The 144,179-nt window shown below is 40.8% G+C and overlaps 1 protein-coding gene across 1 annotated transcript; it reads left to right on the top strand.

Annotated features, from left to right (window-relative positions):
- The first annotated feature begins 27,046 nt into the window (after nt 1-27,046).
- RXFP2 (relaxin family peptide receptor 2) lies at nt 27,047-124,182 on the top strand. The gene is made up of 18 exons (XM_052650368.1): nt 27,047-27,197; nt 80,365-80,535; nt 83,010-83,087; nt 86,147-86,252; nt 87,063-87,134; nt 96,953-97,024; nt 97,856-97,927; nt 99,945-100,016; nt 101,101-101,172; nt 102,916-102,987; nt 104,515-104,586; nt 110,644-110,715; nt 110,826-110,897; nt 113,363-113,434; nt 115,815-116,044; nt 116,806-117,216; nt 120,250-120,468; nt 123,923-124,182. The coding sequence occupies exons 1-18, from the start codon at nt 27,047-27,049 to the stop codon at nt 124,180-124,182; spliced, it is 2,346 nt and encodes a 781-aa protein (XP_052506328.1).
- The last annotated feature ends 19,997 nt before the right edge of the window (nt 124,183-144,179 follow it).

The raw sequence follows: 144,179 nt of genomic DNA, 5'->3' as shown, positions 1-144,179 counted from the left end.
TTGATGCTTTTGAACTGTGGTGTTGGAGAAGACTCTTGAGAGTCCCTTGGACTGCAAGGAGATCCAACCAGTCCATTCTGAAGGAGATCAACTCTGGGATTTCTTTGGAAGGAATGATGCTAAAGCTGAAACTCCAATACTTTGGCCACCTCATGCGAAGGGTTGACTCATTGCAAAAGACTCTGATGCTGGGAGGGATTGGGGGCAGGAGGAGAAAGGGATGACAGAGGATGAGATGGCTGGATGGCATCACTGACTTGATGGACGTGAGTCTGAGTGAATTCCGCAAGTTGGTGATGGACAGGGAGGCCTGGCGTGCTGCGACTCATGGGGTCGCAAAGAGTCAGACACAACTGAGCGACTGAACTGAACTGAACTGAACTGATGGGATTGGATGCCATGATCTTAGTTTTCTGAATGGTCAGCTTTAAGCCAAATTTTTCGCTCTCCTCTTTCACTTTCATCAAGAAGCTTTTTAGTTTCTCTTCACTTTCTGCCATAAGGGTGGTGTCATCTGCGTATCTGAGGTGATTGATATTTCTCCTGGCAATCTTGATTCCAGCTTGTGCTTCTTCTAGTCCAGTGTTTCTCATGATGTACCACTCTGCATGTAAGTTAAATAAGCAGGGTGACAATATACAGCCTTGACATACTCCTTTTCCTATTTGGAACCAGCCTGTTGTTCCATGTCCAGTTCTAACTGCTGCTTCCTGACCTGCATATAGGTTTCTCAAAGGCAGATCAGGTGGTCTGGTATCCCCATCTCTTTCAGAATTTTCCACAGTTTATTGTGATCCACACAGTCAAAGGCTTTGGCATAGTCAATAAAGCAGAAATAGATGTTTTTCTGGAACTCTCTTGCTTTTTCCATGATCCAGCGGATGTTGGCAATTCGATCTCTGGTTTCTCTGCCTCTTCTAAATTCAGCTTGAACATCAGAAAGTTCATGGTTCACATATTGCTGAATCTGGCTTGGAGAATTTTGAGCATTATTTACTAGCGTGTGAGATGAGTGCAATTGTGTGGTAGTCTGAGCATTCTTTGGCATTGCCTTTCTTTGGGATTGGAATGAAATCTGACCTTTTCCAGTCCTGTGGCCACTGCTGAGTTTTCCAAATTTGCTGACATATTGAGAGCAGAACTTTCACAGCATCATCTTTCAGGATTTGAAACAGCTCCACTGGAATTCCATCACCTCCACTAGCTTTGTTCGTAGTGATGCTTTCTAAGGCCCACTTGACTTCACATTCCAGGATGTCTGGCACTAGGTGAGTGATTATACCATCGTGATTATCTGGGTCATGAAGATCTTTTTTGTATAGTTCTTCTGTGTATTCTTGCCACCTCTTCTTAGTATTTTCTGCTTCTATTAGGTCCATACCATTTCTGTCCTTTATCGAGCCCATCTTTGCATGAAATGTTCCCTTGATATCTCTCATTTTCTTGAAGAGATCTCTAGTCTTTCCCATTCTGTTCTCTTTCTCTATTTCTTTGCATTGATCACTGAGGAAGGCTTTCTTATCTCTCCTTGCTATTCTTTGAAACTCTGCATTCAGATGCTTATATATTTCCTTTTCTCCTTTGCTTTTCGCTTCTCTTCTTTTCACAGCTATTTGTAAGGCCTCCCCAGACAGCCATTTTGCTTTTTTGCATTTCTTTTCCATGGGGATGGTCTTGATCCCTGTCTCCTATACAATGTCATGAACCTCCATCCATAGTTCATCAGGCACTCTATCAGATCTAGTCCCTTAAATCTATTTCTCACTTCCACTGGATAATCATAAGGGATTTGATTTAGGTCATACCTGAATGGCCTAGTAGTTTTCCCCACTTTGTTCAATTTAAGTCTGAATTTGGCAATTAGGAGTTCATGATCTGAGCCACAGTCAGCTCCAGGTCTTGTTTTTGCTGACTGAATAGAGCTTCTCCATCTTTGGCTGCAAAGAATATAATTAATCTGATTTCAGTGTTGACCATCTGGTGATGTCCATGTGTAGAGTCTTCTCTTGTGTTGCTGGAAGAGGGTGTTTGCTATATCCAGTGTGTTCTGTTGGCTAAACTCTATTAGCCTTTGCCCTGCTTCATTCCATACACCAAGGCCAAATTTGCCTGTTACTCCAGGTGTTTCTTGACTTCCCACTTTTGCATTCCTGTCCCCTATAATGAAAAGGACATCTTTTTTTGGGTGTTAGTCCTAAAAGGTCTTGTAGGTCTTCATAGAACTGTTCAACTTCAGCTTCTTCAGCGTTACTGGTTGGGGCATAGGGTTGGATTACTGTGATATTGAATGGTTTGCCTTGGAGACGAACAGAGATCATTCTGTCATTTTTGAGATTGCATCCAAGTACTGCATTTCAGACTCTTTTGTTGACCATGATGGCTACTCCATTTCTTCTGAGGGATTCCTGCCCACAGTAGTAGATATAATGGTCATCTGAGTTAAATTCACCCTTTCCAGTCCATTTTAGTTTACTGATTCCTAGAATGTCGATGTTCACTCTTGCCATGTCCTGTTTGACCACTTCCAATTTGCCTTGATTCATGGACCTGACATTCCCGGTTCCTATGCAATATTGCTCTTCATAGTATCAGACCTTGCTTCTATCACCAGTCGCATCCACAGCTGGGCATTGGTTTTGCTTTGGCTCCATCCCTTCATTCTTTCTGGAGTTATTTCTCCACTGATCTCCAGTAGCATATTGGGCACCTACCAACTCTGGGAATTCCCCTTTCAGTATCTTGTCATCTTGCCTTTTCAAGCTGTTCATGGGGTTCTCAAGGTGAGAATACTGAAGTGGTTTGCCATTCCCTTCTCCAGTGGACCACATTTTGTCAGACCTCTCCACCATGACCTGTCCGTCTTGGGTGGCCCCACCCAACATGGCTTAGTTTCATTAAGTTAGACAAGGATGTGATCCATTGATCAGATTGACTAGTTTTCTGTGATTATGGTTTCAGTGTGTCTGCCCTTTGATGACCTCTCACAACACCTACCATTTTACTTGGGTTTCTCTTATATTGGACGTGGGTAACATTTATATACATTTATATTATATATATTACATATATATTGTATCTAATATATGCATATATATTTATATATGTTACATTTAAAAAGTTAAACCACCCAATCTAAAAAAGCTACATAATGTATGATTCCAATTAGATGACACTGTGGAAAAGGTAAATCTATAGATGTGGTAATCAGGTCAATGGTTGCCAGGCACTGGAGAAGGGGTAGAAGGTTGACTAGGTAAAGCTTAGGAAATCTTGGGGTTGGGTGGTAGTGAAACTATCCTGTATGATACTTTAATGGTGAACATAAGACATTATGTTCGATAACCTCAGATATGCAGATCACACCACCCTTATGGCAGAAAGTGAAGAAGAACCAAAGAGCCTCTTGATGAAAGTGAAAGAGGAGAGTGAAAAAGTTGGCTTAAACTCAACATTCAGAAAACTAAGATCATAGCTTCCACTCCCATCACTTCATGGCAAATAGATGGGGAAATAGTGGAAACAGTGCTTGACTTTATTTTTCTGGGCTCCAAAATCACTGCAGATGGTGATTGCAGCCATGAAATTAAAAGTTGCTTACTTCTTGGAAGGAAAGTTATGACCAACCTAGATAGCACATTAAAAAGCAGAGACATTACTTTGCCAACAAATGTCCGTCTGGTCAAAGCTATGGTTTTTCCTGTAGTCATGTATGGATGTGAGAGTTGGACTACAAAGCTGAGTGCAGAAGAATTGATGTTTCTGAACTGTGGTTTTGGAGAAGACTCTTGAGAGTCCCTTGGACTGCAAGGAGATCCAACCAGTCCATCCTAAAGGAGATCAGTCCTGGGTGTTCATTGGAAGGACTGATGTTGAAGCTGAAACTCCCAATATTTTGGCCACGTGATTCGACGAGTTGACTCATTTGAAAAGACCCTGATGTTCGGAAAGATTGAAGGCAGGAGGAGAAGGGGTCGACAGAGGATGAGATGGGTTAGATGGCATCACCAACTCAATGGACATGAGTTTGGGTAAACTCCTGGAGTTGTTGATGGACCGGGAGGCCTGGCATGCTGCAGTTCATGGGGTCACAAAGAGTTGGACACAACTGATCAACTGAATTGAACTGATAAGACATTAAGCATTTGTTAAAACCCAGAGAACTTTAGAGACCAAAGAGAAAACCTTAATGTATGCATATTTTTAAAAAGTCATTTAGGAGATCTGGGATCCCTGGATGAAATGCAGAGTGTGACAGAAGAATCTAAATGCATTATGAATGTATGAAACAACTTCACTGAAGAAAGTGGAGGAATAAGATGCCAATTAAATAACTTTGGAAATGAATCATTGTTAAGACTCAAGGCAAAAGGAATTATACATAAGCACTGTACTCTAGCTGATACTGTCTTTCCCATGGGGTATGGGTTAGCAGTTCTAAAACCACCATACTGAAACAGAACAATTAAGTAAATGGATGCGAAACAGTGAGGGCCAGGATTCTCACTTGTGGAGTGGGAACTGACAGGTGAATAGGAGGACTGTAGGAGTGGACTAGAAATGGAGGTGCCAGTATGAATTCATGTGTAACTTATTACAGGTATAGCTGATTACATATAGATTAATAATAAACATGTGTGAATATACACAAGTTGGTATATACACATGTGTCTCCTTGCCCTGTCCGCTGAGAGGGCCCAGAAGTAATGGCAAATACTCCAGTGGCAACTAGCACACCTACCACCCTGATCTTGGTTTCTAATAAAATTATCCAATAAAAGAAACCAGAGCTCCTTGTAGATGTGATTGATTCTGGAACTGGGCCAGAAATTTGCTAGTTGAGCCTAGAGCATTTTGTAGTTAGTGCCAAAAATTAAGAAAGTTTCAAAATTTTTTAAAAATGCAATGATAGAAGTATATAAAAAGGACCTAGCAGCCAACTGAAAGAGTTTCCCAATAACTGAAAAGGGAACAATTGAGCAACAAAACAGATATTGTAGTGCAAAATAAATATACATGACTCCAGAATAATAAAACTGATTAAGTAAATGAGTAAGGAGGATAGACAAATCTCCTAAACAGAAAAATTCTAACTAATTTATGTGCACATTCTTACTTTCAAGGGAATCAAACATAACTCACTTCACACAGTGACTTTCTTCCAAAGAGTACAGTATGGAAGGGGAAAAATAATAATTAATTATGGTTAGTGGAGAATCCTGACAGACGCTATACTACCTCAATCCGGTGATCAAGGTCAACATCAAGAACAGGTTATGCAGATGGTATGTACCATGCACACGATGTGATGAGAATGGCACTTTACTTCTCTGGTTTTCCTCCCACAAACACATTTTTAGTCATGAGAAGACTATCAGAAAAATCCCAAAATATGTGGACAAAATATGAGATTGGTTAATTCTCAAAACTGTCAAGGTCAGCCTGAACAAGAAGGTATGAGAAAATGTCATAAGCATAATCTCATGAAAGGGACTTCCCTGGCAGTCCAGTGGTTAAGACTCCAAGTCTCCAAAGCAGAGGGTGTGGGTTCGATCCCTGGTCAGGGAACTAGGATCCCACGTGCCAAGTGGTGCAGCCAAAAAGAAACTTTTTTATAAAAATAAAAGAAAAAAAAAATCACATGATAAATGTAGCATGAAATCATGGATAGGATCCTACAACAGAAAACAACATTAGGGAGAAATGGAGTAAATTTTAATAAACTATGGGCTTTAGTTAATAATAGTGTTTTAATATTGGTTCATTAGTTGTAACAAATGTAGCACACTAACATAAGATGTTAATAACAAGGGAAACTGGGTGTTATATATATGGAAACTCTCTGTATTATATTTGCAGTCATTCTGAAAATCTAAAGCTGTTCTAAAATAAAAGTTTCGTTTTTAAAAAATTTCTTCCTGATATCTGAATGTAAGTTGCAAAGTAACAGGTAACCAAAGATCCCTTCAGTAATAAATGTTATTTATATACATATCACACACATTAAGCTTTTTTTTAATGACTGACTTTTAGGATGAGTTTCACATGTGTTTTAATAACATTTTATTTCATTTCTTTAAAGAAAAGACTTAATTTAAGTAACATTTAATTTTACATTCATTGAATCACATTGAGGAAAATAATTATATGAAACCAGAACGGTTCAAGAAAATTCAGAGCGACATAGAGATGACCACAAAGTCAGCAGCTGCTCACGCCCATCAGGAATGCCAGGAAACAGCCTGCCTGGTCCTCCAAAGACGTGGTTCCTCAGGGCTGTGCCATTCAGTAGCCATGCCCCGTGTGTCCTGACAGGAAATTCCTCCATAGGGACCCGCATGAGAATCTCCCGTAGCATGTCTGTTCTCCCCTCACAATGTTTCTTCTTCTTCTTTTTTTGTCTTAAGGTTGTGTCTAAGAGAGACTGGTTTATTTATAAGGATGCAAATTTTAAAAGCCTTCTGGAATTTGGAAAAGGCTTGTCATTTAAAATCCCTATAAATTAGATATGTTCCATTCTATGCAAAAAAAAAACAAACTTCTACATGTTCTTTCTCACAAGATATGCAGCATCAACAATTTGTTAAATGTGATTCTTTCAGGGAAACTTTTGAATTTAGCCTCTAGGTTCCAGAAAATTAATACCTTACGCAAATGTATAAAAATTCCTTTTTTTTTTTTGGAAACATATTCTTGCTTAAAATTTCCTGTAGTATTTTTTTGTTTGTTTCATTGGAAATTATTTGTATTGTAATTTTATCAACTGAAGTTTTCATATGATTTTAATTCACATAAAATTAGGTGAATTCACATAAAATTAATCTTTTTAGAATGATTAACTGAGTGGCATCTAGAAAATTCATAATGTTGTACACCACCTTTATCTAGTTCTAAAACTTTTCTACCATTCAATGTAGAACTCTGTACCCATTAAGCAATTTTTTTCCCATTTCCTAATCTTCCTGCCCCCAGTAACCTCCAAGTATCTTCTGTTTCTATGGATTTATCTCTTCTAAATATTACATATACATGGAATCATACCATATGCCTCACAGTGTTTCTGGAGGCTTGAATATTGACTGGATTTTACTTTGTGATTCTTTAACTCAACTCCTTAAGAAACTTTTAGATTCTCTTATTAAATGATAAACAGCTTGGGTGTTTTGTCTTTTTTTAGTTTATCAATAAACAACTTTGTTCTCTGACTTTCCAATAGCAAAATTACAATTCAATTACAATTATAAACCAGATTTCACATACAAGGTACTGCTTTATATTTCTGCATTTTCCCCCTCTGCCTCCCATTTTCATATATTTGATGCTCATTTAGAGAATGACAATAGATTGGAGTCACATGAAAAGCACACGTTAGTGATATACAAATTTGCCATTCCAAATCTTCCTGATAAAAATAAAAATATTTGAACAACCTTTAAAACATCCAATTTAAACAAATTTAGGAATCGAAGTATTGGGGGCATACATCACCTATAGCTCTATCTATACAGCACCAAGCAATATGGACTTTCGGATTATGTAAGTGACTCAGAGGTAATAGTCACTAATTCCCAACATAGAGATGACCACAAACATAGTTCCATGTCATGGCTGCCTCTTCTTCTAAAATGACACCAACAAGTGGTCTATTTTGTTTATTATATTATTGAAATTTTCCAGGTATCTGTTTTATATTCCCTGGCAGTGCCTGAGGCTACAATATTTTCATTTCTTCCCAGATCAAGCCATACACCTAAAAGCCCTTTTGGAGGTAATTTAACAAACATATCTATGCTCTTTGGCCATAATGACATTTTCATGACAGCTCTTGGAAATTTTATTCCAGAGGAATGAGGCTAATGATAGGAAATCCATGAAGATTGTCTGGGGAGATGTTTTGGAGTAGGCTGACCTTTTAAAACCTTTCAAATCTTCCATCCTGTCCTGTTTAGATTTAGGCTTGACTAATTTGAGATATATATAAATCTTATTATGGAGACTTTGTTGCCTTTAACCAAAGAAAGATGAAAATATGAATTCTTGTGATTACAGAACCAGGGACCAATGACCTTCTTGATCAGCACTATCAAATCTAAGTAATATAAACTATGTTTATATTGAAACATAGTTTAAAAATTTCTAGAGGTCACATTAAAAAGAGGTAAAATTAATTTCAACAACATACTTTAACTCAATATCTCTATATTATCATTTTAATATATAATAAATACTTTAAAATTCTCATTAGGATATTTTAATTCTTTTTCATACTGTCTGAAATTTTGTGCATTTTATACTTACAGCACATCTTGATTTGGACTAACTACATTCCAAGAGCTCAATTACCACACATGTCTAGTGGCTACCATCTTGGATTGGGCACTTACAGATACAGTGGTGATTAAGAGGAGGGACCGGGGCTTGAATGGTTTAAGGGGTGGAGTGAACATGATACAGTGGGGAAAATGTGAGGGTTCAGTTACCAATATTCAAATTCCACCTTCCGCAATTAATTAATTATGAAGCTTTAGAAAATTTGCCTTGAATGTTTGCCAAATATTAATGTGGTGTAGATAAGGTTAAATGAGATAATGTGCATAAATCTTTGGCTACACTGCAGATATTCATTAAATCTTGACTCTTTCAGAGAGAATATATCCTATGAATTTACTAATTCTGCAGCATATCTCTATTACCATACTGCAGACTGTAGCCCACCAGGCTAATCTGTCCATGGGATTCTCCAGGAAAGAACACTGGAGTGGGCAGCCCTCTCTTCTTCAGGGGACCTTCCCAACCCAGGGATCAAATCCAGGTCTCCTGCATTGCAGGTGGATCTTTACCAACTGAGCAACCAGGGAAGCCCCATATCTCTGTTGACCAATTACTCAACTGTTATACATTAGTGAACAAAACAATTATACCTAGAAAGCAGAGGAAGACAGACAATAAAGACATAAAATATGTTGTAGTATTTTAGAAGGTGATACAGGAAAGGGAAAACGTGCTAACGGAAAAATAAAACAAAAGGAGTCAAGTATGAAGAGGACCTGACGTCATTTTAAATACAGTGGTCAGGCTAGCTGAGGGGGAGACATTTGGGCAAAGACAGAAAGGTGAAGGAGTTGATCATGTAGCTTTCTGAAGGAGCCTGCCAGGAGGGGTCGGTTGGAGAAAAGACCCTGAGGTGGGTTATTCCTGGAGTGTTTGAGGAACAATAGGGAGCGTGTATGGCTGGAAGGCAGGGAGCAAGGGGAAAGAGGTAAGAGATGAAGTCAGAAATGTTCTGATAGTGTGGAGCTTGTGAGCCACTGTAAGAATTCAGGTGTTCATTCCAAGTGAGATAGGAGCTACCGCAAGATTTTAAGTAGGGACCGACATACTCTGATTTCTAATTTTAAAGCATCACTCTGACAGCTGGGTTGAGAACAGGCTATGGGTGGTAGGGGTTGGGGACAAGGGCGCTAGTAGTAAGGGAAGAAGCATAGAGACCCGTGAGGAGCTACCGCAGTAACTGAGGAGAAATGATGGGTGGCTTAGACCACAATGGTAGTAGAGTGGTCATAGAAGGACTGAGAAGCAGTGAGTCTCTAAATCTATATTGAAGGTAGTACCAACAGTATCTCCTAATCATTTGGTTGTGGCGTGTGGGAGAGAGAAAAGCATCGAGAATGACACCAGCATTTTTAAATGATACAAGTGAACGTATTTACAAAACAGAAATAGATTCACAGACAGAGAACAAATTTATGGTTACCAAAGGGAAGGGGTGCGAGGGATAAATTAGGAGTTTGGGATTAGCAGATACATACTATATATATAATAGATAAACAACAAAGACTTCATATATAGCTCAGGGAACTATATTCAATGTCATGCAATAAACTATAATGGAAAAGAATATGAAAAAGAACACACTCACACACACACATATATATATATAATTGATGACTTTCTGTACGCCTGAAACATCATAAATCAACTATATTTCAATAAAATAAATCACTTTTTTAAAAAAGAATAAAGCAATAGAAGCTACTTTCATTACAAACCATGTGGAATCACATATCCTTGTGCAGCTTTGCTAAAAATAAAAAAAAATGATAAAAAATAGGAATGATATAATGAGGCAACACTTTTATGCTTTGAATCCTTTCAGAGCTTTCAGAGATCTGCTGTTCCAAAAGCCATCTTCCAAACCACTACTAGAAGAACTTTCTAAAACATGCTTACATTTTGACTATCTCCAGAGATCTGTTTTGAACATTTTGTCACGAAGTTTTCACATCTTTTAAGCAAAACAGAAAAGTCGGTGTTCAAAGCATGGAGCTGTCTTGGGGGCTAGAGCCCTGAGGGAAAAGAGAAATCCCAGAGAACTAATGGGAAGTGAACCAATCTTCCTATAGATTTCCTCGGTGGGGTGTCGGGGGTGAGGTCAGCTCAGACAGAGGCTGCTGTAATTGTTACTGACTTGAAGAAAGATACTCTGAGTCTGGCCACTGATGGTTCCTTGCCAACTCCATGGGCCACAGACAACTGCTGACAGACCCACATGTGGCCCATGTGACATCCTCTGCAGCCACTGGAGTCAGGCATCAATCTTCAAGTGACCAAAACAGTATTCATTCTTTACAGCTCAGCTGGAGCCGGATAGGGATTCACTTTTTCGTTGTTCTACTGATCTTTAAATCAGAAACTTACAATTGTTCAATTTGGCAAAGCAATGAATACAATCTTTTCTAAAGGAGAAACTGGAGGGGAAATAGCCTAGGAGTACCAAGCTGATTTGATGCTAAATCAAGGCAAGGATGTACATTTACAGTAAAAGTAAAATTTGAGCTTCAATGATGAGAAAAAGAAATTCAATCTGCTGAAGTCATTGAGGCAAACTAAAACAAATCAACAACAACAACAAAACACACACACCCAAGCAAAAACAACAACAGAAAAGAGAAGTGTATGGTTACTTCATCAAGTCCAGAAAGATGAGACAATTAGAAAAACTGTAAAAAGATGTAATCAGTTGTGTGTCCCTTAGGGGAGAAGGCACAGAAATGTCTGTTTCCAGCTACACAACGTCTTTTCCATGAGAACAACCATGCAACCACAAATCTTTAGAGTATGCATAAATGAATAGATAAAGAAGTAGGTAGATATACAGCTACTCAAGAGAGCAGGACAAGAAGTCGAAAAAATGACAAAGCGGGGAAGACTATTAAGTACACGGGGCACTGATACTGTGGTGGGAAAAAACAGCAATCCCTTGCTATCAGAAGGCTCGGGAAAACACAAACCCCAGGGCAGCAAATCCACCAGCAAAGCCAGGAGCCAGTGTAAACAGCAAAACAGTTCTTTTATTGGTGCCAGAGGGGGTGAAGATTACTACTGCAGGAATCACTCCAGTCGACGAAACTTCCTACACAAGCATCCATTTTTACCGAACCAGATAATTTGGAGATGGCTGCTGTATTCTAAGACACAGAAATTCATCTTTTACATAGCAAACATTTCTAATGACTTTTCTGTTTTTAAGCACAGCCGTCCTACCTAGCAGGAAATAACTGAATTGGGAGAATGGTTGACAAGCAAGTGGCTTTTCTAAAACTTTGGGGAAGGGGGTTGTTGCCAACTCTTTCCGACTCCATGGACTGCAGCCCACCAGGCTCCTCTGTCCTCCACTCTCTCCCGGAGTTTGTTCAAATTCATATCCATTGAGTGGGTGATGCTATCTAACCATCTTGTCCTCTGTCGCCCCTTTCTCCTCCTGCCCTCAATTTCCCCCAGCATCAGGATCTTTTCCAATGAGTCAGCTCTTCCCATCAGGTGACCACAGTATTGGAGCTTCAGCTTCAGCATTTGCATTCATTTTCCAGCCTGAGAAAACAGCAGAATGCAACGACTATATTCCACAGTGTCACCTAGTGGCCTTGAGGGACAGGATCCAGAACCCAGGCAAATTCCGGTAAATGTACATACAGCCGGCTTCAGAAGCCTATCATTTCAGAGAGCAGCCTTCTCCCTTGATTGGAGGACTGGGTGGAACAAGATTAATAGCTAATCTTGTGGCTCAGCAGCGAGGCTAAAACTCCCAAGCCTGACCTCCACTGTGTGTTCCACAGCACTGACCGTGGTTGCTTTTATAAACCTAAAATCACAGCTTTGAAATCACATTTCCATTTACCTGATATGAAACATCTCAGTCGGGTGTCTCTGAGATTTCTGAGAACCACCTAGAGAAAATACCAAATAAATAGATGTGTGAGTTTATGCAAGTGTCATTTCCAAGTTGTATGGATTCGTGATTTGTACACAAATAGCCCTTCCCAGGTGGCGCTAGTGGTAACGCACCCGCCCACCAATGCAGGAGATGCCAGAGATGTGGGTGCAACCCCTGGGTTGAGAAGACCTCCTGGAGGAGGAAATGGCAACCCACTCTAGTATTCTTGCCTAGAGAATTCCATTGACAGAAGAGCCGGGTGGGCTACAGTCCATGGCGTTGAAAAGAGTGGGACAAGACTGAGTGCACACACACAGCCACAGCTTCATTCTCAGGTTCCAGCCTGTCCCCAGACCAGTTTGTCACTTGATGAAGAGATCTCAGGCCTCACGGATGTGGAAATCTTTAGTTCAGGACAGTCTCCTTTGTTTTCAGAGTCACTGCAACTGACTTGCCTGCCAGTAGCCTGGACCCTGCAGAATTTATCACCCATAGCGCTGCTAGTCCACTTTCTAGAACACAAATGCAATTGTGCTATTCCTGGCCTCAAATTCTTTATGGCTTTCTTTTTGCCCTCCACAGGAAGTTCAGATTCTTTAAGAAACATTCAAGGCCCCAGGCTTCACCCCATTTACGTGACAGGTAGAACCAGCCACTGCTGTTCACACTCTGCACTGGGCCAGTCTGCACCCTATGGGACCTCTGGGTGCTGGCTCATGCGCTCGCTGCTGCAATACCTGTCCCCACTCCCCTTTACCTGGTATTCCTGCGCATCCCTTGACCCTCCCCAGCCTCTAGCCTGGGTTAGTGGCCTCTCCCAAACTCCCCGAGAGAATCCCACATGATCCATAATGTGACATAATATTCCATTTGGTAATTACTCTGCCATCTAACTACTAACTCCTGGAGGAGCTGACAAATCCATCTCTCTAGTGCCTGAAGAGTGCCAGGGACAATAGTTACTCTAGATAAATACTCAGATAAAAGAAGGCATGAATGATTAAATCAATGCCCTACTTCTCTGTGCCCTTAGTGCCAATCAACTTAGTTCCAAACGTAAATGTGACCTGATGCTTAGTGGGACATGCCTGTGACTATTAAACCAGAGCCATAGACAAAGAAGAAGACACATTCTAAAGAGAGCCCACAAGAAAAGCTAGACATCCATCTCTCATCCCAGACCCTATTGCAACTAACCACCATCTACTTTTGGCCCCCCTCCTCACCCTAGGCAGGTCTCCTCTAAGAGGTCCAAGGAGAGGCAGGAGAGTGGCCATCATCGGCCTTATGGGGGACTGTGGTGTCCCTGTGGGATTTATCCCACTGCCAAGCCCTGCCCGCCCCATACAGGTGTGAGGAGTGCCAGCAAGAAAGGAAGCCCGGCTCTTGCTCCCCAGCTGGGTGCTGGCTGAGTGTAGTGAGAAACTTCCTGGGAAAGTCTGGGGTGTCCTCGGGAACAGGGATGCAGAAATATGGAAACTGGGGTTTGTTTCTCAGCTGGTTACTCCCAAATGCAGGAGGCTTGATGGTGGTGGTGGCGGTGGCTTAGTCGCTGTGGCCAACTCTTTGTGACTGTAGTCCCAAGGACAGCAGCCCACCAGGCTCCTCTGTCCATGGGATTTTCCAGGCAAGAATTCTGGAGTGGGTTGCCATTTCCTTCTCCAGGGGATTTTCCCAACCCAGGGATCAAACCCATGTCTCCTGCATTAGCAGGCAAGTTCTTGACCACTGAGCCATGAGAGAAGCCCCTATGTTGAGATTACATCAAGTAAATTGTTTTGTAAGCAGAAAGGGGCTTTATTTTACTAGATTAGTGCCTGGGAAGAAAAGGACAGGAGGATACTGTCACTCTAATTCCTCAGGTTCTTTGGCACCACAAAGGAGCTTGGAGCAAAGGACCAGTCACATGGGAAAGGGGTCCTCAGGAACAGAAAGGGCCAGAGGGACACAACACCGTGTGTCCATCCATAGACACCACTGTATCAGCAAAGAAAGACTTGATCTCAGATCTGCTGAAGGGACATGAAGGGCCCTTCAAAGAGCATGGTTGGTGGTAATATTCAGAGAAGAGAAAACTGCTCATGTGCAGACTCAGTCTGCAGACCTTTCCCTCCTTTAATCACACCTGGAGTCCTGGCCTCTAGAGCTATTGGAACCAAACTCCAAGGAGGCACTGAATAAATGTTCCCTCCTCAGCACATCGTTCATCAGCCTCTTTCCTGTCTCCTCTTAACTCTGCTCATATCTAACCACGTTCATTTGAGTTAAGGCACATATGACTGTGTGTGAGAAGAGGACATTTAATTCTTAAATTTCTTGAGAAGAAAAGTACTTTTCAGTAAAAACGTTACATCAGCATGCAGAGCAATTACTTCCAAAGTAACCCTAACTTCGTGGATCTGTGATGAAAGTTCTTAAGTATCTATGGTAATTATTTCACCTTTGAAAATTTCTATTTGGAATCATTTTCACTCTCTCGTAAACACAAAATTCACTCTGATTCCTTTATGTATACCTAAGTTGAGGAGACCTCTATTTTGATCAATTGATTCAGATATGAACTCCTTCTATACCGCCTTTATGAACAGGTTGGTGGTTTAGATACTTCACTTTTCGTAGTGGAAAACACCACCAGATGCTTGGAAAGACTCCCAACAACTTGACAGATAGTGATGATTTCCATTTGTTGAAATTGGTTTCTCTTTATTTACTCCCTATCAAATAGCAGTATGAAAAGAATTTTTAGTGCCAATGATGATTCAAGGAAATAATAATTTAATATATTGGGCTGGCCAGAAAGTTCCACCCTCTGGAAAAGCCCAAAGGAACTTGTTGGCAAACCCAATATTTTGAATAAATAAGAGAAATTTTTATATTCTTTTTGCTTGTATCAAAGTAAAGTAGGAAAGTTGTGTAATAAAATGCTATGTAATAAAATGTGGTTCTTTGTGACGCTATGGACTGTAGCCCGCCAGACTCCTCTGTTCATGGAATTCTCCAGGCAAAAATACTGGAGTGGGTTGCCATTCCCTTCTCCAGGGGATCTTCTTGACCCAGAGATCAAACCTATGTCTACCTGCATTGCAGGCAGATTCTTTACCATCTGAGGCACCAGGGAAACCCAATAAGATGTGATACAAAGCTTTATTTCAGATCTTACAGAAAAATTTTACAGGCAATAAATTTTTACAGTATGTATCTAGTATTCTTGTTGAACTAGTAACAACTCTAGTAGCATATGGACATTTTCTTTCAATCTCCTCCCCTAAGAAATTTATATAGAGTCCTTTCTTTAATATTCATATGAAACAGAGACTTAGTGGGCTTTGTAAATCTTTTGAGTGGCCTCTATGAATACCTTCATAAAAGATAAACTCTGGTTCATATAAGAATGGTACTTTTGCCATTACTGTTGGAATCTCCTCGCTTGTGCTATTCTATAGCTACTTTGTGAAATCTGAAGAAGCGTCTCATATATTGTACAAGTCTCAAGATAACAACTTTGGAAAGATCCAGAGGGTAGAGTCAAAGTATTCTCCCCATTGTATCTGCTGAAATATTGAGCATTAATTGCTCACCTATATTTGACTAATAAAGTATATTCCTCATGCTCAGATTTTGGTTGGCACCAAATTGAGGTATGGAATTGGGTCTTGTATTCTTGATCTCTCTTGCTCATTAGCTGAATGATTATGAACTGAATCTCTTTTTCTGGGCCCCAGGTTTTGCAATTATGAAATAAGCTGAACTAGATGATTTCCAAGATCTCTCAATTTTCATAGATTCTGAAAGTGGTTAAATGTATTGTCATGTAAAAATTATACTTTACATCAACAGAATATTGTCTTTTCTTGAACCTCCAAATGATGTTACATTTCAGTGATTCAGAATTTGCATGGTGTGCTCTCTGCAATGTTTTTGACCCTGTGCAAACTAAAAAAAGAATACAATCATTGAATCTACTGGCAAGAAGTATTAATCATATTTTTCTTTGAGACGAGGACCTAAAGAAATGTCTGTGAGATTAGCACTTGATTATAATTTCAATTAAACATCCTCTGGCCAACATTTCCCAAAATGTATTTTCAAACTGCCTTTATGAAGAAGTTGGTTGCTTAGAAATTATTTCACTTTTTATAGTGAAAAATGCCATTTGATATCAGAAAGGCTTTAAATGCCAGTCCTGATGGACAGTGGTGATTTCCATTAGTTGGAATTGGTTTCTTTATTTTTAGCTCTACAGTGGGTTAACAGATATTTGCTTTTTAAAAAGAAACCACCACAATACTGTAAAGTAATGATCTTCCAATTAAAATAAATACATTAATTTAAAAAACAAAGAAACAAAAAAGGAGTCTTGGGACTTCGCTGGTGGTCTGGTGGTTAAGACTCTGAGCTTCCAATACAGGGGGCAGGGTTCAATCCCTGGTCAGAGAGGATGCATTGACCAGAAAACAAACAAACAAAAAACAAATGAAAAGGAATCTTGTTAGCAAATGATCTGGAGAGATGATGGATAGACAAAGTTAGATTCGGATGATTAAATTTTCTAACGTGACTTTCATTCTCCCATACAAGAGTGGTTGTCGCTGTTGTTTAGTCGCTAAGTCTATGCTGGACACTTCTGCAGCCCCACGGACTGTAGCCCGCCAGGCTCCTTCACCCATGGAATTTCCCAGGCAAGAATACTGGAGTGGGTTGCCATTTCCATCTACAGGGGATATTCCCAACCTAGGGATCGAACCCACGTCTCCTGCTTGGCAGGCAGATTCGCTACCACGGAGTCACTTGAAAACCCCATACAGAAGTAGAGTGTGCTGTAAAGGGAGGGGCCTGCTGCCATATCAGTAGGTAACTCCTGCCCACGCCACCTAAACCCCCAATCCCACTCTCACAGTGGGTAACAAGACGGTGAGAATTTTGGCCGGAGCAAGTCTTTCTGCACCAGGGATATAGACACTAAGTCAAAATTTGTTTTGAGAAGTAGGGCAGATCTTGAGCCAGTCCAAAAAATGTTCAATTCATAGTTCAGTTTAAGCCATTCCCAGTTCTATTTAAAGAAGGACTCTTTAAAAAGCAGAGCTAAGTAAAAGTGGAAAGACTTCTTTCTGGAGGCAGTGGGTTTTGGTCCTGGGAAATGTTCATACTGACGCAATCAGGAATTACAGGAACCAGGTACCCTGGGCATTTCCCCTGGGAAAAGTAGGATGTGAGTTTCATTTGGGATCTGAACATTGCGAAGAGCATGGTAGGCTTGGTGGCAGTGCTCTGCCATCCAGTCATTTTGCTGGGAGTATGGGTTGATACACACATGGTGGCGGGTTGGGGGGACAGAGCTTATTTGTATGGCCTCAGGCTCAGGCTGAATACAAGCCAGAGAAAGGAGTAGAATTCTCCCAGAGGTCTTGTCCTAATTCAGCAACTGCCCACCTCTACTGCCAAGGACACCTGGCCCAGCCCGGCTCCATGTACTGTTCACAGTATGAAGTTTAGCAATGAGGCAGCAGAATTTGGAGGTTAAGAGCATGGCCTTTGGAGCCAGACTCCCTGGGTTGGACTTCTGAACAGACAGGAACTTTCTATATCTTAGTTTCCCCATCATAAAAAGGATGTGATCTTAAAAGCTGCTCCGGAGTGTCGTTTTGAGAGATGAGTGGGTTAGTCATGTCAAACAATTCACAAATGTCATTATAATAAGTAATACTTAGCACTTCTACAGTAGATATAATTTTGGAAGTAGAATTTCCAAACCTATTACCTTACTTGACCTCACACAACAACTCGATAAAACAGGCAGGGCAAATGTAGAGTTATTATGCTTTTCTTCTTTCCCAATATAAGGATATTGAGGGATAAAGCAGTTGAGTGACTCAGGTAGTTAACAGCTTTAGACTCAGGGAGAACTCCTTCTGATTCTGAGTCTACCACCCACTAGCTCTGTGTCCTTTAGCAAGTAATGTAACCTGTGTGTACTTTATTAACTCATCTCTAAAATGGGAATAAAAATAGTTCAGTTCAGTTCAGTTCAGTAGCTCAGTCGTGTTTGACTCTTTGCAACCCCATGAACCGCAGCACACCAGGCCTCCCTGTCCATCACCATCTCCCGAAGTTCACTCAGACTCACGTCCATCGAGTCCATGATGCCATCCAGCCATCTCATCCTCAGCCATCCCCTTCTCCTCCTGCCCCCAATCCCTCCCAGCATCAGTCTTTTCCAATGAGTCAACTCTTCGCATGAGGTGGCCAAAGTACTGGAGCTTCAGCTTTAGCATCATTCCTTCCAAAGAAATCCCAGGGTTGATCTCCTTCAGAATGGACTGGTTGGATCTCCTTGCAGTCCAAGGGACTCTCAAGAGTCTTCTCCAACACCACAGTTCAAAAGCATCAATTCTTCGGCGCTCAGCCTTCTTCACAGTCCAACTCTCACATCCATACATGACCACTGGAAAAACCATAGCCTTGACTAGATAGACCTTAGTCGACAAAGTAATGTCTCTGCTTTTGAATACACTCTCTAGGTTGGTCATAACTTTTCTTCCGAGGAGTAAGCGTCTTTTAATTTCATGGCTGCAGTCACCATCTGCAGTCATTTTGGAGCCCAAAAAAATAAAGTCTGACACTGTTTCCACTGTTTCCCCATTTATTTGCCATGAAGTGATGGGACCGGATGCCATGATCTTCGTTTTCTTAATGTTGAGTTTTAAGCCAACTTTTTCACTCTCCTCTTTCACTTTCATCAAGAGGCTTTTTAGCTCCTCTTCACTTTCTGCCATAAAGGTGGTGTCATCTGCATATCTGAGGTGATTGATATTTCTCCCAGCAATCTTGATTCCAGCTTGTGCTTCTTCCAGCCCAGTGTTTCTCATGATGTACTCTGAATATAAGTTAAATAAGCAGGGTGACAATATACAGCCTTGACGTACTCCTTTTCCTATTTAGAACCAGTCTGTTGTTCCATGTCCAGTTCTAACTGTTGCTTCTTGACCTGCATACAGATTTCTCAATAGTAACTACCTCATAATGTTGTGGTGAGAAATCAAAGAGTCAGTACGTGTTAAGTATTTATAATAAAGCCTGACAAGTAAGAACTAGTCTTTTTTTTTTTTTTTTAATCTTTTGGCCACTCTGCACAGCATGTGGGATCTTAGTTTACCAATCAGGGATTGAACCCTTGCCCCTGCATTTGAAGCACAGAGTCTTAACCACTGAACCACCAGGGAAGTTCCAAGAACCAGTCATTTTAATTGCTGTTTTTTATTATTTCTCCCCTATAATTAGATATATTCTTTTCCTATTGCCCCAATTCTTGGTATAGTACTTGATACATAAATTATGATCAATCATACTTTGTTGAATGAAAATACTACAGGACTTCGGAAGAGGAGATCTTGCAACCTGGGGAAAGTCTGCTGCTGCTGCTTCTGCTGCTGCTAAGTCGCTTCAGTCGTGTCCAACTCTGTGCTACCCCATAGATGGCAGCCCACCAGGCTCCCCCGTCCCTGGGATTCTCCAGGCAAGAACACTGGAGTGGGTTGCCATTTCCTTCTCCAATGCATGAAAGTGAAAAGTAAAAGTGAAGTCGCTCAGTCGTCTCTGACTCTTAGTGACCCCATGGACTGCAGCCTACCAGGCTCCTCCGTCCATGGGATTTTCCAGGCAAGAGTACTGGAGTGGGGTGCCATTGCCTTCTCCGGGGAAAGTCTAGAAGGTTTTATGAAGGAGATGGGGTGGGTTGGTTTTGTAGATAGCTAGAACTTAAATATGTGATAAAAAAGAAAGTTTAGTATTTTTGTAGGTGACAGAAGAGATGAATATATGTGTACTCCTGGATTACATATTTCACCTTTTTCTTTGGGTTTAATGAATTCTACATTATATTATTTAATTTCTCCCATTTGTAGTTAATTGATGGCAAAACCTATTTAAACTGCACTATAAAATATAGCTTTATCTTACACATATCTTGTGTGCTTGCTGTAAATTCCAGGTAGCACACAATCAGAAATCAAACTGAATTTATCATCATTATAAGAAATGGAAAAAATCACACTAAAATGCTTTAGGGATATTGTTCAGCTGCATTATAAAAAATAAATCACAATAATTTCACAGAGAACTTTCATTTTATCTAAGTTTCATTTTTGCTAAATGAGTCCAATTACAGCTCTATTTCTCTTGGTAGCTTAGGATTTTTTTTTTTTTTTTGAATGGTCTCCAGGCAAAACCTCTATGTTTAACCTGCCTGGAGTGAAACTCCTTCTTCAAACATCAGAAACTGTTGAATTCACCATTTGCTACCAGCCCTAGAGCATCTTGTTTTCTTTGTTCAAATGTCTGCCATTGCCAGTCAGGGTGCATTACGCATATTGTAACGTAATTAACACTGAGGGTTTTTCAGAAAGTAAAAAGGGTTTCTTTTCCCTCTTTTTAACTCTATACTTGGAGCCCTTCCCACACTATGCCACAATAGCCAAACAGAAAAGGAAAAGCACAGGAAGCCAGCTGAACATTCGATCTCTCTGATGTTGGTGTCCGGATTGTGTGGTCGTTTCCAATGCTCCAGATGATTAACACCTTGTCATCTGACACCCACACCTTCAGACTTGACCTCTCCCAGCTCCTCTTTGTCGTCATCTCTGGACCCCCTTCCCATTCTTTCTCATCCTTTGATGGTTTTACCAACTGTGCTCCTTCTTGCTCCTATCATCATTCTTAACAACTTCAACTTCCACACAGACAACTGATTTCAACATTTTAGTCTCTCAAATCCTTGAGTTCTTTGCTTCCAATGATGTGTTTACTTCTTCCCATCTCAGCATCTCTTCTGGAGTCTTTAAAACGTTCTCCCCTTGACAATCACATCTTTTCCTTCCAGCTCTCCTACGCTGAGTATCCATTCCAGAAATTATCAGACCTACCCAAGCACCTACTTGACCTTTCTTTCTATCAGATTCCCCTTGGGTTTGTGCCCCTTCTTATTTAGCGTACATTCCATAGATCGTAATTAGAAACATAACCCCCTCACTCTTCTCTCCCTAACTTCACCAGCCTTGCAAAGCCAAAACCCTACTTAAGCCCCACTATGCATCTGCTTCCCCGTGCCCAAGCAGCTCAACAAATGCTCCATCAAATATACAGTCAAGCAGACTCATATCTCCTTAAGTTTATACTGACAACTTAAATGAATATATTTTCTACTATGTGTGCTTGCTCATTCTCCAAAAAAATAATTTCCTGTGTTCTCCTTTCTGTTCATTTCTACTCATTACACACACACACAACTCACACACACATAAAAAAAGCATTTTCTCCTTGCTGCAATCTTTGTAATTACCAGTGACTTGGCTTCACACCCTACTAGAAGAAATACACAACCAGTTAGGCACGGTACTGATTCACTTTACCTGGATGAACCTAGATTAAGAACTTTGTTCTTAGGTACAGTGATGGATCAAGATACAGAACATGTTTAATAAAAGCACAATTACATATTTTTGTTTACCTGAGGCTTGTGAATTGAGAACATTATATCTTCAGTAAAAACAGAATACTTGAGTATCTTTTAAATCTTCATTAAAATATACTTTTATTGCTACAAGAGAATATAAACACAAGAGAAGACTCTACACATGGACATCATCAGATGGTCAATATAATCAGATTGATTATATTCTTTGCAGCCAAAGATGGAGAAGTTCTCTACAGTTAGCAAAAATAAGACCGGGAGCTGACTATGGCACAGACCATGAACTCCTTATTGCCAAATTCAGACTTAAATTGAAGAAAGTAGGGAACCATGCAGGTATGACCTAAATCAAATCCCTTATAGTTATACAGTGGAAGTGACAAATAGATTCAAGGGATTAGATCTGATAGACAGAGTGCCTGAAGAACTATGGACTGAGGTTCCTGACACTGCACAGAAGGCAGGGATCAAGACTATCCCCAAGAAAAAGAAAAGCAAAAAGGCAAAATGGGTGTCTGAGGAGGGCTTACAAATAGCTGTGAATAAAAGAGAAGCGAAAGGCAAGGAGAAAAGGAAAGATACACCCATTTGAATACAGAGTTCCAAAGAATAGCAAGGAGAGATTAGAAAGCCTTCCTCAATGATCAATGCAAAGAAATAGAGGAAAACAATAGAATGGGAAAGACTAGAGATCTCTTCAAGAAAATAAGAGATACCAAGGGAACATTTCATGCAAAGATGGGCAAAGTAAAGGACAGAAATGGTATGGACCTAACAGAAGCAGAAGCTATTAAGAAGAGGTGGCAAGAATACACAGAACTATACAAAAAAGATCTTCATGACCAAGATAACAATGATGGTGTGATCACTCACCTAGAGCCAGACATCCTGGAATGTGAAGTCAAGTGGGCCTTAGGAAGCATCACTATGAACAAAGCTAGTGGAGGTGACGGCGTTCCTGTTGAGCTATTTCAAACCCTAAAAGATGATGCTGCGAAAGTGCTGCACTGAATATGCCAGCAAATTTGGAAAACTCAGCAGTGGCCACAGGACTGGAAAAGGTCAGTTTTCATTCCAATCCCAAAGAAAGGCAATGACAAAGAATGCTCAAACTACCACACAATTGCACCCATCTCACATGCTAGCAAAGTAATGCTGAAAATTCTCCAAGCTAGGCTTCAACAGTATGTGAACCATGAACTTCCACATGTTCAAACTAGTTTTAGAAAAGGAAGAGGAACCAGAGATCAAATTGCCAACATCCACTGGATTATTGAAAAAGCAAGAGAGTTCCAGGAAAACATCTACTTCTGCTTTATTGACTATGCCAAAGCCATTGCCTGTGTGGACCACAACAAACTGTGAAAAATTCTTCAAGAGATGGGACTATCAGACCTCCTGCCTGCCTCTTGAGAAATCTGTATGTAGGTCAGGAAGCAACAGTTACAACTGGACATGGAACAACAGACTGGTTCTAAATAGGAAAAGGAGTACATCAAGGCTGTATATTGTCACCCTGCTTATTTTACTTATATGCAAAGTACATCATGAGAAACGCTGGGCTGGAAGAAGCACAAGCTGGAAGCAAGATTGCCGGGAGAAATATCAATAACTTCAGATATGCAGATGACACCACCCTTATGGCAGAAAGGGAAGAGGAGCTAAAAAGCCTCTTGATGAAAGTGAAAGAGGAGAGTGAAAAAGTTGGCTTAAAACTCAACATTAAGAAAACGAAGATGATGGCATCTGATCCCATCACTTCATGGCAAATAGATGGGGAAACAATGGAAACAGTGACAGACTTTATTTTTGGGGGCTCCAAAATCACTGCAGATGGTGACTGCAGCCATGAAATTAAAAGACGCTTGCTCCTTGGAAGAAAAGTTATGACCAACTTGATGTAATGGGACGTCGCTCAGTCATATTCGACTCTTTGTGACCCCATGGACTGTAGCACACCAGGCTCCTCCATCCATAGGATGTTCCCAGCAAGAGTACTGGATTGAGTTGCCATTTCCTTCCCTAGGGGTCTTTCCAACCCAGGGATTGAACCCAGGTCTCCCACATTGCATGCAGACACTTTACTGTCTGAGCCACCAGGGATGCCCCCTAGACAGCATATTAAAAAGCAGAGACATTACTTTGCCAACAAAGGTCCATCTAGTCAAAGCTATGGTTTTTCCAGTGGTCATGTATGGATGTGAGAGTTGGACTATAAAGAAAGCTGAGAGCCAAAGAATTGATGCTTTGAACTGTGGTGTTGGGGAAGACTCTTGAGAGTCCCTTGGACAGCAAGGAGATCCAACCAGTCCATCCTAAAGGAAATCAGTCCTGAATGTTCATTGGAAGGACTGATGCTGAAGCTGAAACTCCAATACTTTGGCCACCTGATGCAAAGAACTGACTCATTTGAAAAGACCCTGATGCTGGGCAAGATTGAAGGCGGGAGGAGTAGGGGATGACTGAGGATGAGATGGTTGGATGGCGTCACTGACTCAATGGACATGAGTTTGAATAAAGTCCGGGAGTTGGCGATGAACAGGGAGGCCTAGTGTGCTGCAGTCCATGGGGTCACAAAGAGTCAGACATGACTGAACTGAACTGTGCTCCTATGTGGTTGAAGAAAAAGAAATCCAGCATTATCTGAAAGATCAGTGGCAACTGAGGAGGACCCTTAAGTCCTTTAAAGTTTGTTCTTGGATTGATCTCTTTGGTATTTTATGGATGAAGGTACATAGATGCTAAGAAGTTGGAGAATAAAACTAATATGCTGGATGAAAAAATGTTGAAAAGATTTAATTTGCCAAAACAATGGGCTCAGACAAATAAGATAAAATTTAATAAGGACAAATATAAAATCCTTAATTTACCTTTAAAAACAAATCTGTGATATAAAGCAGGATGGACAACACTGAATTAACAGAAATAAATCCACAGACTAGGGGATTCCCAGGTGGCTCAGCAGGGGACACAGGTTCAATTCCTGGGTTGGGGAGAGCCCCTGGAGGAGGAAATGGCAACCCATTCCAGTATTCTTGCCTGAAGAATCCCATGGACAGAGGAGCCTGGCAGGCTGCAGTCCATAGAGGCTGCAGGGTCAGACACATCTGAGCATGCACACACATGCACACATGCAACTGCACAGAGTAGTCTTTCATTAACAAAGGTATACATTAATCACACAAAAATTTATGTTCATCACAAAGAAAATAATAGACCAACTATCCTAGGCACAGACTAGACCTCAGCTGAAAAACTATGGGGACTTTATTTCAAGAGAGAGTTATATGTTAGTTGCTCAGTCGTGCCCAACTCTGTGAGCCCATGGAATGCAATCCACCAGGTTCCTCTGTCCATGAGATTTTCCAGGCAAGGATACTGGAGTGGGTTGCCATTTCCTTCTCCAGGGGATCTTCCCAACCCAGGGATTGAACCCGGGTCTCCTGCATTGCAGGCAAATTCTTTACCGACTGAGCTACAAGGGAAGCCCTATAATGTCTACAGTACACCAAATGAAGGGGAGATGGGGTAATGAAGAATGAAGAGAAGTGAAGTGAAAGTCGCTCAGTCAGACTATACAGTCCATGGGATTCTCTAGGCCAGAATATTGGAATGGGTAGCCTTTCCCTTCCCCAGGGGATCGCCCCAACCTAGGGATCAAACCCAGGTCTCCCACATTGCAGGCAGATTCTTCACCAGCTGAGCCACAAGGGAAGCCCAGGAGTACTGGAATGGGTAGCTATCCCTTCTCCAGCAGATCTTCCCGACCCAGGAATTGAACTGGGGTCTCCTGCATTGCAGGGAGATTCTTTACCAACTGAGCCATCAGGGAAGCCCATAGAGACCTTTATGAAACACCTCTCTGAGAGCTATATGGGTGGATCGTGCACTGACTGAAGGGCAAATCCAAGGCTGTCTGCCATAGTGGAGTCTGGAGTCCTTCATAAGCAAGGTCAAATTGCAGCTTCGTCAGTGATGCACCTTTTAAACTTTAGTAAGTTCCTCCCATCTCCAAGCCTCAGTAACTTCATTTACCAAAATAATAAAAATTATGAGATAATCTTATTAACAACTGCCTCACTAAAATGTATGAAAACCAAATGAGATAATCCATTTAAAGCAATTCACCCATTCCTGTGAGCATGCTGAGTTGCTTCAGTTGTGTCTGATTCTCAGCGACCCTATGGACCATAGCCCACCAGGCTCCTGTGTCCATGGAATTCTCCAGGTAAGAATACTGGAGTGGGTTTCCATGCCCTCCCTCAGAGAATCTGTCAAACCCAGGGGTGGAACCTGGATCTCTTTATGTCTCCTGCCCTGGCAGGCAGGTTCTTTACCACTAGCACCACCTGGGAAGCCCTTGCCTGTTTCTAGTAATAAATGTTAAATAAACATTTGTTCTTGGGCAAGAGAAGAGCTGGCAGAACTGGTAGGACAACAGAATTCAAAGTTGGTGCTTTCAAAGTTCAGTTACTTTTTATGTTCAGAAAATATTGTTCTATTTTATCAGTTAATTTGGGAGGGTTTTGTTGCTGTTGGTTTTGCTTTTGTATGTCTTTACTGAATTTGTTACAACATTGCTTCTGTTGTTTATGTTCTGATTTTTTGGCCACTACACAGGGGGGAATCTTAGTTCCCTGACCAGGGATTGAACCCCGGCATTGAAAGAAGCCTTAACCACAGGACTGCCACGGAAGGCCTTATTCTTTTTCTCTAATACAGATGGTCTGATCCTATTGAGGGGGAAAGTTGAAAAGAACAGTGTGTTGCTGAGCCAGAGAGCAGAGGGAGAGAAGAGTCTGAAAGCATCAGGAGTATGGTACCCAGAACCACGAAGTGGTGACAAACACGGTGGAGCGGGGGAGATTGGGGGGGGGGGGGGGGGTGCGGGGGTGGGGGCGGACATCGTCAGGCACTGCTTGGTTTCTGTCCCCCAGGGCCTCTTCTGGAAAGTTCTGCTTCCATCTGGAGGACATGGTTTTGTCTTTATGAGTGTGGGGTGTCTTTACCTGCCACACGACGGGGACTGCATCATGAGCTTGGGGACAGAAGGTGACTTCTGGGGGGGAAACTCAAAGTGGCCCTTTGACTTGAGCCCCGGCCGAGCCAAGAGCCTTTCCGTATGACCACTCCAGGATCACGCCTCAGTACCTTACGGGTGCAGCAAATACGGAGCTTCTGTCATCAACCCTCTGGAGCCGGGCCACAACCAGGGGCCTCCTGCCTTGTGCCTGCTCTCACCAATGGAACGAGACTGAGTTCGGTTCCAAAGGCAAGAAGACATTCTTCTCAGATCAAAGAGTGAAGACGCGCGAGCTTCCGCTGCAGAGCAGGTGTTCTCGCCGGCGCCACGGCCAGTTGCTTCGTTTATGGCGACCTCTACCGCCCGCAGGGGCGGGGTAGTTTTGCCGAGGCGCGCAGGCGCAGCTGTGCCGCTGAAGCTCCTGTCAGGAGGCGGCGCAGCCTCTCTGCACCCAGCCCGCCGCCGCCATCTTGGATGGAGTGCCGTGCGCAGTGTCGGTACAGGATCCCTAAGCTGAGGCCACCATGCAGTTGTTTGGCGCCAGGAACGAAGGTCAGAAGGGCTTAGGCGTGAAAGCTCTACTCGCGGCACCCTGTGAGGCAGTGAAACCAGGCTCAGCATAAAGGAAAAGGAAAAAATGATTAGACTTTATTTTGTTGTTGTTGTTGTTCAACCAGTAAATCGTGTCTGACTTTTTTGCGACCCCATGAACTCAAGGTTCCCAGGCTCCTTTCACTGCCTCCCAGAGTTTGCTCAAATTCATGTGCTGTCGGTGATGCCTCTAACCATCTCATCCTCAGCCGCCCCCTTCTCCTGCCCTCAGTCTTTCCCAGCATCAGGGTCTTTTCCAATGAGTCGGCTCTTTGCATCAGATGGCCAAAGTGTTGGACCTTCCACTTCAGCATCAGTCCTTCCAATGAATTTTCAGGTTGATTTCCTTTAGGATTGACTGGTTTGATCTCCTTGCAATCCAGAGAACTCTCAAGAGTATTTTCCAACACCACAGTTCAAAAGCATCAATTCTTCCCCACTCAGCCTTCTTTATAAACACTTTTCTTTTGTTAGCTAAATTCTATTTTTACTTCCTGGTAACTGTGAACGGGCTTTGCTGGTGTCATCCGAGCTACATCCCTCCTGCTGATGTTAATTATGTTCAGTCGCTCAGTCGTGTCCGACTTTGCAACCCCAGGAAACGCAACACGCCAGGCCTCCCTCTCCATCACCAACTCCTGGAGTCCACCCAAACCCATGTCCATTGAGTCGGTGATGCCATCCAACCATCTCATCTTCTGTCGTCCCCGTCTCCTCCTGCCCTTAATCGTTCCCAGCATTAGGGTCTTTTCAAATGAATCAGCTCTCCGACTTGCCCTGTGGGAGAAAGAGAAATGCTAGTCACCCCTTCAGGAAGAGCCCAGCCTGCAAAGCTAGCTGACACCTGTCTGTGGTCCCCCGGTCCTCCTCTGAAGGGCTGCTGGGCACGTTTCCACTCTCCCCTGTGTCTTTAGCCTCCCGCTGTCTGTTTCAAAAGTGCCTTTCCTGCCTTCTTCCGACTCTGGCCCACATCACTCACACCGTTCTGTCCTTCAGAGTCAAGCTTCTCCAGAGAGCGGTCCTCACAGTGCAGCAGATGCACTAGGGTGGACTGTGTGGTGTTTTTCAGGTGGGTGAAATGAAGTCGCTCAGTCGTGTCCGACTCTTTGCGACCCCATAGACTGCAGCCTGCTTGGCTCCTCCAACCATGGGGTTTTCCAGGCGAGAATACTGGATTGGGTTGCCATTTATTTATCACTGTGTTTCATGCCTGAAAAAGATGAATTGTGAAGTGGACTACTGGGTTCCTGAGTTACCTAAAGTGGTTTTTTTTTTTAAATATTTAAATATTTATTTATTTGGCTGTGCCTGGTCTTAGTTGCAGCAGGTGGGATTTTCTTTTTTTTTTAAGTTGTGCCATTTCTGCACATGGGATTTAGTTCCCCACTTGTTTCAAGCACATAGTCTTAGCCACTGGACCACCAGGGGAGTCCTCCTGATGTGCTTTTGAAAGTATCAAATAAGGCAAAAGAAACAAAGAGTGGTCCCATGAGTTGCTGTTGTTTTGTTGCCTGGTCCTTTCTGATCCCCTGCAATGTGGCCCCCTCCCCAGCACGCCACTGAAACTGCTCTGCCAATGTGACCAGTGCCCTTCGGTGTCTCTGCTTGCTTCGCTGGAATTCTCTGTGGTGTTTGATGGAATTAAGGCTCCAGGACTCTTGGCACCCTTTCTTATTTTCTGGACAAACTCTCTCCTTCCTAGTTGGCCTCTTCATCTTTTCCCGCAGAGTCTCTTTTTTCCTACTTAACCACCTGTCACCAACCTTATATGCAGCCACTGAAGAAGCTGATCTGCTTGCCTGTGAAGAGGTGCAATGGTGGGAAAGGGCGAGCAGCGGGGCTTGGAAAGGGGACTGGCTGGAGCGGGGCTGGAAATTCTCCTTCCGGAGGCTGCCGCTCCCTCTGTGAGGACAGGAAAGTGGAAGCAGTGAGTATAGCTGACCCACCTAACTCAGAGGTTACAGGCACCAACCCTCTGGTCAGTGGAACATTCAAGTGTAACTTTACAGTCAGCCCTCTATGTCCGTGGTTCTGCATCCATGGATTCCCCCAGCCCCTATCATGTAGTACTCTAGTATGTATTTATTGGGGGGAGGGGAAAGAGTGTACATATGGGCCCTTGCAGTTCATATCTAAGTTGTTCAAGGGTCAACTGTATATAAAATGTGTGGTATATGTTGCTTTTTGATAACTGGATAGAGTCTGAGAATTCCCAGATCTCAAAAGATGTAGTCAGGAAGGCATAGAAGGGGAAGAGACTTTACAAGTATAAACATGTGGACCTGGCTTGAGAGGAGGCCTCAGCCTCCCCAGGGGTCTTATCCCCAAAGCAGTCTGGAGTCAGCCTTTTCTGCACCGTGACAAAATGACCATGTCTTAGTTTATTAAAAAGTCAACTGAGTGCCTGCAAGGGGCACCCTGACTCTTCTCTCCAGATAAACGACCCAATGTAGAATGGAAGCAGGAGATTGTCTCTTCCTTTCCTCCTGCTCCTACCTTCAGCTCAGAACAAACAGTTTTCAATTTTTCTTTCCTGCCCAACCTCTCCAATCTCCAGATTGAAATCAGTGGGAGAAGGTGCATGCTCAGGTCATTTCACAGGGAGAGAAGCAGGCAGGAGAGAACACGGGGGGGAATGCTTCTTTTAACACAAAATGCTGATCTAGTCTCTAGCTTTCCTACCAGAAGCCTCTACTCCTGTCTTGTGAGGTCTGAGAAGGACTGAGGACTGAGAGGCAGGATAGGAGGATAAAGGAATCTATGTTTGCATGGTTCCAGAAGTCCATCCTGAGGGTCCACTCAATCAGTGGCCTGTCTCCTGCTCCTGTCCCTTCACCAGGTAATTCCCACCCTCTCCAGAGGCCACCGCAGGCTGTGCTGTGTTGCTCTGCCTGAGTGTGGACTTAAGCACACTTGAGGACTCAACTAATGCTTGATGGCAATTAATGGAAGACTTGCAAAAGAGCACAATTTGAAGTGGAAACAAGATAAACGTCTTGGCCCTTTTGGGCAGTTATAACAGAACACCACAAACTGAGTGACTTCGAATTTCTCACAGTTCTGAAGTCTGGGAATCCTAGATCACAGTATCTGGTTAGAGTCTACTGCCTGGTTTGCGGATGACTGTCAGGGACACACAAACATTCATTCTGTAGCTATGAGTCATTTTCTCAGCATCTGCATGTTCCAGACCCTCCAAATGGGTCCTTGTAGTTACATCTTTTCTCTGACCCTGGCATGATGCTAAATCTTGCCCCTTACATGGGCAGTGGGCATCTCCTTGACAAATGTCCCTCCTGCATAGTGTCTAGCTTCTGACATGCAGAAATGGACAAAGACTTCCTGATAGATATAAGAGTTGGATAAATGGAGAGATTTGCTGTGTTCTCAGGTGGGAATACTGAATCGTTTAAAGATAATGACCCTATTATTTTAAAGGGTTAACATAATTACAATTTTTAAATCCCAACAGATTTTTGGAACTTTACAAATTGATTTGATTGCAAATTATTGAAAAAATAGGCAAAATTTTCTTGAAAAAGATGAATTATGAAGTGAACTACTGAGTTTCAAAATCCCTTTTAGAGAAAGCTAATGATGATGAGGATGACAAACTATCATTTGTTGAGAGCTTGTGATGTGCTGGGCATTATGCTAACCACTTTGTGCACATAATTTTTTTTTCTGTTCTAACTGTAGTGCTGTGAAATAGGCACTGTTATTCCCCATATTTTACAGAAGAAGTGACAGAATTAAAGTGGTTGTTCAAGATCAATAACTTGTTCAAGATGAAACAGCTAATCTGGGTCTGCCTGATTCCTAGGCTTATCGCTTCACTCCTCTTCACCGACATGGAACCCACATGCTGCTGATTAAAGAGCAGGCAGATGGAGCAATAGAATAGAACAGAGTGCTCAGGGTAATTTTCTTAAAAATTATGAAGTTAAAAATTATGAAATAAGACACAAGGAAAACGTCTATGAAAGTAACCAGGCAAAAATTTAAGCCTATATTGTTACAAACACATACACACAGTATACATACAAGTGAAGGCTTAAAAAACCAAAATGGCAGCAGATATAACAAAGAGTTGGAAAGGGGTCAAAGTTAGAATTGCAGTCCACAGCTGGAAAAGAAAAGCAAGTGCAAGCAGAAGGGAGTCAAGGGTGAAAGAAAGTCCAGAAACACTTGGAATCAATTTTTAACTCAGTATCAGCTGCCCTTTTGACCTATGTGGCTGAGTGCATCAAAGATAAACCAGAGGATGTGTGAGAAGTCATTTTAAACAGTAGCCACTCATTTTTACCCCCTAAACTATCTCCCCTTCTAGGGTTCCACAGCCCCGACCCAGAACAGGGGAGCAACCCCCAAAGGATTGCCATCCTCATGTGTGAATGTGCTCAGTCCCTCAGTCATGTCCAACTCTTTGTGACCCTATGGATTATAGCTCACCACACTCTTCTTTCCATGGGATTTTCCAGGCAAAAATTCTGGAGTGGGTTGCCATTTCCTTCTCCAAGGGGTCTTCCCAACCCAGGGAGCGAACTGGTGTCCCCTGCATTTGGAAAAATTATCCTTTAACTTTGTCACATTATTATTATTATTATATATAATATATTTATATTATTATTATCACTTATCCTTTAATAAATTATTGTTATTCGTCCTTTGACAGACTATGGTATATTTATCCAGTGATTTTCCTTTGTTCAACTTATGGAGAAGTTGTGTGTTTGTTCAGTATCAGGATCTGAAGAGGGTTTTGTTTTGTTTTTGAGACTGAAGTGTTGTTCTACGTGGTGAGGCCTGAGCCCCGGCATGGCTTGGGGATGGAGCAGGCTCTTAGTCTGGTGTGCAGGCTCTTAGTCCAGGAGGACAGGTCTGACTTGACCCAGCCACCCTCTGGAGGTGTAATAACGTGGGCAGATAGGGAGGGGTGGGGAGCCATCCCTGCTGGGCTCCAGTGGTTGGCTTTTGCTGCTGTCCAGGGTGTGGCTAGGGCAGCCTGACCACTGTCAGAAACCCACTATCAGCACCTCTTAAGTGAGTATCACCTCTGCACCCCACAGGCTGATTGATGGCCGGCCTTCTCTCTTCTGGTATCTGAGATTTCCCAGGGCCCATTGGGTATCCTGTGCACCCATTTCCTGGATGAGGTCTCTGCACTGCTTGTGTTGAAATGGGGGCAGTTTGCTCGCATTACAGCTATACAGTCTAAAAACGACAAAGTATTTTCCACTTGTTCACAGTGACGTCCCTAATTTTTCAGGGCTGATAGAGGAGTTCCTCTTTAAAACATAATAATTCTTCGCCAGTTTCAGTGGGATTGGGGAAAAAACAAGGCAAATCAATGAAATCAAATAATTGTCAATCTCATTGTTTCTAAGGTTTAACTTGTGTAAATAGCAATGATATCACCTTCATATTTGTATGATTTTTTTTTGAGGGAGGGGGGTTGCTGCTGTTCCCTGTGGCTAATGCTGTGTGACCACTATCAGCAGGAACCTACTGCTGACCTATGTCAGTGAATATCGGGGTAAAATTGGAACAAAATCTCCCTAGTCCCATAGTGGAATTATTGGTCCATGTATATTATCATATTTATGTCTCTTAATATGTAACTGCTAAATTACTTTTTCTAAAAGGTCAGTTCCTTTTCTAGTGCCTTCAGTGACAGATGAAGATGTGAAATGTCAAGACTCTAGTTTATCATGAACATTTTTCCTCCCTAATTTGGTAACTAAAATAGTACCCACTGCTTATTTTAATTTGTCCTTCTTTTATTCTCTTGAGGAGAAGTCTGTTACCTTCACATTAGCTGCAAGGATGCTAGCAAGTTCCTGCTTGCTGGTTTCACCTGTTCCATTTTATTGAAATAGCTTAAGTTCTCTTGGGTGATGGAAACCTGGTATCCACTGTGGCAGATCTGAAGATCTGATATTTTTCATCCAGTCGATTCTTATTCATTTTTTTCAAACCAATGGAAGCCTCTGTTTCTCCCATTTCTTACCTCATGTGACTGCTGTCACTGTGTTTCCTTTTCTCCATTTCCCTAACGCACTCTTCATACCAGGGGCAGCGAAAGGAGAGGCGGACGTTTACAGGGAAACAAAACGTCTCAGCATGGCAAACAACCTAAAGATGAGATGCAGGCCATCTCCATCATGAAAGGGCACAGCCATTCCTCCTCCCGGGAACGCGTCTTTGGTCCCTTGCATTCTTGGATCCTGGCTTCCTTCATCTGGCTGGCCTGTCTCTTCCTGACCACACCTTGTCAACTTCCCCTTCTAGAGCCCTCAGTCTGGGCTGGGCTCCTTGCCTTGTCTTTCTCTGAGGCTTATAGTCCCCTTCTCACTTCCACTTGGCCATATAGATTATTATTATAATAAAATATTATTATATTTTAATAATCTAGAATGATCCATTTGGTGCTTACCTAAGCAAAATGCAATTTTCTCTCCCTAGTAACTATGCCAATCACTTTTAACCATTTTTTTTTTTCACCCTTTTCCTCCAGACATATTTCCTTTTGTCTGTTTTCTGGTCAGGTTCTTCACTTGTTTATCTACTGATGTCTTAATGTTTCTCTTATTGCTTAATACCCTTTTTTTGTTCACTTAAAGATTCCTGAATTAAGAAAAAAATCATAATTAACAGATGTTCTCTCCACAGTAAACAGAAGGTACTGTTTCTTAGTTTCCAAAGAAAATTACTTTTTCCTAGAATCAATAAATCTTTCAAAAGATTATTACATATATGGCTTCAAGCTACAAAACAGAAACTCAAATCTATATCAGAAGAAATTTTCCATAGGTGTGTTCATTTATCTCTGGCTGATCCTGGTAATCAATACCACATTGTTACCCATAAAAAATACAATAAATAGTCAACATCTGAACTTTAATAGGCAAAACAAACATCTTTGTTTTGATTATTAGACATGTTATTTTATTTTGAACCTTATTCTGAATAATTTGAAAATTATCTAATTTTAGAAACTTGTCTATAAAACTCAAATCTTTGGCTGTGTCTTTCTAGAAGTTACCTCATCTTGCTGTTTATTATAGCTCATATGAAAAGAGGTAGATTTTTAGAAAATGCAGTTCATTGTTATTGTTGTAGTTCATTTGTTAAGTCGTGTTCAGCTCTTTGCAACCCATGGACTACACACGCCAGGCTTCCCTGTCCTTCACTATCTCCTGGAGTTTGCTTAAATTCATGTCCATTGTGTCGAGGATGCCATCCAACCGTCTCATCCTCTGTCACCTCCTTCTCATCCTGTCCTCAATCTTTCCCAGCATTAGGTTCTTTACCAGTGAGTTAGCTCTTCACATCAGGTGGTCAAAGTATTGGAGCTTCAGCTTCAACATCAGTCCTTCTAATGAATATTTAGGACTGATTTCCTTTAGAATTGACTGGTTTGACCTCCTTGCTGTCCAAGGTACTCTCGAGAGTCTTCTCTAACACCATAGTTCGAAAGCATCAATTCTTCGGCCCTCAGCCTTTTTTATGGTTCAACTCTCACATCCATACTTGACTACTGGAAAAGCCATAGCTTTGACTTAGACAGACCTTTGTTGGCAAAGTGGTTTCTCTGCTTTTTACGCTGTCTAGGTTTGTCATAACTTTTCTTCCAAGGAGCAAACATTTTATAATTTCATGGCTGCAGTCATACTGTCCACAGTGATTTTGGAGCCCAAGAAAAGAAAATATGTTACTATTTCCACTTTTCATAGCCAGGGCAAATTAATAATAAATGCTCATACCCTTTGCCAGCATTTCTCAAATATACATACAGTGACTCTTTCAGGAAAGCAAAAAAATTTTAAGAAAAAAAAATTCAAGAATGATGCACAAAGGCAGACTATAAAGAATCAATGGGGAATCAAAATAAATAGTAGATAAGTGCCATAAATATAAATATTTAGATATATTTTACAAATAAAAAAATCAAATCAAAATAAAGGGGTTGTCATATCAAGAACTTGAAGGTGGAAGTAATTCTCTGCCACCAGATCTCTGTGACTAGCACTGCGCTTCGGTCAGAGGGTTAATGTGCATCTCCTGAGCAATTAGCAGGCTGCAGAAGAATAAGGAGGCTTCACATGCCATCTCCGAATGGGAGTTAATGAATTCCAGCCTTTTCTGGAGAGGTCCCTCCCACCATCCTAGGCGGAAGATTCACCAACTTGTTGTTCTTTATGTGACTCTATCCAGCAGACCGGAGAAGGCAATGGCACCCCACTCCAGTACTCTTGCCTGGAAAATCCCATGGACGGAGGAGCCTCGTAGGCTGCAGTCCATGGGGTCGCTAAGAGTCGGAGACGACTGAGCGACTTCACTTTTGCTTTTCACTTTCATGCATTGGAGAAGGAAATGGCAACCCACTCCAGTGTTCTTGCCTGGAGAATCACAGGGACAGAGGAGCCTGGTGGGCTTCCGTCTATGGGGTCACACAGAGTCGGACATGACTGACGTGACAGCAGCAGCAGCAGCAGCAGCATCCAGCAGACAGCTGGCCAAAATACAGCAAACCTCTTACCTGTCAAATCTTTCAGCTCCTTGCTTCTGCCCATATGTACAGGAGTAATTCATAGAAACTGAACAGAGGCCAAAGAGCCTCTTGATGAAAGTGAAAGAGGAGAGCGAAAAAGTTGGCTTAAAGCTCAACATTCAGAAAATGAAGATCATGGCATCCGGTCCCATCACTTCATGGCAAATAGATGGGGAAACAGTGGAAACAGTGTCAGACTTTATTTTTCTGGGCTCCAAAATCATTGCAGATGGTGACTGCAGCCATGAAATTAAAAGACGCTTACTCCTTGGAAGAAAAGTTATGACCAACCTAGATAGCATATTCAAAAGCAGAGACATTACTTTGCTGACTAAGGTCCGTCTAGTCGAGGCTATGGTTTTTCCAGTGGTCGTGTATGGATGTGAGAGTTGGACTGGGAAGAAGGCTGAGCGCCGAAGAATTGATGCTTTTGAACTGTGGTGTTGGAGAAGACTCTTAAGAGTCCCTTGGACTGCAAGGAGATCCAACCAGTCCATTCTGAAGGAGATCAACCCTGGGATTTCTTTGGAAGAAATGATGCTGAAGCTGAAACTCCAGTACTTTGGCCACCTCATGCAAAGAGTTGACTCATTGGAAAAGACTCTGATGCTGGGAGGGATTGGGGGCAGGAGGAGAAGGGGACGACCGAGGATGAGATGGCTGGATGGCATCACGGACTTGATGGATGTGAGTCTGTGTGAACTCCGGGAGATAGTGATGGACAGGGAGGCCTGGCGTGCTGTGATTCATGGGGTCGCAGAGAGTCGGACATGACTGAGTGACTGGACTGAACTGAACTGAACTGAACAGACCTGCTGAATATCTCCAGGAACTTTGAAGTGCTTGGAAGGAAACAATAGAGCTTAAACATATAGGTGGTATTTTCATGTTTTTTTTAACTTTCATTCAAAGTGAAGAGAAGAGCGATAAGATAGAAGTGAAAACTTTCTTTTATGGCTGCTGTCAGGGAAAGGGATTTGCTAAACATGCGCTCCACCACCACACACTATACTGAACTGTGTACGAGTTTGCTTTTCTAGATTACAGCTCAAATTTCCCAAACAATGGGTCTTAATAAAGGACAGAATGATTATCCCGAAGACCAGGCAAAAAAGCATTTCTCCCCGCTTTCATCCAAATATACAAAGGCTAATTATGTGGTTAGGAATGCTCATAAATCAATTTGGATAAATTATTTTTGTAACCTTTGGTATCTGGAGCCATACTAACGTGTGAGAAGATAAGTAGAAGTGTAATTAGTATTCTTATTGTTGATGAATATATTCTTTGTTTCTGAGTCTGCAGCAAAGGACGCTGAGATCCCAGCACCCACTGTATCATCTCCCACATCTTGGTCTTTGCCAGGCCGATGGGTGGCTTTTCCTCTCTTGCTGAGTATGTGATGTGGTTGGGGGGAAATATCAGGTGTGGGGTGCGAGGCACACAGAAGACAGAACAGGCTTGTCTCCTGCTGTCCTTAGCACCTAGTACAGCTCCAGGATCTACTTTCTGTGGATACGGTGAGGATGAGTGGAATAATGGGAAGAATTATATAACATTGTGGAAAACAAAAGCAAACCCTATTTCAGGGGTCAGATGAGATGGTTTCAAATTCCTTCACTTCCTAACATTACAACTTAACAACAATCGCTTAACCTCTCTGTACCTCCAGTTCTTCAGCTGCAAAATAAGAATGACCATAGTAGTCTCTTGTTTTGAAATGTTGCCTCCATACCAAAAAATAGGATAAGTCCAAATTCCTTATCAGTACGTATAAACTTCATATTTTGGCCTCAGACTAACCACTGCTGGCTCTTAAAACCTCCTAATGCACCTTCTTCTCCTAGCATATGACCTATTCCTGTAGGACCATAGGGTAGAGGAGGATCCCTTAATAACTTGTACCTGTTAGACAAGGTTGCGCTTTATCTTTCTGCGTTATAAACTCCTTCTCACTCTTACTATTGTTGTTCAGTTGCTAAGTCATGGCTGACTCTTTGCAACCCCTTCCCTCTTAAGTTTCTCTCAAAATCTCTTGCTATTTCTGATGTCTCTGCTTCATGGGAATGAGATGGATCCAGGCCTCTGAGTGCACAGTGAACTCTGAATTTCCTGCTCTCTACCACACTTCTGTTTTACACTCTTTTTGCTTTAACTTTTAAGCATCTTGAGAGCAAAATATGTTTAAGTTATCTTGTCTACCATCTCTGACACTGTAATGGTACATAATGGGCTATCATTTAGTATTGAGTGAAGTAAGTTCTTCCATATGTCTTTTTTAACATGTTTTCTTAAAAGTTAAACAATATGACAGATAGTCTTATGTAAGAGTTTATACAGTAACTCAATTTGATCAATGAGTGAAGTGAATGAATCTTCTTATTATTGAACATCTTCACTGATGTTCAGTTCCGTACCTTGAGGCAGGTTGATTCTAACTTAGCTCATAGAAGAAGAGACACAAATAGCCAGTAAACATATGAAGGAAAAGGTTCAACTGAACTAATAAAGAAGTTAAAGTATAACAACAAGCTACAAAAAGAAAACCCAATAGAATAAGTGAAAAAAAATTTTAAGATATGTAATTCTGGCTAAGGTGCTGTGAAGCAAACTCTAATATATTGCAGGTGGGAATAGTGGTCTAACATTTCTGTAAAGCAATCTGATAATATGTAGAGTCTTACAAATCTTATCTGTTCTGCATAAGCAACTTCTAAGAATCTCTCACAGGGAAATAAATAGAAGTCATGACAAAATACTGTGTCTGTAGGTACTCTGCATATAATAACAAAATTTGGACCAATCCAGCTGGGAAGAGTTAAGCAAGTTATAATATGTCCATGCAAGAAATGTTATGTAGCCACTGAAAATTATGACTCTCTAGAGTCAGTAATACTGTTGAGAAATGTTGAGGATTACTAGGGCATCATGAACTTTAGCACAAGGATGATGGTGCATAAGCAGTCCGTAATGGCAACAGCACTTCTGTTGGGTATCTTTTTTTTTTAATTCTGTACTACATTTTTCCTGTCTAGTTTCAGTTTTCTTTAATGAACAAATATTTTGTTTAAAAATTAAAGCATTAGTTTAAAATTTAAAACACACACACACACACACTGAGCTTATCAGAGAGCTGCAATCATGGCCTCAAGTCATTTCTTCCATAAATGGATCCTCTAGCCATCTTCCCTTTAAGAACGCCCCTCAGGGAAGGGCTCACTAATAATTAAGCTGAACTTTGAAGAATCAGAAGGAGTTTGTTAGGCAAGAAAGTAAAAAGGCATTCCAGGCAAGGGAATGAATGGCCTTGGCATAGGAGATGGGTTATCTTTTGAGATCAGTCTTTAGGTATTGCAGAGTGGGATACAAGAGATGGGTCTGGTATTGACAACAGGTTCATGGAATGTAGGGCACTGGGGTCTGTGCTATGGAGTTTGGACTTAAGCCTGCTGTTCAAGAAGAGCCTGTGGCTGAGGAGTTCTTCTCCTATGTATATACCCAACTAAGTTGTACACATCCGCTCACCAAAAGACACACTGTGGATGTTCATGGAGCCTCTGTTTGCAGTGGTCACAAACTGGAGCAGTCCAGCTGGTCATATGTGAGGGATGATGAATGAATCTTGCTGTAGTCTTCGGTGGTGAAAAACAGCGAGACTGGATGAGGTTTAGTTGCAAAATGTAGTTGAACTTTGCAGTTTTGGTGTTGAGTGAGGGAGGCTACTCACATAGGGAAATACGTGTGTGATTCCAATTATGTGGAGAAAAAGAACAGGTCAAAGACACGTATGCTCTTGGAAGTCATCATGGTGACTGCCCTTGTGTCAGGGAACAGTGATAGGAGGAAGACACTAAGAGGGGCTGTCTCTGGTGCAGTGCGCAGTTTCATAAGCCGTGTTTGCAGATCACAATGTGATTTGTGTTTGCATCCAATATGTGAAAATATATTCAGCCGTACAATTAAGATTTGCATGCTTTTCTGCATGTCACATTTCCACAGTATTTACAAAAATAAAACACGGTAAAATAAAACCAACTCTGGAATAACTGTCCTTTCCTGCTTCTCCACTGCAGCATATGTAGTTAGAAGCCCTTGCTTTCTGACTGTCAAGGTCTGGAGGAGTTGAACAGCTGTCTTCTGCCATCCTAGCTCCCTTTGTAGTCAGTCAAAGAGCCTCAACCACTCAGGGCTCCAAATGATTGCACTGGCATCTACTTAATCAATATATTAGCATGGGGAGAAAAGCGCTCAAGTTTACCTTAGACCTGAGATGATGACTGGTCTAATCCAGGAAAATCTACAGCTGCTTATCTGATCTTAGACTTCCTCGTTCATACAGATTTTGACTCTGTCCCTGAGGATTGATACTGTGACGAATCACACCCCTCACACAGTCCAAATTACAGAGCCTGGGGTTCATCATCAGGCCAGACTTCTATATATATTGCCAAGTAATCCAGATGTTTTTTTCCTATTTCGGTTTAAAAGTTGTAATGTTTTCTACATACATATTCATAATGGATTCCGTTTCAAGCAGAAATTATTGACCAGCCACTGCAAGGTGGTTGGAGAATATCTTACCCAGAAAGGAAATACATTAAGGTCATGAAAGCCCTTTGGAGCATCCAAGTCTTGGCTCCGTTTTTTGGACTTCCTTCCACTTTCCAGAATCCTTCCTTCAGATATTTTCTGTAGATAAGGTGGCCTGTGATAACCTCAGCACACCCTGATGGTTCCTCCAGATAATATGTCCTCAACACAGAGGAGCCATGTGGTTTATTGAGAGCACATGTTCCCCACTGTCATCACTCAAGCTGCTGGCTGCTCTGTGTGCCAAAGCCACAAGCAATGCCAGAGCTGTTGAGTCAGAGAAATTGCTCCCCAATATCGACATGCCAACTCTCCTCTCAATAATGTATGCTGCTAAGTCGCTTCAGTCGTGTCCGACTCTATGCGACCCCATAGACGGCAGCCCACCAGGCTCCCCCTTCCCTGGGATTCTCCAGGCAAGAACACTGGAGTGGGTTGCCATTTCCCTCTCCAAAGCATGAAAGTGAAAGTGAAGTCATGTCTGACTCTTAGTGACCCCATGGACTGCAGCCTATCAGGCTCCTCTGTCCATGGGATTTTCCAGGCAAGAGTACTGGAGTGGGGTGCCATTGCCTTCTCTGCTCAATAATATATAGAGGTCTTCATTTGCTCATGAATTCACTCACTCAGCCCCTCCAACATTTCTTGAACGTCTACTGTAGCCAAGCATGTAGTAGTAGGTACGGAGGATAGATGATGAAGAAAATGGTCACAAACTTTGACCTTGAGGAGCTTCCATTCTAAAGAGACAAGACTGGCAACAAAAGAGGTAGACATGTGAAAGGATTGTGGGTGGAGAGAGGGCTGGGAAAAGAGAAAGCAGAGAGAGGGGAGATGGCAGGTGGACCTGGATATTTTGGGTAACCCAGTCAGCAGGGCCTCTCTGGGCATAGACCTCAGTGAAGGGAGCTTTAACTCCACCAAGATCTGGGGAAAGGGCATTCTGTGAAGAGAAACAGCCACAGAGATGTGCCCCAAGAAAAAGAATCAGCTTTGCTCATTCACCATGGAGCCCAGATAACTGGCTTTAAATATCTGCCAAAGAAGAGTCAAAGCCTGGTTCAAGCAAGCAAGTCCTTAGGGACTTCCCAGGTGGCTCAGTGGTAAAGAACCCACCTGCCAGTGCAAGAGATGCAGATTTGATCCCTGGATCGGGTTTGATCCCCTTGAGAAGGAAATGGCAATCCACTGCAGTATTCTTGCCTGAGAAATCCCATGGACAGAGGAACCTGGTGGGCTGCATTTCATGGAGTACCATAAAGTCAGACAGGACTTAGTGACTAAACAAAAACGAGCAAGTCCTTTCCTGCTTCTCCTGTTTTTCTGTGGCTTCCACTTTTACCTTGGAGGGGTCAGAGGCCATACCAGGGACTAGGTATGTAGAGGTACAAGGAGAATATATCCTAGACAATGAAATAGAGAAGAGGTTGGTGGGTGATGTCCTACAAAGCATGACCTGGCAGTGTGTGCTTCCTCTCTTTGCTGCTCTTATGGGCTGAACTGTCTGCCCCACCCCACCCCCATTCATATGTTGAGGCTTTAACCCCCAGCCCCTCAGAATGTGACTATTTGGAGACAGGGCCTTTAAAGAGGCAATTAGGGTTAAATGAGGTCTTGAGGTGAGCCCTGATAGAATATAGCTGGTGTTCACATAAATAGAGGAGATTTGGTCATAGATATGTACAGAGAAGACCATATGAGCACAGAGGAAGACGGCCGTCTATAAGTCAAGGAAAGGAGGCTGAGAAGAAATCAACCCACCTTGATCTTGAATTTCTACCCTCCAGAATTGCAAGAAAATAAATTTCCATTTTTTAAACTGCCTGGTTGGAGGTGTTTTCCTAGGGCAGCCCTAGCAAAAATAATACAGTTGCCCATTATGGTTTAGACTTGGGAAATGACTTAAAACATTGAAGAACTACATTTGTAAATCAATCTTAGTATCCTACAATGTTCTGGAACTTTATTGGTAAATCAGTCCAATAAGTCTCAGCTGTACTTATTTTCCAAGATCAGTTGAAAAATCTTTAATCAGAGAGTAAAACAAATGGAGTGCCAAAGATGTCAACTTTTGAAGATTTTAGTGAATTGTATTTGTTGAAAACAACATATTTTCTGGCTTTTCCTCTATTAAAGCTGAGGAGGAATTGAACAGATTAAAATGAAATCCAGTTATGTCCTGGATTTAATTTTGAAAATTTATGAGTTTTGAAACATCTTGACTTGTAGGAAGAGCCTTTTGATGAAGCTCCTTTGTATTTAATTGGATACATTTATATGCTATCAGGAATAAATAGAATAGAGGAGGCCTGCAAATTTTTAGCCTCTAAATTTGGCAAAACAATAATAATTATAAAGGCAACTTATGTAATGAATTTTATTTTAAAAAATGTGATTTAAAACCATCAACAAAATGAAAATTTGGGGGAGTGGATGGGAAAATATTTACAAATCCTATATCTAATAAAGGGCTAATATCTTAAAGATATAATGAACTCTCACAACTCATTTTGAAAAAAGTTTAATTGAAAAATGGGCAGAAAATCTGAATAGACATTTGTTTTTAAAGAGGACACCCAAATGGCCAACATGTACATGAAAAGATGCTCAACATCACTAATCATCAAGGAAACGCAAATCAACAACCACGGTGAAATATCACCTCACACCTGTTAAAATGACTATCACAAAAAAAACCCAAAAAAACAAGAAATAGCAAATGCTAGCAGAATGTGATGAGAAAGGAACTCTCATACACTGTTGTAAATTGGTGCAACCATCAGGGAAAACAGCATGGAGTTTCCTCAAAAATTAAAAATAGAACTACCATATAAGCCAGCGATTCATATCTGGATATTTATTCAAAGAAAACAAAAACACTAATTCAAAAATATTTAGGTACCCCCACATTCATTGTAGTTTTACTTACAATAACCAAGACATGTAAAGACCTTATGTGACCACCTTTGGATGAATGAACACAGGAAATATGATACATATACACACACACAATGGAATATATTCAGCCATAAAAAAAGATTGAAATATTGCCATTATTTCACAACATGGATGGACTTTCACAGTATTACACTAAGTGAAATAAGTCAGATAGAGACAGACAAATACCATATAAGCTCACTCATATGTGAAATACAAAAACAAAGAAACTGAGCTCATGGATACAGAAAACAAATCGGTAGTTGCCAGAGGCAGGGAGGGAGGAAGGGCTGAAATGAGTAAAGATGTCAAAAGGTACAAATTTCTAGTTATAAAAAAATAAGTCATGGAGATGGACACCACATTGACTGTGGTTAATAGTTCTGTGTTGTGTATTTACAAGTTGCTGGGAGAATAAATCTTAAAAGTTTTTATCACAAGAAAAAAAAGTTCGTAACTGTGGATGGTGAAGTATAACTAGACTTAGTGTGGTGATAATTTCACAATATATACAAATATCAAATCATCATGTTGTACACCTGAAACTAATATGCTGTGCATCAATGATACCTTGATTTTAAAAATATATATGAAAAAGGAAGATACTCTTAATGGAGACCAATTACCTATGAGAATATTTGTCTAGGGATTGATCGAACCTGGTATCTTATGTCTCCTGCATTGGCAGGAAAGTTCTTTACCACTAGAACCACCTGGGAAGTTCTATAATATTTATACAGATCAATATTAAAAACAAACTAGGATCAAATATATCCTTCATTTAGCAAAATTTTCTCTGAGCTTGACACTTGGCATGTTTCCTGGGTCCTCACCTACCAATGGGCCTCCCTGATGGCTCAATAGTAAAGAATCCACCTGCAATGCAGGAGATACAGTTTCAAACCTTGGGTCAGGAAGATCCCCCAGGAGGAAATGGAAACTCGCTCCAATATTCTTGCCTGAAAAAACCCTATAGACCAAAGGAGCCTGGTGGGCTATATTCCAAAGGGTCAAAAAGAGTCAGACACAACTGAGCATGTATGCAGGCACCTACCCCACTCTTACCCCCAGGTGGTTTATAAAAGTTAGCCAATTTTAAAACCTGAAACCAAGTTTGGGATCTTGCTTCTAAATGAACTCTTTGATTTGTGAAAAAAGTGCACAAAGGTGTCTCTGAAAAACACACAGTTTTCCTGGATTCACACTCTTACAATATTCCTGATGCCAGATGAGTGGATTTGTTCCCACACCCACAATTCTCCCACACCAGCTGGATGGTTTATAATTCAATTCATTTCTGACACTAAACGGATTTATCACAGACCCCACCAGGTTGCCCCCTACTCCAGATCAGATGCTGGTCACAAGCAGCGAGTCCCCAGGTTGGTACCACTTATGTCCTTCTTGGTTAAAATTAGAGGTTCCCACCACCTTCTCCATGGGTTAAGTAATTTGCTAAAGCAGCTCATGGAACTCAGGAAAACAGTGGACTTACTATTGCTGATTTATTACAGAGGATATTTTAATGGATACAAATGAATAGGAGAGAAGAGACACAGAGGGTGGGATCTGGTAGAGTCCCAAGCAAAGGAGCTTCTGTCCTATAGAGCTGGAGAGCATCAACCTCCCAGCCTGTAGACCTGTTCATCAACCTGGAAATTTCTCTGAACCCTGCACTTTTAGGGATTTTTTTTTTAAATGAGGGTTTGATTATTTATTAACTCAATTGCCAGCCCCTCTCCCCAAAGTGGGAATTGAACCTGAAAGTCCCAAGTTTCTGATCATGGCTTGGTCTTTCTGGTAACCAGCCCCAATTCAGGAATCTATCCAAAGTCACCTCATTAGGACAAAAGGCACTCTTATCACAAGGAACTTACAAGCAATTTAGGAGCTCTGTGTCAGGAATTAGGAGCAGAAGCCAATGGATATTTATTTCCTATTATTTCGCAAAATGTTTGTCCTGCTGTCAATGTCAGCAGTGCCTGCCTTACCCATTCACTCTCTTTCCTTTTTGTTTCACAAATTATATTACAGCTCATCACAAGGGAAAGTGAAGACACTGGAGGAACAGCTATAATAAATTACAAGAAATTCCACAATACACTTAAGGTTCCCTGTCCTCGTGTGTCCCTCCCCCAGAGCACTACCAGTGGGTGGTCTTAAGGAAGATGTGCAGGACCACTCTCCTCAGGGAGCCTGCCAACAACCCCCTTTCCTGCTATGGAATGAGGAGGGGGATGGTCGTACTTGTTCTGTTGACACTGGTGGATCAGCTGAGAACAGGAATTTAAAAGTGGCTTGTTACCTCTAAAAACCTCTTTTGAGATGCGATGCAAGGAATGGGTATTTGGTTTCCAAAGCAGGTTTCACTAGTAGGAGGGAAAAATGTGTTGATATTTCCTGTCAACATGATCCTGGCAGTCGTCTTCCTCATTAAAAATGACTGAGTTGACTTTGACCTCTAACTTGAACTCCTGTGGGATTGGACAGCGTTGCTGTGTTTCCCAGTGTATTCCTGCTGGGAATACTCAGCAGGAGTTAACTCAGGTTAACTCAGCCACAAAAGAAACTTAAAAAAAAATTATTTATTTTTTAATTGAAGGATAATTGCTTTACAGAATTTTGTTGTTTTCTATCAAACCTCAACATGAATCAGCCATACATGTACATTTGTCCCCTCCGTCTTGAACCTCGCTCCCATCTCCCTCCCCACCCTAACTCTCTAGGTTGATACATAGCCCCTGTTTGAGTTCCCTGAAACATACAGCAAATTCCCATAACTAAAACATGGAAGCAACCTAGATGTCTATGGACAGATGAATGGATAAAGAAGTTATGGTACATATACACAAAAGAAACTTTCAAGGTTCACTTTTGCCAAGCTGGCAGACCAAATAGAAGTCATGCATCCTTTCCCACCACGTCGTCGTTGTGAAGTCGCTCAGTCGTGTCCGACTCTTTGAGACCCCGTGGACTGTAGCCTACCAGGCTCCTCTGTCCATGGGATTCTCCAGGCAATAGTACTGGAGTGGATTGCCATTCCCTTCTCCAGGGGATCTTCCCGACCCGGGGATCGAACCCAGGTCTCCCGCATTGTAGACAGACGCTTTACCGTCTGAGCCACCAGGGAAATAATCATAAACATGAATCTTTATAATGGGGCCAGTGCGTTAGAAAAGGAGCTGAGATGCTTGGGCAGTGCTGAAGTGACCTTGAGAAGGCCATCTGAACTCTGTCAGGCTGAATTTGTCACCTAATAAAAAAGTGGGGTGAATAATATTAGCCCTGCCTATTTCAGGGTTGTTGTGAAGATTAAACAAGGTCTGTAAAAACACTTGGCAAAGTATAAAGTGGATGATAGAAGTGAAATACTATAGGTTATTTATTATTATATAACTGAATTACTAATTAGAAAAGAAATTGAGTTGAAACTAAATCAAAAATGTGTTTCTCATATCATAAAAGACAATGTTTGGGGAGATCATAAAATAACAGTACTAATAAACCATGGTTTAAATGTATTATCTCATTTACTGCTTATAAAACAAAGCTCCCAAGATTAGGGAAAAAGCTCCCACTTCTATTCTTCAAATTTGAGATCAGAAATATCTTTAATATTACAATGAGCAAATAATTATGGAAAAATGACTATAGCTGGGTCACTTTAACCCATCTTGGACATCAAGGTGTCTGCCTTTGAACAGTTCAGAACTTAAATGAGGAATGAGAACATATACCCAAGAGAGCAATTAATGTATATGGTGGTGGTGGTGGTGGTGGTGGTTTAGTTGCTAAGTCATGACCCCATGTACTGTAACCTGCCAGGCTCCTCTGTCCATGAGATTTCCCAGGCAAGAATACTGGAGTGAGTTGCCGCTTCCTTCTCCAGGGAACGTTCCTGACCTAGGGGTTGAATCGGCATCTCGAACCCATGTCTCATGCATTGCAGGCAGATTCTTTACTGCTGTGCTCCCAGAGGACCCCAGTTAATGTATATAGGCAGCAATAAATTATATACTGTGAACAAAAATTACCTCAGAAATTGAGAGGGGGAAATCTCTGTGAGCTGGGAAATTTAGAGTTTTGATAAGCCAATGTGACTTTTATCAGATCTTGAAGCACACATCATACGCACTTGGACATACATAGACTCCTAGGCGACCACTGCCCACAAGGAGAACAGTATATGAGCAAAGGTAATGGGTGAAAAATCATGGGTGCATTTGAAAAATGCATCTGTGAATTTAGAGTGAGTGGCTGGAGTCAAGGAAGCATGAAGTGGCCAAAGGAAAACAGGGTTGGGTTACAGGTGTTCCCAGATGTGCTTTGTCTTCATCAGTAACTCCCTCTGGGGATCCTCCATTCCCAATTTCAGCTCCATCCCAGTCATCACTCCTGCCTCGTTTGCAATGACACCCAAGGGAGTCCCAGTTTGCACATATACCATCTCAAGTTAGGAAATGACCTCTAGGGAAGACATCTCAAAAGAGGAATATTCTAAGATAATACTTGTGTCAGAGACTTTTTCCAATCATAATTAAATATCTTTTGGTTTAGGACATGCCTGCTCTTGACTTAAATAACACTATTATGCTTAGAATCAGAATGCTATTTTCTTAGAGTGTCCCTCTCTCTTCAAAGGTTAAAAATAAAAATAATCACCCTTAGTATTTAAAATAAAACTTTTAGAGCCCAATAACATTGAGAAAAGAAGCAAAGCAAAAGTTTTGCTTACTTTAATGCTGCTATCTTAAAACCTGTGTTGGTACTTTTGTAATAATGATGTTTAGTTATTTCATCAAGCAGTTATGGGCAATACAATAATTCTTTTCTATGAAGAACTTATAATGTCAAAGGGAGAAATCAACCATGGTTTAAAAATAATCTTTTTTTGTTTTCTGAGAACTATAAAACCGTCAATTTACTCATGGATTTATCAGTTTACTCATGGATTACATAAATCTTAAGATTCTTTTTAGCCAATAAACTTAAATTCTTTTATGGAACTAAATTGGAGCTAAAACCGCTGCTGCTGCTGCTGCTGCTAAGTCGCTTCAATCGTGTCCGACTCTGTGCGACCCCAGAGATGGCAGCCTTCCAGGCTCCCCCGTCCCTGGGACTCTCCAGGCAAGAACACTGGAGTGGGCTGCCATTTCCTTCTCCAGTGCATGAGAGTGAAAGTGAAAGCGAAGTCACTCAGTCGTGTCCGACTATTCGAGACCCCATGGACTGCAGCCCACCAGGCTCCTCCGTCCATGGGATTTTCCAGGCAAGAGTACTGGAGTGGGGTGCCATTTCCTTCTCCAGGAACTAAAACTATTGGAATCTAAATGTATTTGCACTCCATGTTGTATTAATTTAAATGGGGGAAACGGTAAAAGAGAAAAGGAAAAAGGACAAGACAATGAGAGGTGAAGAGAAACACAGAGAGTAAAGAGAAAGATTGATGGAGGAAATATCCCCTCAATACATTTACACAATAAGTAAATGTTTTCGGAGAGTCTCTTCTGTGACTGGACCAATGCTAAAAAGGAAGAAGGAAAGAATAAAACAAAAAAAAAAATTTTTTTTAATTAAAAAAAAAGGAGAAGCCATGTGGTTTCTGGACCAGAGTGAGTCAGGGTGAAGTGCTGTTCTCTAAGGGTGTGCTGTCTGAGGTTCTTCTGTCCTTCAACATTTTGATGAGTTAAAACATGCGGTCCGTTGGTCTCCCAAAGAATTGTTAAACCTTCACCATCATTAAACCTTCACAAACTCCTCTCAAAATGGAATAATCCCAACAAATAAAAGTGCCCTAAAGGTTGTAGCAGCTCTTGTCAGGCCCACACTCACATGGGGGATATTTGCCAAGATTGAGATGAATGAGAGCTGGGGCCACATTTGGCCCATGGGCTGGAGACTTGCCAGATCCAAAGTAATCCAGTATGTTTCTCCAGCAAATATTATGCTGTATGTGATCGTGTCCTGAGTTCAGAGTTCCATGTAGTGAAAAATGATCATAACCAAAAGCTACATATTCATGGATGCCAACCTGTTTAGATTCCTAAAAGATACATTAAATGAAAAGTGTTCAATTATTCAATATAATTGGAATATATAATTATTCAAATACATAATTGGTGCCTGTTATAAAATCCAACAGACTCAGTCTACTAAAATTAGTACTTAAATGATTTTTAAACTACAGAACTAGTTCAACATATGCTAAGGACAGACTCTGAAGACTTATTGGATTTTCAGTGTTTCTTTCAGCTAAAGAGGTTTTCTGGTTTCTCCTATGAACAGACTTTCTGGATTGTTAACACTATTTTGCTCTTTCAGTTTCTTCAGACTCAGAGGACTTTTTCCCCTCTCTCCCTTCCCCCCCCCATCTTCTCCTTCTGTCTTGCACGCTCTCTCTCTCTGCTTTTCTCATACATGCACGCACATATTCTCTTCTCTTTCTGTAGTTTTCTGTTAGCAGTGGCTTCCGAAAGGTAAAGAAAACATGTCTGAGAATATAAACCAAAGAAAGAGGAAATATATTCTGCTTTGAAATATTGGAGAAAATTTTTACAAAGCTGAAACCTTCTGATTTAGCAAAAGTATAAATTTCACATCATTTATCATTTAGACCTCTAAGCTAAAATGAGAAAAACGATTGTGTAGATTTTAAGAATATATTTTCTTAGAGCTTATTTTATTTATTTATTTTACTGGAACTACAAAACCTTTCTTTATATAAATTATTTTCAATAATATGCTGTATCATGAAACATGGTTTTCCTGTTATTTTAGGATCAAATGTTTTCTAGAGAAAAGTATTTTTGGTTTCATACTGAAAATCAATCTCTTATTGACTCAATGGAAAGAAATGTATTCTACAGATACTATTGTTGGGACTGCAGCTATTTCACTTTTCTGTTATACATTAAGAATTTGAAGTTTTGGCAAGATTTTTTGACAAGACAAATTCCCACAGAAATTCTATAATGTGGGATCTCTATAAGAAAATAAAACTCAACTAGCGGCCCCTGGTTTGTCTCCTGCCAATCTGTCTTAAGGGCTTCTCTGACGGCTCAGCAGGTAAGGAATCTGCCTGCAATGCAGGAGACCACAGGAGACTCAGGTTTGATCCCTGGGTTGGGAAGATCCCCTGGAGGAGAAAATGGTAACCGACTCCAGTGTTCTGGCCTGAAAAATCCCATGGACAGAGGAGCCTGGTAGGCTGCAGTCCATGGGGTTGCAAAGGAGCCAGCCACTGCTGAGCGACTAAACACATAACACAACCTGTCTTTAAAATCGTCATGAAAACAAGAACAAGGTATAAAGTTCCTGCCCCATTAGAAGCTAGAAATGTGGATTAACATCTACGGGGAGAATTCACCTATTGAAACTGCAGATGGTAGAAGAGTGGGAGTGAGGGAAAACAATATGGCACCTCACATGTCTCTCTGTGAAGTCCCTACCTCACCATTATAGGGACTTTGCTGGGCCAGTGTGGACCATCAGTCTTCTCAAATCTCTTTGTTTAGGTAAATGAGCTCTTTAACAAACATAGTAAACCCTTCCCTTCTTAGAACAGCTCTTTCTGTTTAATGTAGGGACTGTAATTTCCAATGATACAATAGAGCCATGGATAGAAGTGCCAGGAGTTGTTCAATATAATTTATCATGCTGTATATATATACACACACCCCCACACGACAAGGACTGCGTTAAGAATTCAGGATAATAAGATGATGAAGTCATAGTCTTTGCTATTGAATATAGTGATTAAATGAACATATATAAATTACAATATAAAAAGCATCCTATAAGAGGCTCCCAAAGGCCTGCAAGCTAAGGAAGAGTCTTCAGATATTGCAAGTTGACCACTGCAACATCCCTTCTCTTTTTCCTTCTTACTAACTTTTTGTTGCTGTTTTTGAGTCACTAAGTCATGTCTGACTCTTTCCCACCCCATGAACTGCAGCATGTCAGGCTCCTCTGTCCTCTTCTATCTCCCAGTTTTCTCAAATTCATGTCCATTGAGTCAGTGATGCTATCTAACCATCTCACCCTCTGCTGCTCCCTTCTCCTTTTACCTTCAATCTCTCTCAGCATCACGGTCTTTTCCAATGAGTTGGTTCTTCACATCAGGTGGTCAAAGTATTGGAGCTTCAGCATCAGTCCTTTCAATGAATATTCAGGACTGATTTCCTTTAGGATTGACTGATTTGATCTTGCAGTCCAAGGGATTCTCAAGAGTCTTCAAGAGCATCAATTGTTTGGTGCCCAGCCTTCCTTATGGTCCAACTTGCATCTGAACATGACTATTGGAAAAAAACAGCTTTGACTATATGGTCCTTTATTGGTAAAGTGATGTTTAGCTTAGTTAAATTTAGTAACATAGCCCTGCTTTTCAATAGTTCAGGTTTCCACATGGAATGAAAGACTGCTGCTGCTGCTGCTGCTGCTGCTGCTAAGTCGCTTCAGTCGTGTTCGACTCTGTGCGACGCCGTGGACGGCAGCCCACCAGGCTCCACCATCCTTGGGATTCTCCAGGCAAGAACACTGGAGTGGGTTGCCATTTCCTTCTCCAATGCATGAAAATGAAAAGTAAAAATGAAGCTGCTCAGTCCAACTCCTAGCGACCCCATGGACTGCAGCCTACCTCTGCAGGCTCTTCTGTCCGCAGGATTTTCCAGGCAAGAGTACTGGAGTGGGTTGCCATTGCCTTCTCTGGGAATGAAAGACTACATCTCCTATATTCTCTGTGTGGCTTGAGTCCTGGTTGACACAGCAAATCTACCTGGCCAGTCTGGAAAATCAAATTTCCAGAAATCTTTTATATGAGAAAGAGTTAAATTTTTCTTTTCCACCCTTAACGTGGGAGTTTAGCAGGTAAACCTAAATATGATACGAGGGCTAGTCAGAGGTGAAGAAAAGGAAGAAAGTGCTGCTTTAAAGATAGAAGCAAGAGATGGGAGACCTCCAGGAACAGTGAACTCTGCTATTTGTGTTTTTTTTGTACCCTACTTCTCATAAAGGAAGACCTAAAATCACAGAGCAACTGCTCCTCATTCTAAAAGAACCACAGGAGATAAATGAAACCCTGGCCTAATATATTTAAGAGAAAGATCAGCATATTAATACATCAACCAGCATTCCAGTATGAAAAGAACTAACACAAGTGAGGGGGTCCCATGAAAAAGCACCAGTTGTTTACATGACTGCTGGAAAAACCATAGCTTTGACTCTACAGACCTTTGTCAGCAAAGTGATGTCTCTGCTTTTTAATATGCTGTCTAGGTTAGTCATAGTCTTCCTTCCAAGAAGCAAGCATCTTTTAATTTTGTGGCTGCAGTCACCGTCTGCAGTGATTTTGGAGCCCAAGAAAATAAAATCTGTTGCTGCTTCCACTTTTATTTATTATTATTATATTTTTTCTTTCATTATCTTTGCATTTTGATTCATACTTAGAAAGTCTTTCCTTACGTTAAAGAAAAGATCATCCATACTGTCTTCTAGTGCTTCTGTGCTTTCAGCCTTTACTTTTCAATCTCTAATCCATTTGCAGTTTATCTTATGTTCAGTGTGAGATATAGACCTGAGTTTTTCTTTTTTTCAAGTTGCTCTCCTATTTTCAAGTCTCTCCCTCCTAACTCTGTTTAATCAGTTCACACCACTGCTTGATCTGTCCCCCTAAAGCCTAGCTTCCCTCACATCCCTCTCTTGCTTAATGGCCACAAATAACTTCTTGTCACCTTCTTGTCATCTTTGGACTTCTTTTCATTCTTTGGACTTCTTGTCATCAAGTCCAAAGGCTTTGTGCCAAAAAATTAAAGCACTCCATAATATGTACCATTGGACATATCCAGTCCATCTCCATAATCTGAGCATGTAATGACTTTTTGGTCTTTTAAACTTTCAGTTCAGTTCAGTTCAGTTGCTCAGTCGTGTCCGATTCTTTGCAACCCCATGGACTGCAGCTCACCAGGCCTCCATGTCCATCACCAACTCCCGAAGTTTACCCAAACTCAAATCCATTGAGTTGGTGATGCCATCCAACCATCTCATCCTCTGTTGTCCCCTTCTCCTCCTGCCCTCAATATTTCCCACCATCAGGGTCTTTTCAAATGAGTCAGCTCTTCACATCAGGTGGCCAAAGTATTGGAGTTTCAGCTTCAACATCAGTCCTTCCAGTGAACACCCAGGACTGATCTCCTTCAGGATGGACTGGTTGGATCTCCTTGCAGTCCAAGGGACTCTCAAGAGTCTTCCCCAACACCACAGTTCAAAAGCATCAATTTTTTGGCACTCAACTTTCTTCACAGTCCAACTCTCACATCCATACATGACCATTGGAAAAACCATAGCCTTGACTAGACAGACCTTTGTTGGCAAATTAACGTCTCTGCTTTTTAATATGCTATCTAGGTTGGTCATAACTTTCCTTCCGAGGAGTAAGTAAGTGTCTTTTAATTTCATGGCTGTAGTCACTGTAGTGATTTTGGAGCCCAGAAAAATAAAAGTCAGCCACTGTTTCCACTGTTTCCCCGACTATTTGCCATGAAGTGATGGAACCAGATGCCATGATCTTACTTTTCTGAATGTTGAGCTTTAAGCCAACTTTTTCACTCTCTTCCTTCACTTTCATCAAGAGGCTCTTTAGTTCTTCTTTGCTTTCTGCCATAAGGGTAGTGTCATCTGCATGTCTGAGGTTATTGATATTTCTCCCAGCAATCTTGATTCCAGCTTGTGCTTCATCAAGCCCAGCGTTTCTTATGATATACTCTGCATATAAGTTAAATAAGCAGGGTGACAATATACAGCCTTGATGTACTCCTTTTCCTATTTGGAACCAGTCTGTTGTTCCATGTCCAGTTCTAACTGTTGCTTCCTCACTTGTATACAGGTTTCTCAAGAGGCAGGTCAGGTGGTCTGGGATTCCCATCTCTTTCAGAATTTTCCACAGTTTATTGTGATCCACACTCAAAGGCTTTGGCATAGTCAATAAAGCAAAAATAAATGTTTTCTGGAACTCTCTTGCTTTTTTGATGATCCAGCGGATGCTGGCAATTTGACCTCTGGTTCCTCTTCCCTTTAGACTTTAAGAGCTAAAATTTATGTAAATAGATATATGAATTGCTATATGAGCTATATATTTTTAAATTTTATTGTTATAAACTATTAGTAAAGTTTTTAAAATATATAAATATATATCCCTTATTGTACCTATCATATTTGTTTTTACATTGATTATAATGACTTGAGTTATAAGTTCTTTTCTCCTAGAAAGATGGTATTTTACAAAGTACTCTGTTCAAACCATGATCCATTTAGAATCCAGAAGGTCCATCCTGGGAAAGTTGTACAAACCACGTGCCTCTAGTTTATAAGAAAACAGAGTTGCGTTTAATATTTTAATTTGGGGGGTTGGTCCCTCTATGTATCTGTTTTATTCACTAGAGACTTCACTGTTACATTTGGCAATAGTTGTAAAATTATAATTCTGAACCATCCTTAACACAGCTGCGTCGTAGGGTTTCAGATTTGTTTCTGAAAAACTTCAACAGCAAAAAACTTAAGGTAAAAATTGCACAACTTAAAAATAAGGAAATGACAAAAGAACTCTGCTATAGGGAAGTCAACATGGTTCCTTACTAAATATTTCTTGAGCTGCAGCTCATGTGAATGTCACAGGAGTCCATAATGATGTAAGCTTTGATCTTCCTCAAAAACAAGCAACCAAGCTTCTCCTGGGAAAACTGCTGTGTATCATTGAGCCATGTCATGTTGTTCTGTTGACAATTTTCTGTATATGATAATGCCCAGTATGGTCATGTGACTTCCTGAGGAACTGGTTATTAACCATATCAAACAGAAAAATAACACTGGCAGATGTGAGATGAAAAAAATGTGTAATTATTATTAGCATATTTTTGGAAGAGAAGCTTTTTCACTCTCTGAGCTTTCCAGAACAGGAAAAAAAAAAAATACTGTATTCTGGAGCTTCCCTTTTCTTCCACCGACTTACTCTTAAGTATGACTGTGTGCCATGTGCTTAGTCACTCAATACATGGGTTCCGACTCTTTGTGACCCCATGTATTGCAGCCCGCCAGGCTCCTCTGTCCATGGGGATTCTCCAGGCACGAATACTGGAGTGGGTTGCCATGCCCTTCTCCAGGGGATCTTCTGAACCCAGGGATCGAACCCAGGTCTCCCGCATTGCGGGCGGATCTTTTACCATCTGAGCCACCAGGGAAGTGGAAACGTCTCATTATTTTAGCCTATTTTTCTTCATTGTTCTCCAATGTACATATTCACTTCATAAGTTTTTGTTAGCAGTTGCTCTGCTACTTAGTTCCTTTCTCTGAAGTATTTGCTTTTCAAATACCTCCCTGTGTCATCCTCCCAGGTCATATTAAGTGGCGCTAGTGGTAAAGAATCCGCCTGCCAATGTAGGAGACACAAGAGATGCATATTCGATCCCTGGAACTGGAAGATCCCCTTGAGGAAGGCATGGCAACCTGCTCCAGTATTCTTGCCTGAAAAATCCCACGGACAGAGGAGCCTGGAGGGCTACAGTCCATGAGGCTGTAAAGAGTTGGACACGATTGAGTGAGTCTATACAAAATGTCCTTTATCTAGCCCTGTGCTTGGCCCTACATATTTGAATTCATCAGCTTGATTCTGGAGTTAGCTGTTTTATCAGATCCCACAAAATAAAACTCTTCAGTATTTTAATGGAGTTTAGTGTTTACTCTCATTCGTTCGCTAGGTTTATGTGCTTTAGGTATGGATTCTAAAATCTAGTACCATTATATTGACAGGCTCTAGCTAATTTCCTGCATCTGTACTTGGGAATATGCACAGGTGCGTGTAATTACTTACCTAGTTTCAGCTAATATCATTAGTATTGGTATTGTCATTGTGGTATTGTCATTTTTCTTTCTTAAATCTTTCACTTTGTTTACCCAAATGGAGACAGTATGCTGGCCCCATAATGAATGGTCATTAGATAGTAATCTGAAATTAGCTGTATGTAGCCCTGCTGCTGCTGCTGCTGCTGCTGCTGAGTCGTTTCAGTCATGTCTGACTCTGTGTGACGCCATGGACGGCAGCCCACCAGGTTCTCCCGTCCCTAGGATTCTCCAGGCAAGAACACTGGAGTGGGTTGCCATTTCCTTCTCCAATGCATGAAAGTGAAAAGTGAAAGGGAAGTCGCTCAGTCATGTCTGACTCTTAGCAACCCCATGGACTGCAGCCTACCAGGCTCTTCCATCCATGGGATTTTCCAGGCAAGAGTACTGGAGTGGGGTGCCATTGCCTTATCCGGTAAGGCCTTAGTATTGTAATGACATTTAAATAAAGCTTCTAATGAATAACTTCTCATATATGTAGCAACTAAATGATTACAATTTTCTAATTGTAACTTTTCAATATCTTTAAAGTATTGTGGGTAATTATTCTACGAATGAGACTGTTTCAAATACCATACCTCTTTCCTGAATTCTAACTTCTCTACCTGTTGACACTGCTTTCCGGATGTTCCTCAGGCCCTTTAAGGCTTCCCTGGTGGCTCAGATGGTAAAGAATCTGCCTACAATGCAAGAGACCTGGGTTGGATCCCTGGGTCAGGAATATCCTCTGCAGAAGGGAATAACAACCCACTCCAGTATTCTTGCCTGGAGAATCTCATGGACAGAAGAGCCTGGTGGGCTACAGTCCGTGGGGTCACAAACAGCTGGATACGACCGACTGACTGACACTTTCACTTAAAGTTTTGGGCTTCCCTGGTGGCTCAGATGGTAAAGAATCCACCTACAACTGGGAGACTGGGGTTCAATCACTGGGTTGGGAAGATCCCTTGGAGAAGGGAACAGCTACCCACTCCAGTATTCTGACCTAGAGAATTCCATTGACAGAGAAGCCTGGCAGGCTACAGTCCTTGGGGTTGCAAAGAGTCAGACAACTGAGTGACTTTCACTTTCAGTTTCAGGCCCCTTAAGTTCAACACATGGAAATACTCACTCATTACTGTCCCTGATAACATTCTCCTCCTGGGTCTTTTACCCAGTGGCTCAGTTTAGAGATCTGAGAATCCCCTGAAGTCTCTCTCTCCCGTCCTTCCATTGCTCCCTTCAACTTTACCTCCTAAGTGTATCTTAGATTCATTTCCTCTTTATCCAGAAATTAACTGATTTATTGCTTTGTGGGGTCTTGCTTCTGCTCTCTCTCCTGTCTAAGAACAACAGTTTAGGCACTTTTCTGGTTACTGCATCCAACTGTCAGAATGTAAAGTTATAGAATGAAGAAAGAGTGCACAGATCAGTGTTTATATGCAAGCAAAAGGCAAAATAAGAGAACAGGGTGAGGATAACGGCTGTTAGGAGCATTCAGGCTGGTTTGAGGGTGCTGGTAGGTTGTGCCAGGTTTGTGTTTATATGATCCTATAAAACAAAGGGCTGGCATAATGAATTCGAGAAGAATTTAGATAAAAATGATTTGTGGATTTTCACTTTACATCAAAGATCATTACCCAGCAGTAGATATGATTGTATTTTGTAAATAAAGGTCCATTCACTCAGAGTAAACTCAATATACAGACTTGAAAGTTAAAACATTCACCAAATAGTGTTCAAATTTATTTTATGTTACCTGAAGTTTTAAAATGGAAGGCACTTAGGAACCATAGTACACAAGCACTAGAAAATAGCATCTAGTAACTTATTTAAGCTCAGTCATATTTTATAGAATTTCTGAAAGCAAGAGAACTTAGTAAATATTCAGGAACCATTTTGTGAATACTGAAGGGAATGTCACCTCAGCAAATAATAGCTGCATAATTTACTCTAAGAAACATGGGAATCATGTATAATGTAGAAGACATTCCAAAAGAACAAAATTACTTCAAATAAAAATGGAATTTGTGCACTAATTGATTCAATATATATAGCACATCAATTCTTCGGCGCTCAGCTTTCTTCACAGGCCAACTCTCACATCCACACATGGCCACTGGAAAAACCATAGCCTTGACTAGACGGACCTTTGTCGGCAAAGTAATGTCTCTGCTTTTGAATATACTGTCTAGGTTGGTCATAACTTTCCTTCCAAGGAGTAAGCGTCTTTTAATTTCATGGCTGCAATCACCATCTGCACTGATTTTGGACTGTGATTTTTTTTTTTTTTTTACCATTTATTATTATTTTTTTTTTTTTACTTTACAATACTGTATTAGTTTTGCCATACATTGACATGAATCTGCCACAGGTGTATATGAGTTCCCAACCCTGAACCCCCCTCCCACCACCCTCCCCATATCATCTCTCTGGGTCATCCCAGTGCACCAGCCCCAAGCATCCTGTATCCTGTATCGAACCAAGACTGGCGATTCGTTTCTTACATGATAGTATACATGTTTCAATGCCATTCTCCCAAATCATCCCACCCTCTCCCTCTCCCACAGAGTCCAAAAGTCTGTTCTATACATCTGTGTCTCTTTTGCTGTCCCACATACAGGGTCATCATTACCATCTTTCTAAATTCCATATATATGTGTTAGTATACTGTATTGGTGTTTTTCTTTCTGGCTTACTTCACTCTGTATAATTGGCCCCAGTTTCATCCACCTCATTAGAACTGATTCAAATGTTTTCTTTTTAATGGCTAGTAATACTCCATTGTGTATATGTACCACAGCTTTCTTATCCATTTGTCTGCTGATGGACATCTAGGTTGCTTCCATGTCCTGGCTATCATAAACAGTGCTGCGATGAACATTGGGGTACACGTGTCTCTTTCAATTCTGGTTTCCTTGGTGTGTATGCCCAGCAGTGGGATTGCTGGGTCATAAGGCAGTTCTATTTGCAGTTTTTAAAGGCATCTCCACACTGTTCTCCATAGTGGCTGTACTAGTTTGCATTCCCACCAACAGTGTAAGAGGGTTCCCTTTTCTCCACACCCTCTCCAGCATTTATTGCTTGTAGACTTTTAGATAGCAGCCATTCTCACTGGTGTGAAATGGTACCTCATTGTGGTCTTGATTTGCATTTCTCTGATAATGAGTGATGTTGAGCATCTTTTCATGTGTTTGTTAGCCATCCGTATGTCTTCTTTGGAGAAATGTCTATTTAGTTCTTTGGCCCATTTTTTGATTGGGTCATTTATTGGACTGTGATTTTGAACTATGGTGTTAGAGAAGACTCTTGAGAGTCCCTTGGACTGCAAGGAGGTACAACCAGTCCATTCTAAAGGAGATCAGTCCTGGGTGTTCACTGGAAGGACTGATGCTAAAGCTGAAACTCCAATACTTTGGCCATCTCATGCAAAGAGTTGACTCATTGGAAAAGACTGATGCTGGGAGGGATTGGGGGCAGGAGGAGAAGGGGATGACAGAGGATGAGATGGCTGGATGGCATCACCGACTTGATGGACATGAGTTTGAATGAAGTCCAGGAGTTGGTGATGGACAGGGAGGCCTGGCGTGCTGCGATTCATGGGGTTGCAAAGAGTCGGACACGACTGAGTGACTGAACTGAACTGAATATAGCACGTGCCACTAACCCAATATCCTTAGTTTTTGTCCTGAAAACCTAAGGTCAGGAGGAGTGACTTCCAGATCCATCTCTCTGAGTCAGGTTTTGTTGTTTTGCACCCAAAACAGCAACAAAAAAATAAATAAAAAATCTCAGTGGCTTACAACCACAAACATGGATGCCTTGCTCACGAGTTTGTGGGTCATGTGTGGCTCTTCTGGGCTCAGCTGGGCTCAGGTTCAAGCCTGCTGCACGTGGCTCTCACTCTGGCTAAGGAGTGGGGAAGCCAAGCCACACCACACAAGACATTTAAAGCCTCTCCTGGAATGCGGCACATGCTACTTCTGGTCACATTTTATTGGTCAAGAGGCAAAAATCAGTGCAGCAGAGAAATACACACTCACTATGAGAGGTTCTGCCAAGTCACATGGCAAAATGTGACTGAGTCACTCAAGTCACTGAGTGCATAATCCTTTTGCAGACAGTGGAATAATTGGGAATGCTAATCTGATGTACCATAATATCTCTCATATGCGTCTTTTTGGTCTGGCCATGTATGCGTGGCCAGGAGTCTCTCAGTTTCACTCAGGTACAAGAATCAGGTTTACTTTCTTCTGCCATCAGCCTGACTGTGTACTTAGTTGCTCCGCACCATGACATGACTTCTTAATCTCTCAGTTTGTTGTATTCAAGATGTGCATGGCACAGATTTCATCTAGTGATCTTTGCAGTTCAGACAGATTGCTCCCTTCCCTGAAAAGCCACTGAACTTCTTATCCGAACTTTTCATTTGAAGTTTTACCTAACTTTTCAATATATCTAGTGCTCCCTTTAAAATACAATTTTCCTAAGAATACAGTTTTTAGTTGCCAGTCATTTTCTCTCAGAATTTGAATGCTATTGCATCTATTCTGGCTTCCATCATTGTTGAGAAGTCCATCAGCATTCTAGTTTCCCTGTGTAGCTCATCTGCTTTTGCTCTCTGCTTTATTTTAAAGCTTTCTCTGTATATTCGATATTACCCAATTTTAATGCCAAATGTCCAGATGTGGATTTATTTTTATCTGCACTGCCTACTAGAGATCGTTCTTCCTATATCTACAAATTTTATATTTTATCATTTCTAGAAAATTCTCAGTCATCACCTCCCTAAATTTCTCTTTTATTCTCACGACTTGTTCTTTCTGGGACTCTAGCTGCATGTTGAAACTTTTCATGCTTTCCTCTGAAACTTTTAATTTCTTTAGTTTTGTTCATTCTCTGTTTATCTGTACTAAATTCTGGATAATTTCTTTACCTCTTTATTCCAGTCTACAACTTTTTTTTTCCTCAACTACTACTTTTACCCATACGTTGAGTTCTTAAGTTCCACACATATGTTGTTTGTTTCTAAAAATTCTGTTTCTTTTGAATGGTTTCTTATTTCTTACTTTTGTGATTCTGTGTGTTTCTTTTTTTAAACATTTTATCTTCCATAACTGATCATTTCAATATATGAAGCTCTTGGGGTTCTGAATCTATTGCTTTTATTTGTGCTAAGTGTTACCTGAGTGTGCTTGGTTGATCGTTGATAGTGAGCCAGTATTTGGTTGACGTTAATCTGGGTAAACCCCGAGGAACTAAACTGAGGATGTTTTCTGCAGAGTTCGTGTTTCTATTGAGCGGAGTGCGTGGCTTAGTCCTCTGGGGAGGCTGAGGCTGAGCGCTGAGACCTTGCCATTCCCCCAGTTTAAAAGCTGATCTTTTAGTTGGCATCTGCATTTGTTTGTAGGTTAGTCCTCTGGGGAGGCTGAGGCTGAGCGCTGAGACCTTGCCATTCCCCCAGTTTAAAAGCTGATCTTTTAGTTGGCATCTGCATTTGTTTGTAGGCATATCTTGCCTTTTATATTTGTTTACTGTTCTGCATTGCCATTTCAGCATTTTTGCTTTTGTCTTGTGTTTTTCCTTTAGGCTTGATTCTTCTCATTTATAACACTGCAGAAATGCAATGAAAATTGTTTTCGTGCAAGAGCTTTTATTTTCAAGCAAGAAGGCTTTTCAGAGAGTATCTAATCTACCCTCCTGCTGGGAGTGGTTGTCTCTGTGATATTTTTTTACTCTGGGTTTATAGCTATGCTCCTATTCACTGAGCTTGCCAAGAGCTTGAAATTCCCAGATAAATGGAGCATGACTTAAATTATTTTAAACGTAAAGTATTAGAGTGAGAATACATAACTGAGACTTCCCTTCTCAAAACGGACCCTATATGAGGACTGGTTTGCTCAACTCACTGACATTCTATGCTAATGAGGTTGTGTGATTCAGTTAGGTTTGTTCTGCCTACAGAGTAACAAGTAGGTCTGTTACCACTGCTGGAAGGTTACTCAAAATATCAATCTTATTGAATGACGAGTTAATGATGTATCTCATGAAGAAGGGCTAACGTAATTATAATCCTAATCCTAATCATAATTATAGCTGAACATCTAAGGTTTTGGAACTTCCCCAGTGGTTCAGTGGTGAAGAATCTGCCTGTAGCACAGGAAGCGCAGGAGACGTGGGTTCGATCCCTGGGTTGGGAAGATTACCTAAAGGACGGCATGGCAACCCACTCCAGTATTCTTGTCCTGTTTGACTCTTTTGCGACCCCATGGACTGTAGTCAGCCAGGCTCCTCTGTCCATGGGATTTCCCAGGTAAGAATACTGGAGTGGATTGCCATTTCCTTCTCCAGGGGATCTTCTCAACAGGGGTCGAACCCACATCTCCTGAATTGGCAGGTGAATTCTTTACCACTGAGCCACCTGAGAAGTTCAGGTAATTGTCCTGTTAGTGAATTCCCTTGAATTAGCCAGAATTACATTGAATTGTGCTATTTATTAAGTATTATATTTGTATGAGGGGCTTCCCTGGTGGCTTATGAGCTTTTATACTATTATTGCCAAAAATGTGAGTGCTACCCACTGGAGACTTTCATGAAGGAATAAGTTGATTCAGGCAAGGATCAATAAAATACACTTGTGCAAGTTTGACGTTAACATCCCGGGATGAATCAGTTTATACAAGTCTTCCTCTCTGCATGAAGCACTGTCTGGAGCTTCCATACCAACTGTGTCTCCAAGAAAACAGTCAATCCATTCACCCTTATTTAAACCCCTATATTATATCCTTGTGTACATTTCAACCATTTGGGTTTCAGTTCAAGATACTGGATGCTCATACTAGGTAAATCAAACTTATTAAATGAAATATCTTTCAATACCTGCACTTTCAGCCTTTAGAAACCAATAATGAGCCTAACTATTATTATTTATAATTATAGTTCTTAACTATTATTTATAATTATGGAGTTCTGAATTATTTATGTTAATATAAGAAAGATTGAAAAGCTTAACACAAAAGGATGATGATTCAATGTTTTAACAATTTAAATCTATTTCTAAGGCTTAATATTCAAGAAGAAGTCAAAATTAAGTGCTTTGAAATCTTGACATTTCTTCTTTCTCCAAAAATTGTGTTTTCATGAAATATACATTTAAAACCTCAAATAAACTTGTGATGGACAATTCATGGTATTTAACTGCACTTAAAAATTTATGCTTAATGTTTCAATACCAGACACTAGCACCCCTCATTTTGACAGTAGAACACAAAATATAGGGAAAATTCATCACTCTGAATTTTTTTATGAAAACTAAGGCAAATTTTATGTAAAAAGACCTCAAAATTCATGAAGAAAAAGGGTTCTTGAAATGTAAGAAAAAAACTTTGAACTATTTCTTTTCATCATTTCCTTTATTCTTGCTGCTCTCTCTTTTGGTTTGAAAAATAAGATGAGAATACAGCTAAATGTATCTGGAAGGAGTCTTGGAGAATTTAGCTCACTTCTTAAAAGAGAAAAGAACTAACTGCATTATGTGATAAATGAAATATTTTCTAGTTGAAATTCCCTTTGAATCTTTATTCTGTCAAAGGCTGGAATGAAAGAAAGAACTATGAAAACCCCATTTCTTGTGATTTGTGATGATGTAGCCAGTCATCACAAGATAGTTTTTCAGTGTTGTTGTGACAGAATTCATAGCAACATATAAGAGTATTATTCCCTTAGAAAATCCTCTGTCCAAATCACAACTACAAAATATTTAGTATGTCTACATAGACATTTCTCAGAATTTCTTAGACGACGAAATTCTACAATGTCCTTTTGTAGACTCTTTATCATTAGACTAGGATCAACTGAATTCTATGACCAAAGTCCCTTTCTCTAACACTGACTATGCTGCTTTAAAAGCTGCTTTCAGGATGTAAGAACTGAATTATAATTATTATTTTCTAGTAGATGTGAAACACAGGATTGAAAGCAAGAATAAAAATGTCCATTTTAAAAAAAAGGAACATAATTATAGAGGAAGTAAATGAAGTTTAAAATATTGTGTGAATATCTTACAGTTAGTAACTATTAAACACAGGGCCATATATCTTAGTTATTACTATCTTTCTGTATGCCATTTGAAAACATTTAAGAGCATTTGAATGGAAGCACGTATTCTTCATATATTTGCCAGTGAGTAGCTTTTTGTTATTTATTTATTGAATGAAAAATATGCTTGCAAAGAGTTTTGTCACCTATTCAGTGTAAATCTATTTCCCTCCCTATTGGAGAATTTCTATATATGATTGGATTTAAATTAAGAGCAAATCTGTGTTCACTTTGGCAGCATATATACTAAATTAGGAGCAAATTGTGCTACATGCTTTAATGGGAAACTTTTTTAGAGTGATTTTTTTAAAATGTTTTTTATAATACCAGAGTTTTATGTATGTCTCTCTGTACATACTATAATGAATTAATGATCAAGAAAACAACTGTAGATTTGAAATAAAATGAAACCAAAAAAAAAAAAAAGAATGAAAAAGATAGGCTGCATAGTGACAAAGACCGTCTCCTTTCGTGCCAGTAAAGTTCTAGCTGTGAGCATGCTCAGACACAGGGGAGGCACCGAAGTTAGTATATCAGAACTCCTTCTGAGGTATAAGGAGCATACGTCTAATAACTCAGTTGCTGTGAACCCATTGTTACGTTTCTGGTATTAAGTGTCTCTTCAGCCGCAGATTGATTGCAATGTTCCTTCTACTTCATTTCATCGTTCTGATGGATGTCAAAGGTAAGGCTGCTGCTTTCTCGCTTAATGAGTGCAATTCCAAAAGAACAGACTATTTCTGCTTAGTTCTATCATATGTATAATGCACTCACTGCAGTGTTTGATGAGCAGACCTCCAGTTTGCATGGTCATTGTCACTAGTTGCTTGCAGTCTCATCCTAGCAGTTTCTAGATGCAACAGATTTTTCGTGGAAACTTGCCTTTTAAATGTGGTTAAAACTGTAGACAAGGTAGCTTAAAAAAAAAACAATGATGAAGAAATCAATGATAATGGAGAAATTTTTTTAGTATTTGAAAAAATGTACGATACATTAATAAATTAAAATTTTGACTTATGAAATTTCAACCTGTTGAAATCTGTTCATAAATTTTATATAGTTGTTATAGTTCATTATTGCTATATTTCATTATTAACATAATTAAATATTGCTATATTTAATAATATATTGCTATATTTCATTATTAACATAATTAAACTGGAAACTGCAAAACCAAAGACAAATCTAAAATCAATATTTCTCCCTAAGAGCAAATCTAGATAAAAGAAAATAACTTAAATGAACCAAAGCTACCTATTAGGATAATTCTCCTTTCTGTTTTTAACTTTTAAATATTTCATTTTAGCCAAACTGCTCACTTTCAAGTTGGTGGCATTTTTATTGTATAGCTGAGGAAAAAAACAAAATTCAAACTTTACCTGGTTTTAAAGAAAAATATAGACTTGTTTTGCTGTGAGCTTGTACACTTCTAAGTAAATAATCTTATTCATCATACCCAAGGCATGTGGGTTTATTATTAGTCTTATTAAGGATGTTTTTAGGTTCATAGGCTTTCTTAGAAACTTTTAATAAACCTCTGAGAATGAAGTTAAAATTCAAAATTATATTTCTTTTCTGAGAAATTTGTTTTAGGTTTAAAAATTTTTTTATTTTATTAAATGAATTCAACTGCATATTTTAAATATTGAAATAAAATGCAGTATTTATGAGCAGTTATTTAAGAATATCTACAGATAAAAGATTTTTAATATTTAAATTTTAGCTTGAATTTGGAATACTAAAACTTTTTTCAAATTATTTAAAAATATTTTAATACATATAGCATGAGTTTGTCATATTTTAATCTTTCTTTCATGAAAACTTAAGTGTTATCTAAGGAGAAACATTATATGAACTCATTTTGCATGAAATACAGTTGTAGAAAGCAGTCTACTTCTTGATTGAAGATCTTCATTCAGAAGTTAATGCTCTATGCACATTTGTAATTTCAACTTTTTATGATCTATAAGAATAGACAGTTTAAAATAGGGTCTTGTATTCAACACATGTCATAAAGGTTATCTATGCCCTTAAAAATTCTTTAATGTACAGATATGTAACTATGGTTAACCAATTTTACTAAAATACTTGCTTATCGTAATGCATCTAAATTGATTTGCCTTGGAAAAGCAAAATCTTTATCTATTACCAAAGTAATGTTTTTGAGATTTACCACAATGTAATGTTGTTCTTTAAAAAAGAAGGAAAAATTTAAACAGATCATTTTTTTTATTTCTAAGTAAATGCCATATTTAAAATCCATAGTACCAATCTAATAAATATTTATTAATTATAATTCTCTGGAAATTTATCTTGTCTAATTTTATATTACTTTTAAACCCTTTATATTTAAAATCATTTGCTTTCAAAGTTAGATATGTTAATGCTTTGATATCTTACTGCTGCTTGTAAAAATAATTTGGTATATATATCAGTAAAATCTTTTTCTTTTCCATGATAAAATTATAATTGTTAGTTAAAATTACATAGTTAAAGCAATAAAGTTGTTTATAATAAACAAAGGAAAGTCATTTAGAATTATAGGAGTAAAAATTCCTTTTTAAATTTAAATGAATATTTGTGATAGATTCTAAGACCAGATCTAAATAAAAGGAAAAGTTAATAATTGTATGATTTGTCTTTTCTCTTCCGGCCATAATCACCGTTGTGTGCCTAAAGAATGAATGATATGGCTATCTTAAGCTACCAACATTAGTTAATCAGTCAAGATAACCGATCTTATCATCACTTTCTTCATGTATTTTATCATCAGTTTATTTACTTGTATTGTTAACCAGCTTCAAACTCCTTCCCCATAAAAATTTTATGGGCTAATTATGAACAATATTACAAACTAAAAACATGGGCTGGGAAATTGAAAGCATGAAGTACTGAGAAAGCTACTTGATAACTACCAGTTGCTACTTATTCAAATAATTTGTAACCTTGAAAATCGCAGTCATCAAAAGCAGAGCTAGAGCTCTTACGTGAACAGTATTTGACTGCCCCCTAATGGACCAGTTCAAATCTCAGCCCTGTCCTTTCTAAGTCCTGTCAGCTCAGCCCTTGAGAAAAGGGCTGAGACTGTGACTGTGTCTTAAGAAAAGGTTTATGAACTAAATCTTAATTTCACACAATTACATCCATGCTGCCAATAGCTGTGAAAAGCAGTTATACTGTGGGCCAGTCATACTGAGAGGCTGAAGAAGCACTGCTAATGAAAACTCACCTGCTTCAGGGCTGAATGAAGCCCACTGTGAGGGAAGAGGAAAAATAGCAGAAACCCAGAAGTGAAGGTCATTGGAGATACCTCGAAAGGCACTACCTAAAATACATCTCACAACAGATGTTATTCGTTTGTTCATCTTACCGTGAATGGATATGACCCAGTGTAGTAAAAGAGTTTTAAGGATTCTCACTTGAAATGACAAAATTGGCTGTCACCTGAATTTTAAAGACAAAAATTGGGATGTTGCTTTCCAGTAAGCTGATATTGAAAAATGACACATTTCATCCTAAGACACTGTGACCTGAATAAAATTCAGTTAACTAAGGATAGTTTCTGTGTACACAGTTATATGATGACAAATAAGAAATCATAAGAAATAAGAGTGGAAAATAAGAAATCAGAAAAAATAGTGGAAAATTTACACAAGATTTACACAAAATTTACATCATAGTGGGAAAAAAAAAGAGAATTCATAGTGGAATTAGCAGAAGCATTTTTAAATGCTTCATTCACATGCATCCATCCCTCATCCCTATAATTCTAGATGTTCAGTAGCATAGAAAAAAAAAGTTTGCAATAAATGTTCTCATCAGTGGCATATCACTTTAATTTTTTTTCCCCCTCAAGGAAGTTCTGTGTGAATAGAATATGCGTTTGATAAGGGGAAGATGTTTTATCTCCCAGTTCCCCAGGCATGAATTTTCTCTTTTTTGAAGGCCTGGACATTTTCATGAAGTTGGAGGGATTTTCCTCCTGCTCATTTCTCCCTATGCGCGATCTCAGAATGGCATCAACATAGTTCATTGGAGTGTTCAGTTCTGAGCCGTAAGTTTATATGAGAATCTCAGGGACTTTGCCTTGTGGGTGATCAAGTTCTGAATCTCATGCCCAGTTTGCAGAGATACCACCGCTGCTTTCCTTCTTGGCTAGTATTAAAATCACAGCCTTGGGTGGTCAGCAGAGGTAACTTATCCCCCATGCACTGTCAGGGGCTGTACCCCAGCAGGTGGCTTCATGCAGGTCCCAGCCTCTGCTGACCGGCTGTGTCCAGCCGCTTCCTCAAGCAGCGTGGAAGCCGGATCTAACTGCTCTTACAGAGCAGCGGAAGGGATTAGGACAGGAGAGGCAGCAGAGTGGCGTGGATGCTAGATTTAGGGGTGAGCTGACCTGTGTTCAAGTTACAGCCCTCATCCTCTGCAGTCTTAGACCTTCTGCGTGCCAGACAACCTCTGAGCCTTGGTTGGACATTCATGCAATTATTAAACTCTCAGAATTATTGTATCATTATCATAAGTCCTGATATACAGATAACCAGTTCTCTCAGCTCGTCTTCCTTCTTCAAGACACAGCTGGCTCTTCCTGTCCTTTATCGTCCCCACGTGTGTTGGAGAAACAGCTTATCCATTTCCACACACACATACTTCCCCATGCACACTCGTGGATTCTTACTGAAACTGCTTTGAACCAACCTATACATCAGTTTGAGAGAAGAATTAACTCCATTTATTTAGGTCCTTAATATCTATCAATAACTTTACATACTTTGCACAAATGTCTTGCAAATTTTTCTTAGATTTGATGCTATAGTAAACTGTTGATGCTATTGTAAAAGGCATTTTAAAAAATGCTTCCTTTTTCAATTGTTTGTAATTGATATAGAGATATTAAATTGACTCTACAAAAACCTTTATAAACTTTATAATGCTAATAATGTATTAGTTTGAATTTGTTAATGTTCACACTGGTATCATTTGTGAATAGTGACAATTTTATTTCTTCCAGCATGTATATCATTGATTTGCTCACCTTGCTTTACTACATCTGCTAAGTCCTCCAACGCAGACCACCCCCCCCACACACAGTGTTTATTTATTTGGCTATACCAGGTCTTAGTTGTGAGTTGAGGGATTTTTAGCTGTAGTATGAGAACTCTTAGCATGCGGGATTGAGTTCCTGGACCAGGGATTGAACCTGGGCCCCCTACATTGGGAGCTCGGAGTGTTAGCCACTGGACCACCAGGAAAGTCCCCAGTGTAGTATTGAAAAGATGCAGTAATAGTGGATATCACTGCCCTGTTCTCAACCTCGAAGTGAACATCTCCAAAAATTTCCCATTAGGTATATTATATGCTATGGATTTTTATAAATATCCTTAATAAATCAAGTAAGTTGCCTTCTATTTTTAGCTTGCATAGTTAAAGTCAGGATCTGATCATTTCCTCTCTGGAGCCTCTGTTGTAAGCAAAGTTAAAGACAAGTGACACACTGGCAGAAAACATTTGTGAGTTATAGAACAGAGGGGCTAACCTCACTAAAGAATTCTGCTCGCATTGCCAGATTCAGTTTTCTCACACACAGTTCCAAACACTGTGTTCCAGCCCACTGCTGTCAGGAATGAAAGTTTCACCCATCCATGAGCAAAAATAAGTTAGTCTTTTGTAAAGCTAAATGTATTCCTTTCAAGGGACTGTCTTTTCTTCTGTGCATATATTCTCTCAGATTTTTAACAATAAAATACTGTTTTTCTTATAACTATTCTAATAATCATAATTTAGGTTTTTTTAGTGTTCTTGTTTGATAAACTAAAATATTAGGAACTCTTCACAGGTCCCTCTAAATTCTTTAACTGACTTGATTCTGACCTAGTGCATATCGGGGACATTCAGGGTATTGATGAAGAAAAAGGAGCCAACACATTAAGGAGAGGGGGTGGGACTAGAGGAGGACCATGAGAGAGTGTGGAGAAGATGGAGGTAAAGCAGGACAGTGAGACATCACAAAGACAAGGAAGAAAGGTTTCAACCTGGTGACTGTGGCTGGCTGAGTCAAATGCGGGTGAGAGCTAAGCAAAATGAAGACCATAAAACATCTATGGGGTTTAGAAATAAAGAGGACATTAGTGATTCCAGTGCGAAAAATTTCAGTGGAGCAGCACAGCCAAGACTGAATGCTGTGAACCAAGGAAAGCAAGGGTGGTAAGGAACTGGAAACACTGGCTAGCAGGATTTTTCTGAGAAATTTAACTTTGAAGGGAGAAGAGTGTCTCAGCTCCAGTAGGACTGGGAGTTGGTTAGTTGATTGGTTGGTTGCTTGCTTGCTCAGTTAGTTAGTTGGTTGGTTGATTTGTTTGTTTTGAAGGTTAAGAGGTGATTGAGTAAGACTAATGTTAATGGAAAAGCCAGTGGAGAGACAGGGATATTGAAAATAGAGGAGAGAAAGGAGATAATGTCAAGAGGGACAGAGAGGAGGAGATGAAGTGGAATATAGGACACAGATGGGAGCTTTGTCTGAGGGCAGGAAGGGAGCCCATCAACCTTTGTGCATCTTAAAGGGCGCATCATCCAGGGCTTAGCCTTGGACCTTGTGGCTTCTACACAGCTCAGCAGTAGCGGTTGTGTGAACGGTGCCCCAGACTTGTGCGAGGTTCATCCTGCCCGGTCGTACACAGCAGTCTAGGACACAGGTCAATATGTAAGTTGGAGTGACACAATTTGAGAGGGTTACCACCAAGAAGAATAGCCCATGAAAGTCCCTCAAGACAGAGCAGTCAACAAATCAGAGAGGGTTAGGAGAGGTGAAAGGGAAAAGTATCATCTTTTCTCCTCTCTGCATCTCCCATGCCAAGTTTCCATCAGGTTTCACCCCATCTCCTTCATACTAACCCTTTCCACATTCTTCTTCCATTCACCCATCACAGTGTTCATTCTCTTGGGTTCATTTTACATGGACAGGTTTTAGGAAGAAGTCAGTCTCTTATAGAACAAGATATGGATTTAAATAGTTAAAGACCAGATATGAACCTAAAAAGATGCATCCCTCAAAATGAAGTGAACTGGTCAGTAGAAGAGATCTTTTGAAAAGAAGTCCTTCTTGTGCCTTTATATACCTTAGAACCCATCAAGAGCCATGGTATTCAGTGTGCCACCCACATAAAAGCACCCAGCCCAGGGGGACATGGGGTGGAGATCTGTCCCTTGTAAGAATAATGTTGGCAATTTAGAATTCTTTTTTTTTTCCTCCAATTTAGATCAACACGTATTGAACCAATACTCTATTCCATATAGTAAGACATTGTTTCCCCAACTTTGTCCAAACTTCAGACAATAACCTGAGGAAGGAGCTGGGGTGATAGTTTCTGCAGAAAATCTGTGAGTAGGATCATGAAAAACATTCACGAGTTGGAGGTGGTCAGTTTGTCTCAGGAGAAAAGAACAGAAACGGGGGACTTAGAGAAACTCAGTTAAGGCCAGAGTCTTTGAAATGGGAAGAAGGTGGAGTCAGCGTGTGCATAAAACTGGACCCGGATTCTGCACATATTCACTGATGTGTGTGTGCCAAGTTTTCCTTCAGTCATGTCCAACTTTGCGACCCCATGGACTGTAGCTCACCAGGGTTCTCTGTCCATGGGATTCTCCAGGCAAGAATACTGGAGTGGGTTGCCATGCTCTCCTCCAGGGGATCTTCCTGACCCAGGGAGTGAGCCCGCATATCTTATGTCTTCTACGTCTGCCGTATTGGCAGGCAGGTTCTTTACCACTAGTACCACCTGGGAAGCCCATAGCCACTGATAGGGCCTCACAATATTGTCAGGGATGGGAGGACCCAACAGTAGAGTAAAAGGATAAGATCTCTAAGTTTAGAAAACAACCACCAGGAGGCCAGTTTCTCTCCACTCACCTTAACATGGACTTCCCTTGTGGCTCAGCGGGTAAAGAATCTGCCTGCAGTGTGGGAAATCTGGGTTTAATCCCTGGGTCTGGAAGATCCTCTGGAGAAGGGAAAGGCTCCACTCCAGTATTCTGGCCTGAAGAATTCCATGGTCTGTATAGTCCTTGGGATCACAAAGAGTTGGATATGACTGAGTGACTTTCACCTTAACATAACGGCTTTTTTTTTTTTTTTAAGAGAAGACTTTACTAGCTTCCTTCAAACAAATAATAAATCCTGTGCCCTGAAAAGGTGGGGTTTTAGTCGAGCTCAGACTCTTCACAGAGGTCAGGGAGGCCTCCCGGATGTGACCTCAGCGACGGGGCTGGATTCACCTTTGCTTTGCTGAGTGGCATTGCTGCTCCTCTTGGAGATCCTGCCACCTGAGCTCCAGGTGGGGATGGGCAGTATCGTGTCTGCCTTGTTGACAGAGCACATTGTAGGCGCTCAGCTGATGTTTTCTAGATGTTAAATGAATGCTCCTTCCCGTGATGCAGTAACTGTCTCCTTAGAGTGAACAGCAGAGGCCTCACCTCCATCTGAATTCCACTAGGAACAGAGAAATGGCCTCATGGGCCAAGATCCCCTGGGCTTCCTGTGGGTGGTGTCCTCCATCCCTGGCGAGGATGTGGAACGAGCCTCAACCAGAACACCAGGCTGAGAGGATAAGGACTTCCTTCCACAGCACGCAGGACAAGCGTTGGCAGAGAATCCAAGAAAGCAGAGAGGGCCTCGCTCATCCCCATCAAGTCAAACTGAGTACCTCAGAGATCATTCTCATCTGTTTTTCCCCCTCAAGGAAGGGTGAGCAAGTAGAAAAGTATGTCCTTAGGCAGCAGTCCAGTTGGCTTCAAAAAGCTATCAAGGAGTCATTTCAGAATCCCTTTGCACAGACATGTCTAGAATATTGACCAGAGAGAGGAGAGGAAGACTGTTACTGAGAGATTCTCCCCTCAGCTGCCCATTTGGCAGGGGCCCCATGGACATTGCTGCAGAAGCTATTGACACAGTTTTTATGTAGGCATCCTCCATCTTTATAATCCCCAAGTTTCAATAAAAACTATCTCCACTTGCACAGATGGCAGGAAGACTAGACAGCAAGATATGCTGTCTATAGACCAGTATTGGCTCTTTTTCGGTACCTGCCAACTATAGCAAGGACTCTTAATCATCTTCTAAATTGTATTATGACAGAATGATAAATGAGAAGCACTTTGAAGACTAAACAATATTTTGTCATCAGAGTCAAAACATTAGCCTGCAACTTAGGGAACTTTACATTTTAAAGGGGTTCCTCCTTCAACCCTTCTTTTATTCCTAAATGACCCATTAATTCATTTTAAAAAATTAATGAGCACCAACTAAGTACCAGGCACTAGGTTAGATAATAGAGATTCATGATACAGAGGGCAAGGGGGTAGGTAGGGAATAGATTTTATTTCCCTTCCACATACAATTTATACCTTGAGTTGTTATCAGGAAGAGTCCATTCTGGGGTGAACAGTGGGGATTTTTAGAAACACAGTTGGTAAGGTTCTGTTTGTACATGGTCAGTCTTTCTCCTCCCCTTCCTTCACCCATACTTGGTAAATGTAGCCTATTTTTTTCCCCAAGGAAAAGGAAACAACCTTGATCCTTCCTGTCTTTGACCCTGGATTGTTTGTCTCACTCGGAATGGGTCTGCATCTGTGAGATGGACAGTTAATGGGGCCAACCCTTGGGGAACTCAAGGTCATCTTCATAATAAACCCCATGAGGGAAGACAGTGTTCTGCCTTCAGAATCTCCTACACAGCCTCAGCTGTCTATTTCAAAACTGTCTTTAAAACCAGGTTGTTAATCACCTCTTCTAGATCAATAAAAAATATTATTAGAAAGTTGCAAGGAAATTTCTGTTGCCTAATCATTTACAATCCCCTTTCAGCTTTTAAGAGTTTGGGGTTACTTAAAACAGAAACCATGTATGTCACATGACTTTTGACATAATAACATGAAGGAGTAGGAGAAGCTTTATTATAGTCCTATTATTTCTCTCATAGAAGTTGTATAAAAAGATCATGCAATGCTAAGGCCTGGCAAGTTTCCGTCAAAGTTCTGGTTTTTTCACCTTGCATTGCAATTGCCAGTGAACTGTGGTGTTGGAGAAGACTCTTGAGAGTCCCTTGGACTGCAAGGAGATCCAACCAGTCCATTCTGAAGGAGATCAGTCCTGGGTGTTCTTTGGAAGGAATGATGCTAAAGCTGAAACTCCAGTACTTTGGCCACCTCACGCGAAGAGTTGACTTATTGGAAAAAACTCTGATGCTGGGAGGGATTGGGGCCAGGAGGAGAAGGGGACGACCGAGGATGAGATGGCTGGATGGCATCACTGACTCGATGGACATCAGTTTGGGTGAACTCCGGGAGTTGGTGATGGACAGGGAGGCCTGGCGTGCTGCAGTTCATGGGGTCTCAAAGAGTCGGACACAACTGAGCGACTGAACTGAACTGAACTGAACATTAATCAAGGGTCTTCCATGGGCCAGGCATTCTCCAGCACTTCATAAGCACTAGCTGGTCTGCTTCCTGGGATATTATCATTAACCCAGTTTTAAATATGAGAAAACTAAAGTTTACAGCTTGCTCAAAGTCACGTAGCTAGGGAGTGGCAGAGAGAGTTGTAATCTGGATCTGATGGTCTCCAGAGTACTTCATTACTAATGAATATTTTTATTTTTTTATTTTTCATATTTTATTTTTTTATTATTATTTGCTTTACAATATTTTATTTGCTTTGCCATACATCAACATGAATCCACCACGGGTGTACACGTGTTCCCAATCCTGAACCCCCCTCCCACCTCCCTCCCCATACCATCTCTCTGGGTCATCCCAGTGCACCAGCTCTAAGCATCCTGTATCCTGCATCGAACCAAGACTGGCGATTCGTTTGTTATATGATATTATACATGTTTCAATGCCATTCTCCCAAATCATCCCACCCTCTCCCTCTCCTACAGAGTCCAAAAGACTGTTCTATACATCTGTGTCTCTTTTGCTGTCTCGCATACAGGGTTATCATTAGCATCTTTCTAAATTCCATATATATGTGTTAGTATACTATATTGGCGTTTTTCTTTCTGGCTTACTTCACTCTGTATAATTGGCTCCAGACCTAACTGATATCTATAGGACATTTCACCCCCAAACAATGAATTTCACCTTTTTCTCAAGTGCACATGGAACCTTCTCCAGGATACATCACATCCAGGGCCATAAATCTAGCCTTGGTAAATTCAAAACAATTGAAATCATTCCAAGCATCTTTTCTGAAAATTTTAAAATAGCGATTCACGTCCCATTGGAGGCTCATGAGATCAACTTAGTGACTTTTTAAGTGAATGAGATAGAATGGTAATGATCAGAGTTCATCCACCGTAGTAAAAGGTAAGTAATATTTGAAGAAATTTTGTTTTCTTTGTGTGTATATGCGTGTGTGTTTGTATGCCAAATTGTGATGTGATGCAAAATTCATTTCTAACTGTGAGTTACTATCTTAATCTTAAAGCTGCTTCACTAAGAAATATTGACTCTTACTCATTCATGTTCCAGGGCTTCCTGGGTGGCACAGTGGTAACGAAACCGCCTGCCAAGGTAGGAGACCCAGGTTCGATCCCTGGGTTGGGAAGAAGCCCTGGAGGAGAACATGGCAACCCATTCTCGTATTCTTGCCTGGAGATTTCCATGGACAGAGGAACTTGGCAGGCTACAGTTCATGGGGTCCCAAAGTCAGACGTGGCTAAAGCGACTAACACTTTCACTTTCATGCATGTTCCAAACACAGGAGGACTAGTTTTTATAAACCTGCCCTCTGTGGAAATCTTTGTAGGAAAGCAGTTAAGAGATTTAAAAATCTATGACCTTTCATTGATTTTTTTAACCTATGAAATCCTTTACGTGTAGGAATAGGCTTGAAAAGCCGACCTCCAGAGCCTCATAGCAGAGAGTTTTCCTAAAATAGTCAGACTTGACTGGTCTTATGCCCAGTTGCTCACAGTAAATCATTCATCGATCACTACAGAAAAGGCAGAGAAAATCTGTTCTGCTTTTGTAAAAACAAAAACCCAGTGGGGAGAAAAGAATCCAGGGCCACGCTCCCCACTGAGGGAAGGCCTCGTGGATGCAGCAGGTTCCATAGGAGAGTGAGCATCGCCACATCTCAGTGTCCCCATGAAAGGCCAGATCCTGCTCCTTGATGTGTTTGCAGGATCTTGAGGGTCGTCAGGACTAAAGCTCAAAATATCCAATAATCTACTCATGCTCTCTATCAATATCACTAAAAGCTTGACATGTAGTGTAACTCAGACCTAGTTTTAGTGTCTGTATCAAACTCCTGCCCGTTTACAAATGGCGTGATTCGTTAAACAAGGAGGGTCAGCCAGCATCACTGACTTTAGGAGAGTGAACACTCTGGCGGGAGAACACTTCATCACAATGCAGCATGGGCTGGGCGGACTCAGAGCTCACAGGGCATATTCCCAAGAACCAGAGTAGAAGTGCCCTTCATGTGCTCAGCAGCCGTTCATTATTTCTGTTGTTGTTTAGTCGCTAAGTCCTGTTTGACTCTGCAATCCCATGGGCTGTAGCCCACCAGGCTCCTTTATCCATGGGATTCCCCAGGCAAGAATAGTGGAGTGGGTTGCCGTTTACTTCTCCGTGGGATCTTCCTGACCCAGGGATAGCACCCACATTCCCTGCATTGGCAGGCAGATTCTTTAATGCTGGGCCACCTGGAAAGTCCACATTCCTCATCTTCACATGGAGACAATAATACCAACAACACAAATGTGTTAGGATTAAGTGAAATAATTAGGAAACACCCAGTACACAGTAGATGATGCTCCCCAAAGGTTAGGTTGTCTAGTCCTCTGCTGTATTAAAAGGCACCATAAAGTGTGAAAGTTAAAGTCTCTTGGTTGTGTCTGACTCTTTCCAACACCATGGACTGTAGCCTGTGAGGCTCCTCTGTCCATGGAATTCTCCAGGCAAGAATATTGGAGTGGGTAGCCATTCCCTTCTTCACGGGATATTCCTGAATCAGGGATCAAACCCTGGTCTTCTGGTTGGTAGGCATATTTTTTACTATCTGAGCAACTAGGGAAGCAAAAAGCACTGGACCCCCAACCCAAGGAAATTCCTAGCCATGATGCCAACCTTCATGGGCATGATTAGGAAAACTTTGCCAACATCCCTTGTTCCCTTCAATTAGTCATAATGAACTGTAGCCCTGCCTGAGAATGCACTCTCCTTAAATCAATTTATTTGAAGTTTCATCTTGCACTTTTCCCCCCTACATTGTACATTTTATACCTTTGACTCATTTGTTTTGCAACTGGAAGTTTGCACCTCTTAATCCCTCTCGCCTATTTCTATCTAACCTCTATTCTCTTTTTTTTAAAAAAATATGTGACTCCTAAATTTTTATTAGATATTTACCAAAGAACCCCACATATCTTTATTTTCTGGAAAATATTCTTTGAAACTTGAGAGAATGGCTCTCACATCTATGTTTCTGGAATCTCTCTGGTCATCCTATCTACAGATATAGTAACTTTGCAAATATTAATTATATTTCCTTTCTGCACTTGCTCATTTAATCCAGCAGTTATTCAGCTCTCATTCATTTTCTTTTATGTTGCCTGCGCAAGGAGTAGACTTTTAGATCATCCTCACGGAGGACTTATGCTGCTTGAAATGCAGATTCCTGATTTTCTCTAGCATGATGGTTAACAATGGGCCTCTGGGGTCAGAGAGATGATTCAGATCAATCTGTGTGATTTTGCATTTCATTTCCCTAACCCTGAAACTCTCAAGAGTCTTCTCCAACACCACAGTTCAAAAGCATCAATTCTTCTGCGCTCAGCTTTCTTTATAGTCCAACTCTCACATCCACTCATGACTGCTGGAAAAACCATAGCCTTGACTAGACGGACCTTTGTTGGCAAGGTAATATCTCTGCTTTTTAATATGCTGTCTAGGTTGGTCATAGCTTTTCTTCCAAGGAGCAAGTGTCTTTTAATTTCATGGCTGCAATCACCATCTGCAGTGATTTTGGAGCCCAGAAAAATTAAGTCAGCCACTGTTTCCACTGTTTCCCCATCTATTTGCCATGAAGTGATGGGACCAGATGCCATGATCTTCATTTTCTGAATGTGGAGCTTTAAGCCAACTTTTTCACTCTCCTCTTTCACTTTCATCAGGAGGCTCTTTAGTTCTTCTTCACTTTCTGCCATAAGGGTGGTGTCATCTGCATATCTCAGGTTATTGATATTTCTCCTGGAAATCTTGATTTCAGCTTAAGCTTCATCAAGCCCGGCGTTTCTCATGATGTACTCTGCATATAAGTTAAATAAGCAGGGTGACAATATACAGCCTTGACGTACTCCTTTTCCTATTTGGAACCAGTCTGTTGTTTCACGTCCAGTTCTAACTGTTGCTTCCTGACCTGTATGCAGGTTTCTCAGGAGGCAAGTCAGGTGGTCTGGGATTCCTATCTCTTTCAGAATTTTCCAGTTTATTGTTTATTGATCCACACAGTCAAAGGCTTTGGCATAGTCAATAAAGCAGAAATAGATGTTTTTCTGGAACTCTCTCTCTTTTTCAATGATCCAGTGGATGTTGGCAATTTGATCTCTGGTTCCTCTGCCTTTTCTAAAACCAGCTTGAACATCTGGCAGTTCACAGTTAATATACTGCTGAAACCTGGCTTGGAGAATTTTGAGCATTACTTTCCTAGTGTGTGGGATGAGTGCAATTGTGTGGTAGTTTGAGCATTCTTTGGCATTACCTTCCAACCAGTCCATCCTAAAGGAGATTAGTCCTGGGTGTTCACTGAAGGGACTGATGTTGAAGCTGAAACTCCAATACTTTGGCCACCTGATGCAGAGAGCTGATTCATTTGAAAAGACCCTGATGCTGGGAAAAATTGAGGGCAGGAGGAGAAGGGGATGACAGAGGATGAGATGGTTGGATGGTATCACCAACTCAATGGACATGGGTTTGGGTGGACTCTGGGAGTTGGTGATGGACAAGGAGGCCTGATGTGCTGCGGTTCATAGGGTCACAAAGAGTCAGACATGACTGAGCGACTGAACTGAACTGAACTGAACCCTGAAACAGGAAGGATATTATCACCCACACATTGATTGAAGGTATCAGTTCAGTTCAGTCTTTCAGTTCAGACCCTCAGTTCAGGGTCTTTTCAAGTGAGTCAATTCTTTGCATCAGGTGGCCAAAGTATTAGAGTTTCAGCTTCAGCGTCAGTCCTTCCAATGAATCTTCAGGACTGATTTCCTTTAGGACGGACTGGTTGGATCTCCTTGCAGTCCAAGGGACTCTCAAGAGTCTTCTCCAACGCCACAGTTCAAAAGCATCAATTCTTCGGCACTCAGCTTTCTTCACAGTCCAACTCTCACATCCATACATGACTACTGGAAAAACCATAGCTTTGACTAGACAGACCTTTGTTGGTAAAGTAATGTCTCTGCTTTTTAATATGCTGTCTAGGTTGGTCATAGCTTATAGCTGAGATTATCCACAGTGCAAACTACCCAGTACACAGTAAGCCCATTGAGTGTTACCTGTTATTATGTAGTATTATCTCTCCTTATTCCAACGTGGTCCTGAATTTCTCTCATTCACACTTCATCTTTCCTTCTGCATGTGTATTTTCATTATGTCACCTCAAATCCTTCTTATAAGGGATTAATGAGTAAATAAATCCATCTGTTTGATCCTGTTAGCTCATGGTTTTGCTTTCCTGTTTCCAGGGGTGAACAAGTCTTTGATTCCATACACAAGTAGGACAATCGCTTTGACTTTGTTTACTGTTGCTTTCCTAAAGCAGATTCATAATAAGCCTTGATTCCATTCTTGGTAGAGTTAATGTTTGGTATGACGGTGATTATTTTAAATGTTATAATTAAGGACATTACTCAGAGAAACTGTAAACTAAGAGTAATGCCAGAAAACTCAACTCATAGAGCTTTGCGAAAATTAAACAGATAATATGAAAAGAGTTTGGCCATATCAGTAATTTCTTCTCATTACTTAAGATTCCTGTCCCCTCTTTCACATAGATTATGCACTGACTGAAGGCAGTACAATCACTCCTTTGTGCCCCAAAGGATATTTTCCCTGTGGGAATCTCTCCCAGTGTTTACCTCGTGCTTTTCACTGTGACGGCGTGGAGGACTGTGGAAACGGAGCTGATGAGGAGAACTGTGGTGAGTCCACTTGCTCAGCTCCATACGGACACGCCCCCTTGTGAACTCCCCAGAACTGTGCGTGGATCGAATGCTAACAGTGATGAACTGGAAGAGGTGATTTGGTATTCCGTAGGGAATCCTATCGTGACACGGCTAAACAACTCCTCTCCAATGGATTTGTGATAATTACTTGCATCTTCATATTTAGAGGTGGCTTAAGTCAGAAACATAGTATGATAAAAAACAAAACTATTTTAAATGCTACTCAGATACCCATGTTTTAGTTGTAAATGGCTTAAACGATGACCACTTCCTTCTGGCTTGGAAATTGGGTTCAGCTGCAAGAGTATCTATAAAGTGTGAATAGATCTTCCTAGAGAATTAACCGATTCAGTAGACCTATATCATGTCCACTGTGTCCTCCCCAAGGCAGCAGGACATGACAGGCTCAGGGGAGACAGGCGCCTCACCCTTGTGGGGTTCACAGGGACCGTGTGAACAAGGATTTATTTGTACCTAAATAAATAATTTAAGAGAGTAGTAAGCCCCATGAGGTATGCAGATCAGGATAGTGGGAGAGGAAGTGACTTGGGGGAAAGGCTACTTTAAAGACATAGCCACAAAACCCCTTGCTGAGATGACGATATTTGACTTGGGAATGAAAGGAAAGAAGAGGAAAACCATGAAATATTCTGGAGGAACAGAGTTATAGGCAAAAGGAACAGCACATGAAAGACCCAGAGGCTGAATGAAATAAGACAGCTGTGTGTGTGGGAAGTAAAAGCCAGACTGAGATGGGCAGAGCGAACAGGATAGAGAGCCTAAGGAGGTAAGAGAGGCCAGACCAGAAGGGTCTCACAGGCCACTTTAGGTCTGTGTATCAGGACTGTATATGTCTTCTCATCTAACCTGTGCATTTTGCCTGTGGAGAAACTGATGTCCCGAGAGGTTGACATGTCTAGTCAGTCGTAGAGTAGACCCTAGGACCCAGGTGTCCTGAATCTGGAAGAATCATGTGTGTTTTCTACCACACCAAACTGCGCCTCCTTGGCACGGCCCAGCTAGCAACCAGGGGTGACAGCAGAGTCCAGGAGTGCCTGGTATCTGGCTCTAGAATCTGCTCTCACGCCCCTGGGGACTCGTGCACGCTCCCGGCATCTCTGCCTTCACCACCTGTGCGTCACTCCTTCTCAGTCTGCAGGATAGAGTTCAGGTGTCCCATCCTCACCTGAGAAGCTTGGCTTCTGGCCATGCCTTCCGCCCTGAGGTGTACCACTGTCTAGGACAAGTACCCTTTCTCTCTGCTGCTATCGCATCCTGCTGTGCCTGGATGGCGGTACTAAAGACGGCCTCATCTTCCCACCGTACTTCTTTCACTAGACAGGAACACCTTGAGAAGGGTTCTTACGGGCATCTTACTTGCTTTGGTGTCACCAGAGCCTAGAACAGGCAAGGAAGGTCAGTGCTCAGGAGTGGAGCAGCTCTCTGGGTGCCAAAGGCAAGCCACTCACGTTTTTGCCCTCTCCTCTTCACTGCGTGGGAATTTCAGACCATGCATGTTGTCTGCCTCATGGGAGTTTTCCAAATGAAAATTAAGTAATTCATGTAAAGACACCAATAGAATAATTTTTAAAACTGTGATAATATTAATAAGAAATAAAAATAAACTAAAATTTGCAGGGATCGGCAAAAAGGTACCTATGGAAGGAGTTCCCTGTGGTCAAGTGGTTAGAATTTCAGACTTTCACTGCTGTGACTTGGGTTCAGTTCCCACTGAGGTCCCATAAACCACACAGCGAAACCGAAAAAAAAAAAAGGAGAACAGTAAAGGGACCTCTGGGCAACTATTTAAATGTACTTTTCTATTTATATAAACTTTAGGGTCCTGGATCATATTGTAAGTTTTATTGCCTCTAATAGTTTATGCTAACGCTAAGATAATCATATTTCAAAAATCAAGCCTTCTTTTTTTAAAAGAATATGTTTTCATTGCTGAAAAAAGAGAAGGAAACCTGGCAAATAAGCAGATCATATCATCTGACAAATTGAGAAAATATTTTTCTCATCAGGACTAGACAAAATTTATTAAAAGGAGCTTCATTTCTGCCTTATTTAAAAAATCAAAGACATGAATTTTATCAGAATTCTTTACAGGTATCAAGTAGGTATCTGCATACACATATACAGATTATGCTTCCTTCTGAGGATCTCAAAATTAAGATCAAACATTTAAAATGTCAGCATTAGAAATCGATGATATTTCTCAAGGTGGATATGGAAAATAATCATCATATATTTTAAATATTTGTAATTGCAGAAACAGACAAAACCCGAGATGTTTGCCTGCTTTTTCTTCCTTACCATTGTCGTTATCTTTCTATTACTTAAACCTTTAAGTTGATTTCATGATCAAATTTTTATATTTTTGCTTTGTAGTTTGATATTTTATTTATAGAATAACTGACACATGTTCATCACCGTGTGTTTCACAGGAGACACTAGTGGATGGGCGACTATATTTGGCACAGTCCATGGAAATGCTAATAATGTGGCATTAACACAGGAGTGCTGTAAGTGGTATTGGTTTGAAGACTCAGTATCAGCTTTGCGAGCAACATGATTCATTGTGCATGGATTTACCTGGGTAGTGTCGTTCATTCCCTTAAGAATCCCAATTTCAGTTCAATGTGTTTCAGTGGTCAACTGGTCTATTATCTGTTTGTGGGACTGAAAAGAGAGAAAAAGGAAAACAACAGGCTTACTCTGTGTATTAGCCTGTGACTGCAATATATAGGTACTGAATACTTGTGATAAGTAATGAAGGTCTTACTCCCTTCAATCACCAACTTCTTTTCAGCCCCTCTGTTGGGCACTGAGAGGGCAAGGATAGCTAAAGTGTGGCCCCAATCTTCAAATACCTCACATGGCTCCACTAGAGACAGTTCCTTACAGAAGCAGAAGTGATACAATATTAGTGCTGAACTGAAGGGAGAATGTTTGCACAAGGGGGTATGGAAGCCCTTTGGGAGAAATGATGTCTACACTAGGGAGGGTGAAAGATCCACAGACAAGGTGACACTGAGATGGACTCGGAGGTCCTTGGATGGAGGGAAGAGTAAGAGGTGACAGAATGAGCAGCGGAGCATGACCTACAGGGCAGTGGGGTAGGAAGTTCAGAGCATGCTTCCCGATGCCTTTCACACCAGTTTGCAGAGCGTAAGATGGAGGAGCAGGAGGCGGACCCAGAGGGCGGGGACCAACCCACAGGGGACTCTGGGTGCACAGTTCAGAGTTTGGCCTCTGTCCTATGGTAGAATTATCTCTCTATATATACACAGATTATATTATATACTATATATTACACACAATATATATAAATGGATAGATAATTATATAATGTATTACAGTTACATATACACATTAGTATGTATACATAATATACATGTATAAAGTACATACATGAAGTTCCACACTAGTACTATATTATATACTTTATAATATTAGGTCATAGCTACCACTTAGTATATAGTTTACTATATTCAAATATATCATACATAAAATTGGAAATCAAAAAAGTAAATTACAAAAAATGAAAAATAAATATATGAAAACTCTAGCATCTTCTTCCTGAGCCACAGTGGGTCATCTTGTACATACGCCATTGTGGAGTCCATTGCTGTCCACAGAGGGCAACCACCAAAGTCATGAGCTTATTTCCATTTAATGAAGAAGAGGAACCACCTGACAAGAAGTGTGTGGACCAATGATTCTTGCACCAGAATTATAAAGAATGAGTTAGAACAGTGCTCTCAGCTTGAGACATGTATGCCCCTGGAGAACATTTGGCAACGTCTGGTACATTATGCGTTGTCACTTGGAGAGGGGTGGGTGACTGCTGGCTTCCGGTGAGTGGAGGCCAAAGATGCTACTGAACCTTTTACAGTGTGCAGGACAGCACCCATGACAGAATGGCCTGACCCAAATGTCCATCTTGCCAGGACTGAGGAGAAAGCTTGGTGAAGGAGACACTGAACATTACGTTTCTTGCAGTGCTCCAGACTAACACTAAGAATCCAAGCCCAGAAAACACCTCTGGAAGGAGTGAGGTAGAGAGGGCAGCAAGAGGCATTTCATAAGAAGAATCAGAGGTTGAGGTGTGACTGACCTGCAGGTGAGGGAGTTACGCTCACGCCTCTGGTTTAGTCAATTGGCCCAGCTTCTACTACACGCGGTTCTCCTACTGGTAAATAAAGAGTTTCCAACCCTAGTAACGTAATCTAGTAATGTAACTACTTCAATGTCAGTTAAATATTGAAGTAGACATTCTGAAGTCATCTTTAAGAAGTTGAGATCATTAGCGTCCGCCTATGAGCAACTAAGAATATTTTCTAAAAGTTTGTACACTAGAATGTGTCTTCTGAATTAGGCAGGTACTCAATAAAAGTTTGTCGGATTTATTAAAAGTCAGTGAAATTGGTTTTAAAAATAAAGTTTGAATAAAAGTGATCTAGAAGAAGCAGAGCAATCAGAAAGGACTTATAGTCAGATTTAAATCAATAATATAAAAAATTGAAAATAACTCACTTTTTTTAGCTCCCTCACAGCCAAGTACCATTGTATGCTCCATAAATCTCATTCCCCAAGACTCTCTCTCCTCTCTCTCTTTTCTCTCTCTCTCCTCTCCCTCTTTTCTCTCTCTCTCCTCTCCCTCTTTTCTCTCTCTCTCTCACGCACACAAACACATACACGTGGTGATTGTTCTGTTGACCCACTTGACCAAGTTTCTCCAAAGATTTCTCACATGCTGTTATTTTAACAATTAACATAATTAGTAATTACATATAATAATGAATAGAATTACATGATGATGTTTATATATTGTTAGTAGATTATTACAAATCTTAATAATTATAATATGCCATTATATTAATAACTTACTCCTTTGGAGTCAATCCTAAATCATTTTTCTTCCCTCTGAATGCTTTAGATAGATGGATCTTTGGTTTTCTCTGCTTTATAGCTTCTCTACCACTTTTACCTACCACTTTAACTTCATAGTAATGAAAAACTAAGAACCAAAATAATAGGGTATCTGAGTTGGTTGGTTTTAGTAAGACACAATGGTGGCTATGGCAGAATCTGCATCTCACTCTCATCACAGCTCTAAGAGAAGTTTGAAAGGAGGGAGATAGTTGAATTTAGCTTTAACCAACAAGCATTTATTGAGCAGCCTTTCTGTGCCATTCAATTAAGTGAAATTAACTTAGTTATACCCATTAAATATTTACTCAGGCACACTCACGGTTTTCATTGAGCAGAGCTTAATCTTGCTTCACTATATACTTTTTAAAACACTATTTAAACATGTTTGTGATTTCTTTCTAATCTCTTGTTAAATGCCTCTAAAATGACCACTGAAAGCTAGAACTGAAATGAATACCACATGAGTCTATATTCAACTAGGAGAGATTTCTTGTTTGCTTTTATTTGGGGCCTGAATAAGTTCATTTAATAAAATGTGACTGTTATACATTCAATGGAAAAAGGACAATGTCAGTTACCAAAAATAAAGTCATAACTAAAGATAAGTATTTTTTCTTATTGAATCATTGCTCTTTTTGCCCCCTAGTTTTAGATCAGTACCCACAACGCTGTGTGTGCAAAGGAACTGAGTTGGAATGTGTAAATGCTGGCTTGAAGTCTGTGCCAACGGTTTCTAGCAATGTGACGTTACTGTGAGTAGCATTCAAATCTTGATATGTGCTCCTGACCTCATATGAAAACCATACAGTCTAATCTTTGTTCTGTTTTATGCTACTTGTGTATTAGCAAAATAATAGAAAACCATCAGCCATCAAAGAATTCTGCATGCTTCTTCTCCCGGGGAAAAAGTGTTTTAAACACTGTATGTTGGATTGTCCAGGTTATCTTTAACTCACAAACTTCTGGAATTCTTATTTCCAATTACTTTCCAATTTATGTGTTATTACTAATATGCCAGTGCTATTCAAGTGAAAATAAAACTTTGTGGGAAAAAAGGAAGAGCACATTACATGTTCTATCTCGTTTTAAATAATAGTAATTTGTCCCACACTTTTAAGGTGTAGAAGATGCATGAAGATGACTATGGCATAATCAATCATGGAGGTTTTTTTTTAACTCTGCATAGATATTTGGAGAGCCTCAGGAAGTTGTTTGCAAATATATAATAATTTGGGCACGCGTGAATTGGTTAGGATTTTTGTTGTTTTTTGGATGTACTTGCTGTGTTTTAGTAAATTGTCTACAGAAGAAAAAATTAAATCACCATAGATGGTCCAGTCTATTATACTAGCTGGCTAATGTGGTCAAATATTTGCAAGCTGCTTTAATTTTGCCTTATGGACTTTTCATTCTCATGTAAAAGTTTTCATTTATTATGGGCATTTTCAAATGTGTATGAAGTAAAATGGAGCATGATAAAATATTCTCAAGCATGTAATTCTAGAAAAGACATTGGTTAGTCATAAATTCCATAATAAAGTCTTCTTTACATGTTGTTTTAGGTCTCTCAAGAAAAACAATATTCACAGTCTTTCAGATAAAGTTTTCATCAAATACAAAGAACTTAAAAAGATGTAAGTAGCTTTTAATAGTGTTTTTATGAGAAAATCTATGAGATGTTTTAAGCTGTTTTTAATCTGAGAATAAAATGAAATATAAAGTTGATTACCTTTATCATTAAGGTTTTTTTTTAAGTAATTAAGGTTAGACATTAAAGCATTGAAAAGTATGCTTTTTTCCATTTCATAATTTAAACTAACAACTGGTTTTATTTAACCTTTTTTTTAGAGAGTTAAATTGGAGTTGCAGTCGAGCATCTCAGTAAGAATATACATAACTCCATGCTCTTACTTCAGAGCATTTGGAAAATGACATTGTAGATTCAGAGATACTAGATGCGCTTTTTAACCTGGAAGAGTGGTGGCAGAGACAGGAACTATCAGATCATTTAAAATGCATCATAATGGGGTCTAGACTGTCTCCCAGGATAAAAAAGAGCAAACACATGGTCTTGGTCAAATCAGTGAAATTAACATATTTGAGGAAGCGAGTGAAAGTCGCTCAGTCGTGTCCAACGCTTTGTGACCCCCATGGACTATACAGTGCATGGAATTCTCCAGGCCAGAATGCTGGAGTGGGTAGCCTTTCCCTTCTCCAGGGGATCTTCCCAACCCAGGGATCGAACCCAGGTCGCATTGCAGGTGGATTCTTTACCAGCCGAGCCACCAGGGAAGCCCACATTTGAGGAAAGGAAACAATAAATAGGAAACAGTCAAACACAGAAACAGAGCATCGAGATGCCTCCAACATCATCAAAGAAAGGAAACCAGGACCTGAGAGATAAAGTCCCTAGACACAGTCTCCCCTGGGGGCAAGGAGGGACAGTCAGCCTACACCATCATGCCCATGAACTTTATTGTGACGCTGTCCATATCAGGATGGCAAATCTCTGTGCTTTGATTCCCTGCTCTTCAATCAACCTTATGACGATTACATTAACTTCCTAAATTATTTACACTAAAGTATTTGGGAAGTTACCTTGGATGGGGAATAAGACCATTCCAATTAGTGGAATGGGATACATCCGATTTAAATAAAGGGATTAAATGTTCAACCTCTTGAGAGTTCGCTTACTGTGTGTCAGTCCCTCTGAGCCTGAGTCACTCACTTGGGGATAATGGAGAGGTCCAATTTCTACAGTTGCGAAGATGATCGTCAGAATAGATTAGAAAATTAGCAAGACAATGTTGTAAGGTCATATCATCGTCTTACAATTTTTGCCCTTTAACATTCAGAATAGAAGAGAAGGTTTCTAGAAATGTGATATATGTTAAATTCCAGGACTAAAAAGAATCTGATTTTTTGCTGATACTGGACAAATGTACTTGGTTTGAAGTGGCATCAATAGTTCTATGTTCTCATGAGTCTTTAGGTATAGACTCACTCATACAAGAAAGGAAGTCCCTGAAGAGTCCATTAGTGAGAAGAACCTTGTGTGAGCATGAAGAATCATGCCTGGGTTTGATGGTAGCTTCTGTGATTCCTATCTGCAGTGAGCTCCTTCTGTTCGATCCTATGCCATGTGGTCACGTTGTCATTGTTCCGCTGGAGTAGCTGTGCTTGACTCTAGGGTTCCAGATTCCTCTAGAGAAGAAATCTTAACAACACTGCTTCTGGTCTTACTGGAAATGCTTAGAATCACAACCTGTTCATTCTATGAATCAGTATTGCCTTTGAACTCCCTGAATAATGCTAAAGGGAAGAAAAATAATATAGCACTAGCAGAAAAGAAGGAAAAATGTTCGTGTTTTAGAGTAGCTGTTTAAATCTATTATCTAGAGTCATAGAAGTCTTATGAAGTTCCAATTAAATCTTATCATTTATAAGGCAACTGAAGTTTGCAGCAATTAAATGACTTACCTAAGATCTACAGCTACTTAGCAGAAGAACCAGAATTACAGTCCATATCTTCTGATGCCCAATGCAGTGTTCATTTTACAACACAATAACCAGAAACCTAGAGGTGGAAAGAAATTGTTCTAGTACCTAATTGAATCTTCTACCAACACATACTCTTCTGTCCCACACACAACTCCATTCTATACTTTTGCTCCCCTATTTAGGGGAAGCTGACCTCTGGTGAGGCTCACTAGAAGATCAAGCAAAGAGGTTTAAGATAGGACTTATCAGGGCAAGTCTTTCCCTGAACCACTGATCCACGCTTTGTTCCGTGTCAGTACTTCTTCCTCAGTATCTGGTAACCCACGGAAGGGAAGGACATGGAAGCACTAACTCTGCACATACAAGTTCCAATTTTTCCTGGTGAAAAAAAAGTTGAGATTTTTTTTTCCTGCCAGATTGCCCAGAGCTGAAAATTTCTCCAATTAAATGTTTATTTCTGCTTTTTCTGAGAAAACTTAGGTACCACGTCATAACCTGAGTATCACCCAGCAGGAGTTCCCTTAATGCAAGCTGCCTTTTGATGCTTTCTAGGTGAATTTGATTCTCCCAGAGAACCAAGAATTATTAGAGTCTTATCAATAAACATTCACCAAGTGTCTTTTACATGCAGGGTACAGCACGGGAGACAAAACACAACTCCTTACATTTAAATATCATTTTTTAAAGTTAACAAAAGACTTCCAGGATTTGGAATTCTCATTTGGACTTTGTCTCCAAAGTCTATGAGGTGAGATAAACAGCATTAGATCCCTTTCAGGAATGAGGACACCATCCTTGGAAAAGAAAGATTATTTCCCTGATGACTCAGATGGAAAAGAATCTGCCTGCAATGCAGGAGACCTGAGTTCAATCCTGAGTCACAAAGATCCCCTGGAGAAGGGAATGGCTACCCGCTCCAGTATTCTTGCCTGGGATATCCCATGGACAGAGGAGCCTGGCAGGCTACAGTCCATGGGGTCGCAAAGAGTTGGACATGATTGAGTGACTAACACTGTCACTTTCTTTCAACCAGCTGACAAGTATTAGAATTTGGCTTTAAAGGCAAACCTTTGGCTGTGGTCTCCTGGAAATCCACCCACATGGGCCATTGTCAGTATATTGTTACTGTCAGTGAAAACGCCCAGAAACCAAACCTTGGTTGCACAATAACAGCAGTTCTTCATAAGCATTATTCAAATAATCTAAAGCCATTCATAAGCTCAGCAACTCTTCTTTAAATCCTTTCCTCCGGTCTCTTGTTTTCTACTTCTCAGCTACTCCTGCCACTCTTCCCCTAAACTCCCAGGAAAACCTCTACAGTCTCAGGCAGTCCCCTGTCCTGTCCGGTCCCTTTTTCTACCAATCCTGCATTTCAACAGTCCAAACAACCAATGAAACTAAACATAAACCATCCGCAGGAAAAGGTGTCCAGGGGAGGAAGAAATTAGATGCACACGCCCAGAACTGTCGGTAGAGACAGCAGGAGGGGAAAAGCTAGCCAAACCCACATTTTAGTGCATTCTTTCAATGAATAGTTGCGGATACCCATCAGGTGTCAAGGATATAGTGGTAAGCAACACATCTGAAAAGTTCTTCCCTCAAGGAACTCAACTTCCAGTGGAGAAAGATAAAAGCACAATGTGTGTTAGATACATAGTGATTATGGCGGGGGGCGGGGGGGGGGGGGGCCGGAAATAAACCAGAAAAAGGATTAGGAGGTGCTGAAGGAAAGGAATGCTATTAAATTGTCCTGCCATGTAACTATTGTTGCTGTTTGGTTGTTAAGTCACATCTGACTGTTTACAACCCCAAGCAGCATACCAGGCTTACCTGTCCCTCACTGTCTCCCGGAGTTTGCTCAAGCTTATGTCCATTGAGTCAGTGATGCCATCCAACATCTCATTCTCTGTCACCCCTTCTTCTCTGGCCCTCATTCTTTCCCAGCTTCAGGATCTTTTCCAATGAGTCACCTCTTCGCATCAAGTGGCCAAATATTGGAGCTTCAGATTCAGCATCATTCCTTCCAATGAACACTCGGAGTTGATTTCCTTTAGGATTGATCTGTTTGACCTCCTTGCTGTCCAAGAAACTCTCAACAGTCTTGTCTAGCACCACAATTCGAAGGCATCAGTTCCTCAGTGCTCAACCTTCTTTATGGTTCAACTCTCACATCTGTACATGACTACTGGAAAAACTATAGTTTTGACTAGACAGACCTTTGTTGGCAAAGTGATGTCTTTGCCTTTTAATATGCTGTCTAGGTTTGTCATAGCTTTTCTTCCAAAGAGCAAGCATCTTTTACTTTTTTGGCTGCTGTCACTGTCTGCAGTGATTCTGGATTCCAAGAAAATAAAATCTGCCACTGTTTGCACTTTCCTCCATCTATTTGCCATGAAGTGATGAAACTGGATGCCATGATCTTAGTTTTTTGAATGTTGAGTTTTAAGCCAGCTTTTTCACTCTCCTCTTGAATGCTCATTAAGAGGCTCTTTAGTTACTCTTCACTTTCTGCCTTTAGGATGGTATCATCTGCATATTTGAGGTTGTTCTTGCTATTTCTCCCAGGAATATTGATTCCAGCTTGTAACTCATCCAGCCCGGCATTTCATATGATGTACTATGCAGAGAAGTTAACTCTACTACTGCCCAAAGTACCTGTAAATCTTTTTGTGATTCTGAGAGTTACCCCATGAGACTGATTAGAACACACAGTCTCCTACCTAATTCCTCTGATATTCAAAGCTAGCCATTATCACCATGCCCCCTACCAAAGGTCTCTCCCCCAAGCAGCCTCGAATCCTTAACTTCTTCCCCTAAGGACCTGATTTCAAATCTGTTTGTCACTCTGTATATGATCACTTACACATTCCTTACAGATAGTATCTAGAATAAATGTAACATTATCATCTGTATGACACCACAAGGGCAGAACGAGGAAAGCTAGCAACCCTTCTCTTCTAAACTGCACATGCCCTAAGGTTACATTTGTTCTTTTTGTGGCTGTTTCATACTCTTTAACTCCTACTGTTTGTGTCCCTAAAATTCCTAATCCCATGCCACGTGCATTAGCTGAACAAGTGACGGCTTCTCCATCCTGTACTTGTGCACTTAGCATCTGAGAGCTAGCTGTGGGACTTCAAATTTATCCCAGTTCAATTTCATCCTGTCAGATTCAACTTTTCTTACCAGACTCTGAAGATCTTTTTTGGCTCATCCCAACAGACTTACTATTCGTCCCAGCATTCTGTCATCTGAAAATAAGATGAGCCATCGTCACCTAAGTCATGGAGTAGAATACCAAGCAGGATGCTGCGAGATCTTCTTTCCAGATCCCTTCATCATCACCGTCCATCAGACAACATGTCTTGTTCTTTATTTTGTCTATAAAACCGCTTGGTCACTGCCTGGTAGACATATAAGCAAAGTCAACCACATTTTCATCTGATCAGTATTTCAAAGCAGAAAATCAAGTTGATCTGACATGTCCTGTTTCTTGGGAACTGCCCTGTTCCTGTTCTCTCTGAGGTGCTCACAAGCCCCCATCACAAGATCCTGTCCTGTGATCTCACCTAGAATCAGCCTCAAGCTCATCCAGCTATAGCTTGTGAAATCTACTTCCCTTTTTGAAAAATCAAAATGGCATTTGCCGTCTTTAATTTTCAAGCTGCTCTTCTCTTTTTCCAGATTCCTGAGCCATTGATCATGACTGAGTGTTCACATTTTCAGTGTTTTCTCAGTGTCTAGGAGAAATTGTCCAAACAAGCGGGTTCTAACTCATTTTGGTTAATGTATTCTATCCTCTTGGGCTTTCACTGCCACAACCCCATATCCTATTTATTCACTCCAGTTCTGAGATCATCTTTTTTGACCAAGAAGACAAGAACAATGTAAGAGTTGAGCATTTATATTTTGTTAGTATTTCACCATTTTGTAAAACAGGTCCCATACCACAGGCTTGGGCTTCTCTGTAAACATTTTTCTTGTTTCCAAAATATAACTAGAAATTCATCCCTATTTCTCACAGTAGTCTTCACTGTCTGAGTTTTGAACAAGCCTTAGGTCATTCTTTCCATTATGATTCCATTTTTATGAACCCCTAACATTCATCCTTGGATTTTGAAGGAAGCCCTCACTGACCATCACACCCTCCTCCTGAACTGGATGGTCCTTCTGGTTCCCTCACACTACCAGGTACCACCACTGCCACCACCCCTCATTGTCAACTGTGTTGAAACATACAGAAGGGTTGATGAGTATTTATTGAAGGGTATTCATTGGAAGGGTTGATGTTGAAGCTGAAACTTCAATACTTTGGCCACCTGATGTGAAGAGCTGACTCATTTGAAAAGACCCTGATGCTGGGAAAGATTGAGGGCAGGAGGAGAAGGGGACAACAGAGGACGAGATGGTTGGATGGCATCACTGACTCAATGGACATGGGTTTGGGTAGACTCCAGGAGTTGATGATGGACAGGGAGGCCTGGCGTGCTGAGGTTCATGGGGTTGCAAAGAGTCGGACATGACTGAGTGACTGAACTGAACTGAACACAGAGGGCAAAAGAGAAGGTAGGGAACATCTTCAGCAAGGAGGACCCAAGAAACATGAACAGAAAAACTCAAAGGCTATTAGGAAGAGAGTGACTGGGCAAGTTTGTCTAAAGGAGGAGTTACCACAGGAAGTGGTGGAGTATATACTGGAGAGGTCATTGAATCATGATGCTAGGGCCTTTGAATGCCAGGCTAAAGAATCAGGGCTTTATTCTGTTTGTCCCAGGGAAAGACCTTCATGGATACACATTTTCAGTTGTACTGAGCTAATAAATCTGGTCTGCATTTTTAAGTTGTATTGGGATATATCCTAGGGAGTCACCCAATTTAGTGTCAAGTGGGTCTCTGGTCTTATATGCTCTAAATATTCACAGTGAAATTGAGGTCATTGAGGCATCCAGAAAAATAAATTTATAAGTCAAAATAAAAAAAAAACTAATTGCTAGATGAACAGATGCCACTCAACTTACTTGAATCCTTTTATTAGTGATCAGTTTATTCATTTTAATAATTTGTTAAACTTTCTAACTCTGGGTGATAAGAAGCAATTTAAGATGAACCTTCAGAGAAACAAAATACCATGTATGAGCTTGACCATAATACTTTATGACTGCTACCATGGAAACCAACAGCAGTTCCTCTCCTCACTGGGACATAAATTTTACGTAAATTGGACTTCCTTCTTAAACTGGGCTCTTGTTCAGTGCAATCATTGGCAACACAATGTAACTCAAGCAGTCTGCTTGGCTCATGAATACAAAATGTGGCATTTAAAAAAATAGCCTATAAACATGCTTGTCATTAAAGCATTTATTTGCTTTAGTTTCAGGTACATAAATTCCTGGCGTTTCTGCTCAAAAAGTCCTGACAGCTGAAACAGCAGGAATTCATGAACCAGTAAGTTATTCTTAGAAAAGCCGCTCAATATAAAGTATATCAGACGGGCTCATATCTCAGCTCTGAATAAAAAGAGGACATCACTTGCCAAATTGTCACATTTCCAAATTTCCCCCTTACATTCACCAAGTTACTATTCTGTAAAAAAGAAAGCAGGTACTGGAGGATCAAGCTAAAATTCAGCAGCCTAAGTCTGAAACAAGGGACCTGGGACTCTAGTTCTCCATGGGGTGCCAGGAAACTGACTGAATAGAAGATTAGAGGCTGTTTATTATTTAAGAAATTGGGAATCTTAACTCATGTCAGTGAAGGCAGATAGACTGAACACATCAGGTGAGTCACGCAGATCAAAAGCACAAGGTCAAATTCACAATGTATGACTGCTCCCATCTCTTCAAGATTAACAATGTATAGGTTAAATGTACAGTGGTGCACTTTTGACTTAATTATCTTAAATTCAATGTCACAGAAATAGCACTAGTTAGGTAGTAAATTTTATATTTAAGAGAAATGTCAAATATACATATTACTGTATACTTTCTCCATTTTCATTTGCTATTGTAATATAATTCACCATATTAACTTTAATGACATCACTCCAGGGGCTCTGAAAATGCTAAAATAGATACTGATCTCTTCTGTTTAGAACTCTAAAGCAAAAGCAGAATTTATGCTACAACATGAAGCATCTCTTGATAGACATGACGCATCAGAGAGGGAGGAATGGAATGGCACAAGTTCTTACTGGGTTTCAAGTTCACTTTGTAGCATTGAAATTGATGTTTTGCGTGCCACTGTAGCTGTAACGCTTGTGCTCTGTGACACCCACATTTTCCACATGGTGGTACACCGAGAAAACAATATTTGTTTGATTTTGGGGGTAAAAGATGAGTTTGTTAATAACTGAAAGCTAATCTTGGCTTTACTTTGCACCTTGGAGAAGGAAATGGCAATCCACTCCTGTATTCTTGCCTGGAGAATCCCATGGAGAGAGGAGCCTGGTAGCAAAGAGTTGGACACGACTAAGCAACTTCACTTTCACTTTCACTTTAAGGGCTGAGGGCATCAACCTGCCTGCACACCTATAACATTCATGACCCAAAGGCTGGGAAGCTCTGATGAGGAATAATCGTGGCATAACAAAATTCAGAGTAGAGCCAAATGCCGAATAAACGAGGCCACGATCTACCCAGAGTTTTGCAGTGAAGCTAACCCATTCCAGTGTTCTTGCCTGGAGAATCCCAGGGACGGGGGAGCCTGGTAGGCTGCCGTCTATGGGGTTGCACAGAGTCGGACACGACTCAAGCGACTTAGCAGCAGCAGCAGCATAACAATAAGAAAGTGTTGTAAAATATTTTAGGAACCAGGAATTCCCTGGCCATCCAGTGGTTAGGACACTTAAGTTTCCATTGCCAGGGGCACGGGTTCAATACTGCAAGCCACGTGGCAAAACAAACAAAACAAAACCTCAGAAACCAAAACAAATCAAAACAAGAGATAGGGAAGCTACTCAGAAGATTATACAGACATTAGTTACTATTAATAGAGTGATTATTTCCTGCCTAAAGATCTTTAGAAAATATTAATTCAGGGCTAACCTCTCATTGTTTAATGAGCACAGGAAATAGAATTTAGTTACTTAGATCCTCCTGAAAGAGGGCTTCCCGGGTGGCTCAGCAGGAAAGAATCCACCTGCCAAGACAGAAGAAGAGAGTTCAGTCTCTGGGTTGGGAAGATCGCTGGAGAAGGAAATGGCAACCCACTCCAGTATTCTTGCCTGGGAAATCCATGGACAGAGGAGCCTGGTGGTCTACCATCTATGCGGTCACAAAAGAGTCAGACATGACTTAGAACTAAAACAAGCAACAAGCTTATGAAAGTGCTATTATCAAATCCATGTGCTCTTGCTAGATTGAGAGTAAGTAGATCATGACCCTGTGAGCTAACCTTGGTGCACTGGTCCCAGTCCAGCCACTTGTGACCTTGAACACCTCTCTAATTTGCTATGTGCTTCTCACTCTGCATCTTGAAACAGATCAAAGTAAGACTTGCCTTGACCTTTTTTCATGTGAGTAGAATGAAAAGAAATGAGGAGTTGAAGGTGAAACTCTGGTACTGAAAGAGTGAGGAAGCTCAGCAATGAGAACCTGGCTAATCTCACATGATGGGCAACTCCTGCAAGTCAGAGAAGGAAGGTCACCAGGGTGCCAGCTTACAGAAGCAAGACTGGCTCCTTGCTCACACACAATGCACGGACTTTGGTGGGTTCAAGTCAGAGATGCCGGCATCTCACTGCACGGGTGCTCTCAGAACATCAGGCACTGGCTAGATCCACAGCCTTCTCTCACGGGCCGTGCTCCTACCTCCCAACGTGAGACTAGGACTTAGGACTTTATGAGCTGGTTTCACAAGTCATCTTTAGGTGAACAAAGTGGACGGCGCATTCAACAACCTAACAAAGTACGAGCACCCTAATCACATGACTCTCCTATCTCATTCCTACCAGATTCCTCCAGAGTAACTGTATTACATATATATCCAGGAAAGCATTCTTTGGATTACATAATCTGCAAATACTGTGAGTAACTTTTTTTTATAATTATACCTTGAGTACAACTTTAAGTAAAGATTAAAAGGATAGAATGGTATTTTGTTAAAGGCTCGGCTGTAGATGTAGAGAAGAGGGAGCAATAGGTTTTCAGAAAGTATCTAGAATAGTTGTTACGCTGAAAGAATTACTAAAAAAAAAAAAATCCTAGTTTTACCAGAAGATAGATATGAGGGTCTCTTTAATCTTGTCTCCTCAAGTTTGGGTCATTTCTACAATATTTTATCATATTTTTGCTAACCCTTGCTAACTTCACCTTTATGGGGCTTCCCTGGTGGCTCAGTAGTAAAGAATCCTGCTGCAATGCACGAGATGCAGGTTCGATCCCTGGGTTGGGAAGATCCCCTGGAGGAGGAAAAGGCAACCCAGTCCAGTATTCTTGCCTGGGAAATCCCATGGACAGAGGAGTATGGTGGGCGACAGCCCATGGGGGTCACAAAGAGTCAGATACAACTTAGTGCATACTTTCTTAAAACAATAGTCTACGAAGGAGGTGAGGTGAGCTAAAGCAAAAATCACCTCACATGTCTATTCTACTCTTACATGCTAAGGTCATATAACACCCCAGTGCATTATTTCCGGCCACTTTCCTGGTGCTGGCCCTGGTGCTGGTCACACTGGGCTTGCGGTCGTCTGCATCTCCTGGTTGGCCTTGGTTTTCTCCCCTTGCCCATCCGGTTGAGTGCTGTCGGAGACAGATGTCCATACTTCATAATCGCTAACAGAGGCTCGTATGCTAATTATATGTGACGAAAGTGGAGTATTAAGTTTGCCTCATTGACTCACCCATTCTATTTGCAGATATCTCAACCACAACTGCATTACAACTCTCAGACCTGGAGTCTTCAAAGACTTACATCAGCTGACTTGGCTGTAAGTATTCTAGCTTCTTCTCCGGGATCACAGCCCTAATGATACTCATCAAGGCTCATAGTTTCCATCTATTTATGTGTCTTGCTTATCATGCCAGTTTTTCTGCTTGTCACATAATCTGGAGCACGTTGCTCTGGCAATTCAGATCATGGCACGCCAGATGGTAGCTGTGTGAAGAGACACCGGTGCTGTGCCTTCTCAGGTGGGCTTCTGTGCCCAGCGGTAGGCTTGCTAAGTCATCCATCCATCCAGTGTTCACCTGTGACAGGATTCTCAGCCCAGCTCTCTGTTGGCCTTCTGGCTCAGATGAATCTGACTGGGCCAGGAGGGTGGGGTGGGGTTGGAGCGGAGTGGAGGGGGGGATGGAGGGGTGGGGTTAGTCCTGTGTATTTTAGGATATTTAGCACCCTTTGTGGTCTCTACCCCACTAGATGTCAAAGTACTGTCTCCCAGAGTCGTGCCAATCAAAAATGTTTCCAGACCATCCCAAATGTCCCTTGGGGGAAAGAGTGCCCTCTGTTGAAAACCACTGACCTAGAAAGTAAGCAAGTTGAGGATTTCTAGAGAATGTATAGAAGCAACTGAAAACATGAGAGCTTGTAGTGTTTTGTCACTTACCTGGCTGAGCCACCAGCTTCATCCCAGGGAGTCTTTTATCAGAGGTCCACATTTTCATCAGGGAAGATGAACAAGAGCAGTTAGAAGGCTGTGTCAGTTTTCCCATTTTCTCTAGGTCAGCCTGGTCCAGAGGAAAAGCCAGGACTTCAGTTTCATCCAGATCCTTGTGTATGCCATAGCCCTGTGCTTTATGTTCCAGGCAATTTTCTTAATCTCCTAGGTTTGTTTTTCCTCATCTTTATTTTTTTTCCTAATGCCATTTTTTAAATTAAACTTTTTATTTTGTATTAGAATGTAGCCAATTAACAATGTTGTGATGGTTTCAGGTGAACAGAGAAGGGACTCAGTCATACATATACAGGTATCCATTCTCCCCCAAACTCCCCTCCCACCCAGGCTGACTCATAACATTGAACAGAGTTCCCTGTGCTATACAGTAGGTCCTTGTTGGTTATCCATTTATAACTTAGTGACCGTATTGACTATAGCCCCCAGGCTCCTCTGTCCGTGGGATTCTCCAGGCAAGTATACTGGAGTGGGTTGCCATTTCCTTCTCCAGGGGATCTTCCTGGCCCAGGGATCGAACCTGCATCCCCTGCGTTGCAGCAGGATTCTTTACCACTGAGCCCCCAGGGAAGCCCCTTAAATATAGCAGTGTAAACTATAATTATAATTCCTTTCTTTCTAAGAGTGATGTTGTGAGAATTATATATATAAAGTGCCATATGCAAAATGCTTGTCATATAGTAGGTGTTCAGTGAGCTTCCTTCTCAGAATCCTACCCTCAGATTCCTCCGAGGGTAAGGGAAATGGTACCTGGCTTTGAAGGCAACAAGAGAAAAGAAGTCTCATATTTCCCCTTACGGTAATTTTTTCCTAGGAAAATACCATATAGAGTTTAAAACAGTGATTTGAATTTGTAAATCTTTTTACTCTTTCTCCCTCAAAGCTCCCAATAAGTTTGTGTGCATTCATTTAAATTCCATGAGACTAAGGAATCACTTCCTAAGAATTTTTTTCATTCATTCTTCATTCAGTCAATCAGTAGGTCAAAGCATTTATGGAGCCCATAATCAGCCAATAAATAAGAACAGCTTGTCTGGACCCATGTATCTGGAGGTGGAGGGTCTTAAGTCCAATGGGAGGTGGATGAAGGGAATGAAGACCACCAGGATGGACTTGATAAGGGCTGGGAGAGGTGGGGGCTTGGAGGAAAGGGTTCTCCAACCACAGTGGGGAGGAAAAGCTCTCTGGGAAAAGACATGAGCCAAGTGTGGACAGACAGGAAGGAGGAGAGCAGGTGTTGGGGGAGGCACGATTGACATGACCTCTTGTTTCTTCCTGGTTGTATTTCACAAACGCCTCTAACATTGGAAATGTTTGTGATGTGTTTTGTCAGAATTCTAGATGACAATCCCATAAGCAGAATTTCACAGCGGTTGTTTACTGGATTAGATTCCTTGTTTTTCTTGTAAGTATTCATCTACCTTTCAATCCACCTGTCTATGAATTGCAATGACATCTAAAACTAGCTTACAAAAAAGAGCTGTAAGAAAATCAAGCCGCTAAGATTTCTACTTGTCAAAACATTTCCTGTATTTCAAGCCACAATTACTGTTGCTACTTCCTGGCCATGGCTCATGGCATATTTTAAGCCTACTAGTTCATTTCCTTTTAATCTCCTTTCATTCCTTTTAGTTTTAAGGCATGTTTTTATTTGCCATGGTTGACCAAAGATAGTATTCATTTTTATCTTCTTACTACATTTAAATCTGTCAGAATCTCCCCAGAGTTCAGCTCCAACTACATTTTTTAACAAAGGAAAATGTGTCTTTGCCCAGCAAGAGTCACTGAAAATTCTAAAATCTTTGTCTTAGCAACTAAACTTTTCTCATCATTACATTTTCAGTGTTTATTAATAGACTGGGATGGTTTATCAACAAGGGATTATTATGCTCCTTTACACAACTGATCATATAGCATTGTTAATTTTCCATTTGTGAAAAGCAATATCATAAATTTCCATTTGTGAAATGGGATATCACAATATCATAAATTAATCGTGCAACTTAATGTTCTCATGAGTTGCCTTCTTCCCCAAATGTCCCCCCTCCCCACTGTCATCAATTCTTAGATTTAATGCAGTTTCCAATGTGACCTTTTAATGTCATAAATGATTAGCATTTCTCTTAGAGCGAAACTTTGGCTGTATGATGCTGGTAATGATCGTAACTTTGAAGTTTACAAGGAAAATTACCATGAACTTCAAAACTATTACCCAATACACTTTTATTTCTTCTCACAGTCATACTGTTTCAAATTTATTCCTAGGTTATGTATCACACTTATGCATCCATAGTTTCTCTGACATCTGCTCTTTTATCCATGCCACATGTGTATCTAGAAACCATTTTGAAGGGGTAGTTATGTTTATGGTTTTCATCCTAATATATTGATTTTAACATGCAAGTTTTCCAGTTGTGAAAATAGTGAAAACACCATCCCTAAAGTGGCATGTCATTTCTGTTTCTAATCAACCTTTTCTGCGTGTAAAGGTCCATGGTGAACAACAACTTACAAGTCCTTCCCAAGCAGATGTGCGCCCAAATGCCTCAGCTCAACTGGATGTGAGTACAAGCTTAGTGGCTGATTTATTAATTGACCAGATTCAGAAAGCTAGCCCTGCAGTTAATTCACACTTACACAGAGAGCTCATCTGTGCTTTTCTTTCTAAAACCAAAATCTGATCATGTCCCTTCCGGGCTTAAATCCGTTTCCTATATAATTTTATTTATTTGGTTGTGCTGGATCTTTGACACTGCACTCGGACTTTCTCTAGTTGCAGCACGCAGGGGGCTCCTCTCGTGGCGGTGGCCTCTCTCACGTGGAGCGCGGGCTCCAGAGGACAGGCTCGCTGGTTGCGGTGCACGGGCTTAGTTGTTACCCAGCGTGTGGAATCTTCTCGGAGCAGGGATTGAACCCATGTCTCCTGCATTGGCTGGAGGATTCTTATCCACTGTGCCACCAGGGAAGTCGTATTTGGACTTTCAAGGGACCACAGTGTTTCTTTGTAATTGCTGTATTTTAAGAGCGGAAAAAAAAAAATGTTGAGTTCCCTCAAGTCCTCCAAGATGGTTTAAAATAGGAATTTATATTAAGGGTAAGTTAATTAACGACAATGTAGACATTTGAAACATTAAACATCAGATGTTCTAAGATGGAAAAAGTAAAATCGGATTTTAAAGGCAATACAAAGGAATTGGTCATTTTAGTGTGAGTGTGAGGAAGGTTCAGAGGCAGCAATATAGCTCCTGTCTGGGCCTGGAAGACTGTAGGGCGCCGATCATAAAAAGAATTAGGAGACTTGGCAGAACAGCCGACCCTGTCGTTCCTTGGCGCTGCTGGGAGCGGTCATGTCAGGGTGTTCCTGAGGTTGTGCCCTAACGACGTGGCTGCTGCTGTCGTAAGGCTCACCTGCGTAATCTCTCCCCCAGGGCTACTCCAGCATCAGCAGGCATCACAAATAGCTCAGGGACTTCAGACAGACGGCTGGACCTCAGTCCTAGGGTTTCTGATTTAGTAGGTCTGGTAGAGCCTGGGAATCTGAACTTTTAACAAGCTCCCATGTGATGCTGAGGCTTGGTCCTGGGCACCCTTGGAGCAGCACTGCTTTCAGCGTCAGCACCACAGAGGGAGGTAGAAAGAACGGACATTTTCTATCACATGGCTTGGAGTTTGCATCCTGACTCTGGAATCCAGTATTTGGAAGGCAAACTAGACTGAATTTCTCCTTCAACAAAACAGAGACACAAATATCCACCTGATGTTGGGAGGACATGAGAATTTAACCATCTGTGATGCCATGTCTAAGTGTCAGGCAGATCTGAGTTAGAGGGTCAGTTCTACCACTCAGTAGCTGTGCGACCAGAAGAAAAGTGAATTTCCAAAGTCCTAGGATTCCTCAAATTATTACCTCAAATGGTAGGTGATAATGCCAGCTTCTCAGGAGGGTGTGTTATTCATGCAGAACAGCACCTGACACTGGGAAAGCCCAATAAATGGAGTTGCTGCTATTATGGTGGCAGCATTATGAGAATTAATAGCATGATATCCAGCATAGAGAAACAGTCACTAAAGAGTGGGCTGCCCTTTCGCTCAGTTTTTTTTTTTTTAAGTTCTAACATTAATTGGAAGGGGAAAAGAAGCAGAATATTAATTATACTGATCATGCAATAATTAGGAGGAAAGCCTAAAAAATTGGAATGGAGTAAAAATAAAGTTTGAAACTGTTACATCACTGACAAATGGCTTTAAACTTATGATTTGTGCAGAAACATTAAAAAAAAAAAAGTTCCCTCCATGCCTTTTAGGGATTTGGAAGGCAACGGGATAAAATTCCTCACGAATTCCACCTTTCTGTCGTGCAGTTCTCTCACAGTGCTGTAAGTATACAACGGTGAATGAGGGGAAATTTAGCAGCTTTGGAAATCAAAAGAAAACATTGACAAGGAATTTCAAAGTATGTTTTGCTTACAGCCTTGGTCTGAAACTACAGTACTGGAAAATGCACGCATGGGTGGTGGGGCCAAGCCTTATGATTAGCTGCCAACCATTTAAGCTTCCTTCTTTCTGAGGGCAGTTGTTATTTCTGTGCACTCTCCCAGCGGACCTGGTACCATGGTCACCAAGGAAATGAGATAATGTGTGTGAAAGTGGTTAGGGTTGCTGCCAGTGACACATCACTTAATATTTCTCTCTTTAAAGAAGAATTTCAAACATATTCTGGTTGGTCAAAGATTCTGCTTGCTGTTTTGTGTTTTTTATGAGGGCAGGAATGCAGATGGATTGGTTAACTGGCACATTTGTGTGGTAAGCTTAAAAACGCAAAAATGGGCTTTTGCTTTCATCACAGTTCTCCATATATAGTTAGTGCTTAGTAATGTTTGTTGCTTAGATGGGTAGTTGGAAAAGAAAAATCATTGTATATCCATTTGTGGTAGTCCAACCACTTTTCACCAACAGACTGAGACAAAGCTACTGCCAGGTTGCAAACTAATCAATCAGATTGAAGATTAGCATACTCAGTAAGGAAAGAAGGTGTCCCACATAGGAGATGGGTAATGAGAGAGAGCACTGGCGAGCTACATGAGTGATACCCACGCCTTCTATTTCATAGCTCCATGTAGCTTTTGAGTCACCTTCATACTCATTTGGTGACTTCTCTGGTGGCTCAGATGGTAAAGCATCTGCCTACAATGCAGAAGACCCAGGTTTGATCCCTGGGTTGGGAAGATCCTCTGGAGAAGGAAATGGCAACCCACTCCAGTACTCTTGCCATGGACGGAGAGCACGGTAGGCTACAGTCCATGGGGTCGCAAAGAGTCAGACACAACTGAGAGACTTCATTTTCACACTCATTATCTCATTTGTTAACACCTCTGTAAGGCGGTCAGTCGCCGACCCCCTCTTTTTTGCCATTTGTCCTAGAAGCTTCCATTTCAAACAGAGGAAATGTAAAACCACTGTTCTCCCAGCCCCAATTTAAAATCCGTTTGTGGCCCAAATGGGGTTGGTTCACGCTTTGCTCTTACTGGCCTTCTTCTTGTAAGGAAGGTGCCTTGCTCAAAGATCCTCTCAAAGCCTTCTCTGAGAATCATTAACAGGGCCCAGATTTGGCATTCCATGTGTGTATGTTGGAAAAAGAAAAGCTTTCTAAAATAATCGAAATCCAGACCAAGTGCACCTCTGTAGCCCACGCTTGGCTCCTCAGGTTCCTTGTGGCAGCATGTGCCGGAGCCAGCAAGTGTATGGAGACACTGTCAGTGAGAAACTGCCACCTGCATCCCACTCCAGGACTTGCCTTGCCTGAAGTTTACTAAATTACAGCCAGATCAATGGCATCTCCCAGTGAGAACTGATTACTGCAGCAGACTCAGACCGACAGTGCTGACTCTCACCATGTCTTACAGGTTTCTGCCTAGAAATCAAATTGGTTTTGTTCCAGAGAAGACATTTTCTTCATTAAAAAATTTAGGAGAACTGTAAGTAGCATTGTCTACTAGGAAAAATATGATTGCTTCTTCAAGATTACAAATCGAAATGACTAGTGAGACTGCTTTTTCACTAGTAGCAATCAAAATCCTGTAGACTGATATTCAAAATCAATTAAGAAAACCAGCACTATCCTGAAAACAAATTAAAATCAGACAGTGGGCTTGATATGGATTTAGCCTACTCTGATTTCCCTGCCTGTTTTCTTTGGGTGATTTCATATATGTGTGTGTTTGGGAGTAAATGAGTTTTCCGTGGCCCCTTAAACTCACAGATCCTATCTCTGATGGCTGGAGTACAATTAATTCTCAGTTGAAGTTTGCTGAATGAATAATGAACTGACTAAAATAATATTAATTAGGAAATGAACAAAAGGAATGAGCATGCTTATTATCCCTTAAGAATTTATGACTTCTGGAAAAAATGAAACAAACAGAAATGTCTAGAAAGATGAAATAGTATTAATTAGTTATAACCAAACAAAGGAATGAACATGCTTATTATCCCTTAAGAATTTATGACTTCTAGAACAAATAAAGCAAACAGAAATGTCTAGAAAGAGGATTAGGCTCATTGAAAAATATTCAGAGAGCTCATGTACATTTTTCCATTCAAATATATATTTTATAGATCTAAACCTTTTGAAAATCATTTGTCTTGCTATTAATTCATTGTGGCCCATAAAGTAGGGCATCACTGGAGTTTAAAATTGTCTGTGACATTACAAATAAGGTAGAGATCTCCTTCTCCTGATCTGAAGTCTAAAAAATGGAAATCCATTTCTTGATTATCTTTTCTCCCCCATTCTTTATACCGTGTTTTGAAATCCAGAAAGGACTGAGAAAAATAGTTTAGTTAAGAGTAATTTGAAAAACGCTTATGAATAAGATAATTTAATCTAATAATGAGCACTATAAACCAAACCCACACATATTTATTTTTAGGTACCTACAAAGTACAAAGCACTGTATTAGAACTAAAATGCTACCATTTTATGGCAAAAAATAAAAGATAGCTCACTCCTTTCTCACAGAGGAATTCCTAATCAGACCTTGGAGGATGGATGTGGGTTTGGGTTATAGGAGTGAGATGGAAGAGTAGCCCAGGACAAACAAAAATGTGTTTTTATACAAACTTAAGAAAACAGTGGTATGAAGTCCACATCTGGAAGTTTTTCCTAATCCTCCTCTTATCCTACACTTAAGCAAAGTGCTCCCTCAAAAAAAGAGCCTAATTAAGAGATGCTAGTTTTCCTTTTTTTAGTACCACCAATAATTCATTCCAATCCAGACAGCATCAGCATGATGGAAGAAATTCAGAACTCAATAGAATGAACTTGAACAGGGCATTTATATTTCTTAAGCTGACAAAAATGTTAGATAATTTTATTGTGGCTTTATGACCATAAACCTCTCCTGGAGAGGAATAAGTCCACTTCGGTGAGATCACTCAGAATCTTTTCACACAGAGGACTACTTTATTTTTCAAGGTAGCACTTTGCAGGACGTTTTCCAGGTGTGTGAGATCATCGTCCTCTTGCTCTGTTGTCAGGCTCCCTCTGATCTGTGCACACCTGAGGCTTTCCTCTGAGCCATGACCCACATGTGCTCCTTGCACCTGGAGCACCAGACCAGAACACCAGCTGGCAGCCTGTCTACACTTGGATGTCATGACAGCACCGCAAAAGCCATCTTTTGAAGTTAATTTACAGATGACACTTACCCCACAGCTTGCTTCTTCCCCTCCACTCTCCCGTCTTAGTCAAATGCTCATTCTTCCTGGCAGCCTGGCTGGAAGACTGCTCCCTTCCTTCTACCTCTCTTGACATTTGATATCCCATCAACCCATAAGTCCTGCCAGGGCCCCCTTAAACCCTCAGCAGTTCTCACCTGGTCCAGGGTCAGAGGTCTGCCTCCTCTTCATCTCTGCCTTTTCGTTTTATCTTTCATTCTTCTAACAGAATTACCATACCATAACCCAGAGCATGTTTTGCCACTGTCCTGTTTAACATTCTCCCTGCTTGTTGCCTGCGATAAGGCAAAGTCTTTAACATGGTTCTCAAACGTTAATGTTCAGAGAAATCACAGGGGATTCTGGCTTTAAATGCATATTACCAGGCCCCTTCCAGAGATTCAGGTGTGATGGCTATGGAATGGCCCCAGGAAGGTGCTCTTCTTACAAGCATCCTTGATTCAGATGGCTAAATTGTACTCTGAGAAATGCTGCCTTGGGAAGTATTATCAGCCTTCCCATTTTATCTCCACGCTCTTTTCTGGGCTCACCTCCTCCATATCTCCCCATCCTTTCTATCCCCCATCCACACTAAACCACTTACTGATTCCTGACGGTGTCACTGACTTTTAGCATCTGTCCTCTGATTCCACATCACCCTCACCTGAAAACCTGCTCTCCTTTGACTCCATTTATACAAATCATCGGTTCAGTCACTCAGTCGCATCCGACTCTTTGAAACGCCTTGGACTGCAGCACGCCAGCCTTCCCTGTCCATCACCAACTCCTGGAGCTTACTCAAACTCATGTTCACAGAGTCAGTGATGCCATTGAACCATCTCATCCTCTATAATCCCCTTCTCCTCCCGCCTTCAATCTTTCCTAGCATCAGGATCTTTTTCAATGAGTCAGTTCTTCACATCAGGTGGCCAAGGCCAAAGTATTGGACTTTCAACTTCAGCATCAGTCCTTCCAATAAATATTCAGGACTGATTTACTTTAGGATGGACTGGTTGGATCTCCTTGCAGTCCAAGGGACTCTCAAGAGTCTTCTCCAACACCATTGTTCAAAAGCATCAAATCTTCAGTGCTCAACATTCTTTATAGTCCAACTCTTATCCACATGTGACTACCGGAAAAACCATAGCTTTGACTAGATGGACCTTTGTTGGCAAAGTTATGTCTCTGCTTTTTAATATGCTGTCTATGTTGGTCATAGCTTTTCTTCCAAGGAGCAAGTGTCTTTTAATTTTATGGCTGCAGTCACCATCTGCAGTGATTTTAGAGCCAAAAAAATAAAAGTCTGCCACTGTTTCCACTGTTTCCCCATCTATTTGCCATGAAGTGATGGGACTAGATGCACGATCTTAGTTTTCTGAATGTTAAGTTTTAAGCCAACTTTTTCACGCTCCTCTTTTACTTTCATCAAGAGGCTCTCTCGTTCTTCTTTGTTGTCTGCCTTGAGGGTGCTGACATCTGCATATCTGAGGTTATTGATATTTCTCCCAGCAATCTTGATTCCAGCTTGTGCTTCATCCAGCCCAGCGTTTCTCATGATGTACTTTGCATATAAGTTAAATAAGCAGGGTGACAATACACAGACAGGATATACTTCTTTCCTGATTTGGAACCAGTCTGTTGTTCCATGTCCAGTTCTAACTGTTGCTTCTTGACCTGCATACAGATTTCTCAGGAGGCAGGTCAGATGATCTGGCATTCCTATCTCTTGAAGAATTTTCCATAGTTTGTTGTGATCCACACAGTCAAAGGCTTTGGCATAGTCAATAAAGCAGAAGTAGATGTTTTTCTGGAACTCTCTCGCTTTTTTGATGATCCAACGGATACTGGCAATTTGATCTTTTGTTCCCCTGCCTTTTCTAAATCCAGCTTGAACATCTGGAAGTTCACGGTTCACATACTCTTGAATCCTGACTTGGAGAATTTTGAGCACTACTTTGCTAGCGTGTGAGATGAGTGCAATTGTGTGGTAGTTTGAACATTCTTTGGCATTGCCTTTCTTCAGGATTGGAATGAAAACTGACCTTTTACAGTCCTGTGGCCACTGCTGAGTTTTCCAAATTTGCTGCCATATTGAGTGCAGCACTTTCACAACCTCATCTTTTAGGATTTGAAATAGCTCAACAGCAATTCTATCACCTCCACTAGCTTTGTTTGCAGTGATGCTTACTAAGGACCACTTGACTTTGAATTCCAGAATGTCTGACTCGAGGTGAGTGATCACACCATCATGGTTATCTGGGTCATAAAGATCTTTTTTGTATAGTTCTTCTGTGTATTCCTGCCACCTCTTAATATCTTCTGCTTCTGTTAGGTCCATATAATTTCTGTTCTTTATTGTGCCCATCTTTGCATGAAATGTTCCCTTGGTATCTCTAATTTTCTTGAAGAGATCTCTAGTCTTCCCCATTCTATTGTTTTCCTCCATTTCTTTACACTGGTCACTGGAGAAGGCTTTCTAATCTCTCCTTGCTATTCTTTGGAACTCTGCATTCAAACGGGTATATCTTTCTTTTTCTCCTTTGCCTTTTGCCTCTTTTCTTTTCTCAGCTATTGTAAGGCTTCCTCAGACAACCATTTTGCCTTTTGCATTTCTTTTTCTTGGGGATGGTCTTGATCCCTTCCTCCTGTACAATATCATGAACCTCCATCCATGGCTCTTCAGGCACTGTCTATCAGATCTAATCCCTTGAATTTATTTGTCACGTCCACTGTATAATCATAAGGGATTTGATTTAGGTCATACCTGAATGGTCTAGTGGTTTTCCCTACTTTCTTCTATTTAAATCTGAATTTGGCAATAAAGAGTTCATTGCTGAGCCACTGTCTGCTCCCAGTCTTGTTTTTGCTGACTGTATAGAGCTTCTCCATCTTTGGCTGCAAACAATCAATCTGATTTCGATGTCAACCATCTGGTGATGTCCATGTGTAGAGTCTTCTCTTGTGTTGTTGGAGGAGGGTGTTTGCTATGACCAGTGCGTTCTCTTGGCAAAATTCTGTTAGCCTTTGACCTGCTTCATTTTGTATCCCAAGGCCAAATTTGCCTGTTACACCTGTTATCTCTTGACTTCCTACTTTTGCATTCCAGTCCCCTATAATGAAAAGGACATCTATTTTGGGTGTTTGTTCTAGAAAGTCTTGTAGGTCTTCATAGAACCATTCAACTTCAACTTCTTCAGCATTACTGGTCAGGGCATAGACTTGGATTACTGTGACATTGAATGATTTGCCTTGGAAACGAACAGAGGTCATTCTGTCATTTTTGAGATTGTATTCAAGTACTTCATTCTGGACTCTTTTTTTTGACTATGATGGCTGTTCTGTTTCTTCTAAGGGATTCTACAAATCATTAAGCTTTGCTCAAACACCTTATAATTTCCCAGGCCAAGTTTGATGAGTCCTTCCTCTGTTTTTCATCTGTACTTCCTTAATAGCCCTTGTTTCTTTCTTTTCGTATCTTATAATCTAGTTTTTAAATTCTAAGCTTTTTTAGAGAAAGAATTTTCACAGTTATTTGTAACTCCCATTTATCCATCAGGAGCACCATAGTATCAGAAACAGATCGTTTGTTTGACTCCTAGGCAATTTCACATCTGTTTCACTTTAACACCTTCTCTGGCTCAGAAGGATATTTTGGACTCCTAAAGATTCCTGATTCCTTCTTTACCCTGACAAATCTTGTTTTCACATTCTCTAGAAACACTTCCCTGCTATTGTTTCTGGATTGGACAGCCCTATTAGAGTCAGATCTAAAGTCTCAATTTCTTCTAAAAAAATAACACCATGTAAAAATAGACAAAAAATATGTGAACTTATCCAGTCAGGATTATCTGGGTGGATATTACATGGTCAAAACTCTTAGTTGGAATGCAAAATAAGTAGAAAACACTGGTCTTGACCTCAGAAAGCTTCTAATGTAGTTGGGTAAACAAGGTATCACATATGTGAACCAAATAGGAATTGTAGAAACAATGAATGGTTGAAGGTACAAAAAGTACCTAAAACAGAGGAAACTAATGAAAGTAGACCTTGAAGCTAGGTTGGGAATGTGTTGGAGAGGAGCTGAGAGGAAATTCCAGACTGAGACTGGATAAGCAAAATGTCACACGTCTGAGAGTGGTGGAAAACATACCCGTTTGGCTGAATCACATGGCTTAGTTGTGTAACAAGCTCTCAGGTTGGTTAAAGTGGATTGTATTTTCTGTTATGTCAAAGGGGATGATGACAGTTGTGAGGAGTAACAACTATGGCATTTATTTTCATTGTAATTGCTTTGGGTTTTTCACTGTCACCAACAGGGACCTGTCGAGCAATATGATATCGGAGCTACCACCCCACATTTTCAAAGACCTGAAGTGTCTACAGAAACTGTAAGTTCTTCTTCCCACCCCCGTCATCAGAGTTAAATGGCAACATCTTGACTCTCCAAAATAATAACATCCTGATGCTTCTTTCCTCCTCCCTTCTAATGGTACAAAAGGAATCTGTCGTCCAATCCTCTTTTGTATCTCCACAAGAGCCAGTTTGGAAGTCTTAAACAACTTCAGTCTTTGTAAGTGAAATGTAACAGTATGTTGATTGTGATGTTAGTGGGTTGCTTTACTCCGAACCACATTTATTTATAAATGAGTGTTTGGCACACAGAAGGGCTTTTACTGTGAGCATGCATTCTCAGACAGTTGTGAATATCATGGTTATCAAATGACAAACAGTATCTCATTTTTTACCGTTCAGTGTATAAAGACCATTTCTGGGTTAGAAGCTACACATAGCTCCTTCCTGAAAACAGGATTCTCATGGAAAAATCTCATCTTACGGTTCTCACAAAAATTTAAATTTGCAATAGTTTCATCACTAAGTAGTTGGTTAAAAAAAGTTTTTTGAAGATTTCTCTACTTTTTCCCTTTCTTCTTTCTTACAACGATCTACTTGATATCAATCTGCAGAGCATGCTTTTTACTTTTCAAACAGTAAATAAAAAGTTACTCCACAAATATGAACATTCAGACAATTAATACTGTTTAGTGTTTTACAATTTCAAATGTACTAGATTTCAAATGGTGCCAAGAACTCTGTCAGTTAGTCTTAAAACCTCAACAATTCCTTTCCCATAAACAGCCACTGTTGATCAAAGCTTTTCTTTGTCCCCCACAAAGGACATGCTACCTAACCTGATCTCAGCCAAAAGCTTTTCTTCATTTAATTCCAAAAACCAATCCTTAATACCACTTTTTATTCTTGCTAAATAGTTTTCTATTGGAAATTAATACAGGATTTAGATTCTCTCTGTAGGTATTAGTGAACATCCAGTGATGAAAAAGTCTTGGTTCCTGCTCTCAAGAAGCTAGAATATTAAACATATATATATATATATATGAAGCATGTGCTTATGTATATATATGTATATGTGTGTGTGTGTATATATATATGCTCCCCTGGTGGCTCAGACTGTAAAGAATCCTCCTGCAATGGACCTGAGTTCAATCCCTGGGTTGGGAATGTTCCCTGGAGAAGGGAATAACTGCCCACTCCAGTATTCTTGCCTAGAGAATTCTGCAGACAGAGGAGCCTGGTGGGCTATAGTCCACAAGGTTGCAAAGAGTCAGATACAACCAAGCAACTAACATGATGATGATAATATATATGTATTAACATATGTATAATATATATGTATATATATATATAATACATTGTTCTTAAGTATAAGAAAAAGACCTGAGGATGTGGACCAAATGATCTTCCCTTCACTCACCACATACTGAATTCTAAAAACCAAAATATCATTACACACCCCACCTTTCTGAAAGATAATTCAAAGTAGTAACTATTTACTCCATATGTCTCTTTCTTCTTTTCTTTTCTTTCTTTATTGCTTCATTTCCTATTCTCTAAAGATTCATTTACACATTTATTTTACAAACATTTATTGGCCAACTTAATCATAGCACTGTCTTGGGCACTCAGTATACAGTAGCCTCTGCTCTTTTGAAAACTACAGGCCATTCACCAAATAATCACATAACCTGTGTAATAGTGAAGCTACGATAAGTCCAAAAGAAAGCTAGAGATGAAAAGAAATAAAAGAGAGAAAAATTCTTTAAAAAGGACTCCAGAGTTTTCTGTAGGAGGGGCCCTGTTCAATAGTAATAGTTGTTCCCTAAGTCTCGTTTCTGACCATCAAAGTCCTCTATAAAAGTCTCAATGAGCAATGGACAACTTGGAACCTTGTCAAGAAATCTTTATTCTGATTTGCCCAAAAGAAACTGAATGAGAATCACCCATTTTTCAAAATAAGCCTTAAAAGGAATAGGTTTCTGTCTTCCTAGATTATCTTCTTTCTACCTACATTTCCTGAGAACATGAAGACTCCTCTAAATCACGTCATCCTAAAGAGTCTTCAAAGAATCCACATTTAAAGAAGCTTCTGGATAAATGAGGAGTGTTGGGGGTTACCATTGGAGCCCTCTGAGGACGTTTTATGGGGCTGGAGGAGTGAAAGGAATTATGCTTCCCACTGTGGTCTGAGAAAGCAGTTTCCCTGAATCAGAGTTCTCCTTACCACTCCCATGGTTTTCCACCCTGAAGACACATAGGCCAGGAGGAAATGACTCTATTTAAATCTGGGTTCTGACAGAATTCACTTTGGTAATGTTCTCAGGTTGAAAATATCAGCCCCTATCTGAAACCCTGTAACTCGTATTGTTTGGTTTATGAGATCAAGCTACAGAGCCAATTTCACAATCAGACAAATCACAGCTGCGATTTTTACATCAAAAAAATGAATGAAAGTGTATTATTAGAAGGTAGTTCTGCATGTGAAAGTGACAAAATCAACTCCAAGTTATGGGAGGCATAAATAGAAATGGCAGTTTTCTAAGATGGTTTATTGTAAGATTTTCATCCTAATTTGAATTGATAACAGAAGATTTTGAAGCATGGTTTTTAAGATCAACAAAGAAAACAATGAGTAAAAAGTTAAACCCTAAAATCATGAAACCTATTGTGCCTATTTTCCAGAGACCTGGAAAGGATAGAGATTCCGAATATAAACACACGGATGTTTCAACCCATGAGGAATCTTTCCTACATGTATGTATGTATGAAAGAACAGAGAAGAAAACATGGTGAAATGTTACAGATGCTCTAGCGTAAACTGTCTAATGTATCACTGCAATGTGTTTTTATGCAAGAAAAAGTCTTTTTTATTGAGAACTTTTTAATTTTGTCACCTTTGGTCCCTGTTCAAATAGAGTTCAATATTATGATGTGCCGACATGAATGACACTTCTCTCTGGAAACACGCTGTTTATCCAATTGAGGCCCAATAAGAGATCAGGGTACCAGAATGCCACATATTACACAAGATGAAGTCACTGGCTAATGGTACTCAGGAGACCTGGAAACATTAATTCACCTCACATGAGTGAGCAGTCGGCCACTCTAAGATTTGAGCCCTTAGGAAGAAAGATGCTATATAAATTCCAGGTGTTGTTTCTGTTACTGAGTGCACTGCAAAATGGAGGTAATTCATCTTTATAGTAGTTTTTGATAAGTCACGTTAATATATTTGACTAAAGTGCACTGTGTAAGTTGTGTTAATATATGTGTATATGACATGATCATTTCTTTATCAACTGTGTAACCTATATGTTCTGATTTCAAAAATTAACCATTGTCATCCACAACAATAGGGAGGATTCGATGTAAGATATCAAGTTGGGTGCAGCAAGTGGCTGAAATGGTTAGTGTGAAGGTGTACTTTGGGGAGAATATTTTGTTTATGTTTATGCAGCAGGACTGATTACCCAAAGACAAGTATTTGATGTATATCCAAATGGTTTTCATAACTTCTCCTTCTGTGGTTCCAGTAGATAAATATTTAATGAGGCTAGCGTTTCCTTGTTGCGGGCAGAATGTGAGGTCCTCTTAGAACAGAGAAATTCAGCCTTTGTAGAACTTGATGGAGAAGCAGCTGCTTTAAATGTGAACCTCAGGTTGAGGTCAAGAAGGACCCAAAAATTAACAGAAAGTGTGTCAATGTGGTTCCTCCCCTACTAAGTGACATAGTGATTCTCCTTTCATCTTCCTTGTCCATCGTTTGTTGAAATACCTCCACCTGCCCACCTGCTCTGGTCACAGCGGGCAGAGAGGCTGGACCACTGCTATTTGAGGACGGGGGTAGCTGACACACCCAGCGCTAAACCATTCATCTGCTTGTCTAACAAGTGTGTGTCTATGGCCTCCCTCAGGCCAGGGGGAACACAGAGATCAGCAAGAGAGAGAAGAATCTGCCCCACGGAGCTTCCTTGTAGCTTCGGGAGCCAGAAAGTAAACTAGGAAACAAATAAATGATGAAGAAATGCTGGGAAGGAAAGTATTGCGAGTTCAAGGGATGAAGGAAGGGAATGTGGATGGTTCACCCAGAAGTCAGAGACGTGACAGTCAAGCAGCTCTGAATGGAGGGAGGCAGTTCTGGGGGGAGGTTCTTGCAGGCAGAGGGAAAAGCAAAAGCAGCACACTGAGAAGAAGGTGAACCCGCTTGTTTGAGGATCAGAAGAAAGCCCACATGTCTGGGTGGAGGGAACATGGTCAGGAAGCGGTGAAATGATCAGGGTAGCCAGGGGTCCAATCACGGGAGGCCTGGAAGCCAGGCAAAGTAAAGCTTTCTTTAACGTGCAAGTTTAGCAAAATTGAATGAGCAAATGAAAAAAAAAAAAGATTAGATGAGAAAGGAACTGAAAGAGATGGTAAATGAATACATAAATAGGACGAGTTTTATGGGAGAAAATCCTAAAAATAACATGTTTGGAGAATGACCTTAAATCCAAATGACCTCCCCAGTTTAAACCCTTGAAGACTGCACACAGTTAGATCATAAATACACCAATCACAGTCGAGCCTGTATTTTCCTCTCGAAATGGTTTAAGTCCTTCCAGGCCCTGACCAGGAATCTGTGTAGCTGCTTCTCCTCCTCGCTGCCATGAGACTGAATTTTCCTAATCTCATGGACCCTCCCTTCCTGCCCCTACCAGGGAAAAGAAAGCTAGTTTAAGGGAATAGACTTAAAAGTAAGTACAAGACAGGAATGTTTTTAGTGAGAATCAACATCCCAAACCCAAGCCCCTGAAAGTTTGTTAAATATCAGTTTCACAATGACCATCAACTTCTTATAACACCCCCAGAGAACCACCCAATGTGACAGGGAAAATTAGAGCCCTGGAGACTTCCCATTCTCACGTCCCCGCCACAGATCCCCATGTTCTTTAGGCTCTTCACCTTAAAGGAAGAAGACTGCCTAGCGTAAAGTAATACTGAATGAAGAACTCTGTCCCTCCAGAATCACTCCTAAACAAAAGTGACCAAGCCTAGTGAAGCCGCACACCTTCCACAGCTGCAGCCCCAAACAGGACTGCACGCGCCGTCTCTGTGTCATTGCTGTCCAGTGACTCTTTTTTCCCTTTGACTTTAGTTATTTCAAAAACTTTCGATACTGCTCCTATGCTCCCCATGTCCGAATATGTATGCCCTTGACTGACGGCATTTCTTCATTTGAGGACCTCTTGGCTAACAATATCCTCAGAGTATTTGTCTGGGTTATAGCTTTCATAACCTGCTTTGGAAATCTTTTTGTCATCGGCATGAGATCTTTCATTAAAGCTGAAAACACGACTCACGCTACGTCCATCAAAATCCTTTGCTGTAAGTATATTTCCCGTGTAAATGGATTAAGGGTATCTTCAGTGTGCTGTGCTCTAGATTATATCAGCCTTCAGCAAATGGCACTTTAATATGAGTCACATATTCTGGGAAATTGATTTTTTAAGTTTGAAAGTCCTATTGTTCTCTTTGGTTACTCTGTTCTGGATTGCATGAGCCTGCAGTGATTTATAAGGGATGGATTATAGAAGGACAGGCTGTAGGTTACAAAACTATGCTTTGTTTAACCTTTAATTGCAGTAACATCCATGTTCCTCAAGCCCAGAAAATTACTCCCTTTATTAAATATGCAAGATATTTTTTTTACTGTTTAAAACCTAGATTCCCTACATGACCCTGTGGACTGTAGCCCACCAGCCTCCTCTGTCCATAGGAGTCTCAATGCAAGAATACTGGAGTGGACTGCCATACCCTCCTCCAGGGAATCTTCCCAGCCCAGGGATCGAACCCTGTGTCTCTTATGTCTCCTGTATTGGCAGGCGGGTTCTTTACCGCTAGCGCCACCCGGGAAGCCCAGGCTCCCCACAACCCTAATTATCTCCCTACGACCATTTTTTCAAAATTACAAAGATTCAGTGTAGTACTTTAGAAATAGTACACTGTTTGAAGTCTGTTGACTCCTAAGTACTATTGTGGGTGTTTTCGTTAGTTCGTTTAGCACAGCATAGAGGAAGCAGATCTAATCAGAAAATGAAGACAGAGATGCTGGAACTACCAAAACACACTCTGTGATTCTTCAACAGGTGCGGACTGCCTGATGGGTGTGTATTTGTTCTTCATCGGCCTTTGTGATCTAAAGTACCGTGGGCAGTATCAGAAGTACGCGCTGCTGTGGATGGAGAGCTTGCAGTGCCGCCTCCTGGGCTTCCTGGCCATGCTGTCCACTGAGGTCTCTGTCCTCTTGCTCACGTACTTGACCCTGGAGAAGTTCCTGGCCGTTGTCTTTCCCTTCAGTAACATTCGTCCTGGAAAATGGCAGACCCTGGCCGTCCTCATCTGCATCTGGATTGTGGGGTTCTTAATAGCTGTGACCCCATTGTGGAAAGAGGATTATTTTGGAAACTTTTATGGAAAAAATGGAGTATGTTTCCCACTTTATTATGACCAAACAGAAGATATTGGAAGCAAAGGGTATTCTCTTGGAATTTTCCTAGGTAACTTATTTCTCATTTCCTGGACAAACGTCATTTTGATAGAAATACCACAAATTTCAGTAAAGCCATATTTGTCCATTTCAGAAAGTAAGCAAATATAGTTAAGACTGTCTCCTTTTTTTAAAGAAATTTCTTGCTACATATTTATAAGTGTTTTTATTAAATTTTTTATTAAGAGATTTAGTATGAAAAACAAAAACATACTGTCAGGATCTCCAGATGATCTTTTTTTATTATCTGTGAGACCCTTTGATTTTATGTTCATATGCAGTGACAATGATCTGGAGGAATTCCAGTTCACTGCCATGTCCTGTGACCCTTCCAAGTTATTTGAACTCATTTTTTTCACAGTCTAGATATAAGCCAAATAAATAATAATAACAAAATTCTTGAAATTCACTAGCAGGAGATTATCTGAGTGGAAATGCCAGAAAGGTTTATTGCCTTTCATAAATGCAGCTCTAGAGTCAGCAACAGAAGGGTGCTTTTCCATTTCCTTCAGTTCAGTTCAGTTCAGTCACTCAGTCGTGTCCGACTCTTTGCGACCCTATGAATCGCAGCACGCCAGGCCTCCCTGTCCATCACCAACTCCTGGAGTTCACTCAGACTCACGTCCATCGAGTCAGTGATGCCATCCAGCCATCTCATCCTCTATCATCCCCTTCTCCTCCTTAATTCTCCCTAATTTGTTAGAAAAGAAAACCCAACCTTTTCTATTACAAGTGAACAAGTTTAGCCCCTAAAGATTAAAAAAATGTTTTATATTGTCTAATAGGTATCTCTCTTGCTTAACACTAAAGCCATCTCCGTGTTCTGTCTTTAACCAGAGCTGTATCATCAATTCAGTTCCCCTTTCGCATCTGGTCCCCTAATCTAAGGAAGAAATAAGCTCTGTCATCCCTTCTTTTTCATCAAATGTTTTTTCTTCAAAAAATGCCTCTGACTTCTCTTTCTTTCAGTCTCTACCTACTGCTGTCACCTTTCTTTAAAGGCTTATGACCTTCACCCTGAATGATTACATTAGTCCTTACTGGTGTTTTGGCCTCTGGGGTCTTTGCTCTCCTGTTTATCTGTTGACCACCTGAGTGTCCAAAGGACTGGGTATCCTCTGCTTGGAGACCTTCAGGAACCCCCTACAACCAGGGTTAAGTTTAAAGTAGTCACTTAAAAGCCCATCACAAAATGACCCTAAGCACCATTCCCAGTTATTCTAGGCCTATTCCTTCTCCCTCTGAAAAAGAAAACATTTTATTTGCACCATTTTAATAATACTCCTCACACACAACCCTATTTGGTAGTTGGGTTTTCATGACTATATCATGTCTGCAGTATTGTAAGCCGTTCCCAGTACAGGCACACTTCATGGAAAACTTCCCTCCCCAACACACGCATAGCCACACATACACGCACACACACACACTAACTACCTTATATTCATTGATTCAAAAAGGATTTATTGAGCACCTACTATAGGCCAGGCACTGTTCTGGGTACTGGAGATCAAACAGATTGGTCCCCACAGACCTGCAGCCAGCAAGGAGGATGAAGACAAGTGAACACGCCCTTGTGTCACCGGCTGCCAGAAGTCAGGAAGGAGGAGTGCAGAATGTCCTGGGAGCCCAAGATCTGAGGACCGGGGAAGGCGTCCCAGGAAAAATTAGCCCAAAGCATGAGGATACTTTTCAAGTAAAGGCAGACATTGTGTTCCAGGAGTGAGAGACCTGCAGCCAGGGAACAGGCCCAGATAAAGGGCAAAAGAAGTTTGAGTGGCTGGATCTTGTGATGGAGGTGTGGGGTGGTTGGCGGGGCTAAGCACACACACACACATAAATATCTACATTTACACAGCTTATTTGTGAGACATGGAGACTTAAAGGCCCATATTTTTGGTTAAAAATAAGAATATATAGTTTTAAAATAATTTTTAAATATTAGAATATGTTTAGATTTAGAGAAAAGTTGCAAAGACAGTACAGTTTCCCGTATTCCAGACATGCCTCACCAGATTCCACTGTTGTTAACATCTCACATTCCTATGGTGTTTCCAGAACATACACTTCTGAAACTTTCTATAGGTCTATTTTCAGGATTTGTACCAGAGAAACATCTTTAACAGTCATTTTTTAAAAATTATTCTTAACTTTCTGATAGTAGACCTAAGATAACCAATTTTGTGAAATCCAATTGTATGGCTTTGTAATGAGATTCCATGCGAAATGTTTTGGATTAAAAACAATGAAACACCATGAATTTATAGTATTTTTCCCTAGACTTTACTAGTCTTACATACTTTGAAATTATATGGATATTTTACATTCACTATAAAGAATAAGATGAGCACTCAGGATTTTTATGGTAGCAAGAATATAACAAAGTGACCAAAAAGTCACTAGTATGGGATAAGTGACTCTAAAGCAGTAATTCATATAGTTGAATTTTTAGTTTTTCTCTTACTCTTCCTTTTTCTAAAACAGTCTAAAGAGTTCTGAATTTTGGTTTCGATTACTATGGACAATCTGAAGGAAAATAAAGATTTTTTTTTGTCCTAGGTATTATTTTTATTTAAGACCAATAAACATGAGAAATAATGTTTCTGATGCTATTATCTTCTTGATATCCCAAGGTTATCTTAATCATATTTATAAGATGAAGGAATAGGGCTTATTGATTTTTTGATATGTACATGTGATTACAGTAATCCCTTAAGGTTTGAATTTGCAGAGAGATAAAAAATTAAATAGCCTTTTTCCTGCTTTAAAAAAGCTAGATTACCTCATGGTATACCTAGATCTGAATTTCAAAGTCTATATTTCTTGGTAATGTGTTTATGTATTTGAAATATCTTTTTGATCTGGCAAACCCAATGCCTTTATTCCAGTTTATAGCCGTGAGTTCAGAGTTTTACCTGATTACCACTCGGCTGATACAAAGAATGGTTCTTGGAAAAGGCACCGTACCAAACGTCTAAGTAATGCAGTATTTCTCCTGTTGATGTATACACCCGAAATGTTAAGAGGTGTGCTTTTCCCACAGGTGTGAATTTGCTGGCTTTCCTCATCATTGTGTTTTCCTATACTGTCATGTTCTGTTCCATTCAAAAAACTGCCCTGCAGACTTCAGAAGTGAGGAGTCACATGGGAAGAGAGGTGGCTGTTGCAAACCGTTTCTTTTTTATAGTGGTCTCTGAGGCCATCTGCTGGATTCCTGTATTTGTAATTAAAATTCTTTCCCTCTCCCGGGTGGAAATACCAGGTCAGTCCCTTCTATGATTCCCAAGCACGTTGTGTCTTCTTTCGTCCTCTGTTTGACGAGGCCAGAATACAGGGTCTTACGTGTAGTAAATTCTCCATAAATACCTGCAGCTTGAGTTATGATTTCCTCAGTGTTTATACATGCATATATATATATACATATATAAATAAAATATACTATATATTTCATATATATTATGTATAAATAAAATAAATATATATGTGTATGTATATATAATTTCATTTGCTTTTTACTGTGCGGGCTTCTCATTGCAGTGGCTTCTCTCGTTGCAGAGTGCAGGCTTTAGGGCGTGTGGGCTCCGCAGTTGCAGTCCGTGGGCCCCAGGGCACAGGCTCGATAGCTTTGGTGCACGGACCTAGCTGCTCGGCAGCATGTGGGATCTTTCCAGACCAGAAATCAGACCCATGTCTCCTGCACTGGCAGGCGGATTCTTTAGCACTGAGCCTCTAGGAAAGCCCTCCTCTGTGCTTTATAATCAGTCTTTTAAGATAGGAATTGGATAATGGTGTAGCCCTGACTAGAATAATAAAAACACAGGAGATAGAGAAAAACTAAATCTTAGTGTCTCCCTTCCACCTGAGCTAGATAGTGGTGCTTCATCAAGGGTACAGAAAACAGAACAAAATATTTATGCCCAGCTTCCAGCCTGCCTCTGAATTCAGTCCCTAAGGACCAAGGCCTACGTATGGGTATTTTAGAAAAAGATCCTGCTGTGATTCTAGGTGCACCCCCTGGTTAAGAACCACTAGTCTGCTTCATGGCCCTGGCCCTGTGGTTGTCACACTGGGCCCTGTGGAGGCTAAGTAACAAGTGTGTGTGCGTGTGCTTAGTCGCTGTCGTGTCCAACTCTTGCAACCCCATAGACTATAGCCTCCCAGGCTCCTCCATCCATGGGATTCTCCAGGCAAGAATACTGGAGGGGGTTGCCGTTTCCTTCTCCAGGGGATCTTCCCAACCCAGGAATCAAATCCAGGTCTCCTGCATTGCAGGCAGACTCTTTAAGTAAAAAACTCCTGCAACTGTTTATGTCCCTCTGCCTTGTCAGATGTCTCACAAATGCCACACAACACCCACCACATGCCTTTAACCTATCAGCTTAGTCTCACGACAAGGTTTTCTGATAGTAGGGGTTGTGGTAGTTCATTAGTTGCTAAGTTCTGTCTGAGTCTTTTGGGACCCGATGGTAGGGTAAGTAGCCCGTCAGGCTCCTCTCTCCATGGGATTTCCCAGGCAAGAATACTGGAGTGGATTGCCTTTCCCTTCTCCAGGGGAGCTTCCCAACCCAGGGATGGAACCTGCATCCCCTGCTTTGCAGGCAGATTCTTTACCACTGAACCTCCAGGGAAGCCTGACAGGAGGGGTAGTAATCGTCATTCTTGGAGAAAGTCTAAGACATTTCAGACCATGATGGGGAACCAGATCAGGAAGAAGTTACCATGAAACATTATTGGGCCACACGTTAGTCTTTCTCTACAGTTTATAGTTCAGCAGTTTGAGGTTTGTCTTGAATGCCACAGTGGAACCAGGAGAGAAGTCTTTACCACACTTGACTAAGCCTCTCCTTCCTTGCCCAGCTTCCCATGGTGTTGGGAAGACCTAAACCCACCCCGTCCCCACCCTCCAAGAACTGTGGGGTCTTCTCCACCATGGCAGGTGGCCAATAGTACCTGGGCTCAGGCACAAAGGTAAGCTGGCTTCAGCCCTCCCATCTCAGTCCTGAGATGATGCTAACCTTACATCATCCAGCGACCCTGAGGCTACCGGGACGTCTCATTCCTGATCACAGCTTCCTTTAAGGACTCAATAGACCAAAAAACTACTGTTTTTCTTCCATCACATACTCTTTGTATCTAATTTTTTAAAAATTAAGGACAAGAAATATATAGTAATATAAAACTTCATTGAATCAATCTAAGATATGCTAAATACAAATGTTTTTCTTTCATATTCTTTCCAGTTAAAAAGAAATAAGGAAAAGAAAGAGAAGACGGGATGAAAAGAGGAGAGGCAAACATAGAAAAAGGAGAAGGGAGAGGTCAAAGGGAAGGAGGAAGGGGCAGATAAGTAGTCAAAGAGATGGAAAGCAAAGCAGAAGAAGAACAGAAAGGATGTAGGGAAGAGCGGGACAAAGAGAAGAGCAAGCAACAGTGTGTGAAGGATAAGAAACTGCGGGGTGGGGAAGCAAGGGGTCGCAGTCACAAAGGAGTGGGAGTGGGGAAGGAAGGATGCTGGTCCCCCGAAATGACAGTTCTCTGACTGAAGATAGGGGAGGAGGTGGCAGAGTGTGGTGGGTCTGGAGAACCACAGGGCTTAGTGCTGAAAAGGGACGTCCGCAGAGCCGGCCCAGCTCCCGGACATCAGTCATGTAAGTTATCATCAGCCCCTTTCACAGATAAGGCAGTTGAGGTCTGGGGAGCTTAGTCGATTTGCCCACAGTCTCAGAGCTAAGAGGTGTGCAAGCCTAGAATCGGGCTCTATTTGAGGAGGAAAACACATTTCATCCTAACCAAGTAAATGATGTAGCCGGCCCATCGTACCTCGGCATTCCAAATCCATGGATTCAACCAACCGCACACCAGAAGTATTGGGGGAAAATTTTCCAGAAACTTCCAAAGAACAAAACTTGAATTTGCCTTGTGCTAGCAAACATTTGCATAGTATTTACATTGTGTTTATAACTCTTTACATGCAAGTACATTGTATTAGGTATTATGAGTAATATAAAGATGATTTAAAGGATATGGGAGGATGTACCTAAGTTACATGCAAATACTATGCCATTTTCTATAAGGGACTTAAGAATCTGCTGATTTTAGTATATGTCCCACCGTGGATATCAAGGGACAACTGAATTCAGAAAATGCTCTGTCATCCAAAATATCTCCTCCCTTTTTGTGAAACATTTCCCTTATATTCTATTAGCCTTTGAAAGGCTTCACACAGAAGGAATTCACTGAGTTTGGAGATATATTTATTTTTGCTCCTCAGATCTTCTGACTCCATTCTGAATATAATAGTGTAAGGCAGGAAGATCTTCAGGACTGAAATTTAGACCAAGTTCAGATCTGACTCTAAACCAGAAGATTCCTGGACACTGTCCAATTAATTGCTCTTTTTCCTATTTTTCTATAAGGAAAGGCAATAAAAACTAGAAAAGTACATATCAATTTATAGTTTATAAAGTGTTTTCACATAATGTTTCCTCCCATGTTGATTTACGACAAACTACAGAGTAGTTACTGAAACTCAGAAAAGTTCATGTAGGACCTTGAATCCGTAGCTCCTATGCTCTCTGGCAAAGATTTTCCATAAGGTGAGAGAAGACTTAGATGGAACAGGTAGCCCTCTCAAAAACAGCATGAACTATAGCATGTAATGTGTTTTGTGTGTATTAAATCTTCACCTTTCTTTCACGTTTCGTTTCCTTCTCCAGGCACAATCACCTCCTGGGTCGTCATTTTTTTCCTTCCAGTAAACAGTGCCTTGAACCCAATCCTCTACACTCTCACAACCAGCTTTTTCAAGGACAAGCTGAAACAGCTGCTGCACAAACATCGGAGAAAATCGATTTTCAAAACTAAGAAAAAAAGTGTGTCTACTTCCATCGTGTGGGGGGATGACTCCTCTGCACTTAAACTTGGGGCTTTGAACAAAATAAACCTCGAGGACAATATAGTGAAACCAGTTTCCTAGTCATGGTTTTGGAGCACTGGGCTTCAAATAGACTACCTGAAAAAGCACAGCGTTTGGAAGATGACGCCTGCAACACTTTTCATCTTTACTGAGAGCAAAACTTGACTGCACTGGGAGCATAGTAGGAGGGTGTCAGGCATGACGTTCCGATGGCAGCCGTGGTGTTTAACTGAGGACTGTACCTGAAGGTCTCCTCACCCCAACATGCCTGCGATGCACTAATGGATCCATAAACAGCAGGCTGATGGGCAGTGGATCTCTATCTCTGCAGCACGGCCAGCCTACCAGTGGATGCCCACCCCTTGGCCCTGCACAGTCTGCTCTTAAATTGAGTTGCACTGTCATTAAATAAAAACATTCATGACATCTAATTCTAGCGTGGCCATAATCACATGAAGCCTAAATCGCTTTCCTTGCTTTTCCAATGTCAAATGAATCCATCAGCATCCTGCTGAAGTGATAGCAAAAGGACTTCTGAGGAAGTGATAGCAAAAGGACTTCCACCTCAAGGCCTCCCTAAGGAGGCCAGTGGAGCGGCAGCTTTGAAAACAGAACTTTGCACAGGGTTCGAAGTCTAATATATGACCAGAGAGGCGTGCTGACTACCTGGTATCATTCACCTTTTTGGCTTGTATGTGATGTCAGAAGAGCTGCCCTCTCAAAATATTTTTCTTAAGGTTGCCCATACCACAGAGGACAATTGGGCATTACAACTGCCAAAAACTACATTTCCATACGTTTTAAAATATAATTTCTGTAGAGCATCATCCCTATTGCTGGCAAGTTCTGCCTTCACAGAACACGCAGATAAGTGTTAAGGGGGATTTAAGAATACTGGACTCAGATATATTCCCATTGTTTTTAACAAAAAAACGAGTAAATTTGTTCTTTTATTTTTTTGGAAAATGAAAAGCACTTGTGAAGGCCTGGACATGTTTTTGTACTGAAAGATTATATGTGAAAAAAAGAATCAGGTAAATAAAATTCTATTTTGCAATTGTCTGTGTATTATTTTAAGTTCAACAAAGACCGCATTCATGTGCTCAGTAGCTTCAGTCATGTCCAACACTATGGACTGTAGCCTGCCAGGCTCCTCTGTCCGTGAGATTTTCCTGGTAAGAATACTGGAGTGAGTTGCCGCACCCTCCTCCAGGGGAATCTTTCTGACCCAGGGATCGAATTTGTGTCTCCCATGTCTTCTGCACTGGCAAGCAAATTCTTTTCTGCTGAGCCACCAGGGAAGACCAGCAAAGACCACTGATAGGGCTTATTGACTATTAACCATTTTTTTCTCTGGCAGAGAATATAACTCAGAAACAAACACATAACCTCAGTTAACAAGATGCTTTTTACATTTTTTTTCTTCCCCCCTTTCCAAATCATGAAGCAGTAACTTAATTTCTTTGTTTTTCACTTCCTTCGGAGTTCCCTTAACGAGATGAAATGTAAGCAGGTGAGAACCCCAGACCACCTCCCACTGCATATTTCTCTAGTAGCATCCATGATGAAAGGAATCCCAGAATTGATGCATCACAACTGTTTTGGTAATGTACTGTTATTATCTAATATTGACTAAAACCATCACGTGAGTTCCTTTATTTTGATCACGTGAGATATTTCTTACATCAGTAAAATCTTTCCACATTTATTCTAGAAATAATTTCCCTACCCATCGACTAAGCTGCCCTTTTTTCTTACAGTTTCAAATTTTCCTCCTCTTGTCTCCTCGCTATGATTAGTCACTTCCCCATGTGCCTATTTGATTAAATGTCCTTTCCAGTCCTTGAACATCATATGATTTATTTCCTAATACATTTCCCAACATCAGAAGCATAAATAAGGAATAGACCCTGAGCCTTGGGTATTTCAATCTTAGCACAAATGTGTATCACCCAATTTCCCATTCCTGAAAGGCATCAGGCATGGGCCAGGAAGTGAGGCTCTGGGAACTGCTTTTGAGTGTCTGCACTCTTGCTATTGAGCTTTGGGCATGAGGAGAAACACAAGAGCAGATGTACCAGGGAAACTAGCAGCATATGTCAGAAAAAATGGAAGTTATTTATGCGTATTGGTCAGCAGCATGCCAACAAATAGTACAAAATTGAATTCTAATAGCTTAGTGATTTACAATCTTATTCTGTACTGAATATATAAACAGAAAACCATCAGAAACTATCAGAAAACCATCAGCTTTATTTGTGCTAGACATAACCTGGCTTTATTTTTTTCCCCCCAAGGGGAGGGTTTCTATTTAATTTTTTTAATTTTTTTTACTTTACAATATTGTATTGATTTTGCCATACATCAACATGAATCCGTGTTCCCCATCCTGAACCCCCCTTCCACCTCCCTCCCCATACCATCCCCCTGGGTCATCCCAGTGCACCAGCCCCGAGCATCCTGTATCATGCATCAAACCTGGACTGGCAATTTGTTTCACATATGATATTATACACGTTTCAATGCCATTCTCCCAAATCATCCCACCCTCGCCCTCTCCCAGAGTCCAAAAGACTGTTCTATACAGCTGTGTCTCTTTTACTGTCTTGCATACAGGGTCATCATTACCATCCTTCTCAATTCCATATGTATGCGTTGCTGCTGCTGCTGCTGCTGCTAAGTCGCGTCAGTCGTGTCTGACTCTGTGCGACCCAATGGATGGCAGCCCACCAGGCTCCCCCGTCCCTGGGATTCTCCAGGCAAGAACACTGGAGTGGGTTGCCATTTCATTCTCCAATGCATGAAAGTGAAAAGTGAAAGTGAAGTCGCTCAGTCGTGTCTGACTCTTAGCGACCCTATGGCCTCCAGCCTACCAGGCTCCTCCATCCATGGGATTTTCCAGGCAAGAGTACTGGAGTGGGTTGCCATTGCCTTCTCTGATATATGCGTTAGTATACTGTATTGGTGTTTTTCTTTCTAGCTTACTTCACTCTGTATAATAGGCTCCAGTTTCATCCACCTCATTAGAACTGATTCAAATGTATTCTCTTTAATGGCTGAGTAATACTCCATTGTGTATATGTACCACAGCTTTCTTATCCATTCGTCTGCTGATGGACATCTAGGGTGCTTTCATGTCCTGGCTATTATAAACAGTGCTGCGATGAACATTGGGGTACACTTGTCTCTTTCAATTCTGGTTTCCTCGGTGTGTATGCCCAGCAGTGGGATTGCTGGGTCATATGGCAGTTCTGTTTCCAGTATTTTAAGGAATCTCCATACGGTTCTCCACAGTGGCGGTACTAGTTTGCATTCCTACCAACAGTGTAAGAGGGTTCCCTTTTCTCCACACCCTCTCCAGCATTTACTGCTTGCAGACTTTTTGATAGCAGCCATTCTGACTGGTGTGAAAACGGTTAGTACCTCATTGTGGTTTTGATTTGCATTTCTCTGTTAATGAGTGATGTTGAGCATCTTTTCACGTGTTTGTTAGCCATCTGTATGTCTTCTTTGGAGAAATGTCTATTTAGTTCTTTGGTCCATTTTTTGATTGGGTCATTTGTTTTTCTGGAATTGAGCTGCAGGAGTTGCTTGTATATTTTTGAGATTAATTCTTTGTCAGTTGCTTCATTTGCTACTATATTCTCCCATTCTGAAGGCTGTCTTTTCACCTTGCTTATAGTTTCCTTTGTTGTGCAGAAGCTTTTAATTTTAATTAGGTCCCATTTGTTTATTTTTGCTTTTATTTCCACTACTCTGGGAGGTGGGTCATAGAGGATCCTGCTGTGATTTATGTCGGAGAGTGTTTTGCCTATGTTCTCCTCTAGGAGTTTTATAGTTTCTGGTCTTAGGTTTAGATCTTTACTCCATTTTGAGTTTATTTTTGTGTATGGTGTTAGAAAATGTTCTAGTTTCATTCTTTTACAAGTGGTTGACCAGTTTTCCCAGCACCACTTGTTAAAGAGATTGTCTTTTCTCCACTGTATATTCTCGCCTCCTTTGTCAAAGATAAGGTGTCCATAGGTGCGTGGATTTATCTCCGGGCTTTCTGTTTTGTTCCATTGATCTATATTTCTGTCTTTGCGCCAGTACCATACTGTCTTGATGACTGTATACTACTGTTGCTGCTGCTAAGTCGCTTCAGTCGTGTCCAGCTCTGTGCAACCCCATAGACAGCGCCCACCAGGCTCCTCTGTCCCTGGGATTCTCCAGGCAAGAACACTGGAGTGGGTTGTCATTTCCTTCTCCAATGCATGAAAGTGAAATGTGAAAGTAAGTCGCTCAGTTGTGCCCAACTCTTAGCGACCCCGTGGACTGTAGCCTACCAGGCTCCTCTGTCCGTGGGATTTTCCAGGCAAGAGTACTGGAGTGGGGTGCCATTGCCTTCTCCGATGACTGTATAGCCTGGCTTTATTATCTCACCTTGTTTTATTCTTGCTTTATATCTTATTAAACTAGCCCATTCCCATCAGAAAAAGACCCCGATGCTGGGAAAGATTGAATGCAGTAGGAGAAGGGGGTGGCAGAGGATGAGATGTTTAGAGAGCATCACCGACTCAATGGACATGAATCTAAGGAAACCCTGAGAGATAGGAAAGGACCAGGAGCCTGGCATATTGCATGGGGTCGCAAAGAGTCAGACATGACTCAGTAACTGAACAACAATGCCCATCACAGTTGCTGAAATAGCTTGAATTAGGGATATCAGAGCTTTGTGTAAGTAACAGTATCACCTCCCCCCAAACTCATCTTGCACCCCAATTCTGTAGCTTCATCTACTGGACTGTGTAGCATCAAGGAGCCACAAAAGCAGACCCATCTCTCCAGCGTTTGTCTCCTAAGGATGACGTTGTTGCCAGATCAAGTAAGTATTTGGTCATTTGCTACCTATCTACTCATGACACGTTTTTAAGATTGCGTCTCATGCCCCAGGTAAATCTTCTCCCTGCTTTAGCATCCTCAGGTTCATAAGCAGAGATCCAAAGAGTGCACATGTTAGAGGAGAGAAACAGTAAAGATTTCATATTCATCATGTCTACCCTATCATGTGATAAATACCCCAAGGGAGTCTGAAGGAAATGTATCTTCCAAAACTAACAAGGAATACATGTAAGACGTTATTTCTCTTTTATTTTTGCAGTGTGACATAAACAGGCATACAGTTCTATTTAATAAATAGCCTTAGGCAACTTTACTCAAGAAACAAAACATTGAAGATAAGAATTTGTGTTTTTGCCTATTTCCTTATCCTGGTGAGTAACAAAGAGTGATTACAAAGCTCTCTTTATGTGTATGTGTTTATTTGTTTATGTATGTATCTGTATATCAGTTGTCTGATATCTTATTTATGAAAGACAGAAGATGCATATTTAATAATGATAGTGTTTATTTCTGAACCAGGAAAATGAAATGAGAGGGTTCTCCTTTTAGATGGCTTTTCAGTGGGAGATCTCAGAGTCCTTGAGAAATACTTCCGAAAGCCCTGTAAGCTAATTGAAACCTATTACTCAATGTATTTCATCACACTCATCTTCAGGATATTTCTCCACATGACACAGACAGAAGAAATAAGTTGAATAAAGGAAGAAATAGCGAACAAAAAGTCCAAATGACAAAACTGCAGATCCGGGAGAGGGGACCTTCTGCTGTCTGAACAGCCTGGTCCTAGCCCATGGTGGCACTCCTACCTCTAGGACCTAAGCAGACTCATAATGAACTTGAGTTATAAACTCGTAACTACTTTATGAAACAGAAGAAATTATTCCTGGTCTATATGGAACCTAGTAAAGCATTTACTCATTTAGTGATTCTCTAAATTCATGGTTCAAAGGTGTTTGATTCAGTATAGGTTTCATAATGAAAGCCATATACTTTCTAGACAAAGATAACACACATTTAATACAAGGAAAAACAGTATCACAAGTGAGAGGACTGGCACCATAATTCCAGGTCAGCCATCAACTACTTACAGGGCCTCAGACAAATATTTTTCAATCTCTTTCATTCTATGTAACCAACTTTCCTTAAGATTATATCACAGAAGCTGATGTCTTGTCCCATTTCTGGAAAGGTCTGTTGTGTAGATTAAAACATATGCTGAAGGTTGGTGTGGATTAAAAATCTCAAAGTTTACACAAAGTTCAAGGATTATTCGATTCTCAATTTCCGCTTTCTCAGGAAGAATCAATGCACAGAGCACCCGTGTTCTGAAATCCACCCCTTCCAGTGAATTTCCTTCCAGGAAGCTTCTCTTCTGGAAAAAAAGACTGAAGTGAAGCCTCAGACATTGAAGCTTCTTCTAACAACACAGCGGTAAGTACAACCTAAAAATTAGGCAGCCGATTGCTAGCAGAGTCCAGAAATGCAGTTCAGTTCAGTTCAGTCAACCAGCCGTGTCTGACTCTTCGCAACTGCAGCATGCCATGCTTTCCCTGTCCCTCACCAACTCCTGGAGCTTCCACAGACTCATGTCCATTAAGTCAGTGACACCATCCACCATCTCATCCTCTGTGGTCCCCTTTTCCTCCCATCTTCAATCTTTCCCAGCATCAGGGTCTTTTCAAATGAGTCCGTTCTTCGCATCAGGTGGCCAAAAGATTGGAATTTCAGCTTCAGCATCAGTCCCTCCAATGAGCACCCAGGACTGATTTCCTTTAGAATGGACTGGTTGGATCTCCTTGCAGTCCAAGGGACTCTCAAGAATCTCCTCCAACACCACAGTACAAAAGCATCAATTCTTTGGTGCTCAGCTTTCTTTATAGTCCAGCTCTCACACCCATACATGACTACTGGGAAAACTATAGCCTTAATACACAGACCTTTGTTGGCAAAGTAATGTCTCTGCTTTTTAATATGCTGTCTAGGTTGGTCATAACTTCTTTTCCAGGGAGCAAGCATCTTTTAATTTCATGGCTGCAGTCACCATCTACAGTGATTTTGGAGTTCCCCAAAATAAAGTCTCTCACTGTTTTCATTGTTTCCCCATCTATTTTCCATGAAGTGATGGGACCAGATGCCATGATCTTAGTTTTCTGAATGTTGAGTTTTTAAAATTTCTGAATGTCAACTTTTTCACTCTGCTCTTTCACTTTCATCAAGAGGCTCTTTAGTTCTTCTTCGCTTTCTGCCTAAAGGGTGGTGCCATTTCCATATATGAGGTTATTGATATTTCCCCCGGCAATCTTGATTCCAACTTGTGCTTCATCCAGCCAAGTGTTTCTCATGATGTACTCTGCATAGAAGTTAAATAAGCAGGGTGACAATATACAGCCTTGACGTACCCCTTTTCCTATTTGGAACCAGTCTGTTGTTCCATGTCCAGTTCTGATTGTTGCTTCCTGACCGCATACAGATTTCTCAGGAGGCAGGTCAGGTGGTCTGACCTGTCTTCCCATGTCTTTAAGAATTTTCCACAGTTTGTTGTGATCCACACAGTCAAACACTTTGCATAATCAATAAAGCAGAAATAGATGTTTTTCTGGAACTTATTCACTTTTTTGATGATCCAATGGATATTGGCAATTTGACCTCTGGTTCCTCTGCCTTTTCTAAATTCAGCTTGAACATCTGGAAATTCACAGTTCACGTACTGTTGAAACCTGGCTTGGAGAATTTTGAGCATTACTTTACTAGTGTGTGAGATGAGTGCAATTGTGCGGTAGTTTGAGCATTCTTTGGCATTGCCTTTCTTTGGGACTGGAATGAAAACTGACCTTTTCCAGTCCTGTGGCCACTGCTGAGTTTTCCAAATTTGCTGGCATATTGAGTGCAACACTTTCACAGTATCATCTTTTAGGATTTGAAATAGCTCAACAGGAATTCCATCACCTCCACTAGCTTTGTTCATAGTGATGCCTTCTAAGGCCCACTTGACTTCGCATTCCAGGATATCTGACTCTAGGTGAGTGATCACACCATTGTGATTATCTGGATCATGAAGATCTTTTTTGTATAGTGCTTCTGTGTATTCTTGCCACCTCTTCTTAATATCTTCTGCTTCTTTAGGTCCATACCATTTCTGTCTTTTATTGTGCCCATCTTTGCATGAAATGTTCCCTTGGTATCTCTGATTTTCTTGAAGAGATCTCTAGTCTTTCCCATTCTGTTGTTTTCCTCTATTTCTTTGCACTGATCACTGAGGAAGGCTTTCTTATCTCTCCTTGCTATTCTTTGGAACTCTGCGTTCAAATGGGTATATCTCTCTTTTTCTCCTTTGCCTTTTGCTTCTCTTCTTTTCACAGCTATTTGTAAAGCCTAGTTAGACAACCATTTTGTTTTTTTGCATTTCTTTTTCTTGAGAATGGTCTTGACCACTGCCTCCTATACAGTGTCATGAACCTCCGTCCATATTTCTTCCAGGCATTCTGTATGTCAGATCTAATCCCTTGAATCTATTTGTCATTTCCACTGTATAATAAGGGGGTTGATTTAGGTCTTACCTGAATGTTCTAGTGGTTTTCCCTACTTTCTTCAATTTAAGTCTGAATTTGGCAATAAGGAGTTCATGATCTGAGCCACAGTCTGCTCCTGGTTTTTGTTTTTGTTTTTGTTTTTGTTTTGCTGATTGTATCTTTGGCTCCATCTTTGGCAAAGAATATAATCAATCTGATTTTGGTATTGACCATCTGGTGATGTCCATGTGTAGAGTCTTCTCTTGTGTTGTTGGAAGAGGCTGTTTGCTATGACCAGTGCATTCTCTTGGCAAAACTCTATTAGCCTTTGCCATGCTTCATTCTGTACTCCAAGGCCAAATTTGCCTATTACTCCAAGTATTTCTTGACTTCCTACTTTTGCATTCCAGTCCCCTATAATGAAAAGGACATCTTTTTTGGGTGTTAGTTCTAGAAGGTCTTGTAGGTCTTTATAGAACCATTCAACTTCAGCTTCTTCAGCATTACTGGTCAGGGCATAGACTTAGATTACTGTGATATTGAATGATTTGCCTTGGAAATGAACAGAGATCATTTTGTCCCTTTTGAGATTGCATCCAAGTACTGCATTTCAGACTCTTTGGTTGACGATGATGGCTATTCCATTTCTTATAAGGGATTCTTGTCCACAATAGTAGATATAATGGTCATCTGAATTAAATTCACCCATTCCAGTCCATTTCAGTTCACTGATTCCTAAAATGTTGATGTTCATTCTTGCCATCTCCTGTTTGACCACTTCCAATTTGTCCTGACTCATGGACCTAACATTCCAGGTTACTATGCAATATTGCTCTTTACAGCATTGGACTTTACTTTCATTACCAGTCACATCCACAACTGGGTATTGTTTTTGCTTTGACTCCATCTCTTCAGTCTTTTCTGGAATTATTTCTCCACTGATCTCCAGTAGCATATTGGGCACCTACTGACCTGGGGAGTTCATCTTTCAGTGTCCATGAATGCAGAGATCAGGGTAATTAACAAGCAAACCTAACTACAAATCATAGACTGGTCTCTTCACATAAGTGTAAAAGTGGGTCTACTGTCACCTGTATTATCCTCTGAAACAGACATAGATGCACTGGGATGTCCAGCCCTTAGGACTCGGTATACTTCTAGGGAAAGCATTGTTAGGATAAAGAGATTATGATTTATTTAATTCCCCCATGGAACCAGCTTAGAACATGTGGTTCTTGTTCCAGGATTGATCTCTACCTCCAACTTTGCACCGTCAGTCATAAACTGACTCCTTGCTAGTCAACAATTTCTCCCTCTTTCTACTGGCTCTTCCTCCTCAGCTGGTAATGCTCATAATTCTCAGCAATAAGAAAATAGTCCTCCCATCCTGTACCTTCCTTTAGAATTTGTCTTCTATTTATGGCTAAACGTTTTGAAAGAACGATGCATTCTTGGTCATCAGCATCTCATCTCCTATGACTTCTCAACAACTGACCTCCACCTTCACCACTCCACTGAGCTGCCCTCCTGAAGACTGAATCACCATGTTGTCACATGAAACCAATATGAGGTTATGTCAGCTACGCTTCGGGGCTTCCCTGGTGGCTCAGACAGTAGAGTCTTCCTGCAGTGGGGGAGACCTGGGTTTGATCCCTGGGTCAGGAAGATCCCCAGGGAGAAGGAAATGGTAACCCCCCTCCAGTATTCTTGCCTGGAGAATTCCATGGATGGAGGAGCCTGGCGGGCTATAGTCTGTGGAGTTGCAAAGAGTCGGACATGACTGAGCGACTTCACTTTCCTTTTTCCTTTTCAATTATGCTTCAATGAAAATGTCAATAAGTTACTTTGTTTTCATTGAAGTGTATTTGATTTCCAAGGTTTCAGGTGTCCAAGGGTCTCTGGCTCTCCCACCACTTCCTGTGCAGGCCACAGGAGGGTGAGAGGGGAGGAGGGTTTCTGTAGCAGCTCCGGGTGACGATGTCTAAAACTGCAGGGTGACTGACTCCTCCCTGAATGGACTCTGTCCACAGGAGAGAGAAGAGAAAGGCGGGCCAGCAGATCAGTTGCCACTGTCCTCCTCCAGTTCACTGCTCCTAGGAATATGTCCCTCCATGGCCTACCTCCAGAGACACCCCATTTGGCCAAGTGGGTCCGCCTGCCCAGCCACTCTTCTCGGCTTGCTCTGAAGCCATGGCATTTGCACAAACCTTGCGCTTGTCCTCATCCTTCTCTGCCCTGCATCCTGCTTCCCTGAGCCCCCATGCTCTAGGGTTGGCTTCCTAGCAAAGCATCAGCTCTTAAGCCTTGATTCAGGCTCTGGCTTTTCTAGGGGCTCCAGGCTAAGACATCCCACAAACCAGCAATTCAACTTGCAGGTGTTCACCCTAGAGAAACTGAAACACGTGGGCACAGAGAGATGAATACAAAGATGTTCAATGTTACTATGTGTGTTCAGTATTTGCATTTGGGTGAAAGCAGAGGCAATCTAACTGTCCTGTGGTAGGAGAATGCATGAACAATGATAATTAAAACAATTCTTATACAGCAGTTAAAGTGATCTCATGTACCAAAATAGAGAAATGTCAAGAGCATAATACTGATTAAAAGCAAAATTATAAAAGATAAACAGTGTAAGTTATAAAAGATGAACAGTATAATATTTACCCAAAATTTTAAAATACAAAACAATATATCCCCTTACATATTTAAGCCATGGGAATGATATTCTGCAATTTTAAGAAAGGATTTACCTCTGGGAAAGAGAGAAAAAAATTAATCTGTCTTTAACAGTTGTTCTTAAAAAAGACCTAAAGCAAGGATCACTAATGTGATTATCTGTTTAACTTTGCCAGTGTATACATTGTTATCAGTTATATTAGTTCATAAACCTTTCTGTGGTTCCACCATCTTTTTTAAAATTTTATTTATTTCCTTACAGTTCCTCTGGGTCTTTGTTGGTGCTTGCGGGCTTTCTCTAGCTGCAGTGAGTTGGGTCCGCTCTTCATTGCAGTGCAGGGGCTTCTCATTGTAGTCAGTGGCTTCTCTTGTTGGGGAGCCTGTGCTCTAGGCACTTGGGCTTCAGTAGTTTGCAGCACGTGGGCTCAGAAGCTGGGGCACACAGGCTTCAGTTGCTCCGCAGCAGGTGAAATCTTCCCGGACCGGGGATCGAACCTGTGTCCCCTGCATTGGCAAGCAGATTCTTATCCACTGTACCACCAGGGAAGTCCCCACCATCATTTAGAATTAAAATGTAAATATCTCAAGCCCTCATCCTGCAAATCATGGCATTAGCGTGTCCAGAGGTCTTGTCAATCAAGATTTCTTTAAATTCTCAGGGGATTTATAATTGGCGAAGTCAGTTTGTCTTCTGTGAGCCCTTTCCTTCCCCCCGACCCCTTGCTCTGGGCTTCCTCTAGCCTCGTCTGTCTGGGCCACAGGCCTTGGTCCTCCCACCAACACAGGTGCAGAGCAAAGGGATGTTGTAGGCAGGACTGGGTTACCCCTCAACACTGTGCATTATGGCTAACACAGGGCTACTTGTTTGCAGACTTAGAGCTGAGGATAATGAAGACAGATTGCAGTTCAGTCAAAAAAAGAATTTGAATAAAATGTGTCTAAAACTTCATTCAGCCATTTCCATCTCTGCATTTAGGTCCACACTGTCTCCATCTTTGGGGGCTTTTCTGTTAAACACACACACATGCATGCACATATACCTTCTCCCTACCCTGACTGCCAGCCTTCTGTCCCATAAATTCTGTTAATCCCTTCTTCAGAAGAGCTTTGTTTTTTAACCTCTGCCCCAAACTGAGTTTCAAGCCTACCCTTGCTTATCCAAAATATGAATCTACGTTGCTAAACAAAGGGCCTTCTATTTAAGGTCTCCACCCTTTGGCTGCACAAAACAGAAGGAAAAGCTTTGAAATTTTCGGTTTTCCTTTAGCATGAAAAAATTTTATGAAAAATAGCTTCCCCCTACAAGTCTTTCTAAAAACAAAAGGAAACAGTATGAAAATTCACTTCATATCTGTTTGAAATAAGTTTGCAAGCTTGGTGAAACTCTCCCATACCCAACTCAGCCCCCCTATCCATATATATAAACACTAGAAGCCCTGAAATCTAGGTCCATTTAGTACACGGGCAAATGCTTCATCCACCTTAGTTGACACCAAAGAAATATCTGTATTATGGCCCAGTGTTAGAATGACTGTCCATAAGGATGATGCCTTAGATGTGAATAGCTTTCCATATTTTATGAAGAACTTTTATATAGAAAACAATCTCTAGAGAAATATATGTGTGTGTTAGTCACTCAGTTGTGTTTGACTCTTTGCAACCTTGTGGCTCAGATGGTAAAGAATCTGCCTGCAATGCAAGAGACCCAGATTCAATGCCTGGGTTGGGAAAATCCCCCAGAGAAGGGGATGGCAACCCACTCCAGTATTCTTGCCTGGAGAATTTCATGGACAGAGGAGCCTGGCAGGCTACAGTCCATGGGGTTTCAGTTCTACTAAAAATTATTTGTGATCCCTTATATATTTCTCTGGGCTTCCCTAGTAGCTCAGATTGTAAAGCATCTTCCTGCAATGCAGGAGACCTGGGTTTGCTCCCTGGGTCAGGAAGATCCCCTGGAGAAGGAAATGGAAACCCATTAAAGTTCAGTTCTCTCAACACTGAATATTATTCTTTACACCCTACCAAACTGTATCTAATCTTCTGTCACCAAGAAAAGATTAGATTAGTATAAGTGTTCTATAGAAATGATGCTTTTGAACACTGGTATTGGAGAAGACTCTTGCGAGTTCCTTGGCTGCAAGGAGATCAAACCAGTCAATCTAAAGGAAATCAGTCCTGAATATTCAATGGAAGGACAGATGCTGAAGCTGAACTTCCATTTGGCCACCTGATGTGAAGAATTGACTCATTGGAAAAGACCCTGTTGCTGAGCAAGACCGAAGGCAGGGGAAGAAGAGGACAACAGAGAATGAGATGGTCAGGTGGCATCATTGACTCAATGGACATGAGTTTGAGCAAGCTCTGGTAGTTGGTGATGGACAGGGAGGCCTGGTGTGCTGCGGTCCCTGGGGTTGCAGAGTCAGACATGACTGAGTGACTGAACTGAACTGAACTGACTATAGAAAGGATCAAGTGAAAAGAAATATAAACGATTTCAGAAGGAATTCATTCCAAAGTTTAAGCTTTGATGGATAAATGGTTACCTAGAATAGTGCCAGGAGAAGGCAATGGCACCCTACTCCAGTACTCTTGCCTGGAAAATCCCATGGACGGAGGAGCCTGGTGGGCTGCAGTCCATGGGGTCGCTAAGAGTCAGACACGGCTGAGCGACTTCACTTTCACTTTTCACTTTCATGCATTGGAGAAGGAAATGGCAACCCACTCTAGTGTTCTTGCCTGGAGAATCCCAGGGATGGGAGAGTCTGGTGGGCTGCCATCTATGGGGTCAAACAGAGTCAGACACGACTGAAGCGACTTAGCAGAATAGTGCCTAATGCATAGTAGGTGCTCAAGAATTTGTTGAATGAATTAATGAAATGTGTATATCCTTGGCTGCCTGAAATCACTATTTAGTTATCCAGAATGACTCAAGGGTTTTAGATGGCTACAATGGTGTTATCCAGGATGCTGGGATGTATGAACACATCTCCCAGCATCTTGGATAAATGAAATTTTCTGGCCCTTATTTTATATATATATATATATATATATATATATACACACATACATACACCAGCTGAGCCACCAAGGAAGCCCTATACATATATATATATATATAAATTTCTAAATATATATATTTATATAAATTTATAATACAGTTCTAAGTTTATGTATAATTTCTAAATATATATATATATATATTTCTAACTTTCTAATATATATATAATATAAATTTCTATCTCTATTACTCTCTTCCTTGCCTACATCCTTGGTCTTCAAAGCCACATTAGAAGGTAAAGATTGTCAGTATACAAGAAAACATACACAGGGATATGTCTACCTAGAGGAAGACCCTGAGATTCCGGTAAGAGTTTTTCACAACTTTGTTACCTACTGAATAGAGTACCTGTTGTGTAATTTTCGGTGACATCAGACTTTCTTAAAGGAGCAAGCTTATGTGACAACCTTCTTCTTGGCACTGAAGATGAATGTGGCTGTGCAGAACACAGAGATGATAGAAGGTGAGTAAAGCCCTTGATTTTGATTCACGATATGGGGAAAATTTGCTCAGAGAATGGAACACATCAGAGAACAGACCTTGGAGTCCCAGGCTTGGAAGAGACTTCCCAGTGGCTGAGAAAACAGTAGAGTTTCATTTGGCAGAATTTGCTTCACAGAGTAAGAGAAGAGAGAAGGGATTCAAAGAGAAAGAGTGCAATCAGGTTTTAAACTTTCATACCAAATACTTGTCAGGCTTGAAGCACAATGGAGAGTTTAGAACACCAAACCAAAATAGAAGCAATGTCTAACGAAAATGCCAGAGCGTTCTTAAGTCATCTGCAAAGCACATTCAAGAGAGGAGAGAGGTCTTTGCAAGAAAAGACAGCAATCCCTGAATGGGTTCCTGGTCTATGACCATGCGAAGCTTAGAAAATACACCAAATATTGAACTTGCATGATTGTGTTGAATTAAAAACTTGTTAAATGATTCAAACATCTTATGACAAGTGAACACGAATCCAAAGAAACAAAATTCCATTAACTCAATGCAATTTTGAATCAGCAGATATTAAAATTCAATTTAAGAATTAAAGATTTTGTAATAGCCTCTAGCAAGAAGATAAGGGCTTTCCTGGGGCTGGATTCAGCCTTCCCAGATGTCCACAGCTGCTGAATAGCTTCCTCTTCCAGGTCTATTCCCCATCTCTCTAAACCCCATCTCACTGCTGAGATTCAACAGGCTCACTCCCAGGTTGACAGTGATGCTGGCAAAGCCACAACTGGTGGTTCGTCTTCTCAACAATGTAAGTAATATCACACAAACTAAATTATGGCAAAATTGAAAGAACAAACAAAAAAATGCAAACCACCCGCAATCCTACAACTTTAATATAATATGACTTTCATTTATTTATTTTCTGGCCCTTATTATGTTAATATATACATTTCCATCATTTCAAAGCATATGTATATATGATTACATTGTGCTATTTTTCAAGAGTGTAAAATCTTTTTCATGTTCCCTAGTTTTCATAATTGCTGTTTTTTCTACATTAAGATGTCTGATTTTCCACTGAAGTATTAATCCTAATTGATTTAACAACTTCCCTACTGTGAACATTTTGGTTCTTTCCAACTGTGTTTATTCATTTGGAAAGCATGAAGTGCCTTTTATGTGGTAAACACTGCACTAAACATTAGAGACGTAAATAGTCCCTGCTGTTGATAAATTCAGGAGGAAAGAAATACGGTCACTGAAGGGGAGACCTGGAACCACACTGCTTGGATCCAGAGCTCCCGAGGCATTGGTCCTGCATCCCAGCTCACTTCTCCCTCTACCTGATCTGCCTCCTCCCACTCCCTTCCACAGGTGTCAACCCCGAGTACACCCTGACGAATCCCTTCAACACTATACTCTGTCTCAGAGTCTGCTTTCTGAATATACCAACTGGTAAAACACCATGAGGAAGATGAGGTTGTCAGACCCTTGGGTAGAAATGGAATGTGAATCTCATATCAGGCATCAAAAGACCTGGTTCAAGTCCCAGATCAGCCACAGAGAAGCAGTGTGATCATTGTTTTTTTTTTAATTTATTTTTTTATTTTTTTAATTATTTAATTTAATTGGAGGCTAATTACTTTACAATATTGTAGTGGTATTTGCCATAAATTGACATGAATCAGCCATAGGTGTACACATGTTCCCCATCCTGAACTCCCCTCCCACTTCCCTCCCAACCCCATCCCACTGGGTCGTCCCAGTGCACTCTGTCTCATGCGTTAAACCTGGACTGGTGATCTATTTCACATATGGTAATATACATATTTCAATGCTATTCTCTCAAATCATCCCACCCTTGCCTTCTCCCACAGAGTCCAAAAGTCTGTTCTTTACATCTGTGTCTCTTTTGTTGTCTTGCATATAAGGTTATCCTTACCATCTTTCTAAATCCCATATATATGTGTCAATATACTATATTGGTGTTTTTTCTTCTGAATTACTTCACTCTGTATAATAGGCTCCAGTTTCATCCACCTCATTAGAACTGATTCAAATGCATTCTTTTTAATAGCTGAGTAATATTCCATTGTGTATATGTACCTCAACTTTCTTATCCTTTCATCTGCTGATGGACATCTAGATTGCTTCCATGTCCTAGCTGCTGTAAACAGTGCTGTGATGAGCATTGGGGTACATGTGTCTCTTTCAATTCTGGTTTCCTTGGTGTGTATGCCCAGCAGTGGGATTGCTGGGTCGTATGGCAGTTCTGTTTCCAGTATTTTATGGAATCTCCACACTGTTCTCCACAGTGGCGGTACTAGTTTGCATTCCTACCAACAGTGTAAGAGGGTTCCCTTTTCTCCACACCCTCTCTAGCATTAATTGTTTGTAGACTTTTTGATAGCAGCCATTCTGACTGGTGTGAGATGGTACCTCATTGTGGTTTTGATTTGCATTTCTCTGATAATGAGTGATGTTGAGCATCTTTTCATGTGTTTGTTAGCCATCTGTATGTCTTCTTTGGAGAAATGTCTGTTTAGTTCTTTGGTCCATTTTTTAATTGGGTTGTTTATTTTTCTGGAATTGAGCTGCATGAGCTGCTTGTATATTTTTGAGATTCATTCTTTGTCAGTTGCTTCATTTGCTACTATTTTCTCCCATTCTGGAGGCTGTCTTTTCACCTTGCTTATAGTTTCCTTTGTTGTGCAGAAGCTTTTCATTTTAATTAGGTCCCATTTGTTTATTTTTGCTTTTATTTCCAATATTCTGGGAGGTGGGTCATAGAGGATCCTGCTGTGATTAATGTCAGAGAGTGCTTTGCCTATGTTTTCCTCTAGGAGTTTTATAGTTTCTAGTCTTACATTTAGATCTTTACTCCATTTTGAGTTTATTTTTGTGTATGGTGTTAGAAAGTGTTCTAGTTTCATTCTTTTACAAGTGGTTGACCAGTTTTCCCAGCACCACTTGTTAAAGAGATTGTCTTTTCTCCACTGTATATTCTCACCTCCTTTGTCAAAAATAAGGTGTCCATAGGTGCGTGGATTTATCTCCAGGCTTTCTATTTTGTTCCATTGATCTATATTTCTGTCTTTGTGCCAGTACCACATTGTCTTGATGACTGTAGCTTTGTAGTATAGCCTGAAGTCAGGCAGGTTGATTCCTCCAGTTCCATTCTTCTTTCTCAAGATTGCTTTGGCTATTTGAGGTTTTTTTGTATTTCCATGCAAATTGTGAAATTATTCATTCTAGTTCTCTGAAAAAATACCGTTGGTAGCTTGATAGGGATTGCATTGAATCTATAGATTGCTTTGGGTAATACACTCATTTTCACTATATTGATTCTGCCAATCCATGAACATGGTATATTTCTCCATCTATTTGTGTTATGTTTGATTTCTTTCATCAGTGTTTTATAGTTTTCTATATATAGGTCTTTTGTTTCTTTAGGTAGATTTATTCTGAAGCATTTTATTCTTTTTGTTGCAATGTTGAATGGAATTGTTTCCTTAATTTCTCTTTCTGTTTTCTCAGTGAATAGATACAAGTGTGGGATATAAAATTAACACACAGAAATCCCTTGCATTCCTATACACTAACAATGAGAAAACAGGAAGAGAAATTAAGGCAGTGGGATCTTGAACAAGCTTCTTATTCTTTTGAACCTCAAGTGTTGGTTAAGACAAATGTAATTCCTCCCCATCTATCTTACACAGTTATGGTCCTTAGGACTTAACAGGAAGATAATATATGTCTTGGGAAAACACTATGGAATGTAAGAGGTTCAATAATTTGTTATTCAATAGATTCTGGAGTTGTTCTTTTCGTTGCTTATTATTTAAGTTTATCCTTCTCAGCATTAAACCATTCAGATTGCTCTACAAAAATATTCCCCTGGACTATTCTCATAGGTGGTTAGAATTAACTCTTCAAGGCTCATGTGCACGTGAATGCTCAGTTGTGTCTGACTCTTTCTGACCCCAAGGACTGTAGCCTGCCAGGCTCCTCTGCCCATGGGATTCTCCAGGCAAGAATACTGGAGTGGGTTGCCATTTCCTTCTCCAGGGGATCTCCCTGACCCAGGAATTGAATCTGCACCTCCAGTGTCTTCTGCATTGGCAGGTGGATTCTTTACCACTGTGCCAAGTGGGCAGCCCCTTTAAGGCTCATAAAGAGATATAAAAAATCAAGAACTCTGAGTGACTGTCAAAGGACTCTGCAAATTTCACACAAACATTTCTATGTAAGGGAATTCCCTGGCCATCCAGTGATTAAGACTCAGCACTTTCATTGCTCTGGGCCTGGGTTCAATTTCTAGTCAGGGAACTAAGATCCTGCATGACACAGCCAAGAAATTTTTTCTACACAATATATTTTATGACTACACTCAGATCCTAGGCTACACGAACACCTGTAGTCTTGGATATAAATGAACTACATGAGACATAAGAGAGCTCACAGTAGACAGAAACAGATATAAAGGAGATATATGGTCCCAAGTCCTGTCAATGTATAGGAAGTTATCCGTTCAGTTCAGTCACTCATATGTCTCCAACTCTTTGCAACCCCATGGACTGCAGCACTCCGGGCTTCCCTGTCCATCACCAACTCCCAGCACTTGCTCAAACTCATGCCCGTTGCATCGGTGATGCCATCCAATCATCTCATCCTCTGTCGTCCCCTTCTCCTCCTGCCTTTAATCTTGCCCAGCATTGGGGTCTTTTCAAATGAGTCAGTTCTTCGCATCAGGTGGCCAAAATATTGGAGTTCAGCATCAGTCCTTCTAATGAATATTCAGAACTGATTTCCTTTAGGATTGACTGGTTTGATCTCCTTGCAATCCAAAAGATTCTCAAGAGTCTTCTTCAACACCACAGTTAAAAGCATCAGTTCTTTGGTGCTCAGCTTTCTTGATAGTCCAACTCTCACATCCATACACGACTACTGGAAAAGTCATAGCTTTGACTAGACAGACCTTTGTTGGCAAAGTAATGTCTGTGCTTTTTAATAGACTGTCTAGGTTGGTCATAACTTTAATTTCATGGCTTCAATCAACATCTTCAGTGATTTGGGAACCCAAGAAAATAAAGTCTGTCACTGTTTGTGTTGTTTCCCCATATAGGAAGTTATAGTACAATGATTTTATGGGGAAGGGGTTATATTGCTAATGTGTCAGCCCATCCTGGACTTCCCAGGTGATGCAGTGGTAAAACTCTGCCTGCTAATGCAGGATACACAGGTTTGATCCCTGGGTCAGGAAGATCCCCTGGAGGAGAGCTTGGCAGCCCACTGAAGTATTCTTGCCTGGGAAATACCATGGACAGAGGAGCCCGGCAGGCTACAGGCCATGGGGTCGCAAAGAGTCAGACATGACTGAGTGAGCACACACACACAGAGCTCATCCTGGCTAGAGAACTTTGTCAAGTACAACTTGGTTCACTTTTCTTCCTGTCATTGAAGCATCTTCATAACTAGGAATCTCATCAGAGAGA

Source organism: Budorcas taxicolor, chromosome 12, assembly GCF_023091745.1.
Source record: "Budorcas taxicolor isolate Tak-1 chromosome 12, Takin1.1, whole genome shotgun sequence".
Classification (NCBI taxonomy): domain Eukaryota; kingdom Metazoa; phylum Chordata; class Mammalia; order Artiodactyla; family Bovidae; genus Budorcas; species Budorcas taxicolor.
Note: the sequence above shows the minus strand (reverse complement) of the source record. Positions and strands in the feature narration are given on the sequence as shown.

Coding starts and splice junctions, on each gene's coding strand:
- RXFP2 (XM_052650368.1), top strand. CDS start 27,047: ATGGCGACCTCTACCGCCCGCAGGGGCGGGGTAGTTTTGCCGAGGCGC. Junction 117,217..120,249: donor TTCTCTTGGAATTTTCCTAG/GTAACTTATTTC, acceptor CTTTTCCCACAG/GTGTGAATTTGCTGGCTTTC. Junction 120,469..123,922: donor CTCCCGGGTGGAAATACCAG/GTCAGTCCCTTC, acceptor TTCCTTCTCCAG/GCACAATCACCTCCTGGGTC.